The sequence below is a fragment of the Mytilus galloprovincialis genome, chromosome 11 (assembly GCF_965363235.1).
Source record: "Mytilus galloprovincialis chromosome 11, xbMytGall1.hap1.1, whole genome shotgun sequence".
Taxonomy (NCBI): domain Eukaryota; kingdom Metazoa; phylum Mollusca; class Bivalvia; order Mytilida; family Mytilidae; genus Mytilus; species Mytilus galloprovincialis.
This window is the reverse complement of record NC_134848.1, coordinates 22,369,511-22,513,689: the sequence shown is the minus strand read 5'-3', so window position 1 is coordinate 22,513,689 and position 144,179 is coordinate 22,369,511. Positions and strand designations below refer to the sequence as shown.

Below are 144,179 nucleotides of genomic sequence, written 5' to 3'. Positions count from 1 at the left end.
TAACCTCCCGATTCTTTTCAGAGAAGTGGTCTCCACTATTTAAATCTTCTATATAGTTTGTCACTTGTGATGTAGTTTTCTCAATTTGTCTCAGACCAACATACATCTCTAGCTCTGTTGCATATTTTGTCGTTTTGGTAAACTAGCTCTGCAATTGGTTTATCTGACTGGCTCGCTGTTCCATTTGCTGCAAAAGAGTGGCGATGTTAAGTTTTAGTTTTGAATATTTAGACTCTAAGTAATTAAGTATGTCATGCTCTAATTTGTTAAAGTAATCATTGTTTGACTTCCTCATATACCAAATGTCTTCAACGGATTTTGTTTTCTGAGAATAGATGGCACTGATCCTGGTTTTCAGATATTTTATGGCTGCATCAAAATTTTCCTTCACATCCTTCAAATCTTTTTCAAAAAGTTGAACTGAGGCAGATGATTTTACTTCTTTTATAATATCAGACAAGGGTTTCATGTCTTGACAGTTGTGATGTTTATTAGTGATACACTGGACACAGCAAGGACAGGCGTGGAAAGCACAACAAAGTTCAAACTATTTCTTGTGGTCTCAACACTGACTGTTTTTTTTCTTGCATGAATATAGGTAGCTAGTGGTACTCCTCAGATGACATGGTTGTATGGTTCTTTAACAGTCTTGACTTGCTGTGAGGTTTTTTGCAGTCTTCACAAAACTGAACCTCACATTCTGTACACCAGGTGACTGCTCTTTTGGAGTTTCTTTTATCACAGCAAATTGTACAAAAGTGCTTGACTGATGAGGGCATTACTTTGTTTCTTTATCCCTGAAAGATAAGAAAAAAATCACTAAACAAAACTTCACAGCTATACATGCAGTAGTTTGCCTAAAGTTATATATGTAAGATTCATACAAGTCTAAATTAAAAACTACGTTCAAAACTATGATTGCAAATTGCGTTGGATAAAAGCCGCAATTTTTATACATGTGCATGTAAAACAAATATCGTTGTAGAATAGTCGAAATACAGGACAAACAACTACATATGTAGCATGATTATTGAAGGATCATGCAGTTTATCTAGATACGTACCTTTATATTCAAAATAATAGAAAACATCCGAAAGTTTGTTTACACTGTTGTACGCATTTAACCTTTGACAGTTTTGAAATCAGATGATAAATACTTAGCCTCAAAACCATGATCTATATTGAGATGGATTAACCAAATCATTTTTTTTTTAAATACATTTAAGATAGCCTTGCAAGACCTACATTTTATTTAGAATTCAATTACGTATGCTCTGGGCCCACTTAACTCTCTTGTTATATTCTCTGAATTGCAGATATTAAAAAAAATAAAAATTAAAACTTACTGACTGAAGATATTTCCTACACAGTTTGTACTGTTTCAAAACATGCAAATAGTTATCAAAGGTACCAGGATCATAATTTAGTACACCAGACGCGCGTTTCGTCTACATAAGACTCATCAGTGACGCTCATATCAAAATATTTATAAAGCCATACTAATAAAAAGTTGAAGAGCATTGAGGATCCAAAATTCCAAAAAGTTGTGTAAAATACGGCTAAGGTAATCTATAAAAAAATAAGCAATACTTGCTTAAAGAGGGTAAAGAAATTCTGCCATCTATATGTTTTCAGTCACTGTGAAATTTATCCTGTTTCTACATTCTGTATTAATGAGACATTAATTTCTTGGTTTATTATAAATGTTATGCAGTTATCATGATCAGATTGTAATTAAAGAGAAGTGAAGGATACCAGAGGGACAATCAAACTCATAGATCGAAAATAAACTGACCATGTCATGGCAAAGAAAAAGACATACAGACATTTAAAAATGCACAAGACACAACATTGAAAACTAAAGTCTAAGCAACACGAACCCCACTAAAAAGAGGGGGTCATATGAGGTGCTCCGGAAGGATAACCAGATCGCGCTCTACATGTTGCACCCGAAGTGGTGCTCATGTTATAACAAAATCAGGTACATGAAAATAGTCTAATTCGGTAGGTCACATTCGTGAAAAGGAAAGGGGATTGTAGTTACGAAACAAGGAACATAGTCGACAGCATCTGTGAAACGGTTATTCAATAACGGTCAACGTGATGGAGTCTGTACAATACACGAAGGAATGAGTTCAACTTCACAATTTAGAGAATATGAATGTTAAGTAATAAAATAAATGAGCAATTTGATCAATATTTAAATATTCTAACCATGAACATCTTGACAGATTGGAATTCGCTCATGGAATTAAAATCTGGGACACTTATAGAAATATTGATACATAATTGATATATAATTAAATACTTGTCTCAACAGTTGAACTATTTTGTATAAAAACAATTAGATAGCAATCAAATCCAATCAAAAGTTGTTTGTTCTTAATTAAAGGGCTGATATAGAGCTAAACAACCGATACAAATCTTAAAGACTTTAAAACACAATACAATTTGACATACGTACTGATCGTTAATAATCAAAACGTGAGAAAGACCAAATATGGAAACATGATATAAGTATATATACATGATATAAATATATATACATGATATAAATATATATACATGATATAAATATATATACATGCTATAAATATATATATACATGATATATATTTGATTCCATCATCCTCTGATAGTATGGTCTTACAGGTTTTACTATCTTGATATACCACCACGATACTGTAGTTTCCACGAGAAACTTCATGTCTAATGTAATTCCTACGGGATAGTTTATATTGTGGTGCTAAAATGTCCACAGAAGTTCACCATTACTTTTATAGCAGCAGACTGTGTTTTAAGAGGGAATTGTTCCATAGATATTTTCTTGGAATAATGAAATACGTCCAACTCTTTCCATTCCTGCTTTCTTGTAATCAAATGTTAAATATCAAATGGTAAAACTATGCCTATAAAGGAAGATCTGTCTCTCTCTCTCTGACACATTTCATATTTATATCATACTTATATGACCGCCGTGAAAACGGAACTTAGGAATTTACGCAAATAGTAAATGCAAATTATTTCTTGTACACATGTATATTACTGTTCATATGATACAGAAAAGCGCAGTCAAAAAATTGAAATTGATTTTTTGAAAAAAAGGACAGAGACAAAAAAAAACTGTCCTGACCCCAAAAACTATGCTTTTGATATGCTATTGCAATATTATTTTCCTTGGTGGCTTTCAAGACGTTGTCAAAGCAACACAATATAAAAACCTTATACGACAACGAAATTATTCGGAGTACAAATAGTCTGCACTATAACCACACCTTCTTTTTATATTCTCTGTGTTGCACATACTTAAAGAAAAGAAAGATACTGATCTACACAATTTGTACGCTGTCAGAATGAGCTTAAAATTAGATAATTCATTATTATTATTTTTTTAGTTAATGTAAAATTGATCATGATGCTTCTTTTCATCTTAATTAATAGAAAGTAAAAGGATATGATATAAATGTGCTTAAAAAACTAGTTTTGGTTAGGGGCCAGCTGTAAAACGCCTCCGGGTGCGGGAATTTCTCGCTACATTCAGGACCTGTTGGTGACCTTCTGTTGTTGTCTTTTTCCATGGTCGGGTTGTTGTCTCTTTGACACATTTTTCTTAATTTTATTAGTACAAAATCGCACACAAAACCAACAAAAGTGTATATCAGTGAACAGGGCGCTTATTCATATTCTTTATCTGGACAGTCGATGTAGAGCTTCAACAATGAACAAATAATACAAGATTAATTCAATATTTTATAATACATGTTTTTTCAGCTATTATGACCAGAGAAATCAATTATACATTTTCAATTAAATCAGCCATTGGATTATTTAAAATTCTTACCATGAAAATGTTGACCGAACGGAATTCGCACAGGGAATAAAAAAATCTGGAACGCATAGATATAGATAATGATTGAAATTTGAATATTTGTCTCAACAGTTAAATTATTTAATATTAACAAAATATAGATATTTATCAAATCTAATGTTTTTGTTCCGAATTAAATGGCCAATATAGAGCTCATTTACTAATACATATCATAACGTCTGTACACCACAATGCAATCTAATATATCTATATATATACTAATAATTAAAAAATGATAAAGATCAAATATGGAAGTATAACTAAAAACATATATATATATACATGATATGAAAGAGCCAGTATCTACACTAAATGATTTACCCTAGCTTGTGTCGCCTTTTGTTTACGGCAATATTGATTGTGAAAGGCACTTTTCTTCGCCTTCAGCCTTGTTATACATGTTAACAGCACTTGTTAAAACTAATCCTTAAAAAAAAGATCTTCAAATCTTTCTCTCACTCTCTCACACTGTCCCTGGTAAGATGACGGCTTGCTGCCCACTAACATGTTGAACCCTTCCACCTTTTATGTGTTCCTGTCTCAAGTGAAAAGCATATTATTTATTGTTTGCCTTTTCTTGCTGTGTATTAAATTTATGTTTCGTTCTTGGCGTTTTTGTTATATTAATTATGCTGTTGTGTTTTAGTTTGAATTGTATTATATTTGTAATCTCGTAAAAACTGATCTTGAACAAAGTAAAAGTTCCATCAACGAAAGGATGGGCAGTAAAATTCTACAGACGTACATGGAAAAACTATGTTAACAAAGAAAATATTTCTGTGATCAGAAAGTACACAAATGTATTATACAAACAGTACCTACCATCCATCCATATTAAAACATAGATGAGTCTGAAAAGGTATAAAATGTATTTTATCTCTATTACCTACATTGTGTTCTTTGTTGTGTAATCATAAAACGTAAATAAACGCCACATGGTATAAGAAATGCAAAAAAAAAAAAAGAAAAGAAAAGAATGCAAACATTGATTCCACTAGGAGAGGTTGTATGATTGCTATCCTGTAGACGCTATACAGACAATTTTATATGTACGTCATTTGATAATTTGAAATTCAATCCAAGTTGTTTCAAAATAAACTACTGGTTTTAAAATAAAAATGGGAAATAGTTTATAGAAACTAGTTCTTCGATTTATGTTAGTGAAGTTTCTCTGTAGATCACATATAAAGAGTCATGATTACCATTTTTGGATTGGGTTCATTTAAGTTTTGAAGAAAAGTTCAATAACAAAATGAAGATAGATTCATAAAAGTTTTGAAATATTGACACATTCACGATCATTAACTATTGGACATCCATTCATGTCTCTCCAAGACCACTGGCAGATGTCACTCAACCGGTTCCGATCCCATTATACTTACCTTTTAAGATGGTACCCAACATCTTCAATAAAATTAATTTGGCTCGTTTAAATTTCAAAAATTTTTGACAAAGTATTTGCTTTAACCGTTTGAAAAATATATCAAATTTCAAACAATTTAAACCAACCGTTTTATCAAAAACATTACACTGGTTATATAGCAGTTTGACAAACACTTATTTTGATCATTGAGAAGCTTAATTGTCCCTTTTACAACACAACGTAATTAAAACGTTTAGCTGATTTTACAGAGTTATCTCCCTGTAGTGTTAAGTACCACCTTAATATTAGTAGGAGTTAACTTATCCAATAAAATGTACAATTATTGACAATCTCAATGCAATGTCTCTGCATGTCTATGCATTTTATAGAGACCCAATGTGTTAGCCGACATGACTTAGAACAATTCGAATCAAAGACATTATCTTATAACTAATACCTATATAATATAGGATAATGCTGCGGATAAAAAGATAACACAATTCCAAATAATTAATATTAACAATAATTAACAAGAACCTGGTCGAATCCGATAGCAATACAAATGGTAAATTTCTACTTTAAATCCCCCTTTTATTTAGAGCGCCACCATGATAAGGACACTTATGAAACTGAATTGTCCCAGATTAAATTTGAGAATTTACCTACCTAGCCCCCAGGCTGGTCGTGAAAGGACTTACTTTCAAAAAGTAAATTTACCAATTCACCTGATTATTTCATTCTAAAAATAAAAATATGAATGTTTAGTAATAAAATAATTGAGCAATTTGATCAATATTTAAATATTCTAACCATGAACATCTTGACAGATTGGAATTCGCTCATGGAATTAAAATATTTTACATCTGGGACACTTATAGAAATATTGATATATAATTAAATACTTGTCTCAACAGTTGAACTTTTTTGTAAAAAAAACCGAACAATCTGCTTGTTCTACTAAAGAATTGTCCATTAGATTGACTAAAATTCTGTCCGCAGTTAAAGAGGGTCTTCAGATATACTGCGAAACTGTTTACTCACGTAGTGGTATTAACCATATGTGGATTCTGAAAAACTCTAAAGAACTTCTGGATAATTTTAAATCTCGGTCTTTTTCTGAAATTAGTTCTATTAAAACTTTTGATTTTTCAACCTTGTATACAACCATTCCCCATGTGAAATTGAAAACCCGTCTAAAAGAAATAATTCACAATGCTTTTCATCATAAAAATGGTAGCATACGCTATAAATTTATCACTTTGGGATACCACAAGGCATATTTTGTTAATAAGGAACAAAAGGGTAAAACATACTACACAGAGGAACAAGTGATTAGTATGCTGGAGTTTCTTATTGACAACATATTTGTTGAATTTGGAGGTAGACTTTTCCAACAAATTGTCGGCATTCCTATGGGAACGAACTGTGCTCCTCTCCTTGCCGACCTCTTCTTATTTTCATATGAATCGGAGTTCCTTCAGACACTTGTCAAAAACAAGAAGATCAAAGAAGCCAGGTTATTTAATTTCACTTTCAGATATATTGATGATGTTCTTTCCATTAACAATCCGAACTTTTCTGATTGGATTCCATTAATATACCCACCAGAACTAGAAATTAAAGAGACCACAGACACGGCTTCCTCTGCCTCATTTTTAGACTTATACCTCGAATTTGACATACACAGTCATCTCAGTACCAGAATCTATGACAAACGAGACGATTTTAATTTTGAAATTATCAATTTCCCCCACCTTAGTAGTAATATACCAACTTCACCTGCATATGGAATATACATTTCCCAACTTATTAGGTATTCAAGAGCTTGCAGCTCCTATTCAGACTTTGTAAAACGTCACCAGTGTCTGAGCAGAAAATTGATGAACCAGGGATATGTCAAAGAACGTCTCGTCCTTTTTCTAAAAAAGTTCATCGGAAGATACCCAGAACTTGTTGATAAATATTCCGTATCAACTTCACAAATAATACAAGATGGTCTTGAAGTATAGATTTTGCGTACTGACGTTTGTTATCATCTTAATTACGTATTATAGTATTCTTTTATATGTCTTTTTTAGATATTCATTTGAAGTGACTCTGTGGTTATGTAAAACCACATACTTTGAACGGCAAAATTATTTCATTTATTGATATTACTTTTACTTAAGGATCTTGACATACTATGAATGACAAAACTATTTTATTCAATAAGACTACTTTTTCTGTTTAGTCTGTTTTTTATGATATACATTTGACGTGAAACTGTACTTATGTATCCCGTCATACTTTGAACCACACCATTGTTTTATTTATTATTATTACTTTTACTGTTAAATCTGGTTTTTGTTATATCTACTTTACGTGATTCTGCATTTATGTATGCCGTCATACGACAAAATTATTTTTATGTCTACCTGTACGAATTTCAAACGCGCAATTTTACACCAGTAATGAAAACCTTCTATCATTTATGGGTAGACTTTACATAGATAAATTCAGCCGTATTTGACGTGAAACTGTACTTATGTATCCCGTCATACTTTGAACCACACCATTATTTTATTTATTATTTTTACTGTAAGTCTGTTTTTTGTTATATCTACTTTACGTGAGTCTGCTTTTATGTATGCCGTCATACGACAAAATTATTTTTATGTCTACCTGTGCGAATTTCAAACGCGCAATTTTACACCAGTAATGGAAACCTTCTTTCATTTATGGGTAGACTTTACATAGATAAATTCAGCCGTATAGGAAAAGCAAAATGAGAATGTTGAATTTGATGTATGCCTTTTTGTGCTACTTTGTTACATTTGTTGTTTATGTAGTGATATTAAGATGATAACACAATATTGACTGTTGTACCCCTATTTTTGACATTTTTACTCTTTGAGTATGTTTGTTTTGTTCATGCATCGTTGACAATGTAATGGAATTTGATGCGACTGTCATACAAGTGAGAGGTTTAGCTAGCTATAAAACCAGGTTCAATCCACCATTTTCTACATTAGAAAATGCCTGTACCAAGTCAGGAATATGACAGTTGTTATCCATTCGTTTGATGTGCTTGGACTTTTGATTTTGCCTTTTGATTTTTGATTTTCCTTTTTGAATTTTCCTCGGAGTTCAGTATTTTTGTGTTTTTACTTTTTAGATAGCAATCAAATCCAATCAAAGTTTTTTGTTCTTAATTAAAGGGCTGATATAGAGCTTAAAATCCGATACAAATCTTAAAGACTTTACAACACAATACAATATGACATACATACTGATCGTTATTAATCAAAACGTGATAAAGAACAAATATGGAAACATGATATTATACAAATATAGCCTTTGTATGAGGTCGATACAAGGATATATTGACCTGAAAGAAGTATATTGACTGAGGACGAAATCCGAGGACGATATACTTCTTTGGGTCGATATATCCTGTATTGACCTCATACAAAGGCTTTATTTGTTATATTATTAATTTCTGACCATATTTGTATCAAAATCGTCATTTAGGTTTGTTGGAATTTTATAGATATTACATTGTCTCCTTGACAATAACAACATATTATTTGTTATTACGTTTACTCTTTTTTTGGACATCTTATGTATTTGAAGATTTTTTTCGTCAAATAATCGACCATAGATATCATGTGTTTCAAAACGTTAAACAATATCCTGAAATTCATTACATGACGTCACAAAGTATATTGGTTTTTAGATATTCTAAAAATAACCGTGCAATATGCTTTTTTCAGGTCAATATGCGTTTTGCGCCGTTTTCTCTCTACCTTAGAAAATATAGTTTAACATGTGACTATCCCTAAACGAATCAAATTTGTTAAAATATACGAATTAATAATATAAATATATATACATGATGGATATTTGATTCCATCAGCCTCTGATAGTATGGTCTTACAGGTTTTACTATCTTGATATGCCACCACGATTCTTTAATTTCAACGAGAAGCTTCATGTCTAATGTAATTCCTACGGGATAGTTTATATTGTGGTGCTAAAATGTCCACAGAAGTTCACCATTACTTTTATAGCAGCAGACTGTGTTTTCAGAGGGAATTGTACCATAGATATTTCCTTGAAATAATGAAATACGTCCAACTCTTTCCATTCCTGCTTTCTTGTAATCAAATGTTAAATATGCCTATAAAGGAAGATCAGTCTCTCTCTGACACATTTCATATTTATATCATAACTTATATGACCGCCGTGAATAGGAAACTAAGGAATGTACGCAAATAGTTAATAAAAATTATTTCTAGTATATTAATGTTCATATGATACAAAAAGCGCAAACATTGAAATAAACAGAAAAAAGGCCGAAGACAAAAACAAATTGTCCTGACCCCAAAAATCTATGCTTTTGATATGTTATTGAAATATTATTTTTCCTTGACGGCTTTCAAGGCGTTGTCAAGGCTGAAAATATAATAACCTTATACGACAACAAAAATATTCGGAGTACTTATTTTTCAGTTAATGTGAAATTGATCATGATGCTTCTTTTTATTTTAAATAATAGAAAGTTAAAGGAATTGGAATACATGTGCTTAGTACAAAATCGCACACAAATCAAAAAAAGTATTTATCAGTGAACAGGGCTCTTATTTCTGCTCTTTATCTTGACAGTCAATGTACAGTCTTCAACAATGAACAAAAATTTCAACATTGATCTATTATTTTATAATACATGTTTTTTTTCAGTTATTATGACCAGAGTAATCAGTTATAATATTTTAATTTTAAAAATCAGCAATTGGTTTTTTTTAAATTCTTACCACGAAAATTTTGACCGAACGGAATTTGCACAGGGAATAAAAAAAGTCTAACATATGGAACGAATAGATAGAGTTATTGTTTAAATTTGAATATTTGTCCTAACAGTTCAATAATTTTGTATTAACAAAATAAAGATATCAATCAAATCCAATCAAATGTTTTTGTTCCGAATTAAATGGCCAATATACAAATCATAATGTCTATACAACACAATGCAATCTAATATATCTATATATACTTAAAATTAAAAAATGATAAAGATCAAATATGGAAGTATAACTAAAAACATATATATATATACATGATATGAAAGAGCCAGTATGTACACTAAATGATTTACCCTAGCTTGTGTCGCCTTTTGTTTACGGCAATATTGATTGTGAAAGGCACTTTTCTTCGCCTTCAGCCTTGTTATACATGTTAACAGCACTTGTTAAAACTAATCCTTAAAAAAAAGATCTTCAAATCTTTCTCTCACTCTCTCACACTGTCCCTGGTAAGATGACGGCTTGCTGCCCACTAACATGTTGAACCCTTCCACCTTTTATGTGTGCCTGTCTCAAGTGAAAAGCATATTATTTATTGTTTGCCTTTTCTTGCTGTGTATTAAATTTATGTTTCATTCTTGGCGTTTTTGTTATATTAATTATGCTGTTGTGTTTTAGTTTGAATTGTATTATATTTGTAATCTCGTAAAAACTGATCTTGAACAAAATAAAAGTTCCATCATCGAAAGGATAGGCAGTAAAATTCTACAGACGTACATGGAAAAACTATGTTAACAAAGAAAATATCTCTGTGATCAGAAAGTACACAAATGTATTATACAAAAAGTACCCACCATCCATCCATATTAAAACATGGGTGAGTCTGAAAAGGTATAAAATATATTTTAACTCTAATACCTGCATTGTGTTCCTTTGTTGTGTAACCATAAAACGTAAATAAACGCCACATGGTATAAGAAATGCAAAAAAAAAAAAAAAAAAAAAAAAGAATGCAAACATTGATTCCACTAGGATATGTTGTATGATTGCTATCCTGTAGACGCTATACAGACAATTTAACATGTACGTCATTTGATAATTTGAAATTTAATCCAAGTTGTTTCAAAATAAACTACTGGTTTTAAAATAAAAATGGGAAATAGTTTATAGAAACTAGTTCTTCGATTTATGTTAGTGAAGTTTCTCTGTAGATCATCTATAAGGAGTCATGATTATCATTTTTGGATTTGGTTCATTCAAGTTTTAAAGAAAAGATCAATAATAAAATGAAGATAGATTCATTAAAGTTTTGAAATATTGACTCATTCACGATCATTAACTAGTGGACATTCATACATTGTTTCTCCAAGAACACTGGCAAATGTCACTCAAATGGTTCCGATTCCATTATACTTACCTTTTAATATAAGTAGGAGTTAACTTATTCAATAGAATGTACAACTATTGAAAATCTCAATGCAATGTCTATGCATGTCTATGTATTTTATAGAGACCCAATGTGTTCGCCGACATGACTTAGAACAATTCGAATCAAAGAAATCAGCTTATAAGTAATACATATATAATATAGGATAATGCTGCTGATAATGAGATAACACCATTCCATATCCCAATTTGTCTAACTAATTAATATTACCAATAATTAACAAGAACCGGATCCAATCCGATAGCGATACCAATAGTAAATTTCTACTTTAAATCCCCCCTTTTTAAGAGCACCACCATGATTAGGACACCTAGGAAACTGATTTGGCCCAGATTTAATTTGAGATTTTACCTACCTAGCCCCCAGGCTGGCCGTGACAGGACTAACTTCCAAAAAGTTAATTTACCAATACACCGGATTTGTTTATTCTAAAAATAAAAAAGCCCAAAATAAGGATAACGGTCACCAAAGATGCCGCACAAATGTCATGAAAACCAACGAGAAATCCGTAAGGACATGCTTTGATTCTAAACTGTTCAGCTGTATTCTTGGAAGAGAGAGGGCAAACATCCTACAATAAAGGACTTTAGAAAGAATCTACTGATTAATTTTGGGAACCGCTAAAACCATCAGACGTAAACAATGAATTGACCCGATAGTTTTTACATAGAAACTACGACCAGATGTCATCTGATCACATGCCTTGGAGTATCCTGAAAGTGTCTACAGAAACTTTCCTCAAAATAAAAATAAAACCAAAAACATAAAATTTTGTTTGATAATTTTCACTTCAAACATTTTCATGTCTACTCTGGTTTGCATGCTTGTCTCGATTTAATCATGAACATTTGATCATTGGATGAATGATGACAGACATAAACAAATCCCTAAGTAAGAACAGATGGTTGTGTCCAAACTGGAAGATTTCGAAAGCAGATAAAACCTTGCACCTTATAATCAGCTCAACTTTATCAGATGACAATGTGAATACTAAAACACCAGGCTACAAATAAGGCGTAGGTACTTTAAGTCAGTCGCGGTCCCTCAAGTGTGTTCTGGTAGCGTATGCTATTATGCATCCTACATGCCAATTGCGTAATACCTGTAATACATGTTAGTTTTTATTTAGTCTTATTATCGTTCTATATGAACTTAAGTTCAATTTTTATTTTGTTTTTAATTCAGTTAATGACATTTTCTATTTCAGACAATACCTATTATTGTAGATTAAGAAGGAGAAACTATAACAGTATTGCTTGTAGTTGTGTGGAATGAGTTTTTGTCTCATTTGGGACGTGGGAATTACCGTCCAGCGGCTGCGTAAACTATTGGTATACAGCATTAGATTTAAGAAGGTAGAATACCTGGATGCTTTATACCTTGTGTGCAGATACTTTATGTTAAGAAATTTCCATCTGTCATATACATTCTTTCATGACCTCATAGATGATATAGTGACTGTGTGTTATATTTTTTTTTACTAATTTGTAAGGTTCAGTGACTGATTGAATAGAAAATATAATTTCTCACTTATTATCAGTAGTAGGTTACCTTTGGTATATGGGTCCTCTGCAAAGTCGACACGTCTACATCATTTTATTGGTCAAGTAACATAATAAGTTCTGTTTCTCTGATAATACAAGCAGAGAGACAGCTGAATCTGGTGTATATAATAATTTTAAGGTGTACATGACAGTCTGGCAAGTTTTATATGACACTAACCTTAGCTTCATGGTTCAATGGTCAATGTAAAGTTTTTGTGTTTTGGTCTGTTTTGCATGTTCAATACTATGAGCAATAGATAAACTAGGCTTTGTTGTATAGAAAGATTGAAAGGTGTACATGTATGGCTGTCACATGTGTCAGGTACCATAATACCTTGACCTCATCTTCATGGTTCTTTGGTCAATGTTAAGTTTGAGCATTTTGGTCTGTTTTTTTCTCAATTACCATTAGCAATAGGTCAAGTTTATGGATTAATTGTAAGGTGTCAATATCTATCTAACAAGATGTATCTGACCTTGAACTCATTGTCATGGGTCTTTGAAATTGTATGTTATGTGATACTTGTCGTGAAACCGTTATCTTTAAAACTTGATATATACACTGAATGGTCAGTATAGCTATTGCATTGTATTAATTCCTAATTTTGGCACATGGCCGTCTTTAAAATACCCATTCAAGGTATTCATTGATAAGTTAAAAAATTAACAAGAAACTGAATTTGCTATCCCCTTCCACAGTTGACTTTCAGTTGTGTTTGGCTATTTTTGTTATGGGTCATGTTGTCATGCACATAGCTCAAAAGTTCTTTACATTTGCATTGTGTGGTTCTAATGGTAGTAAATACTGAAAGTGATTCCAGTTTACACCCAAAACAGGATCCAGTAAAACAAATAAATGTGTTTTTGTAGAAATGGAAAGGCCAAAATCAATCGCAAGCACTTTTTGATACTTGAAGGTCTACAACTCAAGAACGATAAAACATTAAATCTGAAAGCTAAAATTAAACTTAGAAGGACCATACACTACTCACAGGAAACAACCTATCTAAATTCGAAAAGATTTCGCAAACGTATAATCAAGTTATTGCAAAGACACTGTTTTCAGCCGACCACCTGCCTGTCCAACATAAAACACCAGACTAATTACCGATACTTTTCATAGGAAATCCGGTTAAAATTCAAAATCTTTTATCACAAGGAAAATAAACAAAAGTGTATTCTAAAAATGAAATATTTGCACAAAAAGGAATAAAATTGAGAATGGAAATGGGGAATGTGACAAAGAGACAACAACCCGACAATAGAAAAAACAACAGCAGAAGGTCACCAACAGGTCTTCAATGTAGCGAGAAATTCCCGCACTTTATGCTCTTGATTTCAGATATACTTTTATCAAAGAAATAAAATAAAATTTTAAATTTTATAAACAAAAGCGGTTTTATAGCTGCTATCTCCCCTTATTTCACTAGACACTATCAACATTGCTGTTTCTCTGTTTATGTCTATTGCCCACGGATGTTTGATTCCATCAGCCTCTGATAGTATGGTCTTAAAGATTTTACGATCTGGAGATACTACCACGATACTGTTGTTTCCGTGAGAAGCTATATAAACAAAGCCACTCATGTCTAATGTAATTCCTTCTGGACGTTTAATATCCTGGTGCTGAAATGTCCACAGAGGTTCACCAGTACTTTTAAAGCAGCAGACAATGTTTTGAGAGGGAATGGTCCCATAGATATTACCTTGGAATAATGAAATATCACAAACTCCTCCCATTCCGTCTAATATTGTATGAGACATGTCATTCAGATTCACTCTAGTATACTGGCTGTCAGCACTACTGACGACCAAAGTGTCACCATCACTTGCTACTCCATCACATTTATGTGAAAGTTTAATTGTTTGAATAATTTTGTTCTTCTCTATATCTACTAGTGCTGTCTGGTTGGCTGTTCCTAATACAACAGCTACTGTATTTTTTCTGACAAAGCAGGCATCATATGGATATGGAGTGAATGTAACTACTATTCTGATGAAGATGCCATCATTACTGAACAACAGTAGATGTCTACTGTTGTTATCAAGTATTATAAATTTCCCATCAGGTAATATACAACATGCAAACATAGTTAAAATCTTCATATCTTTGGGAATAGTCAGTCTTGTAAACAAGGATGGTTTTATTTCTTCAATTTCAGGAACAATTTGAATTAAATGCTGGGCTTGATCTTTTCTTCCAGCTTTTATTTTGAGAGTAGAAGAGGGGATATTGATATATATATCTCCAAAGGATTTGACATCTTGTAAAATTGATTGAAGAGCAGATGAAATATTAACCTCTAGATTTGTTTCAATGAGACAGTCTCCACTTTTTAAATCTTCGATATATTTTGCTGTTTGTGATGTAGTTTTCTCAATTTCACTTAAACCAATATACATTTGTAGCTCTGTTGCATATTGCATCAGTTTTGTAAACTGGCTCTGCATTTGGTTTATCTGACTAGTACGCTGTTCCATTTCCTGCACAAGAGAGGCCATGTCTAATGTCAGCTTCGAATGTATAGACTCTACGTTATTCAGTATGTCTTGCTCTAATTTGTTTAAATAGTCATTGATCGACTTTCTCATATAACGGATTTCCTCAACGGCTTTCGTTTTCTGAGTATTGATGGTACTGATCCTGGTTTTCATGTATTTTATGGCTGTTTCTAAGTTTTCCTTCACATCCTTCAAATCTTTTTTAAAAAGTTGAACGGAGGCAGATGATTTTACTTGCTTTAGGATATCAGACAAGGGTTTGAGGTCTTGACATTTCTGGTGTTCGGTGATGCACTGGACACAGCATGGACAGGCATGGAAAGAACAATAAAGTTCGAATTTCTTCTTGTGGTCTTTGCACTGATTGCTTATTTTTTGCATGAATGTAGGTAAGTTGTGGTAATCTTCAGCTGACATGGTTTTATGGTTCTTAGACAGTCTTGAATTGTTGTGAGGTTTTTCGCAGTCTTCACAAAACAAAACCTCACATTCTGTGCACCACGTGAATGCTCTCTTAGAGATTTCATTATCATTGCAAATTGTACAAAAGTGCTTGATTGATGAGGCCATTTGTTTATTTCTTTATCTCTGAAATATAAAAAAACCTCTCTAAAATAAAACTTAATAGCTAAATATGAAATAGTTTGCCTAAAAGTATATCTGTAGGATGCATAAATACAGCTACAGATTGGTGCAGTCCTAACCTTTACTGCAAGTTAACGTGATACCCAGTCATCTTGACTAATCAAAGTCAATCTGTGCCAGGATTTAGGACTGCTCTGATCAGTCCTAAGACCACAATCTAGCTTTTTTTTTATATGTATTGGAATATGTATTTAATGCCCGTTAGCATTTTAACCAAGATCGTTTTTTTTATTGATGTAAACGTAGATAACGGATAAATTTGTATAATAAGCAACGTTTTTATTATGTGTACTTTATTTACAAATATATGTACTAAATCGTGTTTTATCAAGGAAGTATTTATTTTACTTTTTTTTCGCTGTTTGTACAAAGAAACAAAGACATTAAAAAATATTTTTAAAAAATCGATGTAGAGCGGCCCTGGTTACAAGTTAACTTAGTGTTGACATACCAGCCAAGAGTTAACTTGAGAACAGGTCTGGTTTCGATCAGAATTGTCAAATCAAAGTTAACTTATTTTAACTTATGGCAGGACTAGTTTCGCAGTTAACTTATGGCAGGACCAGTTAGAAATTAACGTATCTCAATAGCGGACCTGGTTCCAAGTTAACTTTTTGGCCGACATAAAAACAGTCCTAGGACCAAGTCCGCTTTTCTAGTTAACTAGATTTTGGTCCTAGGACTGGCCAGAGCAGTCCTAAATCCTGTCACAGATTAACTTTGACCAGTCTAAATAACCGGTTATCAAGTTAACTTGCTGTACAGGTTAGGACTGCACCCATACGTAGGTGTCTATACCGGAAATACATTTGCACTGTATTATTTCTTTTTCGATACAATCATTTTTTAAAAGATTGAAATCCTATAAATTAACTATGATTCTTTTTTTAAATTTTGCCAACAAGACGGTAAATGGAATTTGCACCCACATTTTTTTAAGTGTTTGAAAACATTAAAAATCATTAGTTCGTTCCTAAATAATTTAAGGAATTGATTTACAGAGTTCAAAAATACTAATATACTTGTTTGAGCAATTAAAAAATTAAAATGAGTTTCCTTTGCTATACTACAGCTCTCAGATTCATTGAATGAATAAAGTGTAATAATTAAGTTTGGTATATATTTTCATAGAACATATCTTTAATTGAACTCGGATACTTCAAAAGTTCTTCTGTTTTCAATTACGTAAGTACTTGAGCCACCACGCCCTTCGTTTACATTCTGTGATGCAGATAATAAGAAAAACAAAGAAAATACGAAACAGACTGTAGATATTATCTACATAATTTGTACTGTGTCCGAATGAGCAATAATTACTCAAAGAGGGTAAATTCTCCAAATTCATTTGTTTTTAGTCATTGTGAACTTTAACAAGATTCTACTTTCTGTTTTACTTAAACATGTATTGATCATTTTGTCATGAATGGCATGCGGTTATCATGGACAGTTGCCTGAGTTTAATAAAATATGAATTTGAAGCAATAAAATAAATGAACAATTTGATTATTTGAACATTCTTACCATGAACATGTTGACAGAAAAGAATTTCCCCAAGGAAGTAAAATGTCCAACATCGGGGACAGTTCCGTAGACTTATTCATTTAAATTTAAATACTTGTGTGACTACTTTAATGTTTTGTGTTGTGTATTCACAAATAAAACATTTATTAAAGGTATTGATGAAATGTTTATACTTTTCAGCAAAAATAAGCATTATAAATGTTCAAGTATCGTATTTAATTATAAGAAAAAATAAGAGTTTAATAAATTAATAATGGTAGGATCTTGGCTATACTAAAAGTAATAACAATTCTAAAGTGTTTTATACAATAAAAGTGTTGTATAATTATTAAAAGTACAAACACGTTTTTTTTCTCTTAAAATGAAATACGATACTTGAAAATTTGTATAGGGCTTTCTTTGTCTTCTTAAAAGTACTACATACATTGAACCAACTTTTAATTCATGTCAAAACAAAACATTATACTACACTGGTCAGAAAGGTTTTTAAATTTAAATTGAAATAAATAATTCTTCTGAAGTGTATCCGATATTATTTCCGTCTGCAAATTCATTTCTCATGTTTCTGTGTACAGGTTTATGGTAAGAATTTTGAAATAATCCTCATTGATTTGAAATCTATAAATTCCTTTTTGAACTTTTTTCGGAGTTCAGTATTATTGTGATTTTACTTTTTTCGTCAATTATTAAACTCTGGCAATTGTCCATAATAATAATTTCTTGCTCCACATATAGAAGCGTTTATCTATAACTGACCTAGAAAACATGGGTGCATCCATAAACCTTTCACGTGACCGATCCGCCATTACAACTGTGAAAAATAACGCACGTGTATTGATGAAAACATTATCGATTTCCTGTTTACTTAATTTTGTTATTTATTTTACTATGAATACTGCCGAAAGTTATTAAAAGGTGGAGGTTTTTCTAGTGCAGTTAAAAGTTGTACAAATAACCGTAGAAAATTTCAGATGTGGAAAAACTTAATAAATAAAATATGTAAAAATACAAGATGTGCCGACTACACACAATACGTTTTTGTTTAAATAAAACTTGATACACTGGCAGAAGAATGTTGACACTTCATCAAACTTAAATTATGAAAATTATTCCGATGATTATAGTTCATCTGCCTCTGTTTGTATGGAAGACCTACACATCAGATGCGGATCCAGGATTTTGAAAAGGGGGGACCACGGGTCCTCAAACAAGACACAATTTATAGTGGAAGCGGTAAAAAATTGGATTCACCATGAATGAAGCCTCATAAGGGGGCCCGGACACCCTTCTCAATCCGTTCCTGCACATTTCTTTAGATAATAACAATGAAACCTTCCCCGAGTCCACATGAAGTGTTACGTAATTATAATCGGTTGCATATCAACCAAGAATGAAGAGACGATTTTTTTATACCTACTAGTAGATGACTATTTTTATGCTCCAAAATGGACAGACATTACGACAACATACGCTTAGACAAACATATTGTTAACTGCAGACGAATGAGGAGACTAGTAAGGAGCTTAATCTTTAATAAAAGGGGGAAACCAAGTTAGCGTATAGACATATTACGCATCGTTCTGATGAAGTTAACACTTAGTTTGATATTTGGTTATTTGTGATGGCGCATTTATATTTCGAAAATAAGCGGCATGTAAAATATTTTATTCAGTAGTGTCAGTTCTTGATGAAAAGCTAAGTTTTTACAAACAGCTGCATCCATAGACAAATCCCAACAAAACTTACTATTAAGGGCACTTCTCTATAAACCTCGTTTTGATGGTCCATATATGAAGGCACGTGTGCTTAAAGTATATACAGTATTTTCTGTTGAAACTTGATTTGAACTTTCCTCAGTCGATTATTATGTGCATGAATTATGAAATTTTACACATTAGAAAAGATTTTTCAAAGGTCTTTGTGATCAACTAGATTACTAGAACATACGGAAGCATAACCATAATGCAACAACCAGAAATTCCGACAGTTCACTGAGTAGGATGATGGTCCAATATACATCCCTAATGTAATACTTTCATACTGTACTATAAACATCGGGAATTTATAGAGGGGTCTAATACCAATAGGTCTTCGACACATCGAGAAAATTCCGCACCCGGCAGCGGGCTTCCGCTCATCCTTAAACAAAGATATGTACTAGTTCAGTAAAAATGGACGTCAAACTAAACTCCTAAGCATATAAATGAACTAACTTAAAAAAACAATCATACAAAACTATAAACAAAGGCCTGAGGGTACTGATTTGGACCAGGCGCAAAATGCGGTGGGGTTAAACATGTTTAATGAGATCTCAACCCTCCCCTATACATCTAGCCAATGAAGATTAAACAAACACAAAGCAATATGCTAAGTAAAACTCGGTTTAAAAGAAGTCCGGTAATTTTTCTGCAAAAGAAATCAGAATCGAACACCTAATAACTATATGATAACATGGGTCGTGAAAGGAGTAGGTTCAGTAAGACCCCTTTTTGGCCCCAAAATATAGCATTTTTACAAAATTGTGAAAATGTAATCTTTTAGCTATTTACTGGAAAGTAGAATTATTCTGCTACATAAATATGGGCTGTTTTTGACAATACAATGCACATATATCGGGTACTAGCATCATTAAGTCATTTCCTGAAATCTTCACAATTTTAGCATTTTAGTCAAATTCTAGACGGTTTCCGTCTTAAATGAAAGTGGCCGCATTCGTGTTCATTCATAATATTGAAATGTAAGTTGCATTTGATGATAAGACATAACATATATGAAGGTTGAGGATGAACACGGATGCGGCCACTTTCATTTTTGACAAAAACCATCTGAAAAGTGACGTTTTTTGTCATATTTGATAGATTTTTCATATTTAAGCTTGAATCGGAGCGTTAAAAATGACTTAATCAGTTAAAATCTTTCACATAAACTAATTGAATCAATTGAAATAAACACTTAAATGTTTAGAAAGTGTCCAAAATCTTTCGTTAGATGACCCTGAAATTTGAGGCCAAAATCGGCCCTTACCGGACCTACTCCTTTCAAAACTTCTTCGGCCAAATTAAATCGCAAATTTTACATATGTCCCGACGCCATACGAAAACGTCACTCAATTTTGAGCAGTATACGTGAGTCGAACCACAAGCAAAAAAGGTCGTTTCTGTGAAAAAGCTTATCATCAAACGGTACATGTGTCTATAGGTATATTTTTTTCAGATTATGTAAGTAACCGCGCGCCGGAGAAAAGGCATGCTGTCGAATTATAGGACCGTCGGATTACAAGATTGTTGAATTTTAGGTCCGACCACTGAAATTTATTTGAGTTCAATAAAATTGCATCTGGGTTTTTTTTCGGATTTATCACATTTGATCAGGCAAGACATTTTATTTTATTTATGAATGTGTTATAATAATAAATATATTTTAATCGATTTGTAACCTGTGTATTAACACTCATATGTATTTTGTCAGGATTAAAACGTATCAAATACCGTGAGTTATATTTTAGGACACCGGACACATGGCCTGAAACACACTTATCCTTTTAATAATTTTAATCTCCATTCCTTATCTAATTACTTTAATATTTTTTTCTGTAATTTACCGAGATCAAGTACGCTTCACTTTCTTGTGTTTACGTTAATTGCATGCGGTCTGGAAGATAGATGTATATCTTGTTTACATTTTTTCACGGTTGTAATGGCAATCACTACTACCACGACGCCTAGGAGTCGCATTACAAACTAAGGCAGATATTTGGAAAAACCTGTCTATAAGAGCTACATGTATCTTGTTATGGTAGTTCCACGTGGTTATACTAAAAGTAATAACAAATAAAATGTTTTATACAATAAAAAGTGTTGTATTTTTTTAATAGTACATTTTTTTTCCTAAAACGAAATACGATACTTGAAAGTTTGTTTAGGTTGCACTTTGTAAATACAGCTGTTTCCCAAACCACGCCTCTTTTGGGGAGATTTAGAATATTAATTTTGTTTACATACTGGTTCCCAGTTATGCTCCTTGTGTTCCATCTCATAGAGACATAATTTGGGAATGTTACCAGTAAATGTACATGTGCATATTGTTTACATTGAAATCTGTGGTAACCCTTCATTCGAGGTAGGGGTAGTTAAGAAGATTATAGTGCATAACAAGATTTTGTGAGGTAGACGAAATTGACCTTAAAACGATCTTATTGACTTTTTTGCTCCAAAAATAGGTAGATCGGACATTCCTTAGTTTGGGATTAATTGTAATTGGCATGTTCCTATTAGACTGAAAAATGTAGGTTTTTTGTAAGATAAATAATAATTTTACCTGGCGTAACCGTGTGTAAAGTGTATTGCGGCATTTCTCTCCGAAAAATGACTTGGTGATTGGAATAAAACGTCTTATTTGTAACCTTTTCTGTTTTTCTCCGCAATTCACTATTAAAAAATAATATATCTACTGTGTATTTGGAAAATTTTGTGAAAATAGGAGAATTGGCAATTCTTACCTTTCATACCTATACTTTCATTGATAAAACATAACATGGACTCATCCAGTGTCCAGTTTGAAGGTCATTTTAGTTACTGTCACATTCATGCACGTTCTGATTTAATCAATAGTCATGTATGAAAAGCATAAACAGTTTGAAGGTAAAATAATAATAACTTAACCCAATCAAATAGCGTAACATTCAATAACAATGACCGGTCCACATTATAATAATTAATAGGGGTAAACTGGGTAGGGAGAAAATGTAAGATATTCAAAATTTATTTTTTTGCAATTACGAATAAAAATTTGTCAACCAAAAGTTTTGCTATAATTTCATAAACATGTTGTTCTCTATTGGTACACCTTTTGGATCTTTCATTTATGTATTTAAGGCCATACAAAGTTTGGGCTTCAAAACTCCACATAATTATTGACTTTATACAGAAAATTTGTCCTTTTTAAACATAAAATGTTTCCAAAACAATACATTACTACAAAGTAAAATCATTTCTCAAAACACTGCAAAAATTTTCATTTCGATTGGTACAGACGTATTGTCATAAAGTGCGTTGAAATAAACAGTGGTATAGCAAACATCGAATTTCCTCACAAAATCTTGTTAGGCACTATAGTGTTACTTTAAACTCTGAAAAGTTCAGGGCATATAATCGTTGAAAATATGCCGCACAACCCTATATTTTCACCTTTGAAAAAAATTGTAGTGCATATGAACTTTCAATTCTAGGATACGATTTTTTTTCAAAACTTCATAGTAAAAGTGGTACAGTTTTAGACGCAAAAGGAGTTCCTATGGGAAATTGCATTGTCAATATTTACAGAAATGCACTCTATAGTGCTTTTTCTGTTGTAATGTAAATACAATTGAGAATAACAATGGGAGATGTGTCAAAGAGACAACAACCCGACGATAGAGCAGACTACAGCCGAAGGCAACCAATTTAATACATTTAATCTCTACACTTAATTCATGTCAAAGATGTTTGTACACATAACAAAATACTTCACTGGTCAGACAGCTTTTTAATTTCAAATTTAAATCAATAATTCTTCAGAAGTGTCTCCGATATTATTTCTATAAATTCGTAAATTATTAAACCCTGGTACCTGTCCATAATAAAAATTTCTTCCTCCACATAGAAGAGTTACAGGTATCTTGGCATGATAGTCCCACGTGGTTATATTAAAAATAACTCTACCTATAAGAGCTACAGGTATATTGGCATGATAGTCCCACGTGGTTATACTAAAAGTAACTCAACCTATAAGAGCTACAGGTATCTTGGCATGATAGTCCCACGTGGTTATACTAAAAGTAATAACAATATGAATGTTTTATACAATAAAAAGTGCTGTATTTTTCTTAAAAGTACAAATTAACAATATCTATTTTTTCTAATAATAAAATACGATACTTGAAAATATGTATAGTGCTTTCGTATACGTATCTTTGTTGACAAGACTGACAATTCCAAAAGATTTGAATACGCTAAGAATATCTGCCTGTCGTAATTTACCTGATGGTTAATTCATAATACTGCAATTGAGTATAATGAAAATCAGCTATTGCTGTTTAGAAATGATGGCATTTTCATCAAAATAGTAGTTACATTTACACAAGAAGCATATGATGTCTGCTTTGTCAGAAATAATACAGTTGCTGTTGCATTAGGAACTGAAAATCAGACAAAATTGTTCAAACAATTACACTTTATCATTATTGTGATGGAGTAGCAAGTGATGGTGAAACTTTGGTCATCAGTAGTGCTGACAGACAGAGTACAAGAGTGAATCTGAATGACATGTCTCTTACCAAGTTAGAAGGAATGGGAGGAGTGGGTTGTATATCATTATTCCAAGGAAATATCTATGGTATCATTCCTTTAGAAAACAAAGTCTGCTGCTTTAAAAGTACTGGTGAACCTTTGTGGACATTTACGCACCAGGACATTGATAGTCCAGTAGGAATTGCACCAGACATGAACGGTTTTGTTTATATAGCTTCCTATGAAAACAGCAGTATCGAGGTAGTATCACTAGACGGTAAAACCTATCTGAGTCTGATGGAATCGAAAGTCCTTATGGAATAGACACAAACAAAGAATCAGGAATGATGATAGTGTCCAGCAAAATAAGGGAAGATAGCAATACAGACTATAACACAGCTTTTGTATACAAGATTTAAAATTTCATTATTATTTTTGAATAAATATAAAATGTAGGAATAACAAGAGTGCACTATCGCTATACTGACCATTAAACTTATGATGAAAGATTTAAAGATGAAGGTTTTACTGCAAGTATCACATAGCTTAACATTTCAAAGACCGGTAACACAGAAGTCAAGGCCAGAAAAATCTTCTCATATAAAACTGAACGTTTACCAAAGAAACATAAATTTAAGGGTTAGGTCATATGACACTTGCTAGACAGTCATGTATATTTTCAATTAATTATATACACCAGATAGTATCAGAGAAACAGACCTAATGTTAGTTGACCCATGACATGATGTCAAGGTCAGGTGAACTCTGTCTGGAAGACATGTTTACCTAGCAAAGAACCCATATATCATAGTTATTACTCATTATAAGTGAGAAATACACATGACAAAAAAAATGTTTGTTATTCAATTAGTCGCTGAACCATGATAATTAGTACGAAAACAGTCACTGAATCATCTACGAGGAACTAGAAGAATGTATATATGACAGATGGAAATTTCGTAACCTAAAGTATCTGCACACAGAGTATAAAGCATCCAGGTCTTCCAACTTCTAGAGCTTTATACCAAAAGTTTTCGCAACCACTTGACAGTAATTCTAATGTCCCACATGAGACAAAAAACTGATGCCACATAACTACAAGCTATACTGCTACCGTTCCTCCCTCAAGTTCTAAAACAACAGCTATTGTCATTAAAAATCAAATGTCATCAACTGAATTGAATTTAAAAAATCAACTAAAGTCCAAATGGACGATAATAGGACTACACAAAAATTAAAATTGGTATAATACCAAGGGACAAGTACAACCGATATTTGACATATAAGAGGCGTAATAATATAAGCACTAGAACTTACTTGCGGGTCCACAACCGAGTTAAAATACCTACACTTTATGTTTAACTTGGTTTTTTTTAATTTCGTATTGTCATCTTATAAAGTCATGCAGATTATAAGGTGCACATTTTTCTCATTCCCATTCATAATCATTCAATTTTTATTTATTTCTACAACGGGCATAGTATTTGTGTATATCTGTCATCATTAATCCATGGATCAAAAGTATCATCGAATCAAGAATGTAAACGCGAGCAGACGTGAAAGTGTTTGCAGAGAAAATCCTTATCATAATTTTATGTTTGGGATTTTATGTGTTTGTTGAGGAAAGTTTCTTTAGATATTTCCAGGATTGTGCGAGGCATGTGGTCAGATGAGATCCATTAGAAGTTTCAATGCCGAAAACTATCAGGCCGAAATGTTTGATGTCTGATGATTTTAGCTGTTACCCAAATTGATCACTAGTTTCCTTCAGAGGTAGATGAGATTATTTAGTAGTTTCAATATTTGAAACTATCAGGCTATTTTTTGTTATGTCTGATGGTTTTTAGGTGTGCCATTGGTGGATTAGTAGTTTCATTCTGATGTCCTTAATCGTTGGCTCCCCCCTACCAAGAATACAGCTGGGCACTTTTGAATCAAAGTGTGTTCTTACCAATTTTCCGTTGGTTGTCATGGAATTATTACGGAATCTGTGGTGACCTTTTCTCATATTTTGCACGTTTATATTTTCAAAAAGAAAAAATCAGGTGAACTGGTGTGTTCTTCTTTTTAGATTTGTTTCAGTGATCTTTTGAGAAGGGTAACTTCCTGGAAGTAAGTCGTGTCAGGGCCAGACTATAGGAATAGGCAGGTAAAATATATAATTAAATCTGGGCCGCTTCAGTGTTTGTTAAGTGTCCTCCTCATGGTTGTTCTTGAATGTTGCAATAAAATATTGGTATCGCAATCGGGTTCGATCCTGAACTTGATGATTATCTGAAATCTTTAAAAATTATCTTAGTTATTTCAGTAGTATAGACAGATATTTTAGCTAATGACTTAATTAATCAATTGCAAAAGAGACATTGTATGGAGCTCATCAATAACAATACCTTCCATGGGAATAGTTTACTCCTACGATTGATTTTGATTTGATTTCTGGTGTTTTAACTCCACTTCTAAAAGTTAAGACTATTTCATGGCAGCCAGTTTTTATAGGTGGAGGAAGCCGGAGTGCCCGGAGAAAATCACCGACCTTTGATAGGAAAACTGACAATCATACGATCGGGGTTCGAACTGATCACAACATCAGTGTTAATTGGCTAGTGATTACAGTAGTAGTTGCTTTTAACAACCACTTTGCCGCCGAGGCCCCTACGAGCATTCAGTGGTAATTATTATAGGGTCAGAACTATTTGAGTGAAGTCTTCGATGATTTTCCTTCCACTAGTTAAACATGTTAAAAGAGTCAATATTTAAACATTTTCTCATCTGTTATTGCATGTATTGTGACTTCGTTTATTTCAACTTTTTGACACCATGTTTTATACATTTTAGACAGGTTACCTACTCTAGGGTGTAAAAACCAATGAACTGGAATCAATTCTGATTTAAGGCTATGTTTGCATTGGTTTGTGCAATGTTTCATATTACCAACTTTTGACACCAGTTTTTATACATTTTAGACAGGTTACCTACTCTATAGTAGAACATTCTGGTTTATGCATCATTGTTATTTTGCTAGTTACTTGTGTTATCAATTCTGATATCGGACTCGGACTTCTTTTAAGCTTAGTTTTACTGTGCGTATTGCTGTGTGTTTGTTTTCTACATTGGCTAGATGTATAGGGGGAGGGTTGAGATCTTACCCCTTAGACTTAGGGACCAGCTGAAGCACGACTCCGAGTGCAGAATTATCTCCCTGTTAAAGACCCATTTGTGTTTTTTCGGCTGTTTCCTGCTCTTTGAAGGGGTTGTTGTATCATGACACATTCCCCATTTCCATTCGCAGTTGTAATATTCTCCCTAAATTTTTAAGCTTCTAAGTTTGAATTTTCTTCTTCAGGTTGCATTACTGGACCCAATACCAGAATTACCTCCAACAGAGTAGGTAACATTTCGGGAAAAAAATAATCTCCGGAGTCAAAAGTCGGTAATAAGCATATTTCATCATTGTTCTTTGTGGAGAGCTCAGTATTAACAATCATACCACATCTCCTGGTGGTCTCAATGTTTCCATATGCTTTGTAATTCTTTTGTCTGTTTCGAATTCCCTCTAGTAAGTGTTTCATACTCCTTCCCAATGGCCATGATGACATTAACTTAAGTGTTATGGTTTCGCAAAGGAATACAGTGCAAATATTAAAATTAAAGCGTATTTGAATTATCATTGATATGGTCATACTTATGAATTTACTGTTTACAAAACTTTTGAATTTTAAATACTAAGGCTTTTTTTACCTCAGAAATAGACAAGCTGAGCTGAATTTGGCAAAACTATTCGAAACTTCGGTCCTCAATGCTGTTAAACATCGTAATTTATTCGGTCTTTTAAACTTAGATTCGAGCGTCACTGATGATAGTTATCAAAGGTACCAGGATTACTAATTTAGTCCGCCAGACGCGCGTTTCGTCTACATTATACTCATCAGTGGCGCTCATATCAAAATAATAATAAAGCCAAACAAGTAAAAAGTTGAAGAGCATTGAGGATTCAAAACTCCAAAAAGTTGTGCCAAATACGGCTAAGGTAATCTATGCCTGGGATAAGAAAATCCGTAGTTTTTCGACAAAAATCTAAATTTTGTTAACAGGAAATTTGTAAATGACCACATTATTGATATTCATGTCAACACCGAAATGTTGACTACTGGTCTGCTGATACCCTCGGGGACGAAACGTCCACCAGCAGTGGCATCGACCCAGCGGTGTAAATAGTTAACAAATGTATCAGGATTATAATTTAGTCCGCCAGACGCGCGTTTCGTCTACATAAGACTCATCAGTGACGCTCATATCAAAATATTTATAAAGCCAAACAAGTAAAAAAGTTGAAGAGCATTGAGGATCCAAAACTCTAAAAAGTTGTGCCAAATACAGCTAAGGTAATCTATACCTGGATGAGTCTTTTGTAGACGAAGTGTTCGTATGTATGGCATAAATACAAAATCTAATCCTGGTATCTATGTTGATAGAGTATGAGTGCCAATGAGACAACTCTCCATCCAAGTAATAGTTTATAAAAGTAAACTATTACAGGTCAAGGCACGGCCTTCAACACGGATCCAAGACTCGCACCGAACAGCAACCTATGAAGGACCCCAAAAAAATACTAGTGTTAAACCATTCAAACAGGAAAACCAACGGTCAAATCTATATAAAATCTATTATTTTATTTAGTCCCCTTTGAAAACATTTTTTTATACAGATGAATTGTGGATATTTTTTGTAAAATACCCTTGTATACATCCTGATCACACAGATTTTCCCTTTGTTTACAAAGTTTTTATCTGTATGTCTGAAGAATTTTAATCAATGGCACTTTCAGTTTGTAATTTGACCAGTTCTGAGTGAAGAAAAACACAAATGTATAGAACGCAGATAAGACTTGTTTCAAATGTGTATTCTGGAACAAACACCACTAATGCATAGCATTCTGTGTTAAGATGGTATTGGAGAATTAATAAACATGATAAAGAATGTTCATAATTTGCCAAAAGCTGACATTGTAGTATGCATTGTATTTCATGTTCAAAAATATAGTAACAATAATAGGTCACCGAGCATTTTTCAAGTTACAGTTTGTGACAAAGTGACACATTTCATGATTTGGTATGGATTAAACAGGAAAAACAACATTATGTGATCAAAACTTAAATGATAAAATTGTAAAATAGAATACGAATACATAGCTTTCAGCTGGAAACGTGTTGAGAAAATAAAAAGAAATGATAGTCTCATCGTATTTTTTTTTCGGTTAATATCTAAAATAGCAAAAGATCATGCAGATTCCTTTGGAAACATTTACTTTTTCAGAGTTACCTCCCCTTGAAATGCAAATTTAAAAAAAACATTAAAAAAACAAGCAAAAACTAACTTTGCTGGTAAAAGTATTAATATTTATATGTTAAAATCTTATAACTTCGGTCTTTAAATAAGAATGCACATTAGTTATCTGCATTTCTCATCAAATTTTGTTAACTTGATTGAAAATCTGGACCTTAGGCTCTCTGTTATTTTTAATCCAAGATGGCAAAAGACACTCATACCACCTTAAATTGTGAAATAATGACATGTGAAGCTATGTTTTCTATAGTTAAAAAACAACTACTGCTGTTCAGTAATTATGGCATATTTGTTAGAACAGTTATTACATTCAAACAAGATCAAGATTGGCATTATTTATTTTGTATACATATACCGACTTGACAGTGCTGAAAAATTTAACACATCTTAATTTGCATTTTATAACAGAGCATTAGGTCCTGAAAGTTTGGCCGTACTATAATAACCAGGTACTTCTGTCCTGAGTAGCAGGGCAAATATATATGACCCTTATCGAAGTTGTATATATTTATCTATTATACAAGAGAATCTCGGTCTATTTCTGAAATTTATTCTTACATACTTTTGATTTTTTAATCCTATATGCTAACATTGCCTATGTAAATTTTTAAATTGTTTATATATATGCACATTGAATGACAAATCTATTGGAGGTATAAAATTTTCTGACACACAAATCAAAGAATGTGTTTGTAGGTAGATGTTTTTGTGTTCTGTTAAATTGTTCCTTTTAAAATTGTTATACTATGATGAAAGAGGGACGAAAGATACCAAAGGGACAGTCAAACTCATAAATCTAAAACAAACTGACAACGCCATAGCTAAAAATGAAAAGGACAAACAAACAACAGCACACACGACACAACATAGAAAACTAAAGAATAAACAACACGAACCCACCAAAAAACTAGGGGTGATCTCAGGTGTTCCGGAAGGGTAAGCAGATCCTGCTCCACATGTGCCACCCGTCGTGTTGCTTATGTGATAACAAATCCGGTAATTAGTCTAATTCGGTAGGTCACATTCATGAAAGGGAAGGGGATTGTAGTTACGACGTAAGGAACATATCCGATATCATTTGTGAAACGGTTATTCCATAACGGTTAACCAACTCGTGATGGCGTCCGAAAATTTACGAAGGGATAATTTCAACTTCACCATTTGGAACTCTTGGTTCAATTGCTTCCTTGTGAGCAGCAACCCTCTATCAAGAAAATCATGATAGGAAATACAAGCACGGGAATATCGTATTAATTGGGAGATATGTACCCCGTATGTAGGTGCTGCTGGAATGTTGCTACTTAGAAATGGAAAGTTCACAATTGGAAAGCTGAAATCATCTTTTTTGTCGTAAAGTTTTGTTTTCAACCGACCCTCATTGTCAATTTCTAGATGTAAGTCAAGATATGAGGCCGATGACTGATGTGCCCATATTTTGACTATTTTATTTATTGTGTCTGTTTAGTTAACGCATCAATGTAAATATAACGGAATTTGATAAGACTGTCATTAAAGTGAGAGGGTTAGCGCTATAAAACCAGGTTTAATCCACCATTTTATACATTCGAAAATGCCTGTACCAAGTCAGGAATATGACAGTTCGTGTCCATTCGTTTTTGATGCGTTTTGTTATTTGATTTTGCCATGTTATTATGGAATTGATCTTGCTCTAAGTTCCGTATTTTTGTAGTAACTTTTTCATCAATGATCTTTCATTCAACACAAAAATATCCTTTTTTTTCTTTACTTTTTGACAAAGTTAGAGGTATGCGTAGGAATCATTTTGTTTAACATGTGTAGCACTTTCTTTATAATGTTCTATGTGACAGGGCCCGAAATTGTGCTTCAAGCAAAAAATAAAAAGAATTGACATAAACTCTATTTTGGGTAAGAAGCGGAGACGTAGATTCATCCTTTACGTGAGTGTCTTGTTAATTTTCTGGAGTAAACCTTACATACGCGAAATTTAAAGAAAAGACTAAAGGGAAAACAATCTCAATTCTTACGTAGGTATGTATTGTATCATTCAACGAAATTATAATCTTTTTGAATTGATATAGGGACTCTAAAAAAAGCCGATTTCAATATGCATTAACAATAATATTAGTAGTATAAAACATCATTAAAATTCACCTCCTTGCACGTAAAACGTGATGTACTGTGGATTCATTTATTTTCGTGGGTATCAATTTTCGTGGATAGAGAAAAAAAAAGGCATTTCGTGGTATACGTAAATTCGTGGATCGCTGATTACAACAACAAAAAATTAGATACGTAAGTCGTGGATTTCTTTTTGATTTATGAGATCATATGACCTCCTTGGTTTGATCAATAATAAAACAAAACAAAAAAGAAGGAATTCATTGAAAAAGTTTTGAATTGTCAAAATCCTCGCTTGGTCATTCTAGTTTAAAGTGTTCATTGATAACTTCGATTACAATAATGGACAGAGGGGCAGAATCAATTTGCGCCAAAAGCAGAAGGGAATATGTGTCTATTTTCAGCTACAAATACCAGCCTTTAATTCAATGATCAACATAGACATTTTTATGGTTTTTTAAAACTATATATGTACGAGTGAAAGTTTTAATTCAGCATATGTTTTATTTTTAAAATGACTTTAACCCGCCAGTCGGTAAGCTGTCGGTCCCAAGCCCGTATAAAAGAGGCGGGAAGTCAATCATTAAGTTGTTATATAAATAAAAATAAATAAAATTGGCGAAATTAGATGATTATTTTATTGGCGCAAATGATACCTATAGTTTTGAAAATAAGGTGGCGCAAAAGAAGTATTGGAGCAATTAAGTTGTGGACCAAATGAGTTACTTTTTGGCGCAAAAAGATATCGCCCGGACAGGGACAACTAATTATTTGTTTGTATTACAATTAATAAATTCTTGTCTGAATTCTATAAGGCATTCAAAACTTTATGATTGAAAGCTCATTTCCCTAATCACGATATAATAAACAGTGATATAAGTATAAGGTGTGAAAATAAATGTTCCTGTCATAAACAATATTACCTACGGTCAATATCCCCGTACTTAATCCTATTGATTTTTAATCACTGGTAAACCAAACTATGACACGGTAATTAACAACTTGCAGTTATTTTCCATGAACAGTTTTAATCAATTTCAAAAAGTAAATTATCACTGATATTCGATATATTTATTATAGATTTAATCAAAATACTTGTATCTTCTTTCAATAAAAAACACGTGTTATGTTACAATGTTTATCGCTAATCAACACTATACTAGAACGGCATAACATATAACCGGAAATAAACATCCGACTCCATACACATTTATCGGGATTATTCTTCGTTGAATTCTTAAATTCGTGGTTCGCTGTGACCCACGAAACCCACGAAAATTGGTATACCACGAATAAAAATGAATCCACAGTATATTTGGACTGAAAAAAAACCAACAGAAAACTTCTTGTCGTTCTGTTTGTGTTGCTTGTTGCTATTAACAAATAACGTGCATCTTCTTTTTTCATATTTTATGTTATGTATCAAAAAGTTTTAATTTATTTACTAAAACATTGAATCTCTTGAAATAACATTCTGGCAACTCTCTACAAGAGACAGGGATAGATTCAGCCATTTTAAAAAGGGGTGTTCCTAACCCAGGATAAAAGGGGGGCTCCAACTAAACGTCTCCATTCAAACGCATTGATAGTCAAAAAAGGGGGTGTTCTAGGGGTTACCCCCCCCCCATGACCCGCCACTGAGATACCAATTGACTCGGAAATTGATAACAAAGCTTGCACCTGTCGTTTCATAGATAAATGCGAAGAAAATATCAAACATGTAAAGCAACATCCGCTCACTAGTATGTTTCACATTTTATTTCTAATTACCGGCTGCTTAGAGGAAAAGTAGCAATAGATTAACTAAAACTTGCTTCTCAAAAAAACTATGAATCAAAATACTCTTATCTGGGCTGTTTTTTTTAAACAATTTTTGTTTGATGTCAGCAACTACTTTTTAGTCTTTATCTCTTGTATGAGGTCTGATGGGGTTTACTGAATATGAATAGATAATATTGGCAAAATAATATAATGAATATAGAAAAATTGCAAAAGTTAATGAATAAGATAATAATGGGATGGAGATTCAAAAGGAATAACTGTGGGCAATAAAAGAATTAAGCAACACAATACTGATCATACAAATGAACAATATACAGAATAAAGAAATCATTTAATTGCAGAAAATTAATAATAAAATCATTTGCATGAGAATTTTACAAAAATGCATTATTTTATAAGATAAAGAAAAATGCCCTAAAACTATAAAGACAACAAAAATTAAGGACCCTCTAACAAACCCTCGTTTATGGAGTCGATGCCCTGTATTCTAGATACTAATCCGATTCCATCAATTTTCACACGTTTAATTACGAAACGAAATTAAAGATAAGACTATGAAACCTCTTATCTTTGTCACTTACATTCTTGACCAATATTGTACTATAGTCCAACCGAAAAATGAAAGGTGAAAGATCACTGGACGCGGGCTCGACAAGCTCCGGTCCAAAATGGCCGATATTTGGTTTATGTTTTATGATTTTGTGCATAGGCGGACTATCAATGTACGAGCTATACGAGATTATAGAATTGAAAGGAGAAGTGCAAATGCTTAAATTGGAGTCTAGTCTCAACCTTGTTATCGAAGAACCAAAGGTATTTATATAATAACACTTTCATTATCATGCAATTTATGTTGTGTTTTGTGTACTACTATTTGTCTGTTTGTCATTTTTTTATCCCCCTTTTTTTTAGCCATGGCGTTGTCAGTTTATTTTCGATTAATGAGTTTGACTTTGGTATTCTTTACCCCTCTCTAATGGTTGATCAATGATTTAATATCAACATGACTTTGCATTATTTTGCATGTTTGTGGGTAGGAGGGCATTGCTGTGTATGGTTGCTTAGCACAATACTGTATTGTCAGGGAGGAATTGAATGGGTAAACCTTTAAAAAGTCAGGAATCTCGAAAGTATTTGTCTTTGTTTTTGTTGTTGTTCTTGTTGTCTAGGCAATTATTGTGTTATAAGGGAGCTACCATTTGATTTTTATGGGGGGCTAGGATGAAAAATTTTGTCCTGCATTTTTTTTTAGCTGTAATCTCTGTCCTGCCTTTTTATTTTTCACTCTGTTCGGTCCTGCCTTTTTTTTTACCTAAATTGTCGTCCTGACTTCTTTTTTTTGCAAGTGTCTCATCCTGCCTTTTTTTTTTACTCAAAACTCCTGTTCTGCCTATTTTTTTCAAATTTCATCCTAGCCCCCCCATAAAAATCAAATGGTAGCTCCCTAATGGATAATCCAGTAGAAAACACAAAGGATAGTAGTGTCTGCTTATTTCAATTCAACCTTTTTAGGTTTGCAACGATTTAGAGCTTGACATTCTTATCTATTTATAAAAATGGTTCTATAATTAATTGAAAAGCTCTCCGGATGCTTCAAGTTTATAAAGTGTAATTTTCATATAAAAAGCTAGTATTGGTAGTTAGTTGTTCTTTATTCGTTGGGCTGCTGTATACCATTGACGAACACCCCGCATCTCCTTATATTTATAGGACATTTATGTTAAGTTATGTAGCTATCAATTTGTCTTATTTTAAAGTACAAGTGTGGACACATATCAGTGTGGATAGTAATAGTTTGGTTTATTTCACGTAAGCTTTCGATTTTTGCACTGACGTTTGTACAATATAATACACAATACAAATAGTATACAATGAAGAAAGTCCTTTTTTAAATATAATAGACATATAATAGAAGATGTGGCATAATTGCCAATTAGACAACTCTCTATCTAAATGACAATTTATAAAAGTAAGCCATGAAAAAAATTACCCTTCAATAAAATCCCAATGTTCTGAATGACATGTGACCTTACTTATAGTGTTTCACGTTATCAGAACAGTTCACAATGTGTGTGAATATAATTATACTTTTATAGTGAATATCAATACTGACGCCGTCTATAAATAGTTGACCAGATTAGGAATGATAGGTCAAGTTTGAAGAACTGAGAACTTTTGTTCTAAACCATTAAGAAAGAGAGATTTGTTCAACAATGTGATGGGGCTATTTATTGACATTCAACGGTTTATTTTTAGTATTCTCATTTAGTATGAGATGTTTCTGAATCATTAATTTAAAAATAAATTCATCTTGTGTGTAAATCTGTTGGCCTGGAAATTTCTTTTTCAGATCAATTGTTTTTTGTTTGTTTCGACCCTACGTTAGCTTTCATTGTTAAAATGGTACTTTAAAAAAAAGTGTGCAAAATTTATATTTTTTTTTCAAATAAAGAAATACTTGGCAGGAGAAAAGTTTTTTCCTGTCCAGTACTATTAACAATTCATTGCATATAAGAAAATTACCATCACTGGAAGTTCACCGATCAAATTTCCACCTCTTTTTTTAACCGTGTATAAACTTCAGTAACCATGTAACCTCAAGTTTCCGAAATATTTTATACAAACCCCCCAAAATGGTGCTTTGAGATACCCCAAAAATATGTGTGTGATCCAGAAATGTTTTACTGCAATGAAATGTAGGATTAATTATCTACAACTGTCAAATTCAGGGGAATATTTTTTTTCGATCTATTTGCAACCGGATGTGACGTGCTATGATTTGTGGGTATTACACCTACATATAGTATTCATTTATCTACCATTCTATAAAGTTTTAGCATACAAAGATCACAATTCGAGAAAGCCTAGTATGTTATCTGAGCAATACTATAGTATATCGTATGCATTCATACGAAATATTGCATAGTTTCAAATAGTAGATATTTTACACTTGGTGATATGAGAAAGTCTCGATCATGACCAGAACAAGAAAAAAAAGGTATTAAATATAAAAAAGAAGATGGGGTATGATTGCCAATGAGACAACTATCCACAAAAGACCAAAATAACACAGACATTAACAACTATAGGTCACCGTACGGCCTTCAACAATGAGCAAAGCCCATACCGCATAGTCAGCTATAAAAGGCCCCGATAAGATAATGTAAAACAATTCAAACGAGAAAACTAACGGCCTTATTTATGTTAAAAAAAGTTGTGTTTTTACATTTCAGGATAGAAGTAAACGACAAGCTGGGCCAACATTAAGTCCTACAGAGATTGGTCAAATATCTGTCATTGCGGTAAGCTTTTTAACATTTCTAGGAAAATCATTGGTTAAACGCGAACGCATGGAGACCGTGTATAAGTAATATTTGGTCAGTGGGCGTGTTTTGTTTTGATAGACGGTAGTGACAAGTACCTTTATAAAGACAACAATACATCGAAGAAAGGTCTGAACGTTTCACTGACTACAACAAAATTAATGAAGCAATGGATGATTTACAATTGATAGTAAATGCAGAAAACACACTACGGCCAACATTTGGAAGTAGGTTCATAATATTGATGACATGATCACTTTGATATGCAATTAGTCTAAAAGCCATATGTGAAGAAAGTCGGCATGACAAATTCGTTACAGTGAGCTCTGACTTACCGAATATAGAATTTTATGACTAAAATTGAGAAAGGAAATGGTGAATATGTCAAAGCGACAACCACCCGACCATAGAGCAAACAACAGCCGAAGGCAACCAATGGGTCTTCAATGTAGCGAGAATTCCCGCACCCGTAGGTGTCCTTCAGCTGGCCCCTAAAATATGCATAATAGTACAGTGATAATGGACGTCATACTAAACTCCGAATTATACACAAGAAACTAAAATTTAAAATCATACAAGACTAACAAAGGCCAGAGGCTCCTGACTTGGGACAGGCGCAAAATTGCGGCGGGGTTAAACATGTTTATGAGATCTCAACCCTCCCCCTATACCTCTAGCCAATGTAGAAAAGTAAAAGAATAACAATACGCACATTAAAATTCAGTTCAAGAGAAGTCCGAGTCTGATGTCAAAAGATGTAACAAAAGAAAATAAATAAAATGACAATAATACATAAATAACAACAGACTACTAGCAGTTAACTGACATGCCAGCTCCAGACCTCAATTAAACTGATTGAAAGATTATGTCTTCATCATATGAATATCAGGTACAATCCCTCCCGTTAGGGGTTTAGTATCATACTATCATAAAATATATGAGAAGAACATAACCCGTGTCATGCCAACAACTGTTTTTTTTAGAAATAAATGTGTTTAGTTCCGATGCAAAGACCCTATCAGTGAATCAATGTTAAAGCCAAAATATGCAATCTTTAATGACCTGACAACAGTATCGTAACTATATCCCCTTTTAATAAGTCTATTTAAAGGTTTTGTTAGTTTCTGAGGAGAATACTGACATTTTTGTGCTTTATAAAGAATATTTCCATAAAATTTTGGATGTGAAATACCTGAACGTATAAGATGTCTGCATGTTGAGTTATATATCGTATTATATAACTAGCATTGTTATTTATTATACTTCACATTAAAATGCCATACTTTGATTGGCTAATACGAGGGTGTTAATTTACTCTATCACATGGCTGAGCGGTGACAATTTTTTGAATGTTACCTTCTCGTCTAATCCAATAAAAAATCGATAATTTCAAGGATAATAAATTGAAATTACACCAAGTAATTAAATACAATGCTTAAGTTCTATGTTTTGGTTAAGATTTTATTATTTGACTGTCAAAAATATAAAATAAAACATCTTGCTTAACTTTTTTCCCCTAATACCCGTAACGTTATTAGATTGGAACACATCGAAAAAGCATTGTCAACCTTGGCTTCGCCGCGGTTGACAATGTTTTCTCGGGGTAAAAATCTGGTCTATCACCCTCTCAGCTATGTGTTATTATACCCCCGCTTTAAAAAAGGGGGGGTATACTGTTTTACCTCTGTCTGTCAGTCCGTCAGTCCGTCCATCAGTCCGTCCGTCCGTCCGTCCGTCAGTCCGTCAGTCAGTCCGTCCCATGAAACTTTCGTCACATTTTTCTCAGGAACTACACATCCACCTTTTCTGTAATTTGGTATCAACATTTATATATGTCAGCCATACCGTGTGATGCGTTTTCAGATTCATCACTTGACAACTTCCTGTTTACCGAACACTTGTCTGATTTTACACATGATAGCCAAGTTGAAAATTTTCGTCACATTTTTCTCAGGAACTACAATACAAGGATTTCTGAAATTTGGTTTCAGGATTTATATAAGTCAGCTATACCGTGTGATGCGTTTTCAGATTCATCACTCGACAACTTCCTGTTTACCGAACACTTGTATGATTTTACACATGATAGCTAAGTTGAAAATTTTCGTCACATTTTTCTCAGGAACTACAATACAAGGATTTCTGAAATTTGGTTTCAGGATTTATATAAGTCAGCTATACCGTGTGATGCGTTTTCAGATTCATCACTCGACTACTTCCTGTTTACCGAACACTTGTATGATTTTACACATGATAACCAAGTTAAAAATTTTCGTCACATTTTTCACAGGAACTACAATACAAGGATTTCTGAAATTTGGTTTCAGGATTTTTATAAGTCAGCTATACCGTGTGATGCGTTTTCAGATTCATCACTCGACAACTTCCTGTTTACCGAACACTTGCATATTTTTACACTATTAATATTATCCACTTGCGGCGGGGGTATCATCAGTGAGCAGTAGTTCGCAGTTTCACTTGTTTATATAATGTTTTACCTTTGCTTGACTACATTTTATATGTTAAACCTTCGCCGGACTACATTTTATATGTTAAACCTTCGCCAAACTACATTTTATATGTTAAACCTTCGCTTGACTACATTTTATATGTTAAACCTTCGCCGGGCTACATTTTATATGTTAAACCTTCGCCGGGCTACATTTTATATGTTAAACCTTCGCTGGACTACATTTTATATGTTAAACCTTCGCTTGACTACATTTTATATGTTAAACCTTCGCCGGACTACATTTTATATGTTAAACCTTCGCTGGACTACATTTTATATGTTAAACCTTCACTGGACTACATTTTATATGTTAAACCTTCACTGGACTACATTTTATATGTTAAACCTTCACTGGACTACATTTTATATGTTAAACCTTCGCTTGACTACATTTTATATGTTAAACCTTCGCCGGACTACATTTTATATGTTAAACCTTCGCTGGACTACATTTTATATGTTCTGGACTACATTTTATATGTTAAACCTTCACTGGACTACATTTTATATGTTAAACCTTCACTGGACTACATTTTATATGTTAAACCTTCACTGGACTACATTTTATATGTTAAACCTTCACTGGACTACATTTTATATGTTAAACCTTCGCCGGGCTACATTTTATATGTTAAACCTTCGCTTGACTACATTTTATATGTTAAACCTTCGCCGGACTACATTTTATATGTTAAACCTTCGCCAAACTACATTTTATATGTTAAACCTTCGCTTGACTACATTTTATATGTTAAACCTTCACTGGACTACATTTTATATGTTAAACCTTCGCCGGACTACATTTTATATGTTAAACCTTCGCCGGACTACATTTTATATGTTAAACCTTCGCCGGACTACATTTTATATGTTAAACCTTCGCCGGACTACATTTTATATGTTAAACCTTCGCCGGACTACATTTTATATGTTAAACCTTCGCCAAACTACATTTTATATGTTAAACCTTCGCCGGACTACATTTTATATGTTAAACCTTCGCCGGACTACATTTTATATGTTAAACCTTCGCCGGACTACATTTTATATGTTAAACCTTCGCCGGACTACATTTTATATGTTAAACCTTCGCCAGACTACATTTTATATGTTAAACCTTCGCCGGACTACATTTTATATGTTAAACCTTCGCCGGACTACATTTTATATGTTAAACCTTTGCTTGACTACATTTTATATGTTAAACCTTCGCCGGACTACATTTTATATGTTAAACCTTCGCTTGACTACATTTTATATGTTAAACCTTCGCCGGACTACATTTTATATGTTAAACCTTCGCCGGACTACATTTTATATGTTAAACCTTCGCCGGACTACATTTTATATGTTAAACCTTCGCCGGACTACATTTTATATGTTAAACCTTTGCTTGACTACATTTTATATGTTAAACCTTTGCTTGACTACATTTTATATGTTAAACCTTCGCCGGACTACATTTTATATGTTAAACCTTCGCCGGACTACATTTTATATGTTAAACCTTTGACTACATTTTATATGTTAAACCTTTGACTACATTTTATATGTTAAACCTTCGCTGGACTACATTTTATATGTTAAACCTTCGCTGGACTACATTTTATATGTTAAACCTTCGCTGGACTACATTTTATATGTTAAACCTTCGCCGGACTACATTTTATATGTTAAACCTTCACTGGACTACATTTTATATGTTAAACCTTCACTGGACTACATTTTATATGTTAAACCTTCACTGGACTACATTTTATATGTTAAACCTTTGCTTGACTACATTTTATATGTTAAACCTTCACTGGACTACATTTTATATGTTAAACCTTCGCCGGACTACATTTTATATGTTAAACCTTCGCTGGACTACATTTTATATGTTAAACCTTCGCCGGACTACATTTTATATGTTAAACCTTCGCCGGACTACATTTTATATGTTAAACCTTCGCTTGACTACATTTTATATGTTAAACCTTCGCCGGACTACATTTTATATGTTAAACCTTCGCCGGACTACATTTTATATGTTAAACCTTCGCCAAACTACATTTTATATGTTAAACCTTCGCCGGACTACATTTTATATGTTAAACCTTCGCCGGACTACATTTTATATGTTAAACCTTCGCCGGACTACATTTTATATGTTAAACCTTCGCCGGACTACATTTTATATGTTAAACCTTCGCCAAACTACATTTTATATGTTAAACCTTCGCCGGACTACATTTTATATGTTAAACCTTCGCCGGACTACATTTTATATGTTAAACCTTCGCCGGACTACATTTTATATGTTAAACCTTCGCTTGACTACATTTTATATGTTAAACCTTCGCCGGACTACATTTTATATGTTAAACCTTCGCCGGACTACATTTTATATGTTAAACCTTCGCCGGACTACATTTTATATGTTAAACCTTCGCTTGACTACATTTTATATGTTAAACCTTCGCCGGACTACATTTTATATGTTAAACCTTCGCCGGACTACATTTTATATGTTAAACCTTCGCCGGACTACATTTTATATGTTAAACCTTTGCTTGACTACATTTTATATGTTAAACCTTCGCTGGACTACATTTTATATGTTAAACCTTCGCCGGACTACATTTTATATGTTAAACCTTCGCTGGACTACATTTTATATGTTAAACCTTCACTGGACTACATTTTATATGTTAAACCTTCGCCGGGCTACATTTTATATGTTAAACCTTCACTGGACTACATTTTATATGTTAAACCTTCGCCGGACTACATTTTATATGTTAAACCTTCACTGGACTACATTTTATATGTTAAACCTTCGCCGGACTACATTTTATATGTTAAACCTTCGCCGGACTACATTTTATATGTTAAACCTTTGCTTGACTACATTTTATATGTTAAACCTTTGCTTGACTACATTTTATATGTTAAACCTTCGCCGGACTACATTTTATATGTTAAACCTTCGCCGGACTACATTTTATATGTTAAACCTTTGACTACATTTTATATGTTAAACCTTCGCTGGACTACATTTTATATGTTAAACCTTCGCTGGACTACATTTTATATGTTAAACCTTCGCCGGACTACATTTTATATGTTAAACCTTCACTGGACTACATTTTATATGTTAAACCTTCACTGGACTACATTTTATATGTTAAACCTTCGCCGGACTACATTTTATATGTTAAACCTTCGCTGGACTACATTTTATATGTTAAACCTTCGCCGGACTACATTTTATATGTTAAACCTTCACTGGACTACATTTTATATGTTAAACCTTCGCCGGACTACATTTTATATGTTAAACCTTCGCCGGACTACATTTTATATGTTAAACCTTTGCTTGACTACATTTTATATGTTAAACCTTTGCTTGACTACATTTTATATGTTAAACCTTCGCCGGACTACATTTTATATGTTAAACCTTCACTGGACTACATTTTATATGTTAAACCTTCACTGGACTACATTTTATATGTTAAACCTTCGCTGGACTACATTTTATATGTTAAACCTTTGCTTGACTACATTTTATATGTTAAACCTTCGCCGGGCTACATTTTATATGTTAAACCTTCGCTGGACTACATTTTATATGTTAAACCTTCGCTGGACTACATTTTATATGTTAAACCTTCGCCGGACTACATTTTATATGTTAAACCTTCACTGGACTACATTTTATATGTTAAACCTTCACTGGACTACATTTTATATGTTAAACCTTCGCTGGACTACATTTTATATGTTAAACCTTTGCTTGACTACATTTTATATGTTAAACCTTCGCCGGACTACATTTTATATGTTAAACCTTCGCCGGACTACATTTTATATGTTAAACCTTCGCCGGGCTACATTTTATATGTTAAACCTTCGCTGGACTACATTTTATATGTTAAACCTTCGCTGGACTACATTTTATATGTTAAACCTTCGCCGGGCTACATTTTATATGTTAAACCTTCGCCGGACTACATTTTATATGTTAAACCTTCGCTGGACTACATTTTATATGTTAAACCTTCACTGGACTACATTTTATATGTTAAACCTTCACTGGACTACATTTTATATGTTAAACCTTCGCCGGACTACATTTTATATGTTAAACCTTTGACTACATTTTATATGTTAAACCTTCGCCGGACTACATTTTATATGTTAAACCTTCGCCGGACTACATTTTATATGTTAAACCTTCGCCGGACTACATTTTATATGTTAAACCTTCGCCGGACTACATTTTATATGTTAAACCTTCGCCAAACTACATTTTATATGTTAAACCTTCGCCGGACTACATTTTATATGTTAAACCTTCGCCGGACTACATTTTATATGTTAAACCTTCGCCGGACTACATTTTATATGTTAAACCTTCGCCGGACTACATTTTATATGTTAAACCTTCGCCAGACTACATTTTATATGTTAAACCTTCGCCGGACTACATTTTATATGTTAAACCTTCGCCGGACTACATTTTATATGTTAAACCTTTGCTTGACTACATTTTATATGTTAAACCTTCGCCGGACTACATTTTATATGTTAAACCTTCGCTTGACTACATTTTATATGTTAAACCTTCGCCGGACTACATTTTATATGTTAAACCTTCGCCGGACTACATTTTATATGTTAAACCTTCGCCGGACTACATTTTATATGTTAAACCTTCGCCGGACTACATTTTATATGTTAAACCTTTGCTTGACTACATTTTATATGTTAAACCTTTGCTTGACTACATTTTATATGTTAAACCTTCGCCGGACTACATTTTATATGTTAAACCTTCGCCGGACTACATTTTATATGTTAAACCTTTGACTACATTTTATATGTTAAACCTTCGCTGGACTACATTTTATATGTTAAACCTTCGCTGGACTACATTTTATATGTTAAACCTTCGCTGGACTACATTTTATATGTTAAACCTTCGCCGGACTACATTTTATATGTTAAACCTTCACTGGACTACATTTTATATGTTAAACCTTCACTGGACTACATTTTATATGTTAAACCTTCACTGGACTACATTTTATATGTTAAACCTTTGCTTGACTACATTTTATATGTTAAACCTTCGCCGGACTACATTTTATATGTTAAACCTTCGCTTGACTACATTTTATATGTTAAACCTTCGCCGGACTACATTTTATATGTTAAACCTTCGCCGGACTACATTTTATATGTTAAACCTTCGCCAAACTACATTTTATATGTTAAACCTTCGCCGGACTACATTTTATATGTTAAACCTTCGCCGGACTACATTTTATATGTTAAACCTTCGCCGGACTACATTTTATATGTTAAACCTTCGCCGGACTACATTTTATATGTTAAACCTTCGCCAAACTACATTTTATATGTTAAACCTTCGCCGGACTACATTTTATATGTTAAACCTTCGCCGGACTACATTTTATATGTTAAACCTTCGCCGGACTACATTTTATATGTTAAACCTTCGCTTGACTACATTTTATATGTTAAACCTTCGCCGGACTACATTTTATATGTTAAACCTTCGCCGGACTACATTTTATATGTTAAACCTTCGCCGGACTACATTTTATATGTTAAACCTTCGCTTGACTACATTTTATATGTTAAACCTTCGCCGGACTACATTTTATATGTTAAACCTTCGCCGGACTACATTTTATATGTTAAACCTTCGCCGGACTACATTTTATATGTTAAACCTTTGCTTGACTACATTTTATATGTTAAACCTTCGCTGGACTACATTTTATATGTTGAACCTTCGCCGGACTACATTTTATATGTTAAACCTTCGCTGGACTACATTTTATATGTTAAACCTTCACTGGACTACATTTTATATGTTAAACCTTCGCCGGGCTACATTTTATATGTTAAACCTTCACTGGACTACATTTTATATGTTAAACCTTCGCCGGACTACATTTTATATGTTAAACCTTCACTGGACTACATTTTATATGTTAAACCTTCGCCGGACTACATTTTATATGTTAAACCTTCGCCGGACTACATTTTATATGTTAAACCTTTGCTTGACTACATTTTATATGTTAAACCTTTGCTTGACTACATTTTATATGTTAAACCTTCGCCGGACTACATTTTATATGTTAAACCTTCGCCGGACTACATTTTATATGTTAAACCTTTGACTACATTTTATATGTTAAACCTTCGCTGGACTACATTTTATATGTTAAACCTTCGCTGGACTACATTTTATATGTTAAACCTTCGCCGGACTACATTTTATATGTTAAACCTTCACTGGACTACATTTTATATGTTAAACCTTCACTGGACTACATTTTATATGTTAAACCTTCGCCGGACTACATTTTATATGTTAAACCTTCGCTGGACTACATTTTATATGTTAAACCTTCGCCGGACTACATTTTATATGTTAAACCTTCACTGGACTACATTTTATATGTTAAACCTTCGCCGGACTACATTTTATATGTTAAACCTTCGCCGGACTACATTTTATATGTTAAACCTTTGCTTGACTACATTTTATATGTTAAACCTTTGCTTGACTACATTTTATATGTTAAACCTTCGCCGGACTACATTTTATATGTTAAACCTTCACTGGACTACATTTTATATGTTAAACCTTCACTGGACTACATTTTATATGTTAAACCTTCGCTGGACTACATTTTATATGTTAAACCTTTGCTTGACTACATTTTATATGTTAAACCTTCGCCGGGCTACATTTTATATGTTAAACCTTCGCTGGACTACATTTTATATGTTAAACCTTCGCTGGACTACATTTTATATGTTAAACCTTCGCCGGACTACATTTTATATGTTAAACCTTCACTGGACTACATTTTATATGTTAAACCTTCACTGGACTACATTTTATATGTTAAACCTTCGCTGGACTACATTTTATATGTTAAACCTTTGCTTGACTACATTTTATATGTTAAACCTTCGCCGGACTACATTTTATATGTTAAACCTTCGCCGGACTACATTTTATATGTTAAACCTTCGCCGGGCTACATTTTATATGTTAAACCTTCGCTGGACTACATTTTATATGTTAAACCTTCGCTGGACTACATTTTATATGTTAAACCTTCGCCGGGCTACATTTTATATGTTAAACCTTCGCCGGACTACATTTTATATGTTAAACCTTCGCCGGACTACATTTTATATGTTAAACCTTCACCGAACTACATTTTATATGTTAAACCTTCGCCGGACTACATTTTTTTCGCTATATCTCTGCTTTACTACATTATGCTTTCGCTGGGCTACATTGTAAATTCTTCGAGGTGCCACATGTTATACTTTAGAGTGGCTACATTTATTTGTGATTCTTTCGCGCGAGGCTACATTTTATATGCTGCTACATTTAAAACATTACGATGCATATTATTTTTCCAGAGTCAACTTATATCTCAGCGGTGTACATCAAATACTACTGTATGTCAGACAGGTATTTATTCTAATCTCATTGGATGACGTTAAACAGAATGGATAAATGAGTTTACCCCCTCCCCCCCAAAAAAAACCCCACAAAAACCCCCACTAAAATTCTAAATACTAACAACAGCAAAGAACAGAGGAGAATGCACCATACCATATCAACATACAGCAGATGTTTTGCAGCTATGGCTTTGGAATGAAATATTAACTGCGTCTTTTTTTTGATCATCAAATTAAAACACGACTGATTTTGTATGGCAATAACAATCACTGTGCTATTTTTGTTTTTTTTCTGATTTAATTGCTAAAATCTGAATTTTTGTTGATAAAAATGATAACACTTCTATGTAAGTTTGCCGATATGTTTAGAAAAATTTCCTTTAATCCTACTGAGTGACAATGTCCTTACCCAGCACAATAGAGTGATATGAAAAAAATTGTTAGAAACTTAGGGCGCACGTCCCGTTGTCCATGAAAATAACATTGTCGTTATAGGTAAAATAGCGATAATCTATAATTATAATATATATATTATCTCAATTGTATTGCGATCATCCTAATTCAATTCTATTTATTAAATCATGGTCTTTTGTTTTCTTTACATTTTTTCTTGTTTTTATTAGGACCAAAAGGAGATAAGGGTGACCTCGGACAAAAAGGAGATCTCGGAAGTTCTGGTACACCTGGATTGAAGGGTAAATATATCGTAGACCAATCTCCAACAATCGTCTGTTTAGTCTCCTTTTCATTTTAACGCTATGGATCCTAAATCTTTATGCTCAGTTTACCTGATAGAAAATTCCGGTTTTTGGTATGGTATTTTGTTTTCTCTGATGTGTTTGTAAACTGTGACAGTCTAAAATCATTACTTTTATATTATTTGCTCTTTTTCTTTTTGATCTTCGTATGACTTTGACTAAACTTTTTATCTCATCGTAAATACTTCAAATTTATTACAGGTGAATTAGGCTCTAAAGGGGACACTGGTAGTCCGGGACTAAAGGGAGAATTCGGACCGTTAGGTTATACAGGACCAAAGGGCGAACCCGGACAGAATGGACTTCAAGGTCTGAAAGGGGACCAAGGTACACAGGGCATACAAGGGCTTCAAGGATTGACAGGGTTCAAAGGTGAAGCCGGGACCAATGGTTCAGTTGGACCTTCCGGGCCTAAAGGTATCTGTTATCATCTTACCTGCTGTACAGTTCTAAAAATGTCACGTGGTTGTTTAAAGAGAATGCGTTGAGTCTCTGTATCTTTAATAATTGGTCAGTGAGCGTGTTTTATTTTGAAACAACTAAATGGTCCTAACAATAAGTTATGTTTACACATTTTTTTATAGGAGAAGTAGGAGCAACTGGAAGTCAAGGATTACCTGGACTAAAAGGAGACCAGGGACCTCAAGGAAATATTGGCAGCAAAGGGGAATCTGGTCCGTTCGGACCTTTTGGACCACAGGGAGAAAAGGGTGTACAAGGCCCAATGTAAGTACCGGCAAACAATAACAAGCACCTTGACAATCGTAAGTAGCGAGAATTGTCGAGTAGTTATGATTGGAACATCATCAGACAGACCATTGAAACATTCAAAAACAATTTCTTTAAATTGCTTTTATTAAGGGAAGCATGTGTTTTCGAAAAATTGTGACTTTTGTTAACAACTGAAATTGTTCTTCTGAAATAAAGGTACAGTGAAACCTGATAAAACCGAACCCTGAATAAACCGAAAACCTGTCTAATCCAAACTTGTTCTGAAGACCAATCATATCACATTTTATGCATTGTGTACCTGATCAAACCGAATACCTGCCAAAACCGAACAAAATCTCAAGTCCCGAAAGGGTTCGGTTTAGTCAGGTTTCACTGTACTAACACTGAAAGGAAACATACGGAAATATGTCCTCCACCAAAGATGGATATGTTCGTGTTTATGTTGATCACATCAATCAAATCTGATTCAATGATGTGCTTGAAAAAAATATCGTATCCTTGCAAGTACCTAGTAAACAATTCAATTCTTATGAATCAATAAAATCCAATTATTGCAAAAAAACTAAATTCAATACTTACACTCATTAACTGAGTCAAATATATAGAAGTTGATTTAGACAGTAAATTGGTAGGGTGGTTTATATTTAGTTCAGATCTAAGTCTTTACATTAGTAAAACGTTTGTAAAGGCACTTTTAACCAAATCTTTAAAAAAATATCCTGTGAAATAGACTGAATAGGATTATGTGTTACTAAGAAGCTAGGAGTATATATTTATTAAAATGGTTCACAAAAGCGAACCAGTATTTTGGGGAGTTTATTTCCCTTCATCAGCTGGGTCTACTGTCCTTATGAGTTTAAACTGATAATTGGTTTTACAGAGGTCTGACAGGTAGTAAAGGCGACCAAGGAATTCAGGGATTATCAGGAAATCAAGGACAAAAAGGGGAATCTGGAGACAAAGGATTACCGGGTCTGACGGGAGGCAATGGACGGGATGGACTTCCGGGTAAAAAAGGTGAAACCGGACAAACAGGAAGTGCTGGAACTGCCGGAAGCAATGGTAGAGACGGACCTCAGGGACTAAAGGGTGAATTGGGAGAAAAGGGAACACCAGGTTTGACAGGAAGTAACGGTTTGACTGGACTTCCGGGTCAACGAGGTCAATCTGGAGAAAAGGGATCTTCTGGTACAACAGGAAGTACCGGAAGAGATGGACTTCCGGGACAAAAGGGTGAAAGGGGCGAACGAGGAATTCAAGGAATAAAGGTACTTCTATTTTTTTAAAGAAATCTCATAAAAAGGAGGCGTAAAACGTATAGCCAAAACTTGCACAACAATAACATACCGATAATCGGTTTCACTGACTGAACAAACGTGCCACAATTCTAGCTATTGTATGATTATTTTAAACCAGCAACTGCAACATGCTTGATTGTTGGAGAGTTGAAAAAATTGAGACATTTATCTCCTGTTTCAAAGTTTGGTAGATATAAAATTAATGTAATGTGGTATAATTTGAATTTTCATTGGAGTTCGTTTTCAATTTTCTATTTTACTTTTTCAAACAGGGAAGCGATGGAGAACCTGGTCCATTTGGTCCTCAAGGCCCTAAAGGGGGTCAAGGCCCATTTGGTCAACAGGGGCTTCAGGGACTACAGGGAGCTAAAGGTGACGTTGGACAACAAGGTGGTACTGGACTACCAGGTCTCAATGGAATGCAAGGTAGATATATTTGAAAAGTTAACAATTTACCCTCTTACCACTTCGATGATCTTGTTGTAGCCTCAATGGCAAAATAAAATAAAAAAATACTTAGTATCGACTTTGCGGAGGAATAAATCTGACTCATAACCACCCGTTTGAATTTAAAACTGTACAAAGTTTTTGTTTATTGCCGAAGCCGACGTAATTTAAACATGATAGCAAATTAAATAAAGAATGATTGAATCTTCTGCAAAGTTTATAAATAAGGTAGAGGAGGGTCATATAAGATTGCAAAATAGCAGAATCGATATTTTTTTCTTTTAATCTTGATATTTGTTCTCTAAGCGATACTCTATGGATATTTCAAAAACAGGTCAAAGTCGATAAACATGATAGTTGGATAATGAGGAGTAGGTTAAGATATATTTTAATCTTTTTCTAGGTCCGAAGGGTGAAACTGGTATTCAGGGTCCACAGGGACCAAGTGGAGTTCAAGGTCGATCTGGAGGACCAGGACCAAAGGTAATAGATTTTAAACCAGTCCATGTATTGGAGAGACGCTTTAGTTGTTCTGGCGTCAGAATAGTAGTTATTATTAGTTACATAGTGTGCTAGTGAAAAAGTCTTCAATACAGTTTACATTCATAAAGAAACTATACTGCCGTTGATCTTTCATAAACAAGTGCAAACAGTAACAACTTGTTAGCTTTGAATGTGTTTTGTGATTTTTTTTTATCAATCTTTATTCGTCTGTTGAAACCTTTTATAAGAATTGTTTTTCAGTACAGTTTTGTTTTTAAAAAGGGACGTACGTGACACCAATTCTGGCCGTGTATTGAAATAAGCCTATATTCTAACCTGATATGGAATCTACACGGTCTCCACGCGGTTGCTTTTAACCAATCATATTCCTAGAAATGTATAGGAGGTAAGATAAATAATAAGTATTGGTCTACCATGTCTATGAGTGTAATCAACATAAAGTGATTGCTAATGAAACTACTCTCTACCAGAGTTTAGCGTCTAATACATTCGTGATCATTCGTCACAACTCGGCCGATTCCGTACCTTTGTCTGGTTGATTCACCCGAAGATTGCCTAAGATTGCCGATTGCGACCAATAGTCTCCTTAATTTAGGTTTTAATAACTCTGTTACATTCTTAGGGACGACATCAAAAGTTCAATGTATGATGAAAAAAACTTCCTTCATATAGTTTTTTCAATGACCCCCCCCCCCTCTCCTCAACTTAATTTGGGGGAAAATTGATTGACCTATAAGGATATATATAAAATCGATGTCAATAAGCAAAACTTGTAGCAATTATGACCCCACCTCCAAATTATTTGAATTAAGTTTTCCTTCCTTGATTTTGATTGATGTCGTCCCTTACCTTTGAATGTAACATATATGTTTACCAAAATGTCAAATGTGTCACGGTATATTTTAGGGAGAGATTGGAACAATTGGACTACAGGGTACAGCTGGACCTCAAGGTTTACAAGGCCTACAAGGACCAAAAGGTGTAGTTGGGCCGTCAGGTCAACCGGGCTTAAAGGGCGAAAGAGGAAATGATGGTAGCTCTATGAGTTGTTGTAATAACTTAGGTACGTAATTTTATATATGAGGGTCTGGATTAGGATCCTTCATTTTTGTATTTTTATTTGAAATAATATTAATCTTATAACATAACACATTCGGGTCATCATTTAACTTCAGATGGAGGGTATGGTAAATTCTGACTCAGAAAAAATTGTTCGCGCTTCAAGCTAAAATATTTTTATTTTGTTTTATAACGCATTTATTCAAATTATTTTCTATATTTAACATAAAGGCTTCAGAATACTTGTTTTCATCAAATTGGGAATCAGAATTTTTTCCAGAAAAAAAACCCCTAAAAAACCCGCCCCCTTTTGAAGTTAAATTATCGTACTTTTATTCTGTAAAATTCTTATACAATTTGTTTTAGTTTTATGTATTTCTGTAATTATATGATTTTTTTTATTATATTCATCGTTCATTTCTGTTTTATATTTATCTACTTCATTCTTTTATTTTCAACATCTATTCTACCCAATTATTCAGTATCTTTAAAGTCTTTTGGGAGGATCAGTCTGATTTCGGTTTGTTATGATTTTTCTGTTGAGGTTCGTGTTGCTCGGGTTTTAGCTTTCTATGCAGTGCATTACAGACTGTTGATAGTGTGTTTTTTTGTGTGTGTCCAGGTTTTGATATTTTTTTCGATATATGATTAGGCTTTCAGTGTCTGTCGCCTCTTTTATCCCTTGTAAGTGTTCCCTTTATCAACGGTGTGAAAAAAACCTATAATTATTCTAATTTTTTTAAAATCCATTTTCAAAATGAATTAAGAATTTAAGAATTATCATGATATCAATCAGTCTTATAATTATATAATAATATTTGATACTATTCTTTTTCTAGTGAAACCATATATAGACGGTGACGAAACATTTTACGTAAAAGCTAAATTAGGTTCGACCATTTTCTTACCATGCCATGGTCACGGTTCCCCAACCCCAGACAAGAAATGGACGAAGAATAAAGCGACCACAGAAGTTTCGAGAGGAGCACAAACAATAGACGGCCTCATCATACCTAACGCACAGATAAGTGACAACGGGGTCTATCATTGTAAGATTGAGAGTGGTCTAGGGATGGCCGAAAAATTGGTCACAGTTGATATTTATGGTACGTGGAAAACTACAAAAAATGGAGATAGTGCTAGAGATCTCACAAAAAATTATTAACCCCGCCGCATTGTAGCGCTTGTCCCAAGTCAGGAGCCTCTGGCCTATGCATGTTTTTAAATTCAATTCATTTATATGTTTGAAGGTTAGTATGACGTAGTGAACTATAGTACACAATTTTAATTTGGAGCCAGCTGAGGATCATCTCCGGTTGCGGGACTTTCTTGCTGCGTTGAAGATCTATTGATGGCCATAATTCGGCTGTTGTCTGCTCTTTGGTCCCGTTGTTGTCTCTTTGACATTTTCTCCATTTCCATTCTCAATTTTATAATGATAATTCTAATGTTTTGATGGTATAGAGTAGCCTTTGTTATCAACTTAATATTATAGATTTTATATAGTACGTCAATCTGTAGGCAAAGTTTACATAACCTCCCCATTCAACTTTCCATAATCTACTGCATTCTTGAATCTTTTTTCAAAGGCGTACACCAACACGTTGAGATTGAATACCAATGGTAAAAAGGCTAATTACTTCTTATGTGTGGGTATTAAGGAGATTAAAGATTTATTTTGACCTGTTTACAAAAATATGAAAATTTATAGAAATTTGAACTGCTCGATTTACAAGAATAATTTGGTTAGCTATAATAGCACTTTGACAAACACTAATTTGATCGTAGAAAAACTTGATATCTCCAAACTAGCAGTATATGATTAAAACACTCTGCTGATTTTTCAGAGTTAACTCCCTTAGTCGTTCTGTACCCCTTAATTAGCTTTTTTATCAACGTAATACTATTTGAATAGTACGTCAATCTGTTTGCGAATTTTACCGAACTTCCCCCAATTTAGTGATCACAAGGTTTATTGGGCCTCAATTAATAGAAAAACTCAACGAGAAATCTGACTAAAAACCTTAACCCGTTTCTGTTTTGCCTTTTGATTGCAGATAACCGTTTACATATTGAACCAATGCAGAAGTATTACGAGGTTGCACGTGGTAATACAGTCAGTGCTATTTGTAATGTTACAAGCGCCGACAGGTATACTGTCCAGTACAATAAGGTCGTTGGAGGCATGCCTTCTAATTCACAAGTTCTTCAAAATGGCGCCCTAGTTTTCCGACTTTCATCGTCTGCTGGTTCAGGAGAATACACATGTGCAGCCACCTCAAGTACCGGAACACATTCAGCCTCGTTTTTTGGTAAGATTTTTAAAATTATCAACAGTATTTTTAACTGTAAAATGCATCTTCATCTATACATCTAAAAATATCGTTATAAATTTTTACGGGCTTTGATTTTTCTTTAGTATTCTCAGCTTTAATAAGTTGTTTATATTTATCAAACATTTGTTGATTTGTAAATTTTGATTTATTAAGCAATAAAAAAGACTTTCGAAAGGTTCATGCCACATTTCTTAATTGCATATATTACACAACATGAGTGACGGAAGGATACAACAGGTATAGTCAGTCTCAAACGTAAAACTGACAATGCCAAGTCAAAAAAGAAAGACTAAAAGAAAAACAATAGTATACAAATACAGCCGATTCCAATGAGTATATGTATGTAGCTAAAGGTAATATCTTAGGTTAGCTTGCTTGCTAGCTGAACCGTGAAGTCATTGGTAGGTAAGGCAAACTACCCTCCTTTCGAAGTAGCCTAGTCCTACAAACAGATAGATTGGTTACCTGTCGGACTAGTCTACTCTTAAAGGAGGATAGTTTACCTTACCTAACAATGACTTCACGGTTCAGCTCGCAAGCAAGCTAACCTAAGATGTTACCTTAAGCTACCTCTTCAATGAAATCGACAGTAACAACATTGAAAACTTAATATTAAGCAACACGAACACCACCAAAAACCTGTAGGTATCTAGGGTGCTCCGGACGGGTATGCAGATTTTGTTGCACATGTGACACAAACCTCAGAACTTTTAAAACTTTGTTTAATGATGACGTCACATATTGATTTTAGTTGTAGAGACAATAACTTTGACATGTTCCACTAAATTCTCCGACTGTGGCGTAGAGGACAAAGCAATGTGCAGGTAACCTATTATATATAGTTTATAAAGCCGTATTTAAAAATCCTATAAGATCTCTGTTATTTTTTCATAATTTTTGAAAGAAAAAGGATGCCAATGTTTAAAGAGAGAATTTTTTCCAGCCAAATTTTTTATGGCTTATTTCTCAGAAACAAGCAAATAGACACTTAGTATTCTTTCTGTTTTTTTCAGTTCCTTCAATTATATACTACTCATCTATAACAGTCTTCTAAAAAGCTTTCATTTTGTGACTTTAAGGTAAAGATCGAGAGCTTTACGTTAACATTTTCATAAGTCATACATAACACATACTTTTTTCCGACTAGTTCTCGACTGACAACTCCACTCTGTTTGAATGTGCCGAAGCAGAGTGCAGCGTAAATAAAAGCGGAACCCAGTTAAGCAAATACAGGAAGCACTGTTTGGTACTGGGGAATGTAACAGCTGTAACAACTGTAGCTAGTATTATATATTGATTCCGTCTTTTTTTCCAGCGGTGACTGTCCTGCAGGTTGTACAGATCTGAATCCTAACTATCATGCACATAGATTTTCATTGGTATGTTATTTTCAAATGAGAAAAAATCGTAATATGCTGGTACTGCTAACTTACATTTTGCTGTTGGATTTTACATATTTTGGCCACGAGCATCACTGAAGAGACATGTATTGTCGAAATGCGCATCTGGTGCGGAAAAATTGGTACCGTTAATGTAAATACATTTTGCTATTCAATGACCCTTTCGTTTTTCCTAACAGTCCTTTACTATTATCCGTTTACTATCGTTGGAAAATGGAAGATTACTTATCAATGGTGTTATTTCTACAAGAAATTCTTAGCAAAACAAAGATTAAGCTCTCACCTTGTTCAATGTTGTTGTCAATATAATAGAATTTATGCGACTGTCATACAAGTGAGAGGTTGAGGTAGCTATTAAACTAGGTTTAATTAAGAAATAATTGATGCAAGATATATATATGTTTATTGTTGTATTAACCTTGGAAGACATTATATTCGTGATTAGTTTTGCCCGAGCGATAGTGAGGGCTAAGATAACACGGATATGATGCCTATCCATGTTAAAACTACATTAAAGTATAGTTTGCATCAATTATTTCGATTCTGATTTGGACAATAAAGGTAATTTCTATGTCCGATGTGTCTAAGTGTAGAATGTGTGTGTAGGCTCTTTCATGAACCTTTTTTTTTTGTAAACAAACAAACGACTGGCAATGGGATTTTTAAATTGGAGGAGTGTTTGAACAGCTAGTATGAACGGTTGTCGTATCTAGGTCAAATATGTCAATTTCGGAATGCAACACATTACAGTCATTAGAATGAATTAGAAACAACATGTGCACCATTTAAGAGCTTGAAAGTGTTTTAAGTTAATGAAATGTATTAAATACATCCAATTTGATAAAATTCATTATTCTACAGTAGTCAATATACGCATGTGCAAAACAAATATTGGATTTAGAGCATGGGTTTATTCATAAAGCGAAAGAAGCACGTAATATTTGAATCCACCATTTTCTACAGCTAAACTGAATAATAGAATTGTAAAATAAAATACAAGAAGATAGCTTTTCGAAAAGGCTTTCAGAATATTAAAAGATAGCTAGGGTCACCGTCAGTTGTTTTTTTTTCTGGCTAAAATACAAAGCAACAAAATTGTATGTAAATTCCTTCAGAAAATGCAGAATATATAGAATATTTGTACTTAAAATTCAAAATTATACACATATTGACCACATATACAACATTACTACGGTACTGTGTAAGTCTTTATGACATTTCTTATTACTTTTAGAATTTACCAGTATGTAGATCAGCAATAAATAGCGGCGATATAACAACAAATGGCGGCCATATTGTTTGGAAAAATGAACACGTGGGGTATGTATTTCTACAGAGAAAAATATTCCAGATAACAAACAAAAGGAAATTGGGCAATGTCGTTTTAAATTAAATACGCAAACACGGTAAGATAAAATTCACTCATAAAAGCCAATGTCATACATGTTAAGCATGATATGCAGATAAATTTAGGATGAAATTTCAACTTGTTTTAAAACCACTGACATTACCCAGAAGATGATTGAAACACTATTTAGGCGGATGTCTTCGACTTCTACAATTCGGTCACTGCTTAAGTTTTAAACTCTCTAGACTAGATAATTAGGTCAATATTTTGGACCTCAGTGGTGGACATAGCAATGAACATGTCCAGAAGTATCAAATTATCTGCGAAGAACACCTTTTCTGCAATTTCAAGACGAGAAAGTATATAAAAAAATCTTTAATCAGCTTATGTAAATATAAAAAAGAAGATGTGATATGATTGTCAATGAGAAAACTCTCAACAAGAGACCAAATGATACATAAATTAACAACAATAGGTCACCGCATGGCCTTCAACAATGAGTAAAGCCCATACCACATAGTCAGCTATAAAAGGCCCCGAAATGACAGTTGTAAAAAAATTCAAACGAGAAAACTAACGTCCTAATCTATGTACAAAAATTGAACGAAAAGCAATTATGTAAACTCATTCAAATGTATAACAAATTGTCACTGAACACTCGTTTCTCAATACTGTGGATTCATTTCTTTCGTGGGAACCAATTTTCGTGGTTTGAGGAAAAAATCGTATTTTCGTGGTTTTCCAAAAGACTGCATAAAATCCCTTAAAAGTTTTGTACTTCGTTGAACATTTAAATTCGTGGTTCACATGTAACAACGAAATCCACGACAATTGGTATCCCACGAATATTTATGAGTCCACAGTAGCTTTCATATTCTTCGATAAATTGAAAATTCGATACTTCTTACTTTGTCTAGTGAAGAAAACACGATAAGCTAAATTATATTAAGATTGTAAAAGTTTGCGGAGTTGTAAGATTAATTTAATTTTTTTCAGCGGTGGTGGTGAAGCAGCACAGTTTACTACGCTGAAAATATAACTACGTTCAAAAGATAATAAACTATTCATGTTGTCTAGTCGTCGTGCTTGCATACAACGAATTGTAATAGACAAAATATTAAAATATAATTCTTATATGATTTGCATATCTATAAATACTTGGAAGTGGATTGGTCAATTAGGATTTTTCTTTTAGTTTTCACTTCGGTAAACCATGTTTCCGAAACTACTTTCGAAATCTATTCATGCGAGATACACATTTTGCTGGGATACTGGGATTTTCGGCAAATTGAGATTTTAAAAAAAAAATGCATAACAGTTGTTTCCATTCTAATGCATATATAACAAAGCATCTATAATACTAAAATTACGAGGTCCAATTTGTCAGCCGTCATCGGGTAAATACGACAAATCAAAGAATTCAACCCTATATAGAACTAATATAGGACAATGGTGTAGATTAAAAATTACACCACTCCAGACTCTTTTGTTTTCCACATAATTAATATTGATTAAAAAATACTCCATTCCTGGATAGCCAGGACCTTTTGTTTTCCAAATAATTAATATTACCAATAATTGATAAGTTCCAGGTCGACGGGTTCAAACAGAAAGATTTGTGTATCTTATAATCGACATGATTTTATCAGATGACAATACCAATTACTAAAATAAGGCTTAGGCATAGTTATATACTTTAAGTCAGTCACGGACCCGCGATATCACGGGTGTGTACTTGTATGCACTAAAGCTTCAAAAATGTATAAAAATAAAAATGAAAATAAAATTCCGCGAAACTTCATGAAGGATTTGGAGAATTTATGTCATGGCAAAAAACGACGTCATATATGAATGAAAGTTTTCAAGGGAATGCATATTTCGTTACGTGTACGTTTCAAATTCGGATAATATGTCATTAAAATGAAGTTTAGGAGGTAGGTGCTATTTTATTTTAGATTTCGTTGCATTTATCGAACATTTATGATTTTTTAGAAAGTCAATATGGCGGCAAACTCCTTAGTTACGACCTGTCAGTTGTGAGGCATGTGATGGTGATTACAATAGCCTTTTACACAACAAATGTTAATAAATATCGAGAATATTTGTCTTCAGAATTATAAGGATTAAACACATTTTTTCTAGAGGTTATTGATGTGTAAACAGGGGCTCTTACTCACAAACTTTACATAAAAGTCCATCTAGAAAAAATGTGTTTAATCCTATAGTATTGCCAAATGCTATGAAAATATATTGCCAAATACTAAGGTTCCATGTTGAAGGCCATACTCTGTCCAATACGTGTTTACTTTTTACATATTGCGACTTGGGTGTTGAGTTTCCTTATTGGCACTGATACCACATCTTCTTCGAGGGCGGATCCAGCCATTTTAAAAAGTGGGGTTCCCAACCCTAGATAAAGAGGGGGTGGTGTGTGTTCCAACCATGATAGGTCCCAATTCTAATGCATTGATCGTTCAAAAACTTAAATGTAAATGCATTGAACCCCCCTGGGTCCGCCACTTTTCTTCTTTCTAAATACTAGTACGTTTAATCTTTTCATGAACTATATATCTCGCCAAAGCGACTTTCATTGGTTAACAAAAACTTGACTAACATGAAAATCTTCTAAAATTAGACATTGGAATAAACATCTTCGTATACCAAACAATGACAGCTTTCGAGTTCGTTGCATTAATGTCAAAAACATTGGTTTTAACCTCCTTTCTGCCATAGGGCCGATTTGGCCGATGCAGAAACAGTACCTTTGACTGCCAAGGATCGGCCGAAACATTATTCGTGCGTTTAGGCGCGTCGTCACTTCCGTTTCTATAATGTTGTGCGATTGGTTGAAAACATTATAATGCAATATTGCAAAAATTATTCGGCAACTCTAATTCTTATCATTGATATTCAGAACTTCTTTTATTTGGGAATTGTTATTAAGTACTTACGGAACAAATATTATTTCTGGTTTATCCTGCATAATGGCAATCATAAAGACACTTGAACAACTTTGATAGAGCAGGGATACAGGTAATCCCCTCTATCTTGTTAATGACGTCACAAAGGCGCACAAAATTGACATTTTTTTCCGGTGAAAGACATAACCCAAAACGTGGTCTTTTATTTGAAATGCAGAATAAGGCTATCAGTATTTATCAAGAGTTAGAAAAAATGTCTCCTAAATATAAACGCACGTTACCATTGTTACGACACGATGTTTAGAGAGTTATAAGCTGTTTTATGCAATGTCACGTTAGAAATTCTAAATCAATCAAATATTGATTTACAAATCAATAGAGGAATGAAATACTTTGTTGTCAATCAATAGAAATTATGAAACTAGAGACAAAGTATTATAACGTCATATTTGATGTCTCTAGTGACACTAACATGGATGTGAAATATGTATTATAAATATATCGATGAAAGCATAATAGTTAGATAGGAGCAAACATTTGAAAGTCATCATTACTTATGACACTTCTTGTAAAGGATCTCTATTCGAGTGCTTATCAACAACTGCAGCAGGAGAACACTTTTTAATTAATAAAACTACCTGGTTGGGATATAAAATATAAGTTTGCACTGATCATGTGCACATTATGTCTGCGCATGCTTTGAATCAATCGTTTCATTCAAGCTGTTTAAGTATGCCACTTCAAGGTTTTTGCAGATATATTAATTGAAAAAGGGCATATATTTTTTATTGAGGTAGAAATATATAAAGTACGACAAAACCTGTGCATGTTTACAATCAGCTGTTCTATTTCAATGATGTTTACTCTTGTGTTTAAGCATTTTTACCTCCATTACGAAAATCTGTACCCTATTCAATATGTCTGCAGTAAAAGGGCTTATCATGGATGGATTCATCAATTTTAAATGGTATTCCCAACCAAGAATAAAGAGATGTGGTTCAAACCATATGTCCTAATTCAAATTCATTGATCGTAAAAAAAAGGCGGTCCAAAGCCCGGAATCCCCTATTGGATCCGACAATACTTATTGATATCATTTATGAGTAACCAACAGTTTTTAATCAGTATCAAGAGTACAAAAACAAAATCTTTGTTCGACTTGCAGCAAGAACTCGTATTATTACTAGTAGCAGAATGTTAGCTCATCCTCTGCTTTTTTGGTCCAAATATGGACGATAACTCATGGTGTAAGGTTGGAGTAGTTTTATCTCATACGCAACGATGATTTAATCTACAGTATGGCAACCGGCACAACATAACTCGATGCATAATAATAATCAATACAGTGAAATCTGTCAAAAACAATTTTTTATCATACTTGATTGAAAAAAAACTGATTTTACGAAAATACATAATGCTATTGTGTTTTTTTATTGGATTCATTAAAAGAAAATTGAAATGTATAGTATGTGTCAATAAGACAGTAAACAAACAACCGAAAATACGTGGAAATTAATAATCGGTTACAATACGATACTTATAATTAAAAGACATCGGAAAATTATTTTAGATCCTGCTGTTTCTATAGAAAAGTAAAACAATACCTAAAAAATACTAAAACGAGGAATGACAGATCATGTCTTTGGCGAACAAAACCATACATTTCATCAAAGCGGATCGCCAGGTAACTAGAAAAAAATATAAACAGCTCATTGTTTTATGCCACTAATTGTTCTTATCGTGTGATTATGAACATATATATCATGTTAAGGAGGGGTATTTGCGAAAAATACCAGTCGAGAGAATGTTGAATTTCGCGAGCCGTAAGAAAATAGTGAGTGTGTAAAGTAACAATTCCGTGTAGAGTGAAACCAGTCTCAACTGAATCTCTTCGAGACTTCAGATTTTGTTCCGTTTTGGTGGATGCTCGTTTTAATCAGGTTCACGTTTGATTTGATTGGACTTACATGTACGAACAACATGTTTTGTTCAGACAGATTTTCGGTTTAGAAAGATAAATTTAATGCTATCTAGCATTGGAAATGTCTGTTTTTATGCCCCAGCTATGGTTATTATGTTTTTCTATCTGCACGGCCGTTAGTCCGTCCGTCCATCAGTGTGTAACGCTTCAGTCTAAAGTTTGTGTTCAAGGTACTTTTGATGAAATTGAATTCCAATTAACTCGACAAATATACAAATGTTCATTTTTGTGCCAAATTAGAGTTTGTAATTTGGCAGAAAAGTTACTTCGAGTGGGGCATCCGTGTACTTTGGAAACATTCTTGTTTCCATATAAGTTGTTGGTTATTATGACGATTGCATAATTCATCAATATTTGTTTAACAGGCTGAGTCTCTTCGAGCCAAACAGTTTGCAACAAATTAAATACCTTCACTTAAGACAAGATCGAATACGAGTTTCGAAAAACACAGTTTATATGAAAACACATGATCACTTTATCAGAATAATCTAGTCCCTTCTCGTACAAGTTTGCCAAAAAAGAGTCTCGTAAAATACGGTTGATGTCATCACATAATCCAACTAAATTCAGTCCCTTCTCGTACTTGCGAGGTTAATGGTCCAAGGACACAGTTATCGACCCTTATATACATTCATATACATATTCCGGATCGTAATTACAATGTATTGATAAACTTACATTAATTTTGATAAACATACGATATTTGCTAAACTAAAACCAAAACAAACAAATAAATCTTTCAGGAAATTTTTTGATTAGTTAAATCGACCTGACCCGCCGGACATCGGTTAACGGATCTTAATTAACATTCTAAATTTCATGGCACTTCCGAGTTTGTATTGTTAATACGAAAATAATTACACTATATTTATGTTTCCTTAGAATCCGTAATTTTGATTGGCTTACAACAATTGGAATAATTCAATAGCATATCTTGCTTAAGAATTGAATGCTACTTTATATAATTTTATTGGAGTTTAAAGAGATGAAAACAACGTTTAATAAATTTCAAGTTCCTCGTTAAGATAGTGGAGAGGTCAGGCATTTGCCGCAATTACAATTTTTCTCTATTCTTTATATTGTTTGCCATTTATTCTGCACACGTAATCCATTAAAATCTATTCTTTAAATCCAAGTCACTCAATTAACCTTTTTTTTAAACAATGTGTACAATTGAAAAAGTATCTATCGGAAGGAACTCTGTTTCATGACGCATCACATTTTAAACTTGTTGACACCTCCCCCCCCCCCCAAAAAAAAAAAAAAAAACAACAACAAAAAAACTCATACAAACAAACAAACAAAACAAACAAACCAAATAAAAAAAAAAAAAAAAAAAAAAAACAACAGAAAAAGAAAGGTAGAGTAAATTTTAATTAAAATCTATTTTGTGAAAAAAATAACTGACATTACTTGCAGCGTAGACTAACAGACAATAGAATTTCAAACTGAATCCATAATTGGAGATTATAAATTAGATAATGTTTACTGAAACAAACATTATGCTTTTACAAATAAATATATATTAGAGTTGGTGATTGGTTTCCAATAATAAAAGTACGTGATCAATATACAACCATCATACAGATATTGGACTGCAATCTCTGTACTTTAATTGAAGTTAAAAGCGTATTTTTACAGTTTTGCTCTCTTTACTGATACACACACTTGAACAAAAATCAGCTGGTCCCTAAATAAATATATATATATACTAGTTCAGTGACAATGAACGCCATACTAAACTCCAAATTGTACACAAGAGACTAAAGTTAAAAATAATACAAGACTAACAAAGGCCAGAGGCTCCTGACTTGGGACAGGCGCAAAATTGCGGCGGAGTGAAACATGTTTATGAGATCTCAACCCTCCCCCTATACATCTAGCCATTGCAGAAAAGTAAACGCATAATAATACGCGCATTAAAATGCAGTTCAAGAGAAGTCCGAGTCTGATGTCAGAAGATGTAACCAAAGTTACTAAGGTACATGTTTACAAGCAGCTGTTCTGTTTCAATGATGTTTACTCTTGTTTTTAATATTTTCACCTCCATTAAGAAAACGATACTTCGAGTGGGGCATCCGTGAACTATGGACACATTCTTGTCTCATATAATTTGTTGGTTATTATGACGTTTGCATAATTCACCAATATTTGATTAACAGGCTGAGTTTCGTCGAGCCAAACAGTTAGCAACACATTCATACCTCTAATTAACTAAACCAAAAACAACAATTAAACCTTTCAGGGACTTTCTTGATTTGATAAATTGACTTGACCTGCCGGACATCGGTTAAAAGAGCTTAATAAAACTTTTAAATTGTATGACACTTCCGATTTTCTAATATTAATACGTTAATAATTACACTATATGTATGTTTCATTAGAATCCGTAATTTTGATTAGCTGACCACAATTGTGAAGCACTCCAATATCATATTTTCATTAAGAATTGAATGCTACTTTAGATAATTTTATTGGAGTGTAAAAAGATGAAAACAACGTGCAATAAATTTCAAATATCTCGTTAAGCCCCGGATAGTGGAGAGGTCAGGTATTTTCCGCCATTACAATTCTGCACATTTTATCATTTAGAATCTATTCTGTAAACCCAAGTCACTCCAATAACCTTCAATTTAACAATGAGTATAATTGAAAAAAGTATCTATCGGAAGGAACTCTGTTTCATGACGCATCACATTTTAAACTTGTTGACACCTCACCCCCCTTCCCCCCCCCCAAAAAAAACCCCAACCAAACAAACAAAACAAAACAAAACAAACAACAAATAAAACAAACAACAAATAAAACAAACAAACCCCCCAAAAAAAGAACATTAGAAAACAACAGAAAAAGAAAAAAAGGGGGAGTTAATTTTTAATTTAAATTTATTTTGTGAAAAATAACAGACAATTCTTGCAGCGAAGAATAGCAGACAATAGAATTTCAAACTGAATCCATAATTAAAGATTTTAAATTAGATATATATATTGTTTACTGAAACAAACATTTTGCAATTACAAATAAATATAATATAAGAGTTGGTGATTGGTTTCCAATAATACCAGTACATGATCAATATAAAACCATCATATAGATATTGATCTGCAATCTCTATACTTTAAGTGAAGTTAAAAGCGTATTTTTACAGTTTTGCTCCTCTTATTAATTGTATTAGTGCAAATACGGAAATCTTCAAATTCTAATGAAAACATTTCTTATTGTTTACTAATTGCATGGTTTTGAAGGAATTTAAAACTAGAGTAATATTAGGATCATCCAAATAAACATAATATATAGCGGTAAGTAAATTTTTCCTTTAAATTGACCGACCGGATTTCAGAATTTACTGTCATTAATCCATTTTTATACTTAGTTTTCATACCTTCCAAAAATATAATTTGAAATAATGAAATTAAATCGTTTCCTAAATAAGTTTCAAACCTGTACCGAATCATGCAGCTGAGTGGTCCACAGTCCCCCCCACGTTTCAATGTCTTGGTATAATGATTCATACATAAAAAAGAAGATGTGGCATGTTTGTCGTCAATATTTTGTTTCTTAGATATCGAATTAGTGAATTATTTCAGTTTGTATATGTATTTTACCAGACAAACAATATGAAAATTTTTTAGATTCATTTTTGTTTTTTATTTAAACATTTTATATATTCTATGATGTAGTCTGCTTTTTAGGAAACGATTCAGTTATGTATTACGAGATTCTAATATTTGTATTTTCTTTCAGTTTGTATCGCAGTTAATGTTGTGATCTAACAAACGCTACTTTTGTTTTTAAATTAAGAACTATTTTTAGGCATTTTGATCAACACACAGCTCTATTTGCGGTATAGTAGAATAGTTTAAATCATATTTATTAATAGTGGAATGGGAAACGATTTATTGCAACTTGTATTAATTCCTTTCCACTTTGCGGGTGCGAGTGCTGCCTTGTACTAGATGTAGGGACGTTAGCATACTCTTTTACGAAATCTACAAAGGTGTCTTTTGCGTGCAAAATATATGGCTCTCTCTTAACACGGGTTATGCCATGTATCGTCCCCTTCCAACGGACTATCATCACTGGCGTAGCTGGGTCATTTTTACGTGTACGCCCGAACCTCGGCGTGGGATATGAGGGATGCCAGCCGCTCAATGTTAAAGCACCTGCTGGTAGTGGGTTCGAAAAGGACTAAGCCCCCGAAAGCTACCGAGAATGAGATACCATAATGATTCCTGTCAGTAAAAATCATTTGATAGCAACATACTTTTGAATCTAAATGGTTAATTTGTTTTGGTTAAATTTTGTAATGTGTTAACGTATTCATCGTGTTAAACTGGAAGCTAGCCTAATGGTCATTTGTTTTAGAGAAAACGTCCAAACCAATATTACTTTTAAATAAGTTTAAAGGGTACCGTGAGTGAGCATACAATCGACAAAAGCACCTTTTAATGAACACTAAAAAAAATCTAAGAGGTGCAATATAAAAAAAATCTGGAACACCTAGGATTTCTTCCCACAAAAAGTGAATCAATTTATCATTCCTTTAATTTTCTTTTTATATTTTTTTCTTGATCTGGAATATTTCACGACAATCTACGAAGGTTTATAAATTGAGCATGTAAAACAATCAATTGCGTAAAGAAGAGTCCGGCTATCTGTCTATCAGAAAGAACAGAAAAATGAACGAAAAAAAAAATGATTTCAAAATTTTAGCTTTAGACATTAGTCATAGAAAAAGCTTCTTCGGCATTTTCATAAAATTCGATGAAGGTTCGACAAGTAATTAATGTAAGTGAGAAATAACAAAATGTAAGCCCAAACTGCGACCACTTATTAATTACAGAAAGAAATACATTTTGTCCTTAAAATGCGGGAAAATTAAAGGTATACTTGCATTATTAATATTGCTCTGTATACTGTTTGATCATAAACAGTTTATGTCCAACTCTCGTAATATTTCACGGAGAGTCAGAAGACTTTATCTACATTCGGAACCTAAATATTGACGCTGCTTTGTCTCGTTTTTGCGACAAAAATACAAACAGCATATCGAATCTGAGCAGATAGTAAATTGCTTTAACTATAAGAAAAGTAGAATTCATAGTAGATCATAGTAGATTCAGACTTTTACGAAAGATTCGAACAAATATATTAAATGATCTATTTGAATAAATTTAGTCCCTTTTTATTCAAATTACAATCCATTGAAAAAAGAAGCACAAGACTGATGTGCTTTGACCAGTTTTTTTCTTATTCTATGTCGATTATTTGTTTTATTTTCAAAATTTAAGTGTACGCCTGGGCGTTTCGACGTAAACGTAGCTACGCGCATGGTTGTACATGTATCTATAAAATAAAAAAAATTCAGTTATCAACATAATATAATTTTCTAATCTGAGTGTTAATTCCGCAATATTTAGCAAAATTTTATCGCATATATATATATGTGACAGGCATTTTCTTAATTTAGGCATCTTGTAAAATGACTGAAATTTTTAGGCATTTTATAAAATGCCTGCATGATTTAGGCATTTTACAAATTGACTATTGGACTCAAACTGAATGGACTGTACTCAAAATTTAACGACTTGAAATATTAAATAGATAATTTTATTCTATCATTAATTATAGCATGCAATTTAAACAGTTACAGTTTTATAATTGCAATTAAATCATTTACATTAACACTGAGGATGACAATTATTTGTTGCTACATTGTACATGTAATGTTTGGATGACAGCGACTGTAACACATTGTCCTTACATTTTGCAAAGACAACGTTTAGTGTTACATCTAGTCTTACCACTAGCACTACAAGTTTTAATTGAATCAACTACTTCTAAATATTTTTAGAGAAGTAGTTTAAAAAAGAAAGTTAAGGTAAAGAGAAATAAATTTCACTGTTAATACAATTTTTGCTCTTTTTGCATTATATATTCTACCTTCGAATTTCAAATATTTTCTATTTTCTATATAGAGATACATGTAAGACAAGTTTCCCTGACCTCAAGATTTGCGTAAGAAAACGAACAGTTATTTTCTAAAGAGTCTCATTGAAAAGTATTTTTCATTTACTGATATTTCATGCAGTTGTTAAATGGAATATATAGTTACCAAAGGTACCAGGGGCCTGTTTATCGAAGCTCTCTTAGGATTAGGACGTGTCCTAAGACCAACTTAGGAGACATCTTAGTCCAAAGTGGGTTTATCAAACATGTCGCAACTTAGCAAAATTCTAGGAATTGTCCTAACTTTAGGATAGATTTAGGACGGTCAATTTATAAACAAACATGGCTGCCGCATATATACGTCTAAGAAGAAGAGCATATAATATTCGTCGGAATAGACTTATTAGGGACTATGATAATCCGCTGGACTATCTTGATGACTATGACATTGTCCGCAAGTATAGATTGTCCCGTCCATTGATAATAGACCTTTGTAGAATGTTTGACAATGATTTGAAACGGCCTACAATGAGATCATGAGCATTCCCAGTATCATTGCAGATAATGCTGGCGTTGCGATTTTATGCAATTGGAAGTTTTCAACTCGTGAATGCAGATGTCCACAATATATCTAAGTCAAGCGTCTCAAACATTACCCGGGATGTAACCCAATGCGTAGTAAGAGTATGTCAACAGTATGTTGTAATGCCTACAGACCCAGTAGAGTTGCAAAGTGTAATGCAAGGATTCTATAATGTTGCAAATTTCCCTAATGTTGTAGAGGCAATAGACGGCACACATATTAGAATTAGAGCCCCGTCGGTAGATGAACATATCTATGTGAACAGAAAGAATTACCATTCCGTTAATGTTCAAGGTGTGTGTGATTCGGATATGAAGTTCATGAATATAGTTGCCAAGTGGCCAGGTGCAACCCATGATGCGTTTATCTGGGCTAACTCTAACATTAGTGAAATGTTCGAAAACCGAACAATAGGACACGGGTGGCTGTTAGGTGACAGTGGATATCCATTGAGGCCTTGGCTTCTCACACCTGTTCTTAATCCAGGGACAACAACAAAGATACAACGAAGCACACATGCAGACAAGAAGCATTGTTGAGAGAAGCTTTGGTTTGCTGAAATCGCGTTTCCGGTGCATAGACACAAGTGGTGGCACACTACTGTATACCCCAAAGAGATGTTGTGACATTGTTATCGCTGTTGTTGTATTGTACAACATGTGTATAATACATAGAATTCCATTACCAGCAGAAATTTTGAAGACCTTTGACGTCTGGGCAGACAACACTACAATGGTAATTTGAACGACGGAGCTGCTGTGCGGCAGATTTTGATGCAAAATAAAAAAAAATATAAAAATGTTTTCAATTCTCATTGTAAAAAAGGGGGAGGTTATTAGCATTCCCATATTTATGTGCATGTTCCAAGTCAGAAAACTTGTAATTAAGTGCATATACATTTGGTCTTTCCAATTCAGTATATTGTAGAGATATTTTCTGCAAACACATTTAATGTACAACAGAACGTGAATATAACATTTATTCATATATCTGTTTTTGTGTTTATTTGATTACTAAATACAGATGTAAAATTAAAACTTTGATTTACAACAGGAATTTACCAGAAGCTTAAATAAATCAAATAACTAAATACATAAGTATGACATTAACATGATGTATTTATATGCAAAACATTTTTACAACACATGAGTTTTAGCTTGACAGATTGTCTTTTTCTACACTGTTTGATGGTGTATCTGCTACATGTACACCCATTTGTGTCATGCTAATGTTGAGCTTTGCCATATAAAGCTGATGCTTTTGTTGTTCAGTTACTAGCCTTTGTTGGTCGATTTCTAGTCTGAGCTGTTCAATGTGTAGTCGTTGTTTTTCAACATGGAGACGTTCCTTTTCTACTTTCAGCCGTTCACCTTCTATTTCTACCAACTTACAATCCTCTGGTGATGGTTCGCTATATTTCCCCTTCGAGGATTTGGAAGATGAAGCACCAGAAGAAAACGAATTGCCACACAAATTTTGCCTGGTACACCTTGCTTCATTAAATGAAGAGTAGGACATGTCTGAAATGATTAACAAAACGTCAAAATAATGAATAATACATGCATAGTTTCTGTATTTGTAAGGTCGAAATGCAGATGGTCACTGCTCAAAAAGGGGGGTTGGCAAGATCAATCGGTGTGTTTTATTAAACGAAATACTGAAAAAAACCCATACATTTGTCATATACAACAAAATCAAAATTAAATTATAAGAGAACAAGGTATAATATATGAACTTGCAGTCTCTATAAGACATCCAATCAGAACTATCAAAACAAAGACCTACATAGGAGTGACAGATTGATGAATGTTTCAGTTATACCTCTTAAAGGCCAAATCGAATCAACACAAATAACGCACGGTGGTTTAATTATAGATTGACTGCTGTTTGTTTTACATCCAGTGGCAAACATTTCATGAACGATCAGGACAACTGATAAGAAGACTTGTGAAATGTTTGCTGTTGAATTCTTATAAAGAAGCGGGTATGCAATTTGTATCTTAAATGTGTTTTCCTGCAATTAACAGACAGAATATGTAATATATACTACACAAAAGTATGTATGTATATTTTTTACTTTCAAATAAAATAAAATAAAAAAAGCTTACCATTTTCATTTGAAGAGTCCGAATCTCTTGTCTGTGTAAGTTCTTCAGCGGGCACTCCATCAAATTCCATTCCAGGACATGTATCAATACCTCCGTCTATTCCATCTATGGGGGTGTTGCCTATTATTGCTACAACTTTATCCTGTAATGGAGTTAGCTCTTCAGGAGGTGGTCCACCACCAGTTTTCCTGGATTCTCTGCGTATTCGAGAGGCCTGCTTTTTAGCAATACTCGTGTACGTGCTCCATTTCTTTCTAATTTCATTTACCGTTCTTTTGTGGTCGGTGTTGGTTGCATTTACTTTACTGCAGATGGAATCCCAAGCCCTTTTCTAAGCACTATTAGTTGCAACATTTGAACGCTTACTAAATAGCAAAGTCTTATCCTTTTCAATTTCGTCTAGGAGAGTCTGTAGTTCAGCATCTGTAAAATTCGGATTTCGTCTCTTGCTCATTTTCACATGTTTTTTTTAACAGTAATGAAAAAGTTCAAGTACTCCGGTTTTATATGAAAGATGCACGAGATTTCACTTTGAACTTTTAAAAGTATGAACCCGTGACACTTAGAATTCAACTCAGTGATATAGATACAATGGATAAGCGTTGATTCTTGAAAAAGAAACCATGAGCCCGGAGGGCGAATGATTTTTTTTTCATGAATCAACGCTTATCCATTGTATCTATAACTTAAACTATTGTGTTAATGCCTTTTAAAAATTAACGCCTATTCTTAATTAGAAGGTATTGTAAGTGAGTTTAAATAACCATGTAATCGTGTCAAAGGATTCATTCAAATTAATTAAACATCACAATCAAATGGTTAAAAAATACAAATATATTAAAACACATCACGTCTACATAAAGATCTTCATACTATAAGGCGTCTGAATGTTATCTGTTTTTATAAAATAAAATATATAATTTCTGTTAAAATTGAATGGAAATGGAGAAATTGCCAAAGGGAAAACAACCCGACAAAGAACATATATATAGTGCAAATAATAAGCATGTTTCCGAAATTTCTAACAAAAAGCCTAATTTTGGGAACATCACGATTATCTAGCATAGTAGTTTGCGAATTAACAGTTGTAAAATTATGTAGCAAAACAGATGAAATCATATTATATTAATTTATAAAACAAAAATTGACAAATAGAATCTAGTCATTTTTGTGTCAAACATGTGGAATAACCAACAATAATTCGATAATAAACGACCAAACTCGCTTTTATTACACAACGTATCCACAATAACATACAAAACAAGAACAAAAACTGGAAAACTAGAGAAAAGGGACAGCAAAGAGAATTCAGGGATTCGAACCTAAAAATACAAGTCCGTACCTTAAACTCAACCATCACAACCATGAAACCTCGTGGCTACCAATTCATACTATACGTTTGCCTATTATGTATATATAAAGGTACAAGCCCTGTGTGTCTGTTGTACCGATGTATATCATATACTCATTTATATGTTTAAATTAGACATTCAAATCGTAACCGATTGGTAGCCCAGAGGTTTCGTCGATATGTTGATGTGATTAACACGTTACAGAATCCATGGACTGGTTCGATTCCAAGAGAAGTCATATAATGAATTACAAAAAATAAAGGTAAGTGTTTAAAACGATTCCATTAGTGAACAGAAATCAGTAAATTATTCAATTCAAACTTAATGAAATTAGACACAAAAAGGAAACAAAAGAATATAAAATAGTGAGTTCATTTCAGCGACAGATTTAGGAAGCGTTGATTCTAGAAAAAGAATCCACGGTAAGTGAATAGGCTGACGTCACCACAATGGTTTAACTTAAAAGCATATAATGATTTTTACCGATTATATCTAGTAAATACAATTAGTTTGCTAAATTTTTATATAAAACTAAGTTATTATTTTTGTCTTTAATATATTTTGTTTCATACATTTTAAATGTACAATTATTATATTAAAAAATATTTATTACCTTTTATTTACAACTAATAATGAGTTGCTGATTAACCATATTTTAAAAATTGTAATTATTAGTTGAATATCAAATTTTATTTTTAAATGAAATATTTTTTCATTTTCTTCTACGCCAATACTTAGGACATCAGTTAGGACGTCCTAGCTAAGATAATCCTAAGATAGCTTCGATGTGCATTCTGAGACGTGTCGTAAGTCGGTCCTAACTTTATCCTAACTTCTGTCCCAAGAAATTCTTAGGACCGATCTTAGGACAGTTTCGATAAACAGGCCCCAGGATTATAGTTTAATACGCCAGACGCGCATTTTGGAGAAGTCTGGCCATTGTAGCAAATGATGGATATCTGATATCTGATCGTGTTATGTTTCGCACAGATTTTCAACCCTGCATTTATACACAGATCGTATCAAGCACAGATCAAGCCCTTTGGAATAAAATGAAAGGGGTGGATTATAACCCTCGGAACACCAAGGAAAAGTGTACATTATTGAGATAAAAAAAATATACAATCAAAAAAGAAACAAGAATGATGCCCCACTCGCACTATCCATGTCAATAAACCGTAAATAGTTATCAAAAGTACCAGGATTATAATTTTATACGCCAGACGCGCGTTTCGTCTACATAAGACTCATCAGTGACGCTCAGATCAAAATAGTTTAAAAGCCAAACAAATACAAAGTTGAAGAGCATTGAGGACCCAAAATTCCCAAAAGTTGTGCCAAATACGGCTAAGGTAATCTACTCCTGGGGTAAGAAAATCCTTAGTTTTTCGAAAAATTCATAAGTTTTGTAAACAGAAAATTTATAAAAATGACCATATAATTGATATTCATGTCAACACCGAAGTGCTGACTACTGGGCTGGTGACTTCTGGGCTGGTGGGTAAAAAATCTAATTTTTCATTAAAATTAGAAAGATCATACCATAGGGAACATGTTTCAAGTTGATTGGACTTTAACTTCATCAAAAACTACCTTGACCAAACACTTTAACGGATGAACGAACGAACGGACGTACCAGAAAACATAATGCCCCTCTGCTATCGTAGGTGGGGCATAAAAAGAGGGTTCATCCTCTAGATCCGCCAGTGCTTATATCAGTTATATATCCTTAATATTTATTATTTAATACTTAATATATTTAATCCTTACATTGAGTTCGATTACTTTAGCAGTATTTTTTGGCATAACCTTTTGGAATTACGGGTCCTCATTGCTCTTTAACTTTAAGATATTTGTTTGGCTTTCTAACTTTTTTCATCTGAGCGTCACTGATAAGTCTTATAAAGACGAAACGCGATTGTGACGTATCAAATTATACATTAAGTCTGGAACCTTTGGTACATGTATAAATAAAGATGTGATATAATTACCATTCATGATCATTCATGCAATGAGACAACTCTCCACAATGTACCTATTTACAATGAGTTCTGAAATTAAAAAAAGATAAATTTATTGAAAATTAAGTTAATTTAAAAATAAAAATATTAACTAATTGCTGTTGGTATGATAACACCACGTAAAATTGATATGATAGAACAAATTGCGTTTTTGATTGACGAACATTTTAACTTCTACAATGGAAACTGAACAGTTGTGTTTAAACTAATTTGTAACTCAATACGGAATATCGATTTTTGAATTTTAAAATGATCTACTCAAACAAGCTAAAATGATAAAGTATTGACTACTCTAGCCTTTTCGATTTAAAATTTCATTCAGTTTAATTACGAGAAAACAAATTAACCTTGATCAAAGTTATCACCGGAAGTTCAAAAAGTCATTTCCGTTTTGTTCACCTTGAAAGAATGGTAAAGTTCAAGTTTTAAAGTACCTTTTTTTAAATGTATTTGTTATTTATTTGACAGAGTCGATAGCTCTTTTGTGTGATTTACATATTTTCATATAGAACAAAAGACCACTTTTGAGTTCATCCGTCACCGGAAAAAACTCGTCAATTATACGCGCCTTTATGACGTCATTTACCAGATAAAGGGGGTCGCCTGTATCCCTGCACTATTTACGTTCATCAAGCGTCTTAGTGATCGTCATTGTGCAGGATAAACAAGAAATAATGGTTGTTCTGTAGGTACTTAATGACAATTCCCTTATGACAGCAATGCTGATTGTCAATTTTGAGAATTCAATTTGCCGAATAATTCGTACAATATAGAATTATAGTTTTCCAACCACTCGCTCAACGTTGAAACGGAAGTGACGACGCCCCTAAACGCACAAATGACGTTCACTAAAACCAGAGTTTTTGACGGAAATGCATCGAACTCGAAAGTTGTCTATTTAGTTATAATAGATAAACAATATAAATTGCTCAATGAGATATCGGAAAGACACTACCTTAGTCAAACTTTGGTAAAAACGATACATGATTGCTCCATTTAATGGTCAGCAGTATTCATTATTCATTTCATCCAAGTCATATTGAATCGACATTCGTTAAAGTTTAATGCTTATATCGAAATTATTGAACTAATACAAATATAGGCCTTTTATAGCTTGCTGTTCGGTTTGAGCTAATGATCTGTGTTGAAGACCGTACTTGGACCTATAATCATGATAATGGTTTACTTTTACAAATTGTGACTTGGATGGAGAGTTGTCTCGTTGACACTCATACCATATCTTCTTATATCTATGTATACTATACTAGGTTGTGCATGCTCGTTTTTTTATATGTATTATAAAAAAAAAGATGTTGTGGTATGATTACCATGTTGAGACAACTCTCCACACGAGACCAAAATGACACAGAAATTAACAACTATAGGTCACCGTACGACCTTCAACAACGAGAAAAGCCCATACCGCATACTCAGCTTTAAAAGGCCCCGAACTGACAATGTAAAACAATTCAAACCAGAAAACTAGCGGCCTTATTTATGTACAAAAAATGAACGAAAAACAAATATGTAACACATCAACAAACGACAACCACTGAATTACATGCTCCTTACTTAAATGATCATAACATACTTAATGTATAATGTTCATATTGAAATTGATAGAAAACCAAAAATTGGGAATTTTGGAAATAAAGGAGGAAGGATAAAAAACATTTTCCTGTCCCCAATAACCTATGACTTAAGATACTTTTGCTGAAATTCTCCAGTCATTCAATATTTTACAAAATTCTTTCAACAACACTTTACATACTTTAAACTACGCTCTGAATGCCCGCGATTTCGCGGGTGTGTTCTAGTAAATATAAAAAAGAGCATGCAAACCACTTGTATTTTTGTCCGTCTTATGAGTTAAGCCTTTCCAGGTTATTTTTATTGTTCGTTCTTATGATGTACTGTTTTACCACTGTACCAGGCCTAGGTAAGGGGAGGGTAGGGATCCGGCCGCTGACATGTTTAACCCAGCCACATTCTGTATGTATGATTGTGCCTTTCCCAAGTCAGGAGCCTGTAATTCAGTGGTTGTCGTTTGTTTATGTGTTACATAATTGTTTTTCGTTTTTTTGGGGGTACATAAATGAGGCCGTTAGATTTCTCGTTTGAATTGTTTTACATTGTCATTTCGGGGCCCTTTATAGCTGACTAGGTGGTATGGGCTTTGCTCATTGTTGAAGGCTACGCGTCGCCAGTAAAACTGCATTTGCGACCGTCAAATCTACATTCTAATGCAACAACGTTTGTAACGTTCATTTTGATTGGGTAACGTCACTTTCTTACATGGCATCAATTGACAATTGATGATATGGGACGTACGCGCAAGCGCTAACACGTCGCCAGTAAACTTAACTTGCGACCATAAAATCCCCAACTGATGCCGTCGGAGATTAAAATACAATACAGTTATCTCCTAAATTGACGGTGGCAACTCTTCAACTACAGTACTGTTATTCCTTAAATACAATTGCCATTTCACGATGAACGAACAATTAAAAATGTCCTGCACGTTGATATTTTTAATGATTTCACGAAACATGGTGAATAGCGAAACTTTTTCACGGCTGCTCATGAAATAAGAAAATGCAAACACGTTGAACGAAAATAACCCTTCACCACCCTCTGTAAAGATTTGATTGGCTTGATATATTAATGTTCTCTGTATAACAAAGTAGGACTATTACATTTTATTAATAATAGTTTTGTTAACTCTCTAGGCAAAACGTACGACATGCATGAATTTATGCAAACAATTAACATTTTAAAAGCAATGAAAATGAAAATACATAAAATAAAAAAATATAGATTCTAAGAAGATTAAAATGTTTCTTGTTTTTAAATGAATAAGTGAATTTTATTTCTCATCAAGTACAAATTACATAAAATAAAAGAAAATATTTTCATTAGTAATAAAAATACACAATTATACGTAAGGGACAACAACACAATGAAAACAATCTTTCTAAAAGCACTTAAATTACCATTAACCAAATCAACTTTTAATTTATAAGTAATTTATTTAGAAAATTTTATCTAAAACATGGAAGATATCGATAATTAGTTACAGTGTACATGTACAACAAATGGAAGTTTTTAACGACCTTGACTGGCTATACAGTTTATTAGTAACCGTTTTCAATAAATACGGGACAGGCGTGGATCAATCCATTTTGAAACAGGGGAGGGGGGAGGGGGTTCAACACGGAACATCATGACACGTGCACATAAGTATCTATACTATTAAACGAGAAGACCTCATTTAATTTGTGTGTCGCTTCTCTTCCTTCCACGATAAATTAATCATCATGCCACTGTGTTCTATAAGTAACATGCATAGTCGCATTTGTCATCCATTCATATGATTATTCAGATTGAGATATATTTGGAGGAAAACAACAAAAAAGGAGTCCGGATATTGATTCCGACATCAGACTGACTTTTAGTCATATTAAGATTTCCGGTTTGAAACATGCACAAGTACAACCAATCGTATGATAGATAACAAAAATGAAAAATAGATAAGCCAATCAGAGCGTTCTCCATATCATGGTGTTTAGATCGCAAGAACGTACCACAACTATTATACCTCCTTAGAGAGGACAATTATTTTTAGCGTTTATCTACACGTAAACTACGATCATACTACTTTAATATACAAGGCAGCAACCATTTGATTTTCTTTGGGGGGGGGGGAGGGGGGCTATGTTTTTTTTCTGTACAAACTTTTTGTTCGCCTGTGGCGAAAAACAATCTATTTTTTTCGCGACAAGTCGAAAACAATTTTTTTCTTTCAATTTTAGCATTACATATAGTGGCAGTTGAGGGTGAAACAAACAATTCTTTTTCTCAGAATCAAAAACAAATTATTTTTTTCTCCAAAAACTGGAAACAAACTTTTTTTCCAAAAACAACCATAGCCCCCACCCCCCCCCCCCAAAAAAAAATAAAATCAAATGGTTGCTGCCAAAAGACTTTCTGTATTCTGTCTACTGTTTTCTTTGAAATGTTTGCTATTTTAAAGGGGTCATACCAGTTGCATATAATTGAAATAAGTAAAACATGTGGAAACAAGAATGTGTCCGTAGTACACGGATGCCACATCGGCACTATATTAACTGAGTTTCGAGTTGATTGAACTTTAACTTCATCAAAAACTACCTCGACCAAAAACTTTAACCTGAAGCGGGACAGACGGATGGACGAACGAACGAACGAACGCAGGGATGCACAGACTAGAAAACATTTATTGTTGAAAGTGACTTGGCAAAAATGAAAGTAAGGTAAAGAATAGAGGGCGGCAGGACCTTTTTCGGGATGTCGGGATCGATTTTTTCAAGCTCGGGATTTGGGGATTGATCCTTACGGGATTTCGGGATATGAATTTCTTCAAATTCTGCATCTCGGGTTTCATGTTTTTAAGCCCGGGATTTCGGGATCAAGACGCCTCCGACCACCCCTCAAATTAGCTTTAGTCGGTCTAAATCATTTATACAAGATTCATATCCTACCATTGGCATGTTAATAAGGCTCTCAAAAGAAGATGGATTGTCATAGAAGCATATTTTATTACACTAACAATGGTCTATATATAAGTAGTTACATTTATTTCATGTTTGAGCGGTGCAAATTTTAAATTTAATTTGACTTTTACCAAAAGATGAATTGTAGCAAAGGAGAAGAATAACTGTGGTCTGAGGCCAGAAACACGAAAATAATTGAATTTAACAGAAAGGAAACAAATATCGGACTTTGGAAAAAGGGAGAGGGCTTTTGATACCTTTTATGAAATTCTCCATACATAATATTTTTACAAAAAATCATCCTACAACAGTTCACAAGCTGTATATGCCCGCGATTTCGCGGGTGTGTTCTAGGAAGGTTATAATTTCTATATTCCTTGCATACCTATAAATACTTAAATTGGATTGGTCAATTTGATTTGATTTTTTGGTTTACACTTCGATAAACCACGTTTCTGAAACTACGCACGGATTCCGAGATTTTCATCAAATTGAGATTGAAAACAATTAAATAACAGTTGTTTCTATTCTATTGCATACGACTTTTATTCAGTATTTGTATATTATAATGGTTGTGTGATGTTCTAAACTAGATTTTATGAATTGTAAATGGTTTTTCGTTTAATCCAAAACAGCTGGTATGTAAAATAGTTATCCCATTCTGACTTTGTGTGTCAGTGTTAGATCATCCTGTGGCCATCGGGGTGATCTTCCACTGACACACAAAGTCCGAATGGGATAACTATTACTTACACATCAATAATCTCTAGAAAAAAAGTGTTTAATCCTAGTATAACAAAAAAACATCGTAAAACAAAATCCAAAGAAATGAAGTTTCCACACCCCGTATCATTTTTGGGATATTCCAATGCAGGGTCTGCAAATTCTATTTAGAGCATAATTCTCGATTTGTCAATTAAGCTTTGGACTGCAAGTTGATTAAGAAATTAAAATATACTACATCTTTGATAATAATTATGCATGGTTTAACTTAAATACTTGTATATAGCGTAAATTCAAAATTATTGCGTGCATTTATTATTGCAATTATTTCAGAAAGGACAAAAGTGCGAGTTCTATTGTTACGATTTCGAAAAAAGGCATACAGTTCTATATTTCAGTTATCAGAATGCGAGTTCTTATTATTGCGATACAAATCCAGTCGCATTATATATAACTTGAAAACCTCGCAATATTAAATTTCTAAATTTACAGTAAGTTTAATGACTCAAGCAATTATATATTCTTAAAAGCTTTCAGAATATAATTTTTTTTTAAATTTTTATTCAAATCGCAACATTGTGATCAATGATACCATATTACGTAAAATAGAGGGGGAAATATGAAAACAAAATATGAAAATTTACACTTCTGTGTTAAATCTTTATAGTTTTCCAACCACTTGCTCAACATTGGAACGGAAATGACGACGCCACTAAACGCACGAATGATGTTCACTAAAATCAAAGTTTTTGACGGAAATGCATCGAACTCGAAAGTTGTCTATTATTGTAAATTAGTTTTAGATAAAATGTTTTTTTTTGTAATATATAACTTTAATAACCCTATATAACAATATTTTATTTATTAAAGAACAGGAGATTTACAAATCCCTAAAGTTGTTTTAGTCTAATTATGAAATGTTGGAAAAACGTGAACGCATCTGTAAAAGGTTCGATTCTGTAAATATACCTTTAAACATTTTCGAAATGAAAAAGCATTTACATAACGGTAACTTAAACCATATCATATAACTCGTTAGTCAACATTTTAATTATTTTTAATTGACAGATTTTATTAACTGTTAAATCGAAGATAGGAATCCGATTTCTATTTTAAATATTGAATAATCAAGGGTCCTGAATGGGGTCCTCCATATCAGTTTCATCTCAGTCTTCATGCATTTTGGCTCCATTCTTATCTCTAATTCTTCGTGAATTTCAGCGTTTTGCATTTGCGCCGATCCGCATTTCATTTGCGCCGATTTTTTTCTTTCATTTGCGCCGATTTTTTTACAGGTAAATTAGAGGTAAATTACAGGCGAATAGATATAAGAAGAGGTGGTATTAGTGCCAACTCTTATTTTTCATATATCATTAAAGACCTCTCCCGTTAGACAGTTGTACAAATGTGAGAAATCCAATTCCATGTGATGAATGGACAGGCACTTGTCTCAGATTTCCCCCCCTATATACCTTTATAAACACTTTAAGGTATATATAGGAAATTTTTTTCTGAGACAAGTGCTTGTGGATGAATGATGAATTTTTATAATGATAGCATTGCTCTGAGTTAACCTCTGTTGATGTAATTTATCACACAAATTCCCAGAAATTGATTCAATCGCATTTAAGAAATAACTGCTGTTTGAAAGTGTAGAACCCACGTCTAGTTTTCTGCAGTAAACAATCGGCTTAATGTTTCTATATTTTGAAAATTTTAATGAGGAATAAAAAGTCCTTCGGACACCTTCCAGAGATGGACATCTAGTTTGAAAATGTTGAAGGTTTTCTTCCTCAAGTTTGCATAGCAGACAAATTGGGTCTGTACTTCCTATATTAAATTTATCTTTAGTTGCTTGTAAAAGGTAGGTCTAAAATAGTATTCTAGCTTTTTTTTTTTTTATATAAATTGGCTTTCTTTGTATTCCCTGGAATTTACATTCAAAAGTATTAACCTAACTGTAACTTACCTGTAAATTCAATTAGGAGAAAATATAAATCTGCGCAAATGAAAAAAAGAAATCGGCGCAAATGAAATTCAGTTTGTTCGAAACTTGTTCTATTGATTTCTGAATTAGTCACCATCATAATAAAGAAATGTAACTTGGTCACATGATTTGCATTGTGATCCGACTGGGTTCTGGTTGGCAAACCTGAAGAAATTTGGCTAATATTTCTTGATTTTTCATAATTTTATCCAACTCACTTTATTTGTATAATTTCAGGATTGCAGTAAAATACCAAGAAATTCCACCACAAAGTAAAGCCTGTGCAATAGTTGTTTGAGAAAGCCGACAAGATTCCATCCTATTTGTATATTACCATACATATTTATACATCACCATATAGACTTGTACATTACCATAAAGACTTGTGCACTACAAGAAACATTGGTACATTACATCATAGACTTGAACATTACCATTGAGACTTGTACATTACCATTGAGACTTGAACATTTCCATATATATAGACTTGAACATTATCATATCGACTTGTAAATTATCATATAACTATGTTACAATTTAAATATTGCTACCAGATGTCGGTCTTAATATTCTTATCGAAGACAATTTTCGGACAGGTTTGTCAATCTGGACCTTTGCGTGTAATTCCTGATAAATCTGGAGAGAGACTGAATGGATCTGTTTACATAACATTTCACAACTACGGACCAAACAGTTGCTTCGATGAATGCATCCGAAGACCAAGATGTCATTCGTTCAACTACAACATGGATTCTTTCCACTGTGAGATAAATGAAAAACCATCACCGGAAGTGTTTGTATCAGAATCCGGATATGAATATGTTATCATCTCGCCTAATAGACAGGTAAGAAGTATTGCTCGGCGGATCCAGGGGGCCCAAGGGAGGAAAATGGGTTCCCTTTTGTGGGAAACAATTGTTTTATAAAAGAAAAGAATCACTGAAGCATGACTGGAGCAGTCCCCTTCATAGAGTAGTCATTGGGCCCCGTTTTGTGGAAAACAAATGTTTTATTAAAGAAAGAATCACATAAGAGTGACTGGAGCAGGACCCCTCTTAGGGCAGTCAGTGCCCCTAGTTATAAACATTTCTGGATCCGCCACTGTTTTGTGTCAGTAATTGTGTTTAACACCCAACAACGAAGACGTCATCAATCGAGTTTGATCTTTGTTGTGAAATTTTCCTGACAATTAAACTGAAACTTTCCATAGCTAATTCACAGAATTACAATTAATACTCAGATCAATATATTTGAATATATAAAGACTTTAATTTCAATTCAATTAATATTTTATTAGAAAGAGCACAATAGAGGCGTGATCCAAATACAGACAATTATAATATTAAAACAACATATAAATGAAATAAAGATGCATATAACAATAAGTCATAAGCCAATTATATGTAGACCATTACATTATAAACTGATATTGATACCATAAACTTATACATCAGTCTTCTATATGTATAAACCACAAAACACAAAAACGTTCAGGAAATGTTCCAGGAACGTTTCTGTTTCGTTGTGAGAACGTTGTGATTTAACATTGTAGGAACGTAAAAGTGTGGACTACGAGTAACGTTGTAAGAACGTTATGATATAACGTTATGGAAAACCAACCTGGAACCTAAATAGAACCTTGTGTAACCAAACTGGAACCTTGACAGAACCTTGTATAACCAATCTGGAACCTTCATATATAGAACCTTGTGTAACCAATCATAAACCTTTATAGCACTTTGTGTAACCAATCTGGAACCTAAGGGACGGTGCATTTTTTATCAAGCAGGGGGGACCGGTGCAAATGGTAAGGGGACATGTACTTTTTTCAATGTGCAAAGTAGTGGGACCTGATGATTTTTCATTATCTTAATGCATGGGACATACACTTTTTTCAAATGCTTAAGTAGTAAACATTTTATTTTAATTAGCCCAAAAATACACACAAGAAACATTCAAACAGAAACAGAATATGATAAACAATTTTAGTTTTGACTGGTGTAAATCAGCCCATCTAACTAAATTAAATATTGATCTTACAAAATTCAAGCTTATTCTAAAGGTAGTTTGATTTATTGCTGTGAAATGAAAGAATTTAATTTTACAATAGGTAAAAATAAAAATTATTATATAAATTCAGATAGGCATCTTTAATTTTGTTTATAACTTTTTCAAATCAACTTGGATTTTCATCAAACTATGCAGCTATCTTAGATATATATTAAGCTTACTGAATCCCAGGTCATTTTGTTTTTGTTGTATTGCTGTCAAATTCAAGAATTAAATTAATCTAGGTAAAAAATGCTAGAATTTGCATTTCGAACAAAATAGAGATAGTACACTTTAATTATTTTAATAACTTTTTTAAATCAACTTGGATTTTCATCAAACTATGTAGCTATCTTAGATATATATTAAGCTTACTGAATCCCATGTCATTTAGTTTTTTGTTGTATTGCTGTAAAATTTAAGAATTACAGTAATCTTGGTAAAAAAAAGCTAGGATTTGCAATTCAGACAAAATAGAGATAGTATACTTTAATTTTTTTAATAACTTTTTCAAAACAACTTGGATTTTCATCAAACTATGCAGCTATCTTAGATATATATTAAGCTTACTGAATCCCAGGTCATTTTGTTTTTTGTTGTATTGCTGTCAAATTTAACAATTAAATTAATCTAGGTCAAAAAAGGTAGAATTTGCAGTTCGAACAAAATACAGATAGTACACTTTAATTTTTTTAATAACTTTTTCAAATCAACTTGGATTATCATCAAACTAAGCTGCTATCTTAGATATATATTAAGCTTACTGAATCCCAGGTCATTTTGTTTTTTGTTGTATTGCTCTCAAATTTAACATTTAAATTGTAAAGTGTACTATCTCTATTTTGTTCGAACTGCAAATTCTAGCTTTTTTTACCTAGATTTATCTAATTCTTAAATTTGACAGCAATACAACAAAAAACAAAATGACCTAAGATTCAGTAAGCTTAATATATCTCTAAGATAGCTGCATATTTTGATGAAAATCCAAGTTGATTTGAAAAAGTTATAAAAAAAATTAAAGATGCCTATCTGAATTTATATATAAATAATTTTTATTTTTACCTATTGTAAAATTAAATTCTTTCATTTCACAGCAATAAATCAAACTACCTAATAAGCTTGAATTTTGTAAGATCAATATTTAATTTAGTTAGATGGGCTGATTTACACCAGTCAAAACTAAATTTGAAGGTCAAGACTAGTCGAGAATGTTAAAATGATTGTCGAAAACATTTATATCACAATAAATATTGTTGCTTTACGTTATTTAAGGTACAGATTGTGTTTTTATTCACTCAATATATTCATGATATTCATGGGAGTCGATGATGGGACACATACTTTTTTAATGAATAGAGGTCATGGGACTTAACTTTTTTTCCTATCACATCAGCATGGGACAATACTTTTTTCCAAACAGGTTTTGCGATTTGCACCGGTCCCCCCTGCTTGATAAATATTGCACCGTCCCTAAATATAATCATTTGTTACCAATCTGGAACCCAAATTTAGCCTAATCCAAGACAACATTTGTATGTTGGCACAACAATGGCCCAACGTTTCTACATTTATTGGCTCAACGTTGTTTTCATCTCCATCTTCCTGAACATGCATGAACATTTTGCCACTGGACGTTTTAGTAAACAACAATCAATTAATTTTTCTCTTCAGGAATAGTACCCATAATTGAATAAATTAAATCAACACATCCATGTTACCTATTTTTCTTAAATAATGAATACAAAGATATGAATACAAATACATAATTTATTTTAGCTAGACAAAGAGCAAATTCTTAAAAGTTTTTATTTTATGTATCTACACGTTGCAACATCAGATCTAGAATGAAAATTATAAAGTATATTCATGATTTTTCATTTCTGTAAATGTAGTTCACTTTTGACATCAGGTTCATACAGTTATTTCCAAGTTCTATAATTTCACTTCATCATGTTCATACAATTACTTCCTAGTTCTGTAATTCACTTCATCAGATTCATACAATTATTTCCTTGTTCTGTAATTCACTTCATCAGGTTCATACAGTTATTTCCTAGTTCTGTAATTCACTTCATCAGGTTCATACAGTTATTTCCTAGTTCTATAATTTCACTTCATCAGGTTCATGCAGTTATTTCCTAGTTCTGTAATTCACTTCATCAGGTTCAAACAGTTATTTCCTAGTTCTATAATTTCACTTCATAAGGTTCATACAATTACTTCCTAGTTCTGTAATTCACGTCATCAGATTCATACAATTATTTCCTAGTTCTGTAATTTCACGTCATCAGGTTCATACAGTTATTTCCTAGTTCTGTAATTTCACTTCATTAGGTTCGTACAGTTATTTCCTAGTTCTGTAATTTCACTTCATTCGGTTCATACTATTATTTCCTAGTTTTGTAATTCACTTCATCATGTTCATACACTTACTTCCTGAATATCATAATATACTGTCCCTGTAATAAAGAAATGAACAAATGATTGCTCAATGTATACCTCTTATGAATATAATCAATCCTAAAAGACTCTTGTTTAAAACTAGACTATACAAGGCGATGCCATAGGGATAAGGCACTCATACCACATCTTTCAACATCTATTTAGATTGTTAGACTTTACGGTGCTAGCTAAGTTTAGCCGGAAAATTGAGGGTAGATATGGATACAGGAAACAGATCCATGTAAAAAAATGTTCTAACTAAATGAATAATTCTAGTGAAAAAAATACAAAGTCAAATCTAAATACAACAGAATTATCGGTATTATAATATTTAACATTTTAATTATGCATATATATTTGCAAATGTCGAATCCGATGTGGCATTAAGGATTGCTATTATGTTACTAACTTAAAGTAATTTATTGTTCATTTTGTCCAATTCTTTTAAATTTGTATGACCTAAAAATAATCAAACAACATTCTGAAATAGTATGTAACAAAGAAAATTAAAAAATACACGTTTCCATTGATAAGGGTTATAAATGCAATGTTCACATTTAACAAAGATTTCATCAATAAATTAAGTTTTATTTGTGGTAAAAAAACATGTATTATTTGTCATTCATTATCATATACGTATATCAGAATGTTTAAAGTAACAATCAACTTACATGTTTCTTTCTCTTTAGATGATGCGATTTTCTCTTTTGTTTTCTTTGTTATCACTGCTTTCTTACACATACACGACAGGAAATAGTCTCAAAAGTGACTATCCCATTACACTTAGATTTCCTTTAACCTTAATTCCCATAGCAACTATCTTTGAAATTTGTCTAACATCTGGTCATCATCATTCTATAGGTCAACCTTATCAGAATATGCTTGATTAACATAATGGCTGTATCAAATATCATTATGTATATAATTGCTAATTATGTTTATAGAACACAAATTAATAATTGAATAAAAAAAATTATAATAAATAATGAGAATAATGAATTTTTAATTAATCGAGCAATCTATATAATATAATACTTCCATGGTTTAAGGAATAAAAAGTTATTTTGTTCTTAATACAATGTCGGTTTTTTAGTTTTAAAAACTATCAGAATTCACTTTTTGGAACAAAATAAAGGTTTGATTAACATGCAAGACGGCAAACATCTTACTTGCATTTTTTGCTACTAATTTGATATTTTTTTAAAAGATTATATTTTCAAAAAAATGAGGAACATTATTCGAACGTTTTAAGAATGTTAGTAAAGTAACGTTAAAAAGTAACTAATATTAAACGTTTCTACAACGTATTATTTGTAACATAACCAAACTGAAACTTCCACACAACGTTAAAACACAACGTTCCTAGAACGTTGCATTGTAACGTTTCATTTTAACGTTCTCACAACGTTTGTGTAACGTTAAGGTCCGAAATAACCTTACAGGAACCAATCCACAACGTTCTTTGAGCTAGTATATGCACGAACTACTGTAAAAGATTATTATCTGATGAAACGGTATGGTGGTCTCTCAAATCAAGAGCTTCTTCAATATACATACAAATAGATTTTAATTCTTTTTTCGACTTAGGATTAAACATTTTAGTAAAATTTTAATCACAAATATTTGAATTAATATCATTAATTTTATATTTAGATCTAATTTTGTTATATTGCGGACATTCAATCAAGAAATGAATCTCATTTTCAATTTTTCCTGTGCAAAATTTACAAAATTTCTCATTAGATGGTATTTTTGGTCTTGCAAACCTACCAGTTTCTATTGGTAATGAGTGTGCACTTATTCTTAATTTAGTTGGTTTTTTTTAAAGGTATTTAGGAATATTAAAGTTTAAATATTCTTTTTGTTTAAATTCAGTATAAATTTTACTAAAAAATTAAACTTTACCAGTTTCCATCTTTTATCTTAGATAGTTCAAATATAATTTTATTTTTGTAGAAATCTTCTAGTTTCGCTCGTAAGTAAACTGGATCGTTCACGACTTACGATAAACTTAACTCGTGAGCTATTTTGTGAAACTGATGGAGATTATTGAATGTAAATAATGATAATGAGAAAACCAGCAAACATATTTTCCTAATGAGATTGAAAAAAGTTGAATCTTTAAAAAAAATCACTTCAATAGTTAAAAAAACTGACATAATAAAATAAGAAGATGTAGAAGGATTGTCAATGAAACAGCTCTCCACTGGAAACCAAATGGCATTTAAGGAATGAGTGTTATATTTTTTCTGTCTATGAAGAAATAACATAAAAAAGTTGGTGCACACTGAATAACGCGCGTAGCAGAAACAGTCATTTCTTATAATTTAATTCTAAATTTCATTTTAAACCGTAGAAAATCATGAAAAAAACGTTGATGACGTCACGGTCACATGACTAACTTATGTCTATTGGCTGGTAACAAAATGACGTCTGTCAATCAGAAGAAGCGTTACATCCAAAATTAAATTATACAACTACTGGCCAACGTCTGGTCTTCAAAGACATGACTGTATTGTACATTTAAAATGTTCCCAAACTTATTTTGTTTACAGAACTTGGAAGACACATTTATCTGTCCTTTGCATTTCATTATAATTATGCTAATATTCTAAGCCACTCAAATTCGTGAGATATATTTTTTTGGTTCTATTTTTAGACATCACGTGATCCCTGTACCTCAGATTGTGCAGAAGGAGAAATATGTATCACTTTGTATAATGGAATGTGTACATGCTTGATTGATGGTAGGTTCACTATTTATTGATCTTTATTAGAGAGGATAGATGTGTAATATTACGTCAATGATATGTGTGGTATACGTCACTTATATGTGTGGTATACGTCAATGAGAGGTGTGGTATATGTCAATGAGATGTGTGGTATACATCAATGAGATATGTGGTATACGACAATGAGATGTGATATACATCACTGAGGTGTGTATTATACGTCAACGAAATGTGCAGTAAACGTCGAAGAAATGTGTGGTATACGTCATAGAGATGTGTGTAAACGTCGATGAGATGTGCATTCAACATCGATGATATGTGTGGTATACGTCAATGAGATATGTGCTATACGTCAATGAGATATGTGTTAAACGTCAATGAGATATGTGTTATACTTCAATATGATATATGTTATACGTCGATGAGATATATGTTATACGTCAATGAGATAAATGGTATACGTCAATGAAATAAACGGTATACGTCAATGACATATATGTTATACGTCAATGAAATCTGCGGTTTACGTTAATGAAATGTGCGGTTTACGTCAATGAAATGTGCGGTTTACTTCAACAAGATGTGTGTTATATGCCGGAGAGATATGTGGTATAGTTAAATTGAATGTGTGGTATACGTCAACGAGATATGTGGTATACGTCAATGAGATGTGTGGTATACGTCAACGATATGTGTGGTAAACGTCAACGAGATATGTGGTATACGTCAAAAAGATGTGTGGTATACGTCAACGAGATATGTTGTATACGTCAACAAGATGTGTGGTATACGTCAATGAGATGTGTGGTATACGTCAATAAGATGTGTGATAAACGTCAATGAGATGTAAGGTATACGTCAATAAGATGTGCAGTAAACGTGAATGAGTTGTGTGGTATCTGTACGTCAATGATATATGTGGTAAACGTCAACGAGATTGGTGGTATACGTCAACGAGATATGTGGTATACGTCAATGCAATGTGTGGTATACGTCAATGAGATGTGTGGTATACGTCAATGAGATATGTGGTAAACGTCAATGAGATGTGTGGTAAACGTCAATGAGATGTGTGTTATATGTCAATGAGATATGTGGTATATTGTCAATGAGATGTGTGGTAAACGTCAATGAGATGTGTGGTAAACGTCAATGAGTTGTGTGTTATGTGTCAATGAGATGTGTGGTATACGTCAATAAAATGTGTTTGTAAACGTCAATGATTGTGTTTGTAAACGTCAATGATTGTGTTTGTAAACGTCAATTAATGTGTGGTTTGCGTCAATGAATTGTGTGGTATACGTCAATGAGATGTGTGGTATAAGTCAATGATATGTGTGGTATACGTCAATGAGATGTGTGGTAAACGTCAATGAGTTGTGTGTTATATGTCAATGAGATGTGTGGTATACGTCAATAAAATGTGTTTGTAAACGTCAATGATTGTGTTTGTAAACGTCAATTAATGTGTTGCATGCTTCAATGAATTGTGTGGTATACGTCAATGAGGCGGTGGTATATGTCAATGAAATGTGTTTGTAAACGTCAATTAATGTGTGGTATGCGTCAATGAATTGTGTGGTATACGTCAATGAGATGGAGTAATGTTAATGAGATATGTAGTATACGTCAATGAGATGTGTTGTATATGTCAATGAGTTGTGTGTTATATGTGAATGAGATGTGTGGTATATGTCAATGAAATGTGTGGTATATATCAATGAAATGTGTGGTATACGTCAATGAGATGTGTGGTAAACGTCAATGAGTTATGTGTTATATGTCAATGAGATGTGTACGTTTACGTCAACGAGATGTGTGGTAAACGTCAACGAGATATGTGGTATACGTCAAAAAGATGTGTGGTATACGTCAACGAGATATGTTGTATACGTCAACAAGATGTGTGGTATACGTCAACGAGATATGTTGTATACGTCAACAAGATGTGTGGTATACGTCAACGAAATGTGTGGTATACGTCAATGAGATGTGTGGTATACGTCAATAAGATGTGTGATAAACGTAAATGAGATGTATGGTATACGTCAATAAGATGTGCGGTAAACGTGAATGAGTTGTGTGGTATCTGTACGTCAATGATATATGTGGTAAACGTCAACGAGATTGGTGGTATACGTCAACGAGATATGTGGTATACGTCAATGCGATGTGTGGTATATGTCAATGAGATGTGTGGTATACGTCAATGAGATGTGTGGTAAACGTCAATGAGATGTGTGTTATATGTCAATGAGATGTGTGGTATACGTCAATGAGATGTGTGGTAAACAAACGTCAATGAGATGTGTGGTAAACAAACGTCAATGAGTTGTGTGTTATGTGTCAATGAGATGTGTGGTAAAATAAAATGTGTTTGTAAACGTCAATGATTGTGTTTGTAAACGTCAATTAATGTGGGGTATGCGTCAATGAATTGTGTGGTATACGTCAATGAGATGTGTGGTATAAGTCAATGATATGTGTGGTATACGTCAATGAGATGTGTGGTAAACGTCAATGAGTTGTGTGTTATATGTCAATGAGATGTGTGGTATACGTCAATAAAACGTGTTTGTAAACGTCAATGATTGTGTTTGTAAACGTCAATTAATGTGTGGCATGCTTAAATGAATTGTGTGGTATACGTCAATGAGATGTGTGGTATATGTCAATGATATGTGTGGTAAACGTCAATGAGATGTGTGGTAAAAGTCAATGAGTTGTGTGTTATATGTGAATGAGATGTGTGGTATTCGTCAATGAAACGGTTTGTAAACGTCAATGAAATGTGTTTGTAAACGTCAATTAATGTGTGGTATGCGTCAATGAATTGTGTGGTATACGTCAATGAGATGGAGTATATGTTAATGAGATATGTAGTATACGTCAATGAGATGTGTTGTATATGTCAATGAGTTGTGTGCTATATGTGAATGAGATGTGTGGTATATATATCAATGAAATGTGTGGTATATGTCAATGAAATGTGTGGTATACGTCAATGAGATGTGTGGTAAACGTAAATGAGTTATGTGTTATATGTCAATGAGATGTGTATTATACCTCAATGAGATGTGTGGTATATGTCAATGAAATGTTTGTAAACGTCAATTAATGTGTGATATGCGTCAATGAAATGTGCGGTATACGTCAATGAGATGGAGCATATGTTGATGAAATCTGTTTTTTAGAGGTTTTTAGATCTTTTCAAATTTGATTTCGTGGATGTTGAAAAATACTAAAATCAAAAATTGATACACGTAAAATCTTAATGGTTTTTCCAGTTTCTTTTATTATTATTCTTAGTTGTTTATCTTTCGTGTTAACCACTTTGGTGTACTACATGTTTGATTTAGAATTTAAATATTCTTTTTATTTTCATACCTATTGTAGTATCTAGAAATTGAAGAATGACAAAATCATCAATGATAGCATCTTCCCGCCACTATCTTTAATCCGTAGTTTACCTTCACCATAACTTTCGTTGTTCCATAACTTCCGTTGTTCACAAATACTCAAGAAGATATGTTTTCTCACTAAGGAAAAATACCTTTTTAAAAATACTTTTGAATAAAAAGGACGTGAAAATTAATTAAATGGAAGTGGCTGACACGGATATATAACGGACACACCCCATTCGAAACCCACTGTCGATGGCTTGCACTTTAAATTATCAATTACAAGCTAAACATCCTGTACCTTTAATTTGGCATGAATTATATTACAAGACAATATCGGTACAAAATATTAACATTCAATGTTACCTTGTTTCTATATGCAATATAAATTAACTCTCTAACTGTTTATCTTGTTTAGGATTTCTATTACTTTCAATTTGCAATATTATTAGAAAAATATGACTTCTCATTATAAAATGTCACATGTAATTATTAAGAGTGTTCACCTATTTATTTAAGATGACGACACGATAAGGTATGAGGCGACAACTCAAATAACCACTGAGAGCGAAACTACCACTGTGAGTACAACTCAATCAGGGATGACAACTGAGGAAAAAACAACTCAATCAGGGGCGACAACTGAGGAAAAGACAACTCAATCAGGGGTGCTATAAACAGTTTCGTATGAAAAACTAGGGGTCATTCCCCGACTAAAAATAACCATGGAGGGATTAACTCAATTGGTGAAAAAGTATCATGTTTTTTTGTATTTGATTGTAAAAATTAGTTAATTAGCTTTCAATTAAAACAGGTTAAATGATTGAAATAATTTTAAAAATTATATTAACTTTACAAGTTTTGAGGGGAGACAATCCTGATTTTATGGCAGTGAAAATTGAAAACTTATTTGCAGCCACTGTAGTGGGAGATATTATGGACAATTGTGCAAATCGTGATACAAGCATGAAATTTGGAAAACAGGTTGACTTAATGATAATTAAAATAAACTAGGTGCTGACCATAAAAAAATTCTATTTTTTCAAGATGGCCACCGATCATTTTGAAAATGGCGTCATATCCAATTGGCTACGTTTCGTAAATCATTGAAAGCTGTGTTATTGGTATAATCCAATGTAAGTTTTGATAAAACGTAAATTATAGATCCTAAAGTACGGCAAAACAATACATAAATGAAAAAAAAGAGTGACTTCCGGTTCAAAAATGGCGGCAAACATTTTGAAAATGTTTTTTTTTTATAATTTCCATCAAATTAAAAAGTGATATCACATTCTTTGTTAAGTTTACATGCCTACTTTTGTTAGAAAGACAGGTTGGTTATCTTATAATTATCTAACAGAAGCTAATACAAAACCCGTACAAGGAAGGACAGAACAGTAGCATTTACAGTTGTCAACACAGCTGGATTTTTTTCCTTCGCATTTCATAAGTTCCTGACAGGAGAATGCAATGGCAGCCGAAGAAGTCCTTTTTGGTTTCCAACTGTCATCGATTTTTTTTTCTTTCATCCAACCCCAGTGTTAATGACTAGGCACATGTACCAATCGAATACATAAATCAGGCTGAGCCCAAAGTTGTCCTCCTTGATTTGCTTCTGTTTGAATGTACTCCGAGAAAAAAACTCTTGTAGGCGGAATCGCATCACTATGCCACTGCTTCATGGGTAACAATTTACATCGCACCTCGTTAACAGCAAATGTTGATGTTGTTCTGTCATACATGATGCAAACAAATGCTTCTATGATATCCATGTATGTGTCTGTATACTTCAGCGATGAAAACAAAACGTCCCTTACATCTTGAAATACTTCCCAAGTTATTCAAACTGACCTATTTCCTTTCCCACGAAAATCTGACAAAGTATCACATCCACTGAATGCATAAACGAAAGGAAGAGTAGCTACACGAAGACCAAACGCATTCGATATGTCACGTACAGGAAGCAATCAAAAGTCTTAGTTCCTGCCAAAACCTATCCACAGTTTGTTCCACCATATTTTGGGAGTGCTACAATTCTTAATACAACTACATCTGTATCAGTGCTACCTAAAACTACAATTTTCATGATCATGCCGAACATGGACAAACATTCGTGTATCTGCTTCTCCATGAATACAAGGGGGTAGGTGGAAAGTATCCTTATTAGTTTCTAAAGAAGCAATTCTGTCGGAAAGAAACTTGAAAAAATTCGTTTCGTTATCATCTTCAAAAAGAAAACTACTCCAGTCCCCTGGTGTTCTACCATAACCAACACCTTTCCGTCTAGCACAAGAACCTTGCTTTTGTCTTGTCACATCTAGTCTTTAAATTATTCATTCAGTAAACATCAAATACAATAGATATAGGAAGATGTGGTGTGAGTGCCAATGAGACAACTCTCCATCCAAATAACAATTTATAAAAGTAAACCATTATAGGTCAGTGTACGGCCTTCAACATAGAGCCTTGGCTCACAACGAACATAAAGCTATAAAGGGCCCAAAAATTAGTGTAGTGTAAAACCATTCAAACGGGAAAACCAGCGGTCTAATGTATATAAAACACAAACTAGAGGCTCTCAAGAGCCTGTATCGCTCACCTGATTCTACTTGGGTTTTTGAAATCATATGAAAAAATATAAAATTTGGCTAAAAGTGACAACACAACCTCATTGATAAGGAAAGGAACATGTTTAATTTCATTCAAAAGTCCCCCACTGGCGGCCATCTTGGATTGCGGATCGGCTACAAAGTAACAACACTTGGTCAGCACCTCATAAGGAACATTCATGCCATGTTTGGTTTTATTCCATTCAGTGGTTCTCTAAAAGAAGTCATTTGTATGCATTTTCCATAGGGTCCTATGTTAAACTAAGTCCCATGCTGGCGGCCATCTTGGATAATGGATGGCTACAAAGAAACAACACATGGTCAGCACGGCATAAGGAACATTCATGCAATGTTTGGTTTCATTCCATTCAGTTGTTCTCTAAAAGAAGTCATTTGTATGCATTTCCCATAGGGTCCTATGTTAAACTAAGTCCCCCGCTGGCGTCCATCTTGGATAATGGATCGGCTACAAAGTAACAACACTTGGTCAGCACCACATTAGGAACATTCATGCCATGTTTGATTTCATTCCATTCAGTGGTTCTCTAAAAGAAGTCATTTGTATGCATTTCCCATAGGGTCCTATGTAACTCGAATAATTCAAGCCCTTTCCGTGTCCGATTTTCTCCCACACGAGGGCTTGAACTCCTCATGATCATTGGCCGCGTCGCCTGCTCTCTGTGAGAGAGAGCCAATCAGCGGCGATCAGGAGAATGAGTCTGCGCAACTCTCTTGTAATTGTCTTACCAAACACGTGTGTTCAATTAACACACATCCGATAATAATTAATTAACATCAATTAACATCAGTTTACATCATTTAACATCAATTAGCTCCGGAACTCCTCCTTCTTTAGCTGTCAATTTAACTCAAAATTCCCATATTGCAAAGCGGTGTGAAAATTCCGGTTGACGGTCTTGATCGAGGAAGACGTTCAGGCGTTAATGTAGCCTTCGTAGATCAGCGGAATATAACGACTGAATTATTCGGGTTAGGTCCTATGTTAAACTAAGTTCCCGGCTGGCGGCCATCTTGGATGATGGATCGGCAACAAAGTAACAACACTTGGTCAGCACCTCATAAGGAACATTCATGCCATGTTTGGTTTCATTCCATTCAGTGGTTCTCTAGAGGAAGTCATTTGTATGCATTTCCCATAGGGTCCTATGTTAAACTAAGTCCGCCGCTGGCGGCCATCTTGGATGATGGATCGGCAACAAAGTAACAACACTTGGTCAGCACCTCATAAGGAACATTCATGCCATGTTTGGTTTCATTCAATTCAGTGGTTCTCTAAAAGCAGTCATTTGTATGCATTTCCCATAGGGTCCTATGTTAAACTAAGTCCCCTGCTGGCGGCCATCTTGGATGATGGATCGGCTACAAAGTAACAACACTTAGTCAGCACCTCATAAGAAACATTCATGCAATGTTTAGTTTTATTCCATTCAGTGGTTCTCTAAAAGAAGTCATTTGTATGCATTTCTAATAGGGTCCTATGTTAAACTAAGTCCCTGCTGGCGGCCATCTTGGATAATGGATCGGCTACAAAGTAACAACACTTGGTCAGCACCACATTAGGAACATTCATGCCATGTTTGATTTCATTCCATTCAGTGGTTCTCTAAAAGAAGTCATTTGTATGCATTTCCCATAGGGTCCTATGTTAAACTAAGTCCCATGCTGGCGGCCATCTTGGATAATGGATGGGCTACAAAGAAACAACACATGGTCAGCACGGCATAAGGAACATTCATGCAATGTTTGGTTTCATTCCATTCAGTTGTTCTCTAAAAGAAGTCATTTGTATGCATTTCCCATAGGGTCCTATGTTAAACTAAGTCCCCCGCTGGCGTCCATCTTGGATAATGGATCGGCTACAAAGTAACAACACTTGGTCAGCACCACATTAGGAACATTCATGCCATGTTCCCCCGCTGGCGTCCATCTTGGATAATGGATCGGCAACAAAGTAACAACACTTGGTCAGCACTCCATAAGGAACATTCATGCTATGTTTGGTTTCATTCCATTTAGTGGTTCTCTAGAAGAAGTCATTTGTATGCATTTCCCATAGGGTCCTATGTTAAACTAAGTCCCCCGCTGGCGGCCATCTTGGATGATGGATCGGCAACAAAGTAACAACACTTGGTCAGCACCTCATAAGGAACATTCATGCCATGTTTGGTTTCATTCAATTCAGTGGTTCTCTAAAAGAAGTCATTTGTATGCATTTCCCATAGGGTCCTATGTTAAACTAAGTCCCCTGCTGGCGGCCATCTTGGATGATAGATCGGCTACAAAGTAACAACACTTGGTCAGCACCCCATAAGAAACATTCATGCTATGTTTGGTTTTATTCCATTCAGTGGTTCTCTAAAAGAAGTCATTTGTATGCATTTCCCATAGGGTCCTATGTTAAACTAAGTCCCCGGCTAGCAGCCATCTTGGATGATGGATCGGCAACAAAGTAACAACACTTGGTCAGTACCTCATAAGGAACATTCATGCCATGTTTGGTTTCATTCCATTCAGTGGTTCTCTAAAAGAAGTCATTTGTATGCATTTCCCATAGGGTCCTATGTTAAACTAAGTCCCCCGCTGGCGGCCATCTTGGATGATGGATCAGCTACAAAGTAACAACACTTGGTCAGCACCTCATAAGGAACATTCATGCCATGTTTGGTTCCATTCCATTCAGTGGTTCTCTAGAAGAAGTTCAAAATGTAAATTGTTAACGACGACGACGACGGACGACGACGGACGACGGACGCCAAGTGGTGAGAAAAGCTCACTTGGCCCTTCGGGCCAGGTGAGCTAAAAACGAGAAACACAATATCTACTCTTGAATACTTATCGATGCAAGATTTTATGTAAGGCAGTATGACATCATTTGCAAAATCATCAAATATTGTTGCCCAACAAGCTGCCCAACCAACGATAAATGCGTCAGAATTTCGATCAGCAAATCGCAAAATGTTTTAAGTATACCCATTTGCACCGATTTAATACCACTGTTTAAAGTGAAATCCTGAGACAAAAACGGAGGAGCAGTTTTTTTTATGGATAAATAAATATTCCACGTCTGTTTGTCTACTGTGACAAGAAATAAAAGTCTAGATAAGATATCGCAATCACTTTTATGGTTCTCTAAAAGACGTTTACAGTTTTATTTTACGGACATAATAGGAAGTTGTTCTTTTTGATCTGGTTATAAGAAACAGGTTCTCCTTCGTTTAGCATTTGCTTCGAACGATCTTCGTATTGTTTGCCTTTGATCTTTTTAAAGAAATCCTTTTGGGTTTGTGTAGTGTTCATTAGGTCGTTCATCTGTTATAGAATGCCTCAAACCACTAGATCTTTCACATTCATCTGATAGGCTACTGACTTCTGGTCCAGCTTCCATCTATATGTCTAAAAGGGATCTTCGGTTAAACATATGACAACAACATCGTACTTCACAATTGCATTATTCTGTTTTTTGCCTGATCAATTGTGCTATAAGAAAAAATTTGCTGGTCTAACGTACAGTGAAATTATCATTTTCAAAATCAATTGTCACCTGTGGGTGATGTTAGAGAAGGGAAGCCATATCTCAGAGAAGGTCAGTAACGATCGAGATTAATTTACACGATCAAGACCTAGATAAATACGGCATCACGATTTATATATATGGACTGTTTGTACAAAAGCTGACTCATGAAATGAGCATACTACCAAATTCACAAGAAGTTCTAATTTTATCATTGAACGCCAGGAATTAGACTGTGGTCGAGATGACCATATTTCCTTACACCAGTCTATCAAATCATTGAACGTCACCGAGTCATGACATGATTAGAATTTCCGTGTTTAGCTTTCTTAAGCCGATATATACAATTCAAGCAAAACACATACAGTTATCTGATGCGCGTGTCTAGTCCTAGGTACATTTGAACATACATACAAAGAATCTGCCGTTCTAGGTGTTGCAATATTGGTTTTAGTGAGGACACATGTCCATCCACTATCACGTAATATATCACCCAGAAGTTTATAACAATGTCAATCCACCTCACATGACGATAAACTTAGCTTTTCCGTACAAAGCAGGTCATTCCCACTGAATAGCCATTACCAAAAGTGGCTGATCTGTCGTTACTATTGATGTTTCTCCCGTATTAACCACATTTTCGCCTTATACATCGCAAACCTGATCATTGCAACTGAATGGGCTTGTTTTTAAACAGTGGCATCATAGATGTTACACTTACTTGACCAGCTCTACAAGAGCCGCGATTTAGAGTAATGAGAGGAACTACGATTTATACCAGTGTGCCCTTGTAGTGCATAAAAATCGCTCTTTGTGTCTATAAATAGTTTGCGCATGCGCATAATTGTTAAATCATGTGTATCATAACCTTGGAAAATCTTATCAAACCAAATCATAATATCATTGAAAATCACAAAAAACTAATTTTATAGTAAATAGTTCAAATGCTTTTTAAAGAAATTTTGATACATTTTCGCGCATGCGCAAACCCTGGATATGTCAAATATTCATTTCTAGTAAATTTATCACATATCAGGAAGGTACCTACCAAATTTGATAGCTGGTTTTCACTAAAGGAAGGTAAAAGAAAAGTTTCCAGAAAAAATCAGTATTTTCAAACTGTAAAAAAAGCCATTTTAGAAAAAGGCCGTGGCCATCTTGAAAAAATGATTTTTGTTTATGGCCAGCAGTTGTTTCTTAAAAAGTATATAATAATGATGCTTTGTGGTAATTTTCATGCTTGTATCATCATTTGCACAATTCCTTCGATTTTGCCTGCTAATATCTCCCACTACTGTAGCTCTTTTCGGAGCAGGAAACCGTAAAATGAAACAAATTTTTTTTGAAAGGTCAGGTAAAAACCTACAAATTTCATACAGTTTTGATTATGTAAAATGTGCATGGATCATGTCTTCATGGGTGTGCACATGACCTGGTTTCAAGTTTTTTATGTTCAAATAAGACCTTTTTTTTCCCCATGTTCATTGGATGGAATTTTTTTAATAATATTAAAAGTACACATTTTTTTTTATTTCATTATAAATAAGAGACCATTCTGATTCCAGTGATATCTAGTTTTATACAAGTATCTCTATTAATCAGTCCACCACTAAGGGTCACTTATGCATGGTCCATCAAAATGTGACGTCATAGAAAAAAACTGTTGATTGCACCCCAGGGGCGACAACGGAAGAAAAGACAACTCAATCAGGGGCGACAACTGAGGCAAAAACAACTCAGTCAGGTCTGATAACTGAGTCCACTACAAATTCGTCATCAGAAAAAGTATCAGTTTCTACTGCACTCCATGGCACCACTGAGCACCAAGCAACAACTACTGATGACGTAACTACTAAGGTCCAATATACACATGAGAAGCTAGTTACTGCTGAACATCAATCCAGTACAGATGTTACTTCAACAGAACAGACAACTTACACAACCCCATCAGGGGCGACAACTGAGGAAAAGACAACTCAATCAGGGGGCGACAACGGACGAAAAGACAACTCAATCAGGGGCGACAACTGAGGCAAAGACAACTCAGTCAGGTCTGATAACTGAGTCCACTACAAATTCGTCATCAGAAAAAGTATCAGTTTCTACTGCACTCCATGGCACCACTGAGCACCAAGCAACAACTACTGATCACGTAACTACTAAGGTCCAAGATACAACTGAGAAGCCAGTTACTGCTGAACATCAATCCAGTACAGATGTTTCTTCAACAAAACAGACAACTTACAACAATATGACAGAAAAATCAACAGATACTCTATCGACAACGACCTTGAAATCAACGACAGCTTGAAGGTCATGCATTCATTTTGGGAATCAAGCTTCAATAGCTCTGCGAAGCTGTAAACGATATTATAGTATTGTATTTAAATAATAGTGTAGCAAAAAATAACATTACATGCGTTCAAAATATGCTTTACCGACCATGCGAATCAACGACAACTTATAGATCATGCATTGATTTTTTGTACTGAGCTTCAGTAGGTTTGCCTGGCTGTAAAGTATCTACTAGTAGTGTATATAACTAAAATTGTAGCAGAAAAAGTGGATGAAAATTCACATTTTAGCATATTCTTGCCAACCGTGGAAAGGTTTTAAAGCAAGTCAAGGTAGTTCAACACTCTCGTAGTGCATTAGTAGAATATGATATTCTTGAAAATATCGCATAGGAATATAAGAACGATGTTTCGAAATAATAAGATTTCGTAGAAAATTAACTATGATACCTTCATTCAAATTTGTTACGTCAATACATTACAAAATTTAAAGATGTCATGATGCTGAGTTCACACGTAATTCGAATTACATATTATTCAAAGTTTTAAAGAAACATAACTGAAGAACAATACAAGTTTTACTACCAAAATTTGAAATTGATCTGATTTTGTGGTAAAAGTATTGTTTTAAAGTTTAATAAAATTTTGTTGAGGCAAACTTAAATTTACTCTAGGCCGGAAACGATAAATTTATCATTTTTCTATTTGTAAAGAACATAACTCTAGAATTTAGTAAATGAGACACTACCAAAATTCAAACTTAATCTGTATTGTGTGGTGATAAGCATTGTGTACAAGTTTCATAACATTTGGTTGAGACAAACTAAAGTTTAGAGAATGGGAAACCAAAAATTCAGCATTTTTTTCTATTTGTAAAGGGGCATAACTCTAGTACAGCCAGTTACACTGACCAAAATTCAAACTTGATCTGAGTATTGTAATAATAAGCTTTTGTAAAAGTTTAATTACATCTGGTTGAGGCAAACTAAAGTACTGTAAGAGAACAAAAAACAACTTTGGGACAGACAGACAGACGATCAAGTTTTAAACGTAATGCCCCCTCCACCATGGGTCATGAAAATTAAAAGGGAGTTTATCATGTTTATGTCAAGATATAAAAACAATTCACCATAAAAATTGGTGAAAGCATTCTTGAGACAATCCAATTCCCAATAGTACAATGACATAAATCAATTTTTTTTAAAATTGAAAGGAAAATTATCATGATCATGATGATTATGTTATATGTTAGCTGCGGAACCGTAGCTCTTAGGTCCTTATGTTATTTTTTGACTATTTGCGGACCGCAAATAGTCAAAAAATAACATAAGGACCTAAGAGCTACGGTTCCGCAGCTAGTTATATGTATACAAAAATAGTTTACCAAGTTTCATGAAATTGCTCAAAGCATTATTAATAGTATACTGGAAAAATCCTCCCTTTTATGAATAAAATCCTTAACTTTAAATTGCAAAATTTAAATTCTTTAAAAATTAAAAAGGAGCTTAATTATATCAATAGAGAATTCAAAGGTGCAAGATGATTTATATAATTGTAATTTCAGGAATTTAGTCAAGGCTTTCAACCCCACTGCATTTTGCACTTTTCCCAAGTCAGGAGCCAGAAGTTATGGCCTTTGTGACTTTCGTATGATTTTTAATTTTAGTTTCTTTTTTTTATATTGAGGAGTTTAGTATGACGTCCATTATCACTCAACTAGACTAAGTATACATTTTTGATTAATGGGAAGCTAAAGCATACCTCACATGCGTGGATCCAGGAGGGAGGGTGTTCCGAGGGATGGAACCCCCCTTTTTTTGGGACGATCAATGCATTTGAATGGGGACATGAAGTTGGAACCCCCCAAAAAAAAATTGTCCTGGGTTAGGAACCCCTCCTTTAAATGGCTGGATCCTCCTAGCCTCAGGTTGTGGGATTTTTTCGTTGAATTGAAGACCCATTGGTGACCTTTGGTTGTTATCTGCTCTTTGGTCAGGTTGTTGTCTCTTTGACAGTCACACATTCCCCTTTTCTATTTTCAATTTGTATTTTCAGTTCTATTATAAATGTTAGACTACTTTTTAATTTGGTTTAGAGAAAAAATCACATTTCCACTTCGTCGGAGGAAAGCATCCCAGAAATAAAATAGCCTTGCAAGACGTCATAACTATTTAGACTAGGTTTTCACCACCATCAACATTGGAAAGATTGTTTCACTGTGGAAGATACGAGTTTGGCGCGGTAACACAAATATATTTGTCTGTGCTGACAGGTTAGTACGTATGTGTGCATACCAATAATTGAATTTTCTAAGCCTTCTTTTTGTCCATTTCTTGGTTAAATACTGTCAGACCTCGAGTGCTGTTGTTGTGCTGGTTATTTTTTTACAAAAACGATCAAGTAATGTAGGGGAAAGAAACTAACTTAAAAGACCAAAATAAGCCACAATTAATGGGGGTCTCATTGGGGGTTCTGATCACGGATCCCGCGGAGTTACTATTTTTTTTTTTAGATTCCCGCATCCCGCTTACACTATGTAAGTAAGCAATTCTGATATTTTTGTAATTTCCCGTGTCCCGCTAGACTTCATTTCCCGTTTTCACGGCACAATAATTTGACTTTCATGTGTCACGCTTTCAAAAAAATTCCGCTTTGACAATCCCGCGTCCCTGTAACCCGGTACTGCATCTTATTTTTGCACGCATCAAGAAACAGTTAAAAGAGCTTTGAAGAGCTTATTTTATCGTATGATCTATGTCTGTTAACTTACTGTGAATGTATTATATATTTATAACAAAAAGCTAGTGCTATTTTCATTTCTTCTAATATGAAGCCCCACCCCTCCTCAAGCTTATCTGATTAATTTACGATCACTCTAAATAAAGAAAGTAAAAAAGTCACAATACTTATATCAGGTATTTTAAATTCTGGTCGATAGTTGTCTCATTACGAATCATTTAATTATTTACATCTCTTATTATTTTTTTTAACAAGAAAGCTTTATTTAGATGCGGTATAGTGATGAATGTGTAAAGATGTAGCATGGTTGTAAATGATTGTTAAATACAGCACAAAAGATACATAATATATCACACTCAAGTCAACCCGCAAGCCTGTAAAAAAAAATAAAAAAAATAATTACCAAATGACTAGTAGTCTATAAAAAAATCAACTATAGCTACTTAATATACTAGTAAATTCTGTAACCATGGACTTTTTATACAGTAATATTTGTCCGCCAAGACATATTTTACCAGGACAAATTTATCACTTACATATAATATAATACTTTATCATGTTTATTGTCATTCAATAGAATTTATGAAACCAGAGACAAAGCATTATAACGTAATAGTTAATGTCCCTGGTGACACTGACACTAATATGTATATATAAAATATGTATTAAACACATGATGGTTGGATACGAGCAAACATTTGAAAGTCATCACTACTTATGACACTTTTTGTAACGGATCTTTATTCGAGTGATAATCAACAACTGCATCAGAAGAACAATATACATGTATAATTAATAAAATAACCCAGTCGAAATAAAGTATATTGTTTTGCACTGATCATGTGAACAAGCAGACAAGTCTCGCAAAGCACAGTTGATATGAAAAACCCATCAACAAATAACTTAGTCCCTTCCCGTACTTGCGAGATTAATGGTGCAAGGACACAGTTATCGACCCTCATATACATTCAGGCATAGATTACCTTAGCCGTATTTGGCACAACTTTTTGGAATATTGGACCCTCAATGCTCGTCAACTTTGTACATGTTTGGCTTTATCAATATTTCGATTTGAGCGTCACTGATGAGTCTTATGTAGACGAAACGCGCGTCTGGCGTACTAAATTATAATCCTGGTACTTTTGATAACTACCTAATCATATATTCCATCGTAATTACAATGTATAATTGATGAACTTACATTAATTTTAATAAACAAACGATCCCATATTTGCTAAACTAAAACCAAAAACAAGCAAATCAATCATTCAGAATTTGTTTTTATTTGTTAAATCGACTTGACCTGCCGGACATCACTTCCGAGTTTCTATATTGTTAATACGTAAATTAATACACTACAGGTATGTTTCACTAGAGCTTTCTTACAAATTGACGAAAGGTACGAACGAACGTAAAGGGAGCACGTATTTCATTTCCACAATAACAGTTAAAAGAGTCTTTGTTTTATCCAGTAAAAAAGCATTCTTTTCTAAATCAAGTTTGTTTTTCAAAAATAATGATATCGTAAATAATACACGATTTTTATATAATCAAACAGAGAAAAATAGTGTCAAATACACTTACGTCCGATACGTTACTGACGTAAACCACGAATACACACATTTCCGCGGGATTTTTTAAGCACGAGTTTCACGATTAACATTTCAATGGCATTATTGAAGTACGTTAGTCTAAATTTAACGACAAGATTCACATTTATTTTTATTTTTTATAGTAAACTTTCAGCAAATTGTAAAAGTGGAATATCGAGATTTGCTAAAAAATATATGCTACAATGTTTTTAAAAAGAAATGTTAAATAAATCTAGAAAAACAGATTTTGTATATCAAGAAAATAAATCTACAATTTTGTGGATTTTATGATGACGATTTAACAGTACACATGTTTGGAAGATAGACGTAAAGTTGTCACTTATCGTCCAGTGGCTAATATTTCATGAAGGTCCAGGACAATAGGCAAAACATAATTATACACTAAAACAACCCTTCAATTGCTCCGGTGTATCATATATACACATTAAGGGGGCGAGCAATGAATATTACCAGGGGAGAGGCGATGATTCAAAAGTTATTAAACGAGCACCAGCATATGGCATAGTTTGAAGATCATCTTGTTTTCTTCATTTTCATTTTATTAATTTGAGCGTTGTAAATTTTGAATCAAGGAAGTATTTGTGCTTTGATTTTTCTCATTTTTCTGTAAGGGAAGAAGACAATGTATTTGCTTTGACTTTTTTTTTTAGGTTAAACAGTGCAACATTGTAGTATTGAAGAGGGCCGGTTTTTAGTCTATTAGGGGAACTGTTTTCGCCTGACTACTCTATATTTAGGATATTTTGAAGTGTTATCTCCTCCGACCTGGTGGTATCATATTTTAACCTATCGTACGTCCCGAAATCCTGAATATATCCCAAGAAAAATCCAATTTAATAAGTGTCGTTGCATGTAGGATAATTATTTAAATATGTCAAAAGAAAGGATCCCTTAAACGAGTCTTACGTATGATTCGTCAAGCATACGTACCTTTCGTCAATTTGTAAGAAAGCTCTATTAGAACCCGTAACGTTGATTGGCGAGGCACTGAAATATTCTACTTGCTTAAGAATTAAATCATTGATTTTTTATATAATTTTATTGACTAAAAAGATGATAATAACGTGTAATAAATTTCAACTTCTTCATTAAGATAGTGGAGAGGTCCGGCATATACCGCAATTACAATTTGTTTGAATCCTGTTTTTGTATCTTAATAATGTACACTTTTCTTGGTGTTCAGAGGGTTATAACCCCCCTCATTGTATTCCACATGGCTTGATCTGCGCTTGATACGATTTGTGTAGTATAAATTTTTTACCCATTTTTTTAACTAAACTTTATATTTTTGGTCATTTTTTCTGCACATTTTGTCCATTCAAATCTATTCTGTAATTCCAAGTCACTCCAATAACCTTTTATTAAACAATGAGTATAATTCAAAAAGTATCTATCGGAAGGAGTTCTGTTTCATGACTCATTATATTTTTAATCTGTTGACACCTCCCCCCCAAAAAAATACTCAAAAACAAAACAAAACAAACAAAAGAACTTCATAAAAGAAAAACAGGTAAAGTACTTTTGATTAAAAAAAATGTTAAAAAAAAAAACAGACAACAATTGCAGCGTAGAATAACAGACAATAGAATTTCAAAATGAATCCATAATTAGAGATTTTAAATAAGATATTGTTTACTGAAACAAATATCTTAACTGGCCACCCGCTGATTGATACTTCGACACATGTAGATAAGATTGAAACAACAGCAGGGGTCCAGTTTAACAAACATCATGCATTTACAAATAAATATAATATTAGAGTTGGTAATTGGTTTCCAATAATACGAGCACGTGATAACACAAAACCATCATACAAATATTGAACTGCAATCTCTATACTTTAATTGAAGTTAAAAGCGTATTTTGACAGTTTGCTCACTTTATTGGTTGTATTAGTGTCATTACGGAAATCTTCAAATTCTAATGAAAACATTTTGTATCGTTTACTAATTGCATGGTTTTGAAGGAATTTAAAACTAGAGTAATATTAGGATCATCTCAATAAACATAATATATAGCGGTAAGTAAATTTTTTCCTTTAAATTGACCGAGCGGATTTCAGAATTTACTTTCATTTATCCATATTTATACTGGTATTGCGGCGCGGGACGTTTACGCCTTTTCATAGGACATTTGCGCTTTTTTATTTGGACACTAGCGCTTCAAATCATAGGACATTTGCGCTTTTTTATTTGGACACTTGCGCTTCAAATCATAGGACATTTGCGTTTTTAAAAAAAAAAATGACATTTGCGTTTTTTACACAGGACATTTGCGCTTTTGCAATATTGGGTTTTTATGACTATCCTTCTCTTTTATCCTGGCTTGGGACCGACAGGTTTGACCTGGGAGACTTAATTTTTTTGAAAAATCATTGCATAGCACATTGCATAGCACATTGATACATGCATAAGAGTCTATTTACAGTTAAAACTAGTAAAAGTAAACATTCTAAAGACATAAAATAAACAAGTACAGTCATCACAGGTCAGTTTTCGCTTGATATCTGAAGCCTGGGGACTGAATAAATTAAGCTCTTGTTATCTGTTCTGACTGGTATTCTGCTCATATTTCAAATAAATTATCAAGTTCTCTTTCTCAATTCTTGGGTGCATGTTCATCAATATAACGAATCTTAATGTTTAAATTCACCGACTGATGTTCAAAAAGATAAATATAAAACTCGTAATATATGAATTTATTTTTTTGTTTGTCATAATATACTACAACAATAGAACAAAACCAAACCGAACCATAAACAATAATATACATTATTTTTAAGTTTACGTTCTAAGTGTTTCCTGTCCTCAGTTTCTTTAGTGTCTTCGAAAGGTAGCAAACTTATCTATCTGAAATGTACGATGATCTACGGTTGAGGATATGTATTGTGTTGATTTTTTATAGTAGTTTTATCTATTATATTAAAATTTTCAGTTATTAAAATATACTAATTAAATTGTCTAATCTAAGTGTTAATTCCGCAATATATTTGGAAAATTTTATCGCATATCACATCTTCATGTCTTATATATCATGTACTGTAGTACGACGCTAGATTAAAACTGACGTGGAAAGGTAACCACCAAAAGCTTCATTTAGAATGGAATTCAAAACAGTGTAGCTGTGGCCATTGATTGACACATTAAATTCATCCATTGACCCATTGACTGGGACAATGTACATGAACGTTTGTCTGTAACGACCACTGTTCACGACGTACCTACGATAGACATTTAAAATGTCGGGGTCACCAAAGGTTTCTTAACGCCTTTAATTATAAAATAATTCAAAAAAATAATCAGGAATAACTTTTATGTTTTGATTTATATAATTGATATAAATCAAAACATGGTGTTATTTCTGATACGTTTTTCGAATTACTTTATTTATTAAGGTGTTGACAACCTTTGGTGACCCCACAGTTTAAATGTCTATAGTAGGTACGTCGTGAACAGGGGTCGTTACATACAAACGTTCACCTAAATTGTCCCAGTCAATGGATGAATTTAATGTGTCAATCAATGGCCACAGCCACACTGTTTTGAATTTCATTCTATTTGAAGCCCAGGTGGTCGTGTGGTCTAGCGCACCGATTACAGTGCAGGCGATTTGGTGTCACGATATCTCACTGGCATGGGTTCGAATCCCGGCGAGGGAAAAACCAAAAATTTGCGAAAGCAAATTTACAAATCTAACATTGTTGGGTTGATGTTTAGACGAGTTGTATATATATATATATATATATAGAGAGAGAGATTTTATCACTGCATCGAGTGTGATACAATATTTGTCCACTCGTAACAGTTAAATTTTCAAATTTAAAACGCGAGTCTCGTCGAGCGTTTTAAATATTTAAAATTTAACTGTCGAGAGTGGATAAATATCGTATTACACGAGATGTGGTGGTCGAATCTGTTTAAGGTATCCTTTCTAATCTGTTCTAAGGTATCCGGTGCCCTCAGGTAACCGGGGGAATTACACGGATCGTATCAAGCGCAAATCAAACCATTTCGAATAAGATGAAAAGGGGAAGGTTATAACACTCGGAACACCAAGAAAAGTGTACAGTATTGAGATAAAAAAAAAAAGGAAAAAGAAAAAAGAGGGTTCATTCTCTGGATACGCCAGTTCTTATATCAGTTATTTACCCTTAATATTTAATACAAAGTCCTTTAATTATCATCTTACATTGAGTGTGATTATTTTAGCAGTATTTGGCATCTATTTATCTTTTGGCATTATGGGTCCTCATTGCTCTTCAACGTTAATATATTTGTTTGGCTTTCTAACTTTTTTTTCATCTGAGCGTAACTGATGAGTCTTATGAAGACGAAAAGCGCGTGTTACGTTTCAAATTATACATTAGGTCTGATTCCTTTTGGTACATGTATAAAAACGAAGATTTGGTATAATTACCAATCATGCAATGAGACAACTCTCCACAATATACCTATTTACAATGAGTTCTGAAATTAAAAAGATAAATTCATTAAAAATTAATTTAATTTAAGAATAAAAGTATTAACTAATTGCTTTTGGCATGACAACACCACGTCAAATTGATATGATAGAACAACTAGCAATTTTCAGTTGACCAACATTTTAAAAATTTCTACAATGGAAACTGAGCAATTGTGTTTAAACTGATTTGTAACTCAATACGAAATATCGGTTTTCGAATTGTATGTTGATCTACTCAAACAAGCTAAAATGATAAAGTATTGACAAGCTAAAATGATAAAGTATTGACTACTCTAGCCTTTTCGATTTAAAATTCCATTTAGTTGAAGAAATGACAATGTAAAACAATTCAAACGAGAAATCTACCGTCCTCATTTATGTACAAAAAATAAACAAAAAACAATTATGTAACACATAAACAAACGACAGCCAATGAATTATAGACTCCTGACTTGGGACAGGCACAATCAAACATACAGCATGTTGCTGGGTTAAACATGTCAGCGGCCGGATCCCCCCTTTTACCTGGTACAGTGGTAAAACAGTACATCATAAAAACGAACTATAAAAATCACCTAAAAAGGCTTAACTCATCAGGCGGACAAAAATACAAGTGGTTTGCATGCTCTTTTTTATATTTATAACTGCATACGGAAAATCATCGGCGAATTAGTGTATAGGAAGTCAATAATTTAATCAGTACATTTAGGCAGATTTGGATAAAATTAATGATGTTCTTTTTTAAAAAAGTTACAATAATAGCAATAATAAAATCAAAGTACTGGAGTACTGAACATCGGATGATCGAAAGGCAATCGAGTTGAGTTGAGATGATCAATGATGATTTGTTTGTCGCTTTTTATCCTACGACGACGATATCAATTTTATGTCAATTTCCTTAGCAACGCCACGTGTCATTTTTCCAGATGGAATCAAGAGAATTAAATAATTAAATTTACAGTCTAATGTTTATATTATTATATTCAGGATTTTGGATTAAAATCAATCGACCAAAACTTACCTATATAATTACTGATCTATGTTTACACCTTATACATTATATATCAGTATTGTTAAAACTTTTAACACTGACGAAGGCCATTTGTTGAGCCAAAATATTTGCAATTATTGTATAATTTATATCACCTGTTCAGTTTTTCCATCTTTTTGCGATGATATGCAACACTTTTTAGTGTTTTGTTTTCCATCTATTTCTCGGTATTGTTACACAATCTTTTAGACTCATATATATATACATAATATTTCTGGTGCACTTTCCTACCCTGGCATTTTCATGAATAAAAGGGTCTGGGACAAGCTTTCAATCCCACTAGGTGTGGGTAAAAACTTTGCCGTAGGGAACTGTACAGAAAGAGTGAAAACATGAGCCCATACCCATTACTGTATAGGTACCTCAGACTTTGGATGGACAGTGAAGTCTTCAGGTGCACTTTCCCACCCTGGAATTGATACGAGTTGAAGATATGGATAATAGCTATTAATCTAACAACCTGCGGTCCAGACCTTTGCCGTAGGGGGGGGGCAGTAAAGCCACTAGTGCCACCACCCGTAAGGGACAAAAATGATAAATTGGGTATGGGGTTGTCAGCTTCTGGTGCACTTTCCCATCCGGGCATTTTCATGAATAAAAGGGTCTGGGACAAGCTTTCAATCCCACTAGGTGTGGGTAAAAACTTCGCCGGAGGGAACTGTACAGAAAGAGTGAAAACATGAGCCCATACCCATTACTGTATAGGTACCTCAGACTTTGGGTCGTCAGGTGCACTTCAGTGGGACTGAAAGCTTGTCCCAGACCCTTTTATTCATGAAAATGCCCGGGTGGGAAAGTGCACCGAAAGCTGACAACAACATACTCAATTTCTCATTTTGGTCCATTATGGGTGGTGGCAGCTGTCGCTTTACTCCCATCCCCCTACGGCAAAGTTCTTGACTGCAGGTGGTTAGATTGAAAGCTATTATCCATATCTTCAACTCGTATCAATCCCTTGGTGGGAAAGTGTACCTGAAGACTTCACTGGCCATCCAAAGTCTGAGGTACCTATACAGTTATGGGTATGGGCTCAATTTTCAGTCTTTCTGTACAGTTCCCTACGGCAAAGTTTTTTTTTGTGTCCAACGTACATTCTTTTGGCAAGCCTCGCAAGCTCCATACGGCAAAATTTGTCGCCGGACATGGTTCAAATAAAAGGTAATAAATCAGAGCAGGGCCCACTGAAATGATTTTTCGGGAGTTAAAACCTTCTGGAAATTGAAACCCACCTACACTTTGTCAATAATATCCAAATATAAGAGAAACATTCATTGACTCTAACTCCAAATATGGACAATTTTATGTTAAGGGGTCCTGAAATCTTTTGAAAGCTTTCGATGTGCTATTTTTTTAACCTTTTCTTATTAACCGGACCAAATCACTACTTTATTTTAAAATTCATGACACAAATTTTTTTGGGCTTTAATCCCCCTACTTGCTATTTGAGGCATAAAACATGAAGAAATACATTAGGAAGAGTATAAAAAAAATGGCAAGTAACACACTGTCCACACTTAGGACTATATATGTGGACAACGAAAAATCAAAGGACGATAACTGTGTACTCGGACCACTTGAGGATGCCGAATATATAGAAAGCCAGTATATAGTAATTCTTTCGAACATAATATTTCTTATTTCGTTTATTTGAAAGCTTATGCATTGTACATAGGAACGAGTTTAAGTCAACTAACATTAAATAGTTATTATATGCTACGTCTTCAACAGTAAAACCATAATGTTTCTGGTATGTAGGTTTGTTTGTCCGTGTATCCATCCATTTATAATATATTAGATGGAATCTAAGACGACGTTGTAGTCAGATCAAGTTTAAACTAGGTACACATATTTATTAAAATATGTTCTTTTTAAAATTATTTACGGTTCTCTGAATTTGGAAAATAATTGTGCGAGCAAATCATCATAGACAAACACTGCTGTTTTTTTTTTCTATAATTCAATTCGTTTACTTTTTATTCTCATTTCGTATCCGTAAATTACTCGTATATAACTATTATGTTATTGGTGGATATAATACGATCCGTTTTTAATTTTTTTTATTTGCAATCCTTGATTTTTATTTACGATCTCGGTTAATACATGTAGTTTGGAAAACCGAGAAACGTAAAGAAGACCACAAAATATAGTTTACATTTTTTCCCAACTAGTGTCCTTCTCGATAGAGTAAAATACGTAGAGGAGCGCACTTTCCATTCTATAAATACATATATAATAACATAAAGTATGTGTTTATGTAGGGGAATAAATATCGCTCGCTAAAAAAGATTGTTCTGTTGCTTTGCTTTTTGTGTATTTTTCGCTGTGCATTTGCTGATTACAGATACCCTATCTCCTTTGTGTTTTTATTGTATTACGATATTTTGACTTTTTACGATTTTCTGGGACGTTCTCCCTTTACTGATCTATATTGATGCTGACATTTAGCAGCCAAACTAGTCAGTACATTAGGCTACAGACGACATTGATGTTGTAGTCTCTCTTCTGACTTGATATGATGGATCTCTCTAGTTATTTAAAGGTTAAAAAAACAATATAAACCGTAATGGTAGCAAGATTTCATTTTTAACAGAACGTTGTTTCATTATGTCGTTTTGTGGTTTTCTCATATACCACATTATGATTCTTTGACAAGTTGATTCTCATTGGGTTCTTAAGTGGTCGCTAGAATTGGTCGCTAGCTTGATTGGTCGCTAGGATTGGTCGATATCTTGAGTCTGGTCTAACTTTATCATAATTTCTGTCCGAAGAACATCTTATGGGACCGATCTTAAAAGGACAGTTTCGATAAACATGCCCCAGTTCTCGTAGCAAACATATTTTTATTTAAATGAATAAATTTCCTTTACTTACTTGCATTTATATTTTAGGCATTAATCTTAATGCCTGCACACATTTTTCAGGATTTAAGACTAATGCCTAACACCATTAACACGAGTCTAAATTGAACACTACGTTCAAACCTATGATTGCGTTGGATAAAAACCGCAATTTTTATACGTGTGCATGTAAAACAAATTTCGTTGTAGAAGGGTCTAAAAACAGCACTAACAACATTTTACAAAAGACCAAAAAAGTGAAAAAGTATATTTAAACAAAACGCATTTGACTAACAGGTCGAACAACTGATGTTCTTTAACCCTGCTGACTGCCATTGGCGATTGCCAAATAAAATTGATCACAACATGTAACAAAATGGATCTTAATATAAATTTAATACTAAACAGAAAAAAAAATTTAACTTGTGGCCACGATGTTATGTAACAAACATACGGTGTCAATATTTTTTAGTAAACCAGATCCGGATTTCGACAATAAATGTCTGTTCAGTGATGTTAGGGATCAAAACGGTATTTGGAAGGCAATATAAAAAGTACCCTCATTTTTAGATAGACTCTTGAATTTTAAGAGTCAATATAAGATGAACGGACCAGAATCTTGAATTTTAAGAGTCAATATAGGATGAACGGATCATATAAACCGAAGGGAAAATATGATACAAGCCCCAACGAAAAAATGTAAACGAGTCTAAATTGAAAACTACGTTTAAACCTATGATTGTGTTGGATAAAAACCGCAATTTTTATACGTGTGCATGTAAAACAAAGGAGTAGGTTCAGTAAGACCCCTTTTTGGCCCCAAAATAAAGCAGTTTTACAAAAGTATGAAAATGTAATCTTTTAGCTATTTACTGAAAAGTAGAATGCTTCTGCTACATAAATATGGGCTGTTTTTGACAAAACAATGCACATATATCGGGTACTGGCATCATTAAGTCATGCTAAATTACTGAAATCTTCACAATGTGAGTATTTTAGTTAAATTTTAAACGGTTTCCGTCTAAAATGAAACTGGCCGCATTCGTGTTCATTCATAATATTAAAACTTAAGTTGTATTTGATGATAATACATAACATATATAAATGTTGAGGATGAACATGGATGCGGCCACTTTCATTTTTGACAAAAACCGTCTGAAAAGAGACGTTTTTTGGGCATATTTGATACATTTTTCATATTTAAGCTTGAATCGGAGCGTTTTTAATTACTTAATCAGTTCAAATTCTTTACAGAAACTAATTGAACCAATTTAAATAGGCACTTAAGTGTTCAAAAAGTGTCCAAAATCTTTCGTTCGATGAACGTGAAATTTGAGGCCAAAATCGGCCCTTTTCGGACCTACTTCTTTCGTTGTAGAAGGGTCTAAAAACAGCACAAACAACATTTTCCAAAAGATAAAAAAAGTGAAAAAGTATATTTAAACAAAACGCATTTGACTAACAGGTCGAACAACTGATGTTCTTTAACCCTAATAACTGCCATTGGCGATTGTCAAATAAAATTGATCACAAGATGTAAAAAAATGGATCTTAATATAAATTTAATACTAAACAGAAAAAAAATTTATATATATATATTTTTTGCGAAAGCAAATTTACAGATCTAACATTTTTGGGTTGATGTTTAGACGAGTTGTATATACATAATATACACAGCCATGTATTACCATCATTGCTGGTGGTCCGATGGATAAATCTGTTGTAGAGTTGTCACTGACTCAGACGTACTTATGAATATAATTATTTTCTGTGACTGTATCTTGCATTAATTTGTAGGATCCTTTACTATAGATAATTGGGCTGATCTGTAACAATAACATCTCCATGCCTTATATATCATCTACTGTAGTACGACGCTAAATTAAAACTGACGAGGATAGGTAACACACGGCCACCGAAAGCTTTATTATTTGAAGCCCATGTGGTTTTGTGGTCTAGCGGGACAGCTACAGTGCAGGCGATTAGGTGTCACGATATCTCAGTAGCATGGGTTCGAATCCCGGCCAGGGAAGAACAAAAAATTGAAACATTTTAATAAATTATTAATTTATCTTCTTTAGAAAGTATTTGATGAGTATTCATTGACGAAACGAATTTATAACAAGCGATAAGGAATTTCCATTTGCACTCGATGATTTCTGCGTCTTCATCATGTTTATAGATCGGCTAAAAACCCAAAACGAATATAAATCTAGGCGACAGCAATACACCGAAATTCCTTCACGGTCATTCTCTGTAAAAGTCTAAGACTAAGATTTTGGGCAATCGGTACACATCTAACATTTACTGGATTTAATGTAAAGACAGAGAGAGAGAAAGATATAGGAAGATGTGGTACTAGTGCCAATGGTACAACTCTTTATCCAAGTAACAATTTATAAAATTAAACCAATAATTAGTTGAGGTACGGCCTTCAACATAAAGTTTGGCTCACACAGAACATCAATCTTTAAAGGGCCCCAAAAATGACTATTGTAAAACTATTTAAACGGGAAAACCAACGGTCTAATCTATCTAAAAACGAAAAACGAGAAACAGGAATATTTTCCAATCGTCGGCTTTCCAACTGAAAGTCGGTGGTTCTCTCCGGTTAATCTGGTAACTATTAGAAAACCAGCAGTGCTCATTCGTCACAACTCGGCCGATTCCGTAGAAGGAAAGTAGCGGAGTCAGCCGAGGATTGCCGATTGCAGCTGTGCTGAAAGTGTCGTAAAAACCAAGAATCAGAAGTTTTTACATAAATTTAGACCACTTCTTTATTGAATTATAGTTGTGACATAAGCCAAAGTACTCTCAATTTTGAATCGTTGAGTAGTGTGGTTTAAACTTCATCAATATGATATTTCAAAGAAGGGCGTAAAGAGAGGGGGTATCTGAACGGAAGAACGTGAAATAAAATTGCAAATTTACGATGAACGAACAATTAAAAATGTCCGGCACTTTGATATTTTTAATGATTTCACGAAACACGGTGAATAGCGAAACTTTTTCACGGCTGCTCTTGAAATAAAAATGCCAAAACACGTTGCACGAAAATAACCCTTCACCACCCTCTGTAAAGATTTGATTGGCTTGCCTACACAGTTGTACATAATTGATACATTAATGTTCTCTGTATAACAAAGTAGGACTATTTTATTAATAATAGTTTTGTTAACTCTCTAGGCAAAATGTACGACATGCATGAATTTATGAAAACAATTAACATTTTAAAGTTTAATATAGATTCTAACAAGATTAAAATGTTTTCTCGTTTTTAAATGAATAATTGAATTTTATTTCTCATCAACTACAAATTACATGAAACAAAAGAAAAGATTTTCATTAGTGATACACATACACAATTAAAAACCAATAGCGAATAGAACCAATGGAAGATATCGATAATTAGTTACAGTGTACAACAAATGGAAGTTTTAACGACAGGCGTGGATCAATTTATTTTAAAACGGGGGAGGGGGTTCAAACCCGGAACATCATGACACTGCACATAAGTATAAGCTTATAATTTCTATATGCTTTACATTTTTTGGTTTACACTTCGATAAACCACGTTTCTGATACTACGCACGAATTTCGAGATTTTCATCAAATTGAGATTGAAAACAATTACATTGTTGTAAATAACAGTTGTTTTTATTCTATTGCATCGGACTTTTATTCAGTACTTGTATATTATAATGGTTATGTGGTGTTCCAAACTAGATTTTATGAATTGTAAATGGTTGTTTTTCGTTTAATCCAAAACAGCTGGTATGTAAAATAGTTATCCCATTCGGACTTTGTGTGTCAGTGTTTACTTAGATCACCCTCTGGCCATCGTGGTGATCTTCGGAATCCACTGACACACAAAGTCCGAATGGGATAACTATTACTTACACATCAATAACCTCTAGAAAAAATGTGTGTAATCCTAGTACATGTATAACAAAAACATCGTAAAACAAAATCCAATGAAATGAAGTTTCAACACCCTGTATCATCTCATTTTCGGGATATTCCAATGCAGGGTCTGTAAATTCCACTTACAAATGTAGAGCATAATTCTCGATTTGTCAATTAAGCTTTGGACTGCAAGTTGATTAAGGGGTCATCCATAATTGTCAACCATTTTCCAAAGTGTACAAAACGTACACTTTTTCAGACCCCCACCCTCCCCCAAAAAGTGTACATCAACCATTTTCAGATTTCAGGAGAGGAATCAATAATTCTTAATACAAAGTAGATCCTGTTTATTATATTTTAGTTTAATATAGAAATTTGCATTGAAAAAAAACTAAAACATATCTGACTGTTTTATTTGATGACATCTATCTGTGATGCTTGTGTTTTGTTAGAATAAAGAGTTCAAAGATTAGTGTTTCCCCTATCACACAGTGGGAACTCAATGAAAAAGGGCACCTAGAGCATGCAAAAGATTAACAAAAGGGCACATAAACTATGATAAGAATCAAAGAAAGGGAAATGCATGGTTATATTGCATTGGTAAAGTATGGACTGACAGTTGTTGATGGAATTAGAGCTCAAGACAGCAATCAATAAAAGTGTAATGTTTTAAAACATTTAAAGTTTTTAAATTTCCTGCCTGTATTTCTATTTAAAAGGTCCCTGTAAATATGCCATTCATGGCACTATTATCGGTTATGTATATATACTGTACGTGTACATATATTGGATAATATTTAAGGTTAAGGTTAAACTTCATATGGAGGTGCTCCTAATTAAAGGAGGCTTATACTAAGAAAAAAAAGTTTACTTCCGTTTTAATGGTTTACTGTTTTGGAATACATTACATAACTCGAATAATTCTGCGCCCTCTATCGGCCTATAGCCTATCGAGGTTAATAGCAATCGGAGATTAGACGGAGATCAGCGGAATATAACGACTGACATTCGGGTTATACATTACAAGGAAATTAATCGAAGGACCAGTTTAAAATCTTTTCACAAAATGGTGTCTTGTCAAAATCAAAACATTCAAAGAATTTAGTGTTTCCATCAGTTTTGTTAATTAAACAGAGTGAAACGATAACGATTTATAATAAAGCAGGTGAAATTGACAATCGGGGGTACTGAGAAATGCTTGCAAACTTTTTTTTAATTTTTTTTTATAAGTTTACATTTCATCAAAGATTTAGTTTTCATATGATTTGATCTTTTAGTCGTTCAATCCGGATTGAGGAGAATTATGATATCGAAATAAATATGATCAAGTGAAAATAATAAAGAAGAAATAAGAAGACAAACACAACCAAGCCAATTCTCGATTTTATACATCGACCTTCCCTACGGAAACGAAATAAATTCTGGAAATAAAAAAAAAAAAACGTACGGTAAAAATGTTGATTTTTTAACCCCCTCCCCCAAGTGTACGTTTTGTACACTTTGGAAAATGGTTGACAATTATGGATGACCCCTAAGAAATTAAAATATAAAATTATACTACATCTTTGATAATATACATGGTTTAACTTAATTACTTGCAGTAGTTGTCGTTTGTTTATGTAATTTATACGTGTTTCTCGTTTCTCGTTTTTTTTTTAATTCTATATAGATTAGACCGTTGGTTTTCCCGTTTGAATGGTTTTACACTAGTAATTTTGGGGCCCTTTACAGCTTGTTGTTCGGTGTGAGTCAAGGCTGCGTGTTGAAGGCCGTTCATTGATCTATAATGGTTTACTTTCATCAATTGTTTTTTGGATGGAGAGTAGTCTCATTGGCACTCATACCACATCTTCTTATATCTATATATACCGTAAATTCAAAATTATTGCCTGCTTTTATTATTGCAATTATTTCAAGGACGAAAGTGCGAGTTCTATTGTTACGATTTCGAAAAAAAGACATACAGTTCTATATTTCAGTTATCAGAATATGGCATGGTATTGGTTGCAAAAATTCGATATTTTTCCTTTAAATGCAATATTTTATATTTAATTGGTATATTTCTTCATTTAAATGCAATATTTTTTCATTTGAATGGTATATTTTTTCATTTAGATGCAATATTTTTCATTTAAATGGTATAATTTTTCATTTAAATGATATATTTTTTCATTTAAATGCAATATTTTTTATTCAAATGGTATAATTTTTCATTCAAATGGTATAATTTTTCGTTCAAATGGTATAATTTTTCATTCAAATGGTATGATTTTTATTCAAATGCAATATTTTTTATTCAATTGGTATAAAAAATCATTTGCATGCAATATTTTTTTATTCAATTGGTATAAAATATCATTTGCATGCAATATTTTTTATTCAATTGGTAAAATAGTTTTTTTCATTTATATGCAATAATTGCATTATGGGAAATTCTTTGACGTCTGAAGGTCAAATTTGCAATAACGTTTGTGGTTGGTCGATCATTGTTTGGATTTCTCCCCTTTGTTTCTAAACATGGGTGACCAATAATTAAAAAAACACTTCAGAATATCGCCCTTCTAACTAAATCTGGCGTTCGTGCTAGTTCGTGCACTGGCTATGCATGCCAATAATGGACAGGTCGAGCAAAAAATGCGAGTGACAAGTAATAATAATTAATTTGACACACAACTTGTTCATGGATAGAAATGCCTGCCGGCAACATCTCCAATAAAACACTTTCTGAAGAAACTGCCCTACATTCTACACATTGAAATAGAAAAAAAATATATACATAGTTAGCCCCCCCCCCCTTTTCCCCCCTCTCAGATACATGTTATCATGACGTTCTTTTGTGCTATATGTATATTATGTTTTACTTTTCTTGATCCTCAGAGACGTTGCAGGAGGGCAAACATGAAAAAAAGAATAAAAAGCCTTCCAGGACGTTCTAATTATTTGAACTAAGCCACCCTTTTTTTTGCTACATGAAGAAAAAAATCAACTTATTACAACAGCAGAACCAGAGATCCCGTGACAAGTAGAGACATAAGCTGTTATACTCCGGAACTGATTCTTTAATAAAGACAATTCAGGATAGATTGGAACCAGTTACTAACCCATGTTACAACAATAGTAGGCGTGAACTTCATATTTAATACTATCTATAATATGTGTTCTCATGTATTATGCCGCAAATCATTTTACATTTAGGATGCGTTGCTGAGCTTTTTTTACTGTTTTATCCCCGAATTCCTTAAATAGACTTTTTTCAAGCCCCTCAGTAGTTCAATAATTACTATATGTCATTGCTTAAATAAGTATGCAGAGCATATTTCAAAACATATTTTATTTTTAGGAGTTTTAAATGATTTACTTTTCAAAACTGCATTGGGAAAGGAGGGGGTATACAAGTTTATTTTGTGATACAGTATATAATATAATTAGGTATCCAACAAATTATATGAATGTACGTTTAGCTTTTATCTAGACCCGTACAAAATGTATATAATAAGACACATATAACAGGGGCGAATAAAACACCTAGGTGTCCTAGGGGAGGGGGGGTTCAAATTTAGAAATTTGTATAGAGATGTATATATGCGAGTATTCAATTTGGCAGTAATGGTTATGATGTGTGTGAGGGGAGGGTTTCAGATCAAAGATCGTTGCTATAATTCTATGTATTTTAGTTTTTACCATTTCACTCTATTCTTTATCCTGTGATCTCTATTATATTTGTCCTAAATATGCGTGACATATTTGCCACTGGACATAAGACAACCAAAAATCAATCTACCTATTCTGTATATTTCATCATTTCTCTATTATGTTATCTATAGGTTTGGTCCCGACCCATATCTATTTTTTGTTTATATATTTGATAATGCCATTTTTTTTTTTGGAAAAAAAGGTAGGGGCAAGGCTTTTTTAAAAACATATTAATGGGTCTCGTTTATGGTTTTTTTTTGTTTTTCGGAAGTGAGCCAGAGGCAATCTTTTTCTGTTTTTTTTTGCATTTGAAAGATCTTCTGGCTCTCTTTTACGTCTTCTTTTTCGATAGGTTATTAAGACGGCAGAGGCACATAACAAACATGGCGTCGTTTAGTCAAAATGAAATTCATAAATTTATGAATGCAGATATATTAGAATATGAGCTGTTTTATAAAAAAAATTTATGGTATCACAGTAGGACGAGTAGCTGGATAAATATAAAACGGACAATAACTGTTGAGGGACAATTATTTGGTATTCTAGGGGAGGGTTTTTGATTGATTAGTGTTTAAACGCTATTTTCAACACTTTTGGGCTATTCTGTGGTGGTCAGTTAAAATTTATAAATGAAGGATGAGGGAGGGAACTATTATTCATTTTAATCTGTCGCTAATCATGCCTATTTTTCAGCTCTTACCAGGCAACCATAATCATATATGAAATCCTTCTGTCCCCCACCCCAACAAATAAATAAATATAAAATGGCTCTTATTCAACACAAGTTTAAATTGATTGATTGTATGTTGCTAATTTTAACACCCAGTGACAAATATTTCATGCTTGTTCATGAAAACACGAGTTTAGACGTCAGGTATATAATATAAAAACAAAGAGATGGAATGTGATTGCAAATAAGGCAACTATCCACCGGAGTTCAAATATGAAGTGGATGTAAACAATTATAGACAGTCGTATGACAATGACAAAAACCTGATACTGTCGTATATAAAAGGCCCGACATGAAAATGTAAACAATTCAAACGAAAAAGCTAACAGTCTAATTATACATAACAAAACAATTTACAAACTATCAAATATTAGTCAAGACATGAACCAACGACAGCCACTAAACTACAGGCTCCTGACCTTGGACAGGTAAAATATGGCAGGGTTGATATAGAAACGAAGATGTGGTATGATTGCAAATGAGACAAATCTCCACAAGAGACCAAATGACACAGAAATCAACACTGTACAGCCTTCGACAATAAGCTAAGCATACATCTCACAGTCAGCTATAATAGGTCCCGAAATCACAAATGTAAAACGATTCAATCGAGAAAACAAACGGCCGAATTAATGTACAAAAAAATGAACGAACACAAATATATATATAACAAAGCAACAAACGACAACCACTGAATTACAGGCTCCTGACTTGGGACAAGCACATACATATAGAATGTGGCGGGGTTAAACATGTTAGCGGGATTCCAAATTCTCCCCCTAATCTCTGACAGCGGTGTAACAGTACAACAACATGTTTGTGAGCACTCAATCCATCCCGAATCTGGGACAGTGGTGTAACAGTACAGTAAAATAGCAACCTGTACAATCAGTTGCAATTAGATTAACTCAAAAGATCGAAATGAGACACAAACAAAAAAACCTAATTTTAAGACAATATATAAAGCACTAACATAAGAGTATTTGCAATTACTAGAAATTTGCTCAAAGCTTATAACAACTAGAACTGAAATAAATCTTGTTCTTCAAGATTGAGTTATCAAACAGACACAACGCGCGGCAAAAGATTGAAAATAAAGAAAACAGTCTGAAAAACGTCTAGTTTACGTTGTATATAGATATAAGAGGATGTGGTATGAGTGCCGGTGAGACCACTCTTTATCCAAGTCAACATTTGTAAACATGGTAAATGTAAACCATTATAGGTCAAAGTACGGTCTTCAACACGGAGCCTTGGCTCAAACCGAACAGAAAGCTATAAAGGACCCAAAAAATTACTAGTGTGAAACCCTTTAAAGTCTAATCTATTTAAAAAAGGTATACTTGCATATATATCTATATACAACGGAAGTTTTTGAAAAGTGGCCAGTCTAACGTTGTGACCATCGAAATTTTGCAATAGAAATACATGTTGGGATTCAAGATTTTAACAAAACAGCCAGTGCAGGACTCCCACGAACGCCAGATTAAGTTAAAGGGGCGATATTCTGAAACGTTTTTTTTTAATTATTGGTCGCCCATTTTCAGAAAGAAAGGGGAGAAATCCAAACAATGATCGACCAATCACAAAAGTTGTTGCAAATTTGACCTTAAGACGTCAAAGAATTTTCCATAATGCAATTATTGCATATAAATAAAAAAAACTATTATACCAATTGAATAAAAACATTGCAAGCAAACGATTTTTTATACCAATTGAATAAAAAATATTGCATTTGAAAGAAAATTATACCATTTGAATGAAAAATTATACCATTTGAACGAAAAATTATACCATTTGAATGAAAAATTACACCATTTGAATAACAAATATTGCATTTAAATGAAAAAATATACCATTTAAATGAAAAAATATACCATTTAAATGAAAAATTATACCATTTAAATAAAAAAATATTTGCATCTAAATGAAAAAATATACCATACCAATGAAAAAGTATTGCATTTAAATGAAAAAATATACCAATTAAATAAAAAATATTGCATCTAAATGAAAAAATATACCATTCCAATGAAAAAGTATTGCATTTAAATGAAAAAATATACCAATTAAATATAAAATATTGCATTTAAATGAAAACTATCGAATTTTTGCAACCAATACGATGCCATATCAGAATCCAGTCGCATTATATATAACTTGAAAACCTCGCAATATTAAATTTCTAAATTAACAGTAAGTTTAATGATTCAAGCTATTATATATTCTTAAAAGCTTTCAGTATATATTTTTTTTTTTTTTTTTTTTTAATTTTTATTCAAATCCCAACATTGTAATCAATGATACCATATTACGAAAAATAGAGGGGGGAAATATGAAAACAAAATATGAACATTTACAGTTTACTTATTATAAAAACCAATAGACCACTTTCGACACCGTCACCGGAAAAAAATCCTCCTCAATTATGCGCGTATGATGTCATTTACCAGACAGCGGGGACGTCTGTGTCCCTGCACTATAAACGTTCATCAAGCGTCTCAGTGATCGTCAAAACATTGAACTCGAAAGTTGTCTATTATTGTAATTTTTTTTTAGATTAAATTTTGTTTTTTTAATATATAACTTTAAATAAAATAACCCTATTTAACATTATTTTATTTATTAAAGAACAGGAGATTTACAAATCCCTAAAGTTGTTTTAGTCTAATTATGAAATGTTGGAGAAACGTGAACGCATCTGTAAAAGGTGTGATTCTGTAAATAAACCTTTAAACATTTTCGAAATGAAAAAGCATTTACATAACGGTAACTTAAACCATATCATATAAATCGTTAGTCAACATTTTAATTGTTTTTAATTGACAGATTTTATTAACTGCTAAATCGAAGAAGGAATCCGATTTCTATTTTAAATATTGAATAATCAAGGGGCCTGAATGGGGTTCTCCATATCAGTTTCATCTCAGTCTTGAGGCCATTTTGCTCCATTCCTTATAATTCTTTTAGCCCATTATTCTGTATGCTTTACTTCTTTGTTCCATTTTTCTCTATTTTTAATATATTTGTCTCTATTATTCTATTTTCTCTAAAACTCATCCACACCCTGATAACTCGTAAATAATTAAGTTTGTTTGAAATTTGATCTATTGATTTCTTAATTAGTTACATATTTGTACAATCATAATAAAGAAATGTATTCTTTTTTATCTAGGCTAATGATTTTAATTATAACTATTAACTTTTCCAGAGTGAAAAAATCTGTACATGTATTTATTGTGTCTTGTCTTGACTTGCTATCTGAGTAAACGTATATTATAGTATTTTGGACCTCATCATATGACAAAAGTTTATAAAAGTCTATAATTGCTTTTATCAATGTCAATAATTGTTCTTTGTCTATAATTTCTCTTCACGACTGAATGAAAACATAAATAATAAATCATTCAGCAATCTATTAGATAGGGTTGGAACCATTTTGGTAGAATATTGATTGTGTACATAATTCGTTGCATTCGTTGTGCATGCATTTATTTAATCCATAGGTAAAGGGGATGCAAAATATTTCAAACGAATATTAAGGTGGTACCTAACACTTTAACTAAAATTGATTTGGCTCGTTTAATTTTCTTAAAATTTTGACAACATATTTACTTTGACCCTTTTACAAAAATATAAAAATTTCAAAAAATTTGAACCAACCGTTTAATCAGAAAATTTACACTGGTTATATAGCAGTTTTGCAAACACTTATTTTGATCATTGAGAAGCTTAATATTCCCTTATGAACAAAACGTCATTAAAACGTTCTGCTGATTTTACAGAGTTATCTCCCTGTAGTGTTGGGTAACACCTTAAAACTCGTAAGCCGAAAACAAACTAACAATGAAATGGCAACAACAAAACCGACGAAAAGACTTAACATAGACAACTAGACTGGGCAACACACAGTACACAACATAGACAACTAGACTGGGCAACACATAGCACAACGTAGACAACTAGACTGGGCAACATATAGCACAACGTAGACAACTAGACTGGGCAACACATAGCACAACGTAGACAACTAGACTGGGCAACACATAGCACAACGTAGACAACTAGACTGGGCAACACATACATGTAGCACAACGTAGACAACTAGGCTGGGCAACACATAGCACAACGTAGACAACTAGACTGGGTAACACATAGCACAACGTAGACAACTAGACTGGGCAACACATAGTACAACGTAGACAACTAGACTGGGCAACACATAGCACAACGAAAAAACGGGATTGATCTGAGGTGCCCCGGTAGGATACGCAGATCCTGTTTCAAACATCGGAACTGGATATGGTGACAGCCCCTGATTCATAAATTTATCAGTTTTGACATCAAGTATCTTTATAAGATGCAAGTTTTAAATTTGTAAATTATGTTCGACTAAGTGTTCTTGCCAATCTGATTGAATATAGATCGTGTGTCCAAACTACGCTGTAAAGTATTTGAGATGTGCGGTATACGTCATCTCCCAATGAAAATGTTTGAAGGTGTTTATGAATCCGATAAAACCAGAGAACCCCGAAATATCTTTAAAACAGAAGATAGAACGTTTTCAGATCTGCGTTACTTGGTCACATGATTTGCATGTTGATGCGACTGGGTTCTGGTTGGCGAACCTAAAGAAATTGAGCTAATATTACTTGATTTTTCATAATTTTATCCAACTCACTTTATTTTTACAATTTCAGGATTGCAGTTAAACAACATTAGGAAATTCTGGCACAGAGTAAAGCCTGTGGATAGGTGTTTGAGAAAGCAGATAAGATTCCATCCTATTTTTACATTACCATACAAACTTATACATTACCATATAGACTTGTACATTACCATAAAGACTTGTACATTACCATAAAGACTTGTACACTGCAATATAGATTTGTACATTACCAATTAGACTTGTACATTACCATAAAGACTTGTACACTACAATATAGATTGGTACACTACCTCAAAGACTTGTACATTACATATATAGACTTGTACATTACCATATTGACTTGAACACTACCATGTATAGATTTGTACATTACCATATTGACTTGTAAATTATATAAAAATGTTCCAATTTAAATATTGCTACCAGATTTCGGCTCTGATATTCTTATCAAAGACGATTTTCGGACAGATTTGTCAATCTGGAGCTCTGCGTGTTAGTCCTGATAAATCTGGAGAGAGACTGAATGGATCTGTGTATGTAACATTTCACAACTACGGACCAAACAGTTGCTTCGATGAATGCATCCGAAGACCAAGATGTCATTCGTTCAACTACAACATGGATTCTTTCCACTGTGAGATAAATGAAAAACCATCACCGGAAGTGTTCGTATCAGAATCCGGATATGAATATGTTTTCATCTCGCCTTATAGACAGGTAAGAAGTATTGCTTGGCGAATCCAGGGAGCCCAAGGGAGGGAAATTGGTTCCCTTTTGTGGGAAACAATTGTTTTATAAAAGAAAAGAATCACTGAAGCATGACTGGAGCAGTCCCCTTCATAGAGTAGTCATTGGGCCCCCTTTTATGGAAAACAAATGTTTTATTAAAGAAATTTAAAGAATCACGTAAGAGTGACTGGAGCAGGACCCCTCAGTCAGTGCCCCCTCTTTATAAACATTTCTGGATCCGCCACTGTTTTGTGTCAGTAGTTGTTTTTAACACCCAACTGGCAACAACGAAGACGTCATCAATCGAGTTTGATCTTTGTTGTGAAATTTTCCTGACAATAAAACTGAAACTTTCCATAGCTAACTCACAGAATTACAATTAATACTCAGATCAATATATTTGAATATTTAAAGACTTTAATTTCAAGTCAATTCAATATTTTATTGGAAAGAGCACAATAGTGGCATGATCCAAATACAGACAATTATAATATTAAAACAACATATAAATGAAATAAAGATGCATGTAACAACAAGTCATAAGCCAATTATATGTATATCATTACATTATAAACTGATATTGATACCATAAACTTATACATCAGTCTTTTATATGTATAAACTTCCAATTATGGAACACCTCCTCAACGGATATTACCCAGACGGGAGTTAATTAAAACTTATATTGTATGCACTAAAAGTTTTCAACAAATAACATCAGTACTATTCTAAATTTTCATAAATTTACTTAAAACACACAAGATATATGTGTATATGCACGAACTACTGTAAAAGATTATTATCTGATGAAACGGTATGGTGGTCTCTCAAATCAAGAGCTTCTTCAATATACATACAAATATATTTTAATTCTTTTTCCGACTTAGGATTAAACATTTTGGTAAAATTTTCATCCAAAATATTTGAATTAATATCATTAATTTAGATCTAATTTTGTTATATTGCGGACATTCAATCAAGAAATGTATCTCAGTTTCATTTTTTCCTGTGCCAAATTTACAAAATCTCTCATTAGGAGGGTATATTTGGTTTTGCATACCTACCAGATTCTATTGCGAATGAGTGTGCACTTATTCTTAATTTAGTGAGTTTTTTTCTAAGGTATTTAGGAATATTAAAGTTTAAATATTCTTGTTGTTAAAATTCAGTTTAAATTTTACTAAAAAATAAAACTTTACCAGTTTCCATCTTTCATCTTAGATAGTTTTTTTTTTGTAGAAATCTTCTAGTTTCTGTTTGAAATTACCATTACAATGCCTGTTTAAGGGTATTCCAATATATTTCATTAATTCAGATAATTTATAAGACCATGAATTTTCTCTCTTTGTGAGAGTTTTGTCCACTTCAAAAGCAGCCTTGAGAATTTCATGTGGACGACCAAACCGTTCATCAATATCACTGAGACGCACATAGTATTTATACATAAGTTGATAACATTTAATGCTAATGCTAATGGGTAATGGGTAATGTGCCCAATTCACACCGCACTGCTAGATTGGAAGACTTTCCATGAACCCCAAGTATGTTTTTAAATATGGAGTTTTGTGTTTTTTTCTAATTTACTTTTGTCTAATGCTTCAAAATTTGATTTGAATTCTGATATCCATACTTCTGATCCATAAATTAAAATAGGAATTATCGTTGAATTAAAAAGCTGGAGCCAAGTCTTAACAGACAAACTTTCACTATATGGTAGTTTTGACTTCAATACAAAATATGTTTTTTTTAGCTTTATCTGAAAGGCTTGACACTGCCTGCATAAATGTTCCAGAGCTATGAAAATCAACTCCTAAGTATTTATAACAATCAACAATTTCAATTGCATTAGAACTGTAATAAAAGTAAAAGTTTTCTTTATTTACTTTATTTTTAGGGAAAATTATAATTTTTGTTTTCTTTAATATAGTAGGCTACCACGGGTCTCGACCGCGGGTAGGTACGTGGTCGACCTTTAGAGCGCTACCACGGGTTTCGACCGCGGGAAGGTACGTGGTCGGCCTAAAGTTCACGTCCAGTTTCCATTAAGTACTATATTTTTGTAAAGAATCAAGAGAGTTCTGGAGACCCTCTGAAATTCCGATATCAATAATAAATCACCAGCATACAATAAATGGTTCACTTTTTGACCGTTTAAATTAACTGCACTAGTTGAGTTTGTATCTAGGTATTTTCCTATGTCATCAACAAATATATTAAATAAAGTTGGACTTAAACTGTCTCCTTGTTTGACTCCCTGATTAGCAAGAAAATGCTTAGTAAACATATTTTGATATTTACATGAATATAAGGTATTAGAGTACATGTCATGCAGTATATTATAAAATTTGCCTTGTATTTCTTTTTTTTGTAATTTTAAGAATAGAGCTGATCTCCAGACACTGTCAAAAGCCTTTTTCAAATCTACAAAACACACATATAGTTTCTTTTTACATTTAAACAAATATTTGTTTGTTATTGTTTTTAAAATAAAGACATGATCTACATTTCTGTAATTTTTTTTGTAAAACCACATTGATTTGAAGATAATAAATTATGTGTTTCAAGAAAATCACTTAGTTGTTTTTGTAAAATGGAGGTAAAGACTTTACCAAGACAGCTTGTTATGCTTATACCTCTATAGTTCCCACAATCAGATGGGTCACCAGATTTATAAATTGATGTCAATAGAGAAATGTTCCAAATTTTGGGGAAATTTTCTGAGTTAAGTATCTTATTCAAAAGTTTTGTCAGAAGTGAAACTAGAGTGTTTGATCCCACCTTTAGAAATTCATTAATTATCAGATCAGGACCTCCAGATTTTTCCTTTTTAGAAACTTGATAACAGAGTAATTTACAGTAAATATAATTGAAAAAAAAAACATGTTTGTAATTTTAGCTTTCTACATTTGTCACTTTAGAAGTTATATAACAGAATTTATCATTGAAACTTCATCTTACAGAGGTTTATCTTTGGAGTACAACCTAAGATGATGTTTTCGACTGTATGTTAATCAAATTTTTGAAAGAAAAGCATAGGGGTTAGTGGGCAAATTTTGTTAATGGGAAAACATGGATTACATCAGAGGGTTCCGAATATCTTATGCCTCGTTCACACGGACATTTAATTCGAATTGAATTCGAATCGAATGCGAATCGAATTCGCTTATCGCGTTCACACACTCTTCTTTTTTTAATTCGAATTGATTCGAATTAACTAATTCGAATTAGGAAATTCGCATTAGAAATACGTTTTTGTTAAGCTAACGTCGTTTGGACAGTAAAGCGAATTTGACGCGCATTGCAATTCGAATTAGAATTGACGTTAGGACGTAAAACGTTTCGAATGCGAATTAAACTAATTCGAATTAGTTAATGCGAATCGAATTCGAATTAAGTGTGAACTCAGCATTACAAAACTTCAAAAAACAAGAGGAACGGACATCCTAAGAGCCAGAGATCAGTTTCACAAAACATCTTATGATTAAAGTAGCTGGATTATTCATGACTTACGATAAACTCGTGAGCTATTTTGTGAAACTGATGCAGATTATTGAATGTAAATAATGCTGATGAGAAAACCAGGAAAAATATTTTCATAATGAGATTGAAAAAAGTTGAAACTTTAAAAAAAATCACTTTGATAGTTAAAAAAACTGACATAATAAAATAAGAAGATGTGGAAGGCTTGTCAATGAAACAGCTCTCCACTGGAAGCCAAATGACATTTAAGGAATGACTGTAATGTTTTTTCTGTCTATGAAGAAATAACATAAAAAAAGTTGGTGCAACCTGAATAACGCGCATAGCAGAAACAGTCATTTCTTATAATTTAATTCTAAATTCCATTTTAAACCGTAGAAAGTCATGAAAAAAAAACGTTGATGACGTCACGGTCACATGACTTATTTATGTCTATGGGCTGTTAACAAAATAACGTCAGTCAATCAGAAGACGCGTTACATCCAACATTAAATTATACAACTATTAGCAAACGTCTGGTCTTCAAAGACATGTCTGTATTGTACATTTAAAAAGTTCCCAAACTTATTTTTTGACAGAACTTGGAAGACACATTTTTCTGTCCTTTGCATTTCATTATAATTATGCTGATATTCTAAGCGACTCCAATTCGTGAGATATATCATATTTGTTCTATTTTTAGACATCACGTGATCCCTGTACCTCAGATTGTGCAGAAGGAGAAATATGTATCACTTTGTATAATGGAATGTGTACATGCTTGGTTGATGGTAGGTTCACTATTTATTGATCTTTATTAGAGAGGATAGATGTGTAATATTACGTCAATGAGATGTGTGGTATACGTCAATGAGAGGTGTAGTATACGTCAATCAGATGTATGGTATACGTCAATGAGATGTGTGGTATACGTCAATGAGATGTGATATACATCACTGAGGTGTGTATTATACGTCAACGAGATGTGCGGTAAACATCGGAGATGTGTGTAGTATACGTCATAGAGATGTGTGTAAACGTCGAAGTATACGTCATAGAGATGTGTGTAAACGTCGAGGAGATGTGCATTAAACATCGATGATATGTGTGGTATACGTCAATGAGATATGTGTTATACGTCAATGAGATATGTTTTATACGTCAATGAGATATGTGTTATACGTCAATGAGAAATATGTTATACGTAGATGAGGTATATGTTATACGTCAATGAGATATATGGTATACGTCAATGAAATAAACGGTATACGTCAATGAGATATATGTTATACGTCAATGAAATATATAGTATTCGACAATGATATGTGTGGTATACCTCAATGAGATGTACGGTATCCGCCGAAGAGATTTGTGGAATACGTAAATTGAATGTGTGGTATATGTCAACGAGATATGTGGTTTACGTTAACGAGATGTGCAGTTAACGTCAATGAAATTTTTGGTTCACGTCAATGAGATGTGCGGTTTTACGTCAATGAAATGTGCGGTTTACTTCAACAAGATGTGTGTTATACGCAAGAGAGATTTGTGGTATAGTGAAATTGAATGTGTGTATACAACGTCAACGAGATATGTGGTATACGTCAACAAGATGTGTGGTATACGTCAATGAGATGTGTGGTATACGTCAATGAGATGTGTGGTATACGTCAATGAGATGTGCGGTAAACGTGAATGAGTTGTGTGGTATCTGTTCGTCAATGATATATCTGGTAAATGTCAACGAGATTGGTGGTATACGTCAATGATAGGTAAATGTCATATAATTATTAAGAGTGTTCACCTATTTATTTAAGATGACGACACGATAAGGTATGAGGAGACAACTCAAATAACCACTGAGAGCGAAACTACCACTGTTAGTACAACTGTGGATGAGACAACTGAATCAGGGACGACAAATGAGGAAAAGACAACTGAATCAGGGACGACAACGGAAGAGAAGACAACTGAATCAGGGGCGACAAATGAGGAAAAAACAACTGAATTAGGGGCGATAACGGAAGAAAAGACAACTCAATCAGGGGCGACAACAGAAGAAAAGACAACTGAATCAGGGGCGATAACTGAAGAAAAGACAACTCAATCAGGGGCGACAACTGAGGCAAAGACAACTCAATCAAGTCTGATAACTGAGCCCACTAAAAATTCGTCATCAGAAAAGGTATCAGTTTCTACTGAACTCCATGGCACCACTGAGTACCAAGCAACAACTACTGATCACGTAACTTCTAAGGTCCAAGATACAACTGAGAAGCCAGTTACTACTGAACATCAATCCAGTACAGATGTTACTTCAACAGAACAGACAACGTACAACAATATGACAGAAAAATCAACAGATACTCTGTCGACAACGACCTTGGAATCAACGACAGCTTGAAGGTCATGCATTCATTTTGGGAATCAAGCTTCAATAGCTCTGCGAAGCTGTAAACGATATTAAAGTATTGTATTTAAATAATAGTGTAGCAAAAAATAACATTACATGCATTCAAAATATTCTTTACCGACTAGCGAATCAACGACAACTTATAGATCATGCATTAATTTTTTGTACTGAGCTTCAGTAGATTTGCCTGGCTGTAAAGAATCTACTAGTAGTGTATTTAACTAAAATTGTAGCAGAAAAAGAGGATTAAAATACACATTTTAGCATATTCTTACCAACCGTGGAAATGTTTTAAAGCAAGTCAGGGTAGTTAAACAATCTCGTAGAACATTAGTAGAATCTGATATTCTTGAAAATATTGCCTAGGAATATAAGAACGATGTTCCAAAATGATAAGATTTCGTAGAAAATTAACTATGATACCTTCATTCAAATTTGTTACGTCAATACATTACAAAATTTAAAGATGTCATGCTGAGTTCAAACGTAATTCGAATTCGATTCGCATTAACTAATTCGAATTAGTTTAATTCGCATTGGAAACGTTTTACGTCCTAACGTCAATTCTAATTCGAATTACAATGCGCGTTAAATTCGCTTGACTATCCAAACGACGTTAACTTTTAATTCGTATTAACAAAAACGTATTTCTAATTCGAATTAACCAATTCGAATTAAAAAAGAAGAGTGTGTGAACGCGATAAGCGAATTCAATTTAATGAATAGTTTTAAAAGACAACTACAACTTACTTTCTAAAACATGTACATTAACCGTTATAAATATACGACTTAATGAATGGTCATCTCATGTTTATAGGTTTATGATCCGAATTATTGTTTTCTTTTCACAATTTTGAGTACCTTCTCTAAGCTTTGTCTTACTTTATTGATTACTATATTTGACCTATATTTTGTAACAACAAAAATATGGAAGTATTTTTTTTTTTATGAATACACATTTCATTAATACACTGATTTGCCATTGTGCGCAACAGTGGATGACACCGATCCGTATTGCCACTAAATTTGAAAATTTTAAACAGCCAATAAATATACGACGACACATATTTCTGTTAAAAAAAGAAAGTTTGGAAAATGTTTCAAAACCTTACTATTTCCATGGTAACGACGGACATTTTTATAATTTTAAAGTCAAATATCAACTGTTTATATTGCGTATTCTTAGATCAATCACGACAAGGCATTGAAGTTACCGCGTCTGAATGTTTTTCTGTTAGATTGGTTTTGAAGAAAGAATACATTTATTGTGAATTGTGTAAATAATGCCAAGAAACGTCGCACGATACTGGTGTTACTTTTGTAAAATCACGGTCAAGACACATTCATCTTATTAATTTTTAAATATAAAAATTGATATTATAAAGTGTTGTATATCATTTTAAAGCTTTTAAACTCTTCTTTCAAATTATTGCAATTTTGTATATGTAACAGATCAAATTTATTAATTAAAACTCAATAAAACCTTTATCTTGCAATATGATTTCCTTGTCCCGCGTTACACTTTCAGTTTTGTGAAATTCTGAATACCGTAAAAAACATATAAATTTTATTACCAAACGATATAAAAGTTTGTCTAGAACGAGCAATTCATAATTGGGCGATGACGTAATGTCGATATTTTCTCTCGAAAAGACGGAAATATAAAAAAAAAGGGATCAAGATGATACAAATTATGTGTCCCATGCACGAAAGGTTGCCGTAATTTTTGTTAAATTGTCCCAAAAAAGGGAATTCCAGAGCAATCTTCATGTCGTAAGTAAATAATTCTTATACTAATATTTTGTACAAAGATCACACTTTCGCCTCATGCAATAATCAGGATTTTTTAAAATAAATTCTTATTATTCGAGTTGAATAGCAATGTCCGACATTTTGTCCCCTTCAAACCAAATTAAACGTAGGGTTACGTTTTCTATTTTTTTCATGATGTTTATTTAATACAGTGCCATTCGCTACATAAAAAAATTATAATGGATAAAAGTACAAAAAATTATCTCTATTTTGATATCAAATCCCATAAAGTAAATCTAATATACGAGATATCAGATAAAACTAAAATGTCCGATACAATGTCCCCACATACGATTTTGACGTTATTTAATAAAATATACTTCTAACGTTCCGTCTAATTGTCATTATTGCAGTTTTCACAGACGATTTGGAATACGGCTATTTTATTTTGTTGCTTAATAAGAAAACTTTAAAATTAATGTTTTATGTTGAAGCTCTACCGATTCATAGAGAAGGGGTTGGGAGAGATTTTTTCGCGGAACTGAAGTGTTTTCCGGACTATAATAGTCGGATCCGCTATAATACAAATTAATAGAAAAAAAAAAAACAGCAATAATAATTGTTCCCGCTAATTCCCTTGCATATATTTGTGCAGAACTGACATGCTAGATATGCCGTAGTCCTTTCGCCTTGACATTCTGGAGTGCAAAGATGAGTGCATTTGCAGTGCATAGTTTATCCATAAAAAAAAGTAAAAGATTGCCTTTATAATTAAAATGTATATAAAACAAATGGTTTCAATTCAAGTTACTTTTTTATTTTTAATTTGTTAATAAAACTAAAGCTTAACATCTTTTATCTAAGAAAAAACAATTAATCCTTTCTAGGGGAAAAAAATCCTTTAAAATTTATTGTAAAAAGCCATCTGAACAACATGCATTCCAACATTTTTATTTTGGCTTACGTCTTTGAGTGTGTAACGTTAGGTGACACCAGTATCGTGCGACGTTTCCAAAGATTTGGAACCCTTAGAAAGAGCGCCAAGTGACTATAAATCTATGGCGTTTTAGTATAAAAATCCCTGTAAGTTGTATAATTATAAAACAGATCCAATATATAAGTGTACATTTGTCCTTTACAACTGCATTATATGTTTGTGTAATTATCTTCTCCATTTGTAAGTTCTTTTTTCTGTTTTAAATAAATAATTAAATCTTGTAGTAATCAATCTACATATATATTTGGGTTGTGTATCATGGCTAAACAAGAAAACATTTATTATTTCAGTTATTCACTTCAACCACAAATAATAAGATTGTATTTAATGAAACAAGTAAAATTACAACTAAAATTCAAAACGGGAAGTTTTTATCAAATGGCGAAATCAAAAGCTAAAAGACATCAAACGAAAGGAAAAAAAACCTGTCATATTCATGAATTGTTACAGGTATTTCCTTTGGTAGAATATGGTAGATTAAACCTGGCTAATTTAAAACCTATTACTAGTTTGGCAGACGCAAAAAAATCCATTATATTAACAACAATATGTGCGGGAAAAAACAGACATAATATTGTTGTTCGTCTGTTCGTTATTCTTTCTTTTCAGATATACACATTCATGTAATAAGATGTGGTATGAGTGTCAATGTGACAGCTCCATCCAAGTCATAACTTACATGTATAAAAGTATACTATTATACATTGTAAAATCAATGAACGGTCTCCAACAAGTGAATCATTCGATGAGGTAGAAAATGAGATGCTTAATATAAAAAACATAGAGAGTCTAAATTGTATTATTTTTGGTGTTTTAATGCAAACACTGGTAGTTTACCAGACTATATTATACCGGACGAGAATCTGGTTGATATCTTTGAATTTAACTCAGACGAGGATATACTTTCGTATATATTTGAATACGAAAATTTACCTAGAAACAGTGATCCATTACAAAGAGTTACAAGTTGTAATTGTGCCCCAAATAATTCTGGACACAAACTTTTAAATGTATTGCAACGTAAATGGGTTTTCGTGTGTAAACGTATTTTTCATTCATAATCTGTCTCGTGACATTATACCCCGCTAGCTCAGCCGTTTACGTTACTGGTAGAGAGGGTTCGGCCTGTGCTTTCGCTCCAGGACTTCTGACAGCATACTAACAATACAAGGAAACAATAAATTCAATAAATGACAGGTATAAGAAACCTAAAAATGACCAGTGATGACGATTTGTCAAGCAATGTATTTGCTCATATAACAAATGACCAAAATTCATAAAACAGTTTCATATTTAATAGACAAAGACATTATAAATACATAAATATCGCGGTATCTCCATGGAAAAATATCAATTCAGAATTTCAATACATTTTCGAACTTCCCCTTTTTGGACAAACGATGAGATGAAAAATACCCTTTACAAGTTAACCAATTTAGGGAAGCGTTTGGCCTAAGTGCTATCTACTTGAATAAAATAAAACGATACTAGAATTTTGAGGTGTCCGTTTTCTTAAAATATTGAGAGCTGTACACTAGTCGTCTTTAACTAAAATATTATCCAATCAATCAAGTTATGACGTCAACCTTCCGAGACAAAAAAAATATACCCACTGGTTCCCACCGACTTTGTTAGACTAGATCATGAACCTCATTATTCTATGACTAGGGAACAAAAATCGATCCAGTAAAAAAAAAACCATCGCATTTCTCTATACCCGTTTAATTTTCAATCCAACCAGAGCAATGTCTGAAAACGTTTTTCAATATCATTGACCAGTTCAAGATCCAAAACCAAAACATGCGATTATACAAAATTCTATTTCAGAGTAAGGCACGAACAATTCCGTAGATTGACGACCGTTACTCCAAAATACCCCTCGGATTAACCATCTGTCTAAATATCGCTATCAAAATGATCTCCATCTCTTTATAAACCCGAAATCATAAAATATCTAGCTAGTGTACAATTCCCTCTATTTATTCTGGAACGGAAACGTAATTCAATATTTTAGAACTGTTTGACTACAAAACCGAAAAGAGATATCAAATGTAAAGAAATAAATATTTATATAATAAGTCAAACATCGAAATACAAAATAAAATGGAATTTAAAGTACAACTTACCAGTACAAAAGTTTTCCCCAATCTAAAGAAATACTGCCCTGACGAGGTTTAAATATCCAAGTCAGGACATTGAGTTCAAGCACGAGATAAACGATCCCTGCGAAAAAGTGACCGGACAACTATAGTTATATATAGTATCTAAAAGTAGAAAAAAGGGAATTTACGATGACCCACAAACGTTACAATACCCCCTACCCAGAAAAACAAATCGTACGCGATTTGACAACATAGTAAGACAATTTAAAGGTCAAGACACGGTTGTCTTTAAACAGTTGAAAATTTACATAGTATTGTATATAATTTAAAATTTCAAAGTCTAAATGTTGATTAATGTCCAAACAGTGATGTAGGTCTAAATGGTGACGAAGGTCCAAACATTTCCATTGTTGAAGGCAATTTCTTCATAAACGTTCCACAGATATTTCCATGCGAATTAAGAATTGGATCCATATACGTCTTTAATATTCTTTTACTCCAACAATGCACAAACACTGAAAAATAATAACTGACAAAAATAGAATCAAATCAAATAAAAAAAAATTAAAAAATCTTTATGTTTTTGGAGATACCGACAACCACATATATTAACATTTTACGTGCAGAGTACGGAGATTGGGGAAGGTAAAAATACTAAATTAACGTAATTTTGGATACATATAATCTGTAATGAACTAAGGCCAAGCAATTATTTTCGAGAAAATCAGTACCGATTACATGATTGTGCTACCAGAACAAAACAATCACGAAATTAAACAGTATCCCCAATATAGAATATACTATAAATCAATATATCAAATGCAATGAAGTTAAATAAGTGTGTATGATGTGTGTACTAAACCCAACTTCAGATGTACAGTAAGCAAACTATTAAAGCATAAGAAAGATAACAATCACGTGCAAATGCTATTCTTTCATTTCAGAGTGCATTTTTTTTTCACCCATGACTCTATATATATCTATATGTATACTGCCATACTGTGAATCTTAGTTCACGTATCAATATTATTTATAGATCTACTATATTCAGCTTAAACTACTGCACCACCAAAGCTTATGGTAACGATGTATGGCCAGAGCAAAGCTAATACTTTCTATGTGCCTATTATATCCAGGCAGTTTCAACTGTATACTAATGTTCAACTGGTCATGTGCATGGGTGAATCATAAAATCATGTATTTACTGTCATGTATATGATTTACATGAATAAGATTAAAATAATGTATTCGTGAACTTTTTTTATGCACCTCTAAAATTGGGTTCAGCACACTGACTTTTTCTATATATCATCATCACATGCAATCTACACTGCAATAATCTTTTACCATATATATAAATAAACATATGTCATCACAAGACACCGTAAATATATTATCCATATTATAGAGAGCACCAGTGGAAGGCCAACTTTCATCACTAAACTCAATAATTTTTACATATTAACATATCAGGTTATTACCTTCCCAAATTACTTGAGTTAAGTTTAAATTCCTCCCAATGAATACGTTTGACTATTAACGTCCATGCGCAGGCAAACTTGACCATTCACGCAAGACGCAAATCTGAAGTCAATTCATAAAAAATGAACATCTGAATAAATAGAATAACCCCGAAAAAAAAACCGTATACTAAACCCCTTAATAGCAAATAATATATATCAGATATATTCGAGTATAAAGGCACCGACTGTGTGGAAAACAATCCCTTATTCACAACAAGTCTATGCACGGACTTGTAATAAAAAATAACTAATACGTAAATTTACAACATAAAACAACCTATCAATGAATATGACTTTTTATAAAAACAATCCACAAATAATCAAATTTGCCAACATACAAAAACAAAGGTTTTGTACCCCTTATCTTAACGAAGTATCAGTTCATGACACACAATGACTGTAAATAGTCCAAATTCCGTTATTCCGCACATATATAAAATAGTTCTTCAGCATAACGCATCCTTGCTGCAATCAAGAATATAATTCACATGCGTTGGTTCTGACCTTGGTCAGGTGTCAGAACCAACCTTTCAACATACAGATTGTCCATAGAAATAAATCCATCAATATAAACGTTCGACTATAGTTATACTTCGCAGATAAGAAGACACAGACAAATACATACACTCAAGGGAAAAAAACATTACGAAATAAAGTCTTTTTTATTTTCTTCTTATGAACATGAAATGAATGATAACAACATTATGTTACACAGCCGGTGAAAAATCTGACAAGCTATACAATTTATATTCCAAGCTCAGCCCTCCACTGTCGCTACCGATTTTCTCGAGAGAAAAAAATCAAAGTAATGAGGTGCGGAAGATCGGAAATGAAATGAAAAGGTCCTAAATCTAGTAAAGAAGAGGGGTGGGGGACTCTAGTAAAGCTGGGTTCCTACGTGGGCGCCAATGCAACGTAAATGGGTTTTCGCCCCTCGCTCTAATTTTCATAGTCTATACCTTTCTATACAATAACCGAGACGTAATTACGAACTCTCACAATTTTACAGTGAAAAATATGTCAAGTGGAGAAAAGAAAAGTGTTCAGAATTTTTAGATAATGTTAAAAGTGATCATGATTGTCAGTTAGAACAAATACTGTTAGAATTAGATAATTTAGAGGTACAACAAGGGATTCATCAAAATGAGATGAACAAAGTTGTAGAGAGAATTAGTAACTTTTTTCAATCAGTTACTACAATAACTTTTGGTAAATACAAGCCGTTTAAAAATCGCAAGCCAAAAAGCGACAATAAACCTTGGTTTAACAAGCAATGTTTTGATAGTAGAAAAAAATTTCATAAAGCGGGGAAAAGGTACAGTTTTATAAAAAAATGCTGAAAATCGAAAATATATGAAAAATGCAAGCAAAAGCTATAAAATGGAAATTTCTAAAGCATATGAACTGTACCAAAGAAATATTGGAAATAAATTACGCCAGACCAAAAAATCAGATAGTAAAAAGTTTTGGAATATTTTGAATATTATTGGGTCAAATAAAAAAAAGGCGTAGACCCTGAAATTTCTATTGAAGCTCTCTATGACTATTTCAAAGATATGAATAGATGTGACTCAAATACTGAGGAACAAGAAGTTAATTTTAATGTAAATAATTTACCAGATGAATTGTATAGCTTATTGAATGGTGCTGTAACCGAAGATGAGATTTTAAAAAGTGTAAAAAACTTAAAAAATGATAAAGCTAGTGGATGTGACAAAATAATTAATGAATATATAAAATGTACTGTATATGATCTTATGCCATTGTATGTTAAACTTTTTAATTTAGTATTAGATACAGGAATAGTTCCAGAGATATGGTCTCTTGGTATTATGATTCCTATTTTTAAGAATAAAGGTTCCAAAGCAGACCCTGCATATTATAGAGGTGTAACATTAAACTCTTGTTTAGGAAAGACTTTTTCATCAATAATAAATGAGAGATTAAATAGTTTCTCAGATGAAGTTGAACTTATATCAGAATCTCAGGCTGGATTTAGAAAAGGATTTTCAACTACCGATAATATTTTGTGCTGCATTCAATTTTATCTATATTTTTTTCGATGGGCAAAAAATTATTTTGCACATTTGTGGATTTTAAGAGAGCATTTGACACTGTTTGGAAAACAGGGTTATGGCAAAAGTTACAAAAATCTCACATTACTGGGAAAATATTTTCAGTTATTTATAATATGTATCAACATATAAAGACATGTGTTCGATATGGTAACCAAAGTTCAGCTTTCTTCAACTATGGTGTTGGTGTTAGGCAGGGTGTAAATTTATCACCGTTTTTGTTTTCGGTGTTTTTGAATTATTTAGAAATTTTTTTTGTGGAAAATGATGTAAAAGATTTAGAATATATTTCTAAAAACTGTGAAGAATTGTTACAAGTGTTAGTTAAAATTGTAATTTTGTACGCAAATGACACTGTTATTATGTCTGATAGTAAGGAAGAACTACAACATGCACTCGATGTTTTTGAACAATATTGTAACATATTGAAACTCCAAGTTAATATAGAGAAAACAAAAATTATTGTGTTTAGTAAAACAAAGGTACGAGACAACTTTGATTTTCATGTATAAGGTAATGCTATAGAAGTTGTAGATTCTTACAATTATTTAGGAATAACTTTTAATTATAACGGTAATTTTAGTACTGCTAGAAAAAGGATTTTTGATCAAGCACAAAAGCAATGTTTGCTCTTTACAGGAAGATAAAACATATATCATTGCCTATTGATATTCAGTTACAACTCTTCGATGCTGTAATCGCACCTATATTATTATATTCATCAGAGGTTTGGGGGTTTGAAAATAAACAGAATATTGAGAAAATGCATTTGCAATTCTGTCAAATTTATTCTTGGTGTTCGGAATAGTACACCAAAGGAGTAGGTTCAGTAAGACCCCTTTTTGGCCCCAAAATATAGCAGTTTTAGAAAATTGTGAAAATGTAATCTTTAAGCTATATTTTGGAAAGTAAAATGCTTCTCCTACATAAATATGAGCTGTTTTTGACAATACAATGCACAAATATCGCGTTCTAGCATCATTGAGTTATGCTAAATTACTGAAATCTTCAAAATTTTATCATTTTGGTTAACTTTTAGACGGTTTCCGTCTAAAATGAAAGTGGCCGCATTCGTGTTCATTCATAATATTGAAATTTAAGTTGTATTTGATGATAATACAAAACATATGTAAAGTTTGAGGATGAACACGGATGCGACCACTTTCATTTTTGACAAAAACCATCTGAAAAGTGACGTTTTTTGACATATTTGATAGATTTTTCATATTTAAGCTTGAATCAGAGCGTTGTTAATGACTAAATCAGTTAAAATATTTCACATAAACTAATCGAATCAATTGAAATAGACACTTAAGTGTTAAGAAAGTGCCCAAAAACTTTCGTTAGATGAACCTGAAATTTGAGGCCAAAATCGGCCCTTACCGGACCTGCTCCACCAAATTTTATGGTTTACGGGGAATTAGGTCGGGTTCCGTTAGATATCTCTATAAAACTTAGGATGGCATCATTTTGGTGCAGAACTATTAAAACAGAGAGCAAACTGTCAAATATCCTTCTAAGACTTATGATTAAACTACATGAAACTAATTCTACCAAATTTAAATGGATTCAATATGTAAAATCTATATTTTATGATACAGGTCTTAGTTTTATATGGAACGATCAATTAGTTGTAAATATTGATTGGTTAAAAAGTATGATTAAACACCGATTAACAGATCAGTACTATCAGCATTGGTTCTCGCAGATACATAATGCATCAAGGGGTGAATTCTATTCTTTATTCAAACTCGAGTTTGGTTTGGAACCGTATCTATTGCGATTATTACCCAAGGATAGATATTACATATCTAAACTTCGATGCTCGAATTTGAAGTTACCTATTGAGACACCAGTCCTTGTTCATTTATGTTAATTTTTAAAATCACAGCTCCCACATATGCATGGCGGACTAATTTTTTAATGAGAGTCAAAAATCTGTGTTCCTCATCTCAAGGTCCTTTAGGGGTATTGTCCCAGATCCCCACCCCTAAACCATATATATTCTTGTAGGGGACAATAAAACAAATGAAATGTAATACATGGGAAGTCCCGAGGGGGTCACCCCATCCCTTTTTGTTTGAAAACTTGTAAACGGTCAACATCACCACCCCTAAACCAGATATGTTCTTGTATGGGACAATAAAACAAATCAAATGAAATGCAGGTAAAGTACCTGGGGGTCACCACCACCCCCTCCTGTTTGAATACTTGTAAATGGTGGAGATCCCCACCCTTAAGCCATATATATTCTTGTATGGGACAAAAAATCAAATCAAATGAATATGGGACCATACGAATGGCAAGTTATTGGAGCTTTGTTTGTGAGACTTCGTAACAGCATCCTGTTACAATTACTTTTTGTTATAAATGTTGTTTTTCCATTCCTCCATGGAATTGTCAGTTTTCGGCTTGTGTGTTTGAATGCTCTTCAGAACAGCAATTGTAGCAAGAACCTGTGTTTTACACATCTTCATTTGATCTGTTTCAATTTAAAATAACTAAATACCAATTCATTTGTTTTTTTTTCTAGTTTTTTGTGATGCAACTGATAATATGAAAGAGGGAAACTTCTTTTTGTACGTTACCTGGTTCACAAAATAGACTTGCCATTGATTGTGGGTCTATATGTTCTGCAAAGAAACAAGATATATGTTTTATCGTTCAACCTTTATTTATAGAAAAAAAAAACCGAATATTAATTCTTTTATTCACATGTGAGGATAAAAAATATTGAAATTGTGAAACTCTTTTCGTATCTTATTGATATTGTTATAGTATATATGTGAAAGCGCCATCATTTCTTGACATAAGTTCAATGGCTATTAACAGTATATTAAAGAAAATCTGATTATAAAATTACAGATAAATGAAAAATTATCAATACAACATACAAATGAAAATGCATTGCGAAAGATGGACTGATAATAGCTATAATGATTGTAAATTATGTAAATTAAGGCTTCAAAAAATTACCGATGTTAACAATCAACTTTGAAGAAACAATCGAGGTAAATAATCAATAATACAAACATCGCATGAACTCTAAATGTAGCAGACAGCGTCGAATGAGTTTTTTTAACGACATTGACTACCCAAGACGGTCGATGTAGACAGGATTCGTCCACAGAATCAACGTTCCTTTATATGTATTTCTTAAAAATGTCCAGTATAATATTCTTCTTAAAAATGTATGGATGAGGTGTTTATTTTTCATCGTAATGTTTTTTACAAAAGACTGTGATCCAACTCACTTGACAATTGAACATGACTTGAAACGCATGAAAGTTTATGTTGAAAATGGTTGAAATTAGTGCAGTCATTGCGAAATCATTACCAATTTAAATTACCTGGCTCTTTATGCATATTTCTTCCATTCCTGTGACATCTTGTTTGATACCAAAACCCACAATATTAGCATCACTATAGATATTAAAAGTAGTACCAGAAGTGAAACACCTATCCTAAAAAGGACAATCAAATTGAGAATAATTGGAACTAATGTTCAAATCAAAGAGACAAAGGAGGTGTCAAAAAATATTTAATTTTCTGTTTGGCTTGCAGTACCAGCTATTCGAAATGCCAGTCTTTAGAATTACAGATTTGATGCCTTTACTGGTATTTAAAGATCTAAGACATAGAACACAGTGATTTATGACAAATACATAACGTAATTGTAACTAATTCAATAAAATTAAGAAATAATTCATGGAAGCCATAAATTGTTGGAAATTTACACATGGCCTGGGCCGTGATATTCGAATTTTATCCTGAGCGTTAGCCAAACTGAAAAACAATAGTACACATGACAAAATATAGAAAACTA

At 33.2% G+C, this 144,179-nt stretch overlaps 2 protein-coding genes and 1 pseudogene across 3 annotated transcripts; 2 read left to right on the top strand and 1 right to left on the bottom strand.

Moving 5' to 3' along the window:
* The first annotated feature begins 33,757 nt into the window (after positions 1–33,757).
* On the top strand, positions 33,758–57,527 carry LOC143051053 (uncharacterized). The gene is made up of 16 exons (XM_076224110.1): positions 33,758–33,975; positions 36,396–36,464; positions 46,465–46,516; positions 47,130–47,201; positions 47,466–47,681; positions 47,849–47,990; positions 48,877–49,264; positions 49,567–49,720; positions 50,145–50,224; positions 51,152–51,308; positions 52,144–52,410; positions 53,362–53,616; positions 54,392–54,464; positions 54,956–55,019; positions 56,275–56,360; positions 57,385–57,527. The coding sequence occupies exons 1-16, from the start codon at positions 33,781–33,783 to the stop codon at positions 57,425–57,427; spliced, it is 2,313 nt and encodes a 770-aa protein (XP_076080225.1). The 5' UTR covers positions 33,758–33,780; the 3' UTR covers positions 57,428–57,527.
* A 6,897-nt stretch (positions 57,528–64,424) lies between these two features.
* LOC143051875 (uncharacterized) lies at positions 64,425–134,876 on the top strand. Of its 2 annotated transcripts, none has more exons than XM_076224866.1 (4): positions 64,425–64,589; positions 125,335–126,020; positions 130,195–130,282; positions 131,309–134,876. In XM_076224866.1, the coding sequence occupies exons 2-4, from the start codon at positions 125,703–125,705 to the stop codon at positions 131,893–131,895; spliced, it is 993 nt and encodes a 330-aa protein (XP_076080981.1). In that variant the 5' UTR covers positions 64,425–64,589; positions 125,335–125,702; the 3' UTR covers positions 131,896–134,876. The 2 variants fall into 2 exon arrangements, with proteins under 2 accessions (XP_076080981.1, XP_076080980.1); XM_076224865.1 differs by lacking the exon at positions 64,425–64,589 and adding an exon at positions 105,852–105,976.
* LOC143052073 (uncharacterized) lies at positions 68,969–70,384 on the bottom strand (annotated as a pseudogene).
* Positions 134,877–144,179: the final 9,303 nt, after the last annotated feature.

Coding starts and splice junctions, on each gene's coding strand:
- LOC143051053 (XM_076224110.1), top strand. CDS start 33,781: ATGAAAGGTGAAAGATCACTGGACGCGGGCTCGACAAGCTCCGGTCCA. Junction 55,020..56,274: donor ATGCACATAGATTTTCATTG/GTATGTTATTTT, acceptor TATTACTTTTAG/AATTTACCAGTATGTAGATC. Junction 56,361..57,384: donor TGGAAAAATGAACACGTGGG/GTATGTATTTCT, acceptor AATTTTTTTCAG/CGGTGGTGGTGAAGCAGCAC.
- LOC143051875 (XM_076224866.1), top strand. CDS start 125,703: ATGTTCCAATTTAAATATTGCTACCAGATTTCGGCTCTGATATTCTTA. Junction 126,021..130,194: donor TCATCTCGCCTTATAGACAG/GTAAGAAGTATT, acceptor TTCTATTTTTAG/ACATCACGTGATCCCTGTAC. Junction 130,283..131,308: donor GTGTACATGCTTGGTTGATG/GTAGGTTCACTA, acceptor TATTTATTTAAG/ATGACGACACGATAAGGTAT.